Source organism: Ovis aries, chromosome 13 (assembly GCF_016772045.2).
Source record: "Ovis aries strain OAR_USU_Benz2616 breed Rambouillet chromosome 13, ARS-UI_Ramb_v3.0, whole genome shotgun sequence".
In the NCBI taxonomy this organism is placed as follows: Eukaryota; Metazoa; Chordata; class Mammalia; order Artiodactyla; family Bovidae; genus Ovis; species Ovis aries.
In genome coordinates this window covers 57,280,588-57,423,146 of record NC_056066.1, presented here as the reverse complement: position 1 = coordinate 57,423,146, position 142,559 = coordinate 57,280,588, and the positions used below count along the sequence as shown (strand labels likewise).

At 48.2% G+C, this 142,559-nt stretch overlaps 3 protein-coding genes across 9 annotated transcripts; 2 read left to right on the top strand and 1 right to left on the bottom strand.

The window, feature by feature from the left end:
• The first annotated feature begins 15,709 nt into the window (after positions 1–15,709).
• STX16 (syntaxin 16) lies at positions 15,710–41,887 on the top strand. Of its 6 annotated transcripts, XM_060396971.1 has the most exons (9): positions 16,466–16,580; positions 20,538–20,704; positions 30,860–30,967; positions 31,571–31,711; positions 32,807–32,972; positions 34,007–34,098; positions 34,647–34,790; positions 36,160–36,240; positions 38,960–41,887. In XM_060396971.1, exons 3-9 carry the CDS (start codon positions 30,875–30,877, stop codon positions 39,062–39,064), a joined length of 822 nt encoding a protein of 273 aa, XP_060252954.1. In that variant the 5' UTR covers positions 16,466–16,580; positions 20,538–20,704; positions 30,860–30,874; the 3' UTR covers positions 39,065–41,887. The 6 variants fall into 6 exon arrangements, 5 of the variants coding, with proteins under 5 accessions (XP_004014487.1, XP_004014486.1, XP_060252955.1 ...); XR_009595954.1 differs by lacking the exons at positions 20,538–20,704; positions 38,960–41,887 and adding an exon at positions 35,523–35,709 and having other exon boundaries at positions 15,710–16,580; positions 36,160–36,243; XM_004014438.5 differs by lacking the exon at positions 20,538–20,704 and having other exon boundaries at positions 15,710–16,529.
• Positions 41,888–53,420: 11,533 nt separating this feature from the next.
• On the top strand, positions 53,421–70,053 carry NPEPL1 (aminopeptidase like 1). 2 transcript variants are annotated; one of them, XM_042229933.1, is made up of 13 exons: positions 53,421–53,653; positions 54,318–54,503; positions 55,068–55,238; positions 58,222–58,311; positions 58,758–58,839; positions 60,500–60,642; positions 63,163–63,192; positions 64,671–64,748; positions 67,469–67,569; positions 67,749–67,872; positions 68,098–68,274; positions 68,677–68,787; positions 69,318–70,053. In XM_042229933.1, exons 1-13 carry the CDS (start codon positions 53,504–53,506, stop codon positions 69,474–69,476), a joined length of 1,602 nt encoding a protein of 533 aa, XP_042085867.1. In that variant the 5' UTR covers positions 53,421–53,503; the 3' UTR covers positions 69,477–70,053. The 2 variants fall into 2 exon arrangements, with proteins under 2 accessions (XP_042085867.1, XP_027832807.1); XM_027977006.2 differs by lacking the exon at positions 63,163–63,192.
• A 579-nt stretch (positions 70,054–70,632) lies between these two features.
• On the bottom strand, positions 70,633–128,371 carry LOC132657540 (piezo-type mechanosensitive ion channel component 2-like). The gene is given in 30 exon segments (XM_060396843.1): positions 70,633–71,447; positions 71,854–72,091; positions 72,984–73,063; positions 73,684–73,800; positions 74,960–74,987; positions 93,858–93,999; positions 94,237–94,335; positions 94,734–94,922; positions 95,386–95,456; positions 95,459–95,531; positions 96,017–96,173; positions 97,217–97,384; positions 99,087–99,156; positions 99,201–99,303; positions 99,870–100,058; positions 102,763–102,933; positions 104,226–104,278; positions 107,382–107,502; positions 108,663–108,770; positions 113,053–113,186; positions 114,486–114,582; positions 115,837–116,080; positions 120,066–120,249; positions 121,205–121,306; positions 122,655–122,732; positions 122,735–122,858; positions 124,311–124,511; positions 127,962–128,047; positions 128,139–128,193; positions 128,336–128,371. Coding segments are annotated over 30 exon segments (3,867 nt in total). The 3' UTR covers positions 70,633–71,098.
• Positions 128,372–142,559: the final 14,188 nt, after the last annotated feature.

Here is a 142,559-nt window from a genome sequence, read left to right as displayed (position 1 = left end):
TCAGGCTGCCATGGTGGAGGTGGGCGGCAACCCCTCAGAAAGCACAGACCTCCTGCCAAGGCCTCATCTGATCATCAGCATTCGTGGCTCTGATGCTCTAGGGTCTTTGTTTTGTGAGGAGTGCATGTCTCATCTTCCCAAGATACCCAGACTATTTAGGGCGACAAGATGTCTGCTACTCTACTGATCACCAGGACAGATAAGACACATTTGGCTGGTGAAGTAGGTGACCCCTTCTGTCTCCGAGCTACATACTGAAAGACCTTTCCAAGGAGGAGCAGCCTGGAACTGTACATCAGACCGAATTCTTGAGCTCCATGTCCAGTGATTGATTAGTAATGTCTGCTAGGAGCATGGGCGGGAAGAGCAGGGACAGGCGTACCATGTATTTGCCATTCTTCATCCCTGAGAGCCTCATTCCCCCCTTCCCCAAAGCCCCATACATTTTCCAGGTCTTAACCCAGTGGCATATACATGATAGATGCTAAAAATATTTGTTATTTGATCGATAGTTTATTCAACAGTCATTTTCTAGCCCGGTGACTACAGGCTAGAGGAAGCAAGAGGGAGCAGAGCATGGGGGGTGGTGGGGTGGGCAGGAGGATCTGTCTGTCAGAGAGGAGACAGGGCAATGTGCTAGAGACAAAGATCTTGCCCATCTGAGTACAGAAGTCATCTGTCTCTGCCTACTAAGTACTGATGATACAGGTCCTGAACGCTGGAGGCCCTGTGGTCCCTGCTCGGGAAGGCACCTTCCTGTCTCTGGTTTCATGAATTTGATACCAGGAAACCCTCTTGCTTCCCTTAAGCCTGGGTCTTCGGGGTGGAGATGCCAGCCCTGGTGCGAGGGTCTCTGTGCTGCCTCCGGAGGGGGAGAGGGCATCCAGGCTGTCTGACAAATACTCATGTGAAAGCAGTCCTCAGCAGGAGAGAAAGGCCCTATTTAATGGGGCCGTGTCAAAGTCTGGAGCTTAAATTTTCTTCTCGAGAAAGGAAAAATGCCATCGAGACCCACACCCGCAAATGCATAAATGTGGGCGTGATTTATTAACCACACGTCAACCAGTGTTTTCTCTGAGTAACTGTGAAATCTTTCCTTCTCTCTGAACAAGACATCAACAGTATGGTCACTGTATACGTTTTTCCACTTTTTCCAGAGCCAAGAACCAGGAAAAAAAAAAAAAAAAGGAAAAATGAAAGTGTAAGAAAAGTAGAGCTCAGACCACAGGCACCCCAGTTTGGGGAGCCATGTATGTGGGGGGTGGTCTCACAGAGCCTTCAGGCCCCCTCCTTTTCCTTGGGGCCTCATGCCCTGCCGGGATCGGCTATGCTGGAGATCTGAAGACCCGTCTCCCCCCGCATCGAGCACCTGGGAGGACACCACTCACCGAAGGGGCTGGTGCTCTTGCAGGTCACAGAGCGGCAGGACCTCTGGGGCTTTGGGAGGATGCTGTGCATCCTGGGGGCCTTCCTGAGACTTCAGAGGGGGCAGCACCGCCTCCCAAGAGAAGGACCTCCTGGGCAATGAGGTGTCCAGGTGAGGTGAAGGGTCGCCTTGTACCAGTTTGAGGCCTTAGTCTCTCCTGTTTCCCACGGCGTCAGCGTTCCCCAGCCCTTGAGTCATCAGGAGACCTTGAAGGGTGCCAAGTCCAGACAGTTACGAGGGGACACCATCCGGGCCTTGGGATGTGCTGAGCAGTGGACCTCAACGTGGGATGATGTCTGGCAGCGTCTGGAGACATTACTGGTTGTTACAATTCAGGTTTTCCACTGGCATCTCATGGGTGCAGACCAGAGATGCTGCCAAACACCCCAAAATGCACAGCACAGCTTTCTCCCAGAGCATCCAGCCCCCAGGTTGGGGAACTAGTCTAGAGAGATTTCTCTCCTGCTTCCCTTCTTTCTAGCCTTTGCAGCCACATGGACAACACCGCAGCTTCTGTCTCTCAAGACTCTCCTGTGGGATGCCCATTTGAGGAGTGGACAAACTGAGGAATCCAATGGGGAAGTGACCTCCTCCAAGGTCAGGAACAGTCCCCGATGGCTGTTCCCACCCCTACCCCCATTCCTTCCTTCTTCCCGCTCTCCTACTCTGTTCTTCGATGTTGGCCTGTTATACCTTTAAAATCAAATGAAAGAGAGAGAGAGAGAGCCAGAAACAGTCCTGCAAACCTTTTCCACAAGAGGAAAGAATGTGAAGCCAGCTGGAGACCTGTGGTTGTTGAGAGACGAAAACAAATCAGAAAATGTTCTTCACGGTGAAGCTCCCTGGAGGAGAGTGGAAAGTGCTGGCCAGCTCTCGTGTCACACAGAGATGTTCCGTAGAAGTTTCTGGAGAAGGGCCTCAGAATCCTTCCATTCCAGGTGATGGCAAGGACAGGCAGCCACAGGGATGGGGAATGAGACCACCCAGCCAGTGGGAGCCCGCCAGACCCAACGTTGAAAGGAAAGGCCGACTCAGATCTTCCTTCGTGGCTATAGCTTGGAGAGACTGGATGGATGCTTCCAGATTGGGGGGAATTGCTGATCTCAGACCGCAGCCCTTAGGGGAGTGGAGAGGGAACCTGATTCGATTCAGCCAAATCCCAAGCCCTTCTGGCAACATCACAGATGCCACCATTCCCTTGCCCTGAGACACTCTTTCCCAGCCATTCTCTGCTCCAACATCACCTCCTGACACATTTGTCCTTGGAGGACTTGCTTACAAGGTGCTCTTAGCTGAGTGGGCTTAACCAAGATCATCATGGGTGGCAGTATTAGATTCCTTCAAAATCTGCAACATGATTGAGGAGCTGGGCATGTGCCCTGGAGCCAGCCGGACCTGAGTTCCATCTTGGCTCTGCCTCTCCATGACCTCAGAAACACTGGCCCCTACAACTATCAGGAGGGTTATTTGAGATGACTGCTATCAGGAGCAGTTGAGCCTCCACACCCCTCCCCGCAAGGAGAAGCATGGTTAGGCAGAGTTTCTTTAAAAATGGGATGCTTTTTCTTTGTGAGCCAAGAGCCTGGGGATTTTTTTTCCCCCCAGCAGGTCCTTTGGGGGCTACCAAATCATTCCAGCCTTCATTCGCCTCTCATTTTAAAAGACCAAGGAGCTGTGAAAAAACCGCTCCCACACATGGGAAACTCAATCATGGGATTTGCATGAAAAGCATCCCAAAGCAGCCTTGTTTAGCGTTCAGACATGCACAGCCCCTTCCCACCTCCCTTTCCAGATGTTAAAGACAGCCCATCAGAGCTTCCCACGCTGGAAACAACAGAGCTGTCTGTTCAGTCACTGTTACCTGTGCCCGGCATTGTTCCCAGGGACGCAGGGAGCCCCGCTCTGGCCAGGCCAATCCCCAAGGAAGGGATGCTTCCTCGCCATCTTTCCTGGATGTCGTTCAGGCCCCTAGAAACCCACACCCCCTCAACTCAGGAGATTAGCCTACCAACAATTCTCCATTCTGGGCTGGTGATGGCTCAGCTTCTCACCAGCAAGGAAGCCATCATTCCCCAAGGCCCCCTCCTATCACTCTGGATCCATCTGTTGCCATGAAAATTTCTCCAGGCCCAGGGCCACGGGCCAAGGCTGACACGGGGGAAGAACAGCCCTCATTTCACAGGGAGCTGCACCCTGAGCCCATGCCCTGCTGCCAGCGTGCCAGCTCACACGGCCTCCGGCTTAGTGTCAAGCTCATGTGCCCTTGGCAGGGGGTGGTCAGCCTGCTAGGGCCCTGTGTGCTCTCCATGAGCCAGATATGGGGTCCAGGACCGTCCCCTACAACTGTCATTGTCCCTGCTCTATTCCCGCCACGGGGACTGCCTCTCACTTCCAGAAGTTCCACCATTCACTGAACAAATTATTTATTCTTTCATTCGCTCCACAAATGTTGACAAAGCCCCTGCCCTGCCCGAGCATAATATAGAGATGAACACGTGGTCCTGCAGCTCTCTGTGGTTCTGAAAGGAGATGAAGAAATTTGTGTTTTCGGTCTTTAGGGCTTGCTGGTCCTTTTGCCCGCCCAGCCTCGACTTTCTCTGATTCCGGTGACAAAGCCCTAATGTTCCTCAGGAAGGTCTCCCCTGGCCTGCCTGAGCCCTGGTAGATGAACCAGGCCAGGACAGACAGACACACACACACCACCACCACCCCCACCGCCCCCAGTAGGGACGACGGATGGGTTTCCAGATGAGGAGGCAGGTGACCTAAATCTGGCCAATGAGACTCAATTCTGGAACTTTAACTGGAATGACCCATGAGTCCAGAAATGCTGGTCGAGTCCAAAGAATCCCTTCATCTTCCATCCATCCAGGAAGCTTCTTGGAGGCACCGCTTTGGGTCTTGAAGGGAGAGGTGAGCAACAAGAACTCTCACACAGTGATCAGCCACTTTTTGACCCATCCACCCCAAATTGGTTGAAGATATACTAAGTACCGGGTGGCTCCAAGAGAAGCTGGGCGTGTTTTAAGCCCGTGTGTGGCAATCCACTCCAATACTCTTGCCTGGAAAATCCCATGGACGGAGAAGCCTGGTAGGCTGCAGTTCATGGGGTCGCTAATAGTCGAACACGACTGAGCGACTTCACTTTCACTTTTCACTTTCATGCATTGGAGAAGGAAATGGCAACCTACTCCAGTATTCTTGCCTGGAGAATCCCAGGGACAGGGAGCCTGGTGGGCTGCCGTCTATGGGATCACACAGAGTCGGACATGACTGAAGAGACTTAGCAGCAGCAGTGGCTTTGCTGAAGGGTCTGAGTCCATCCCCTGTTTGTAAGTGGTCCCCTGCTGTTGTTCTTTCTGACCCACTTCCTGCTCATGAACAGGCCATGATCTAAGTGATTTAGTGAGAAACAGGACCAACCCTCTATGAAAACCACACAGAGGATGTGCCGTTCGTTGCCAGGGACTCTGGGAAAGGACCAGTTCTTCTCAGAGGGACTCTACTGTGCACCAGAGGGCCACTCTGGGAGTCAAGCTGGGTTTACGGTCAAATCCTGCCACTGGGCAGTGTGTGACCTTGGCCAAATGGCTTCCCTTCTCTGGCCTCCATGGTCTATAAGCATCTATCCAATAAATCCATTATTTCTAAATCAATTAGGTAGAAACACCGCAGCCAGGAGGTCTGGAGTGGGAGTAAGGGTCCACGGAGCTGACCTACGAACCCTGGGGAAGGTGACTACCATCTGTCATGTTCGAGGGGTCCTCTCTGGGCTGAAAGGAGGGTGCTGTACCACCCCCTTCCCCAGCCCAGCTCCCTGAGACCCTTCCTCCCCTTTCGTTTCCCTTCTGTTCCAGGCAGAACAGGGTAAGAAATTCTGTTGAATACAGGCAGAAGGGCTCAGTGTTGCTAACAGCGTCCCAGGGAAATGGAAGATAAAACCGTTTGCATTATTCAGCTTTGCGTGATTCTTTTATTCAGGGCCTGGAAAGAGCTTCTTAGCAGGAGGAAGTCTGACTTCCTTGGAAAGATGGAATTCTGGTGAGACCAGCAGGGAGCCAGGACACAGGGCAGAGGGATCTGCAAGTCAGCCCGAGGCAAAGACCAAGACTTGAAATTTCTCTCCGTCCCTCACACACACACACACACACACACACACACACACACACACACACACACACACACACAGGAAAGACCATGGTTTATCCCCACTTTTCCAAGGAAGAGCTCTGTGTGGGCTCTCTCATGGCCAACTCTGAAAGATGCCTTGACTTCAGGACGCTTCTAGAAGAAAATCCAGACGCTGACTTGCAAGGCTATCGAGGCCCTCAGCTCCAACCCCACCCCTCAAGCTCTCTGTTCCTTCACAATCCACCAGCCTGTCCAACTTCTTCCTGTTCCTCAAAGACTCCAGCTTTTGAACTGTGATGCTAGAGAAGATTCTTGAGAGTTCCTTGGATTGCAAGGAGATCAAACCAGTCAATCCTAAAGGAAATCAACTCTGAATATTCATTGGAAGGACTCATGCTAAAGCTGAAGCTCCAGTACTTTGGCCATCTGATGTGAAGGGTCGACTTATTGGAAGAGACCCTGATACTGGGAAAGATTGAGGGCAGGAGAAGAAATGGGCAACAGAGGATGAGATGGCATCACTAACTCAACAGACATGAATTTGAGCAAGCTCCGGGAGATAATGAAGGACAGGGAAGCCTGATGTGCTGCAGCCCGTGGGGCTTCAGAGTCAGACATGACCGAGCGGCTGAACAACAGCAACCAGTCTGTGGCATTTTGTTTCAGCAGCCTGTTTCAGTTAACCTGGCAACCGAGACACCAAGTTAGCATACTCAAAAGCCATCCTGCTTGGTGTGCATCAGCATCGACTGATGGGGTGAGTGAGTGTGTCCAGGCTAAGGACACACCTTAGCCGGTGTGAATTGCATGAATGTCACATTCATTTTATGATATTTTAAAAATATTTTTAAAAATTTATTTGATTTGACTGTGCCATGTGGAATCTAGTTCCCCGACCAGGGATTGAACCCAGGATCCTTGCATCAGGAGCACCAAGTCTTAGCCATTAGACCAACAGAGAAATCCCTGAATGTCACCTTTAAAGCCCTGACATCCAGAGAACTCCAAGTCTGGCTCCACCCTGACTGATTTCTGCATCGTCACCTCCCCAATGTGTACTGGGTTCTGGGGAGCTCTTTCCTTGTCTCTCACCCACCTTCTTCTTCTCCTACTTCTCCCTCTTCGCATGTGCTGTTTCCCCCTCTCTGGGGTGCCCTCCCCTTTCTGAAGCCCTTGCCCTTCCTTCAAGGAATGGGTCCTCCCCTGCCTCCTTCATGAAGGGAGCTTTCACTGAAATATCAATCTCTCCCTTTTCTGAACTGCGGCTGCCTTCATAGTCACTTCGGCATATTTTTTCAAGCTCCAGTGCTCACTAATTGTTTCCCGTCTGTTGGTTTTGTGTCCCCAGCTAGACTGTGAGTTCTTTGAGAGCAGAGCATCTTTCGAAACTCCAGCAGCTCTACAGTGCCATGCCTATGGTAGCTGTTCAGCACTTCGGTATTGGTAAAGCAATGGAGGTCTCCATCAGTTGGGTCGGATCTTAATACCAAGGGCTGGAAAAGGTCCTTGGGGCACCCAGGAAGCACTAAACATCTCCATCCTGGTAACCTTTGATGTGGGGGATATGACCCATGTAGAACAGTCTGTGGGAGCTGGGCTCTTCCCTAGCCTGCTGAGACTGGGCCTCCGGGGAGTCCTGTTACTCTGCAGTCCCCACGGGCCTGAACATATCTCTCCAATACATGTTGCACATAGCACGTGCCCTGCTTCCCAGGATCCATGGGAGACACAGAGCACCCAGAGAAAATCGAGTGAATTTCACCCAGACCCATGTCCAGTCATATTTCCAGAGGTAATTTGACTCCAGTCCGACTGGCTCAGCCTCCATTTCCATCAAAAATACATGAAGCACACCATCCATCCCATCAGGGGAGAATAGTGAAGTCACATCTCTTAGAGACAAAGGAAACACTTAACCAGGTTTGCAACTGGACTTTGAAAGCAACAAAAGGGAAAGAGGGTAACAGAGTCATGTGTTTGCCACCGACAATCCAACATTGAGGCTCAAATTGATTGGGACTGAGGCTAAGGACAAGCTGGCCTTTGGTAGATAGGAGATCTGCCAACTGGAGACGCAAAATCAGCGGGATCTTTCTCCATCTCCATCCCCTAACTCCATCTTCACTTTATACTACCTTCTCATTAGCCGAAATACCTTGAGCCATTTGAACTTACGGATGACGCCTGATCAGAAAGAGCTGGCCCTCAAGATATCTACCGGGACTTTCTTTGCCCAGCTTGGCTCACAAAGCTCACATCCCAAACCCTGGGATTTGGTGGTTAAACAACGATCCATCTTCACACTGATGTTCTGTAGCCTGCCTCCCTCCCCATCCCCCAACAGCAATGCCCAAATGTCACTCATCTGGTCACACTCCATGAGCAAGTGCTTCCTCTGGCAGTGCCTACCCTCCCCGTGGTCCCGGTTGAGTGGAGGAGGCAGACGTGGAAACATATCAACGCAAGACAGGGTGGCACATCCTCCACGTCATGAATGAACATGGTGCTTTGTGCTCCAAGAAATGAAAGTGACTGATGTTGCCTGTGGGGCTGGGGAAGGGCTCACGGGCGACAGGGAGCTTCATCTTGAAAGGTGAATGAGTTTTCCAGGAGGAGGGGGTGGGAGTGGAGGAAAGAATTCAAAGAAGAAGCTATCAAATGTCACAAGGCACAGAAACGGTACCCACAGAAGGTGCCAAGAACGTTCCACAAGGCGAAGGATTCCTGGCAGGTCTGCCTTGAGAGGCATGGGCGCTACAGGTGTTTAGAGACACAGTTAAGGAGTTCATTCTCCCCGCCGTAGGCAGTGAGATGACAGAGCAGGTGTCTAATCAGGAGAGGAGCATGACCAGATTAATCTTTTTGGAAAGGTGATTGTTTAGAGAACATCCTGCATCGGGGACCAGCATCAGAGGCACAGAGACAAGGCAGAGAGGCTTCTATTGTGATTTTCGAGGCAAGAGAGAGAATGACCAGTGGAGCGGCCGTGGGCAGGGAGGGGAGGAAGGACGGTTGGCAGGCAGGAGGTAGATCTGCGCTCTGATCGTGGATGGTATGTTTACTTCAGGTAAAGAGGAGCCAGAAAGGCAGATGAGGCCAAAGCCTCTGTTTAGGGGGCAGACTGACTCTTGGTGCCATAGATAAGGAATCCAGGAGGAGGGGGAGCAGGTCTAGGCAGGAAGCGAGCAGTTCACCGAGGGGTGGGCAGGACATCCAGGAGGCCCTGTGTGGGTAGACACGATGGAGTCTGTGGTATCTGAAACCACGGGCAGGTAAAGTCTAAGACACAAGAGCAAGAATAGAACATCTGGGGACCGGCCTACAGACAGACTGAAAACGAGGGAGTGAGATTCAAGGAGAGGCAGATGGCCATGTGTGAAGGGCAGAGCAAGGATTGAAAACTGGCCTGAGGCAGAAATCTGCTGCATAGAGTACCCAGCATTCTTTTTCTTGGGCCCAACACATGTTGTTGTGTTATTGTTGTATGTGTGTGCTCAGTCATATCTGACTTTTTGTGACCCCATGGACTGTAGCCCACCAGGCTCCTCTGTCCATGGAATCCTCCAGGCAAGAATACTGGAGTGGGTTGCTGTTCTCTTCTCTAGGAGATAGATCTTCCTGACCCAAGGACTGAAACCTTTTCTCTTGCATAGGCAGGCAGATTCTTTACCACTGTGGCACCTTGGAAGCTCTGGGAACCTCAACACAGTGATTTCAAAAAAGGGAGAGCTCACAGTGCATCTTGTTTGAGTGACTCAGACCCGGCTACCCTCACCTTCCTGAGTCCAGAAGTGGTCACATGACCCAAACCCAACCAATCAGATGATCACTACTTTCTGGCCATTAGCTTGGCATTTTAGGGTCCAGGGATGAGGACGGGACTCAAGACAGGCCAGTGAGAGTCAGTTCTAGACTTTTGTTGAAATTATTAAGAAAGAGAAGTGTACTTTCTCCTGGGGTTGCTATGGTGTGAGACACCAGAGCTGGGCTTCCAGACGTCAATTTACCACCTCCTGGGGAGAACTAGCCTGAACATGAAAACCCTGCAGAGCAAGGAAGAGCTGAGAAATAGACTCTTATGGATACCATTTACCCTCTGGATCCAGCTATGCCTAGATATTTCTTTTTTTCTTTTTTCTTTTCTTTCTTTCTTTTGTTATTTGGGCCAATAGATTTGCATTTAAGCTTAAACCAATTTGCTCTGGGTTCTGTCCCTTGCAGCCCAAGGAGTTTTGACTCTTACAAGGCCACATGGTTAATGAGAGGCTGCTGGTTACCAGAGTGGCATCAGGAGAAGACTGGCTCCATCTCTGTACTTGACATCACTCAGAATACCATGTCATGTGGTTACTGCCATGGGGGTGGGGGTGAGAACAAACTAGAAATGGAGGAGCTGGCTGAGTCTCAGTACCTGTTAGCAAGAAAATACAATGATTTCCTTTATATTTTTCAAGGGTTGAGTCATCCCAGTCAGTCCCAACTTGGCACTTCAACTAATTGTTCTTGCCAAGGAAGATGGTGAAGACGGGAAGGCTGATTTATTTGAGGATACACGTGTCAACATCATCCTACAGAAGAAAACCAAAGGTATGCTTTGCTGGCATGAGCTGTTACCTAAGTGGTTTCTTTGGGGACCTCCAAGACCAAAAGCAGTGAGGTTAGATGTTCTTTGAGTTTTGAAGTTGGTCCAGCACAGATACATGGCATGATGGCCCAGGGCCCTGGGAGAGGACATTTCTTTCCTGACAGCACCGACAAGGTTGGAGGATCACTTTATATGAGGTGATCTGAGACCCGGGTCCTGAGAAGGAGCCAGTCGTGTGAATGACTAAGTAGGCAGGGACAGCAACTTCTAAGGTGGTTTGAGAACCAGGAGGAAGGCCAATGTAGCTGGAGTATGGTGAGTGAGGGGTGAAGACAGAGGCGGGCTACTTGACCTCCTGGTATATGCTAGTCCTGAGTATATTTCCTCTCATCTTTCCATCTGTCAATCCATCCACTCATCGATTTCATAAACATTTGTGACAGTTAGACAATGGGTGATGCTAAGACATGAAGCAAATGTTCACAAAGCAAAAGGGGAAAGACCCACAATCTAGGCAGAGAAAACCACATAAGTCAAGGCCTGGAGAGGGACAAGCACACTGCTTGGGGGTTGGGGGCTGTTGGGAAGGGTCTTGAATGCCTGGCCTCCCTCCCAGGGCTCCCCGCCACCCAACCATGTAGAACACACACGTGCAGAACAATAGGAAATTTTTAAATTTATTTATTTACTTATTTTTGGGTTTGCTGGGTCTTCAGTGCTTTGCAAGGGCTTTCTCTAGTTATGGCGAGCCAGGGCTACTCTTCATTTCAGTGCACAGTCTTCTCATTGTGGTGGTTTCTCTTGTTGTGGAGCACAGGCTCTAGAGTGAGGGCTCAGTAGTTGCAGCACACGGGTTTAGTTGCTCCAAGGCATGTGGAATCTTCCCAGACCCGGTTCCTTATCCACTGCACCACCAGGGAAGTTCCCAGGAAATATTGAGATGTGAAAAAACAGTTTCCGTAAAATTCATGATTCTGGAATAAATCAGATATAGTCTTATACTATATTCTAAACAGCCAAGGGGTAGCAGGGACCAAAAGCTTAAGAAAAAGTGAGGGGGAGATGCACCTAACATGGAAGACTATTCCATCAATTAGTCTAATTTTTTTCTGCCAACCAAGCAAAGACCATCATTAGTTACTATTAGCAATGGCCTGGCTTGGAGAACACCTGTTTTCTGCTGAACGTCACTGGTATGGGCCAGAGGGAGCTGTTTCGGAGCCTCAATCAGGCGGTGACATGATGAGATTTGTGCTTTGGAAAGGTCACCATGGCTGCAGCGTAGAGGATGGAAGGAGAGGAAGAGAGAGCATGTGTTAGGCTGCTGGAGAAACATACATGATGAGAACCAGCATTTGGGCAGAATTAATGGAGGCTGCATTCCTTGAAGGCAAGAGTTGTGCTCTGTTTCAGCCCTTTTAGCAGAGCCTGGCAAGAGCCAGGCAGAGCCACTGGTAGATTTTTTAGAAATGCTTCCTGAATTGAATTGTCTGCTATAAAAACCTAATGGAGTCTGGACAAAACAAAACTTGCCTCTCTGCAGCATCTCTCTGCTCATGAGAGGTGTCATGGCTAGAGACAGACAGAGCTAGGCAGTTTCCAGAGGTTGGAAGTGCTCAGGGTTTTGAGGAGCTGTGTGGGGTGACAGAGCACAAAGCTCCTGTTTCCTGAATTTGGCCAGAATCTGCCTGTTATGTCAGATCTGTGCAAATGAGACATTCATTAGGCTCGGGGGCTTCTGTTGCTCATCTTGATTTAGAAAAAAAAAAAAAAAGACCATCTGTCTTCCAAGAGGAGCTAGGAAGGCCCAAGTTAAGAGGTGTCCGTTTGAGACTGTTTCAACCCTTTTTCCACCTGTTTAGACACATCTGGATTCCTAAACCACAGAATCTGAATCTTAAAATGTATTCAGGACCCACCCCCATACTCCAAACTCGTTGGAGTTTGCTGTGAAGCTTTCTAGCAAAGAGTGTAGCCTGTGTGAGCTTTGTGCTGCTGAAATCAACCACATGGCCATATATGGAACACTTACTGTGTGCTGGCCCACGGAGGGAGGGCTCCGTGAGCCCTATCTCCTCTAAACGTCTTCCCTGAAGGGTGTGGGTCTCGCCCTGCTGACCCATTTTGTCTAACCGCTAACCTGTCAGCACTTGAAAACCTCCTCCTGCCCCTGCCATTGTCTGTCTTCAGCTGGGAAAGTGCATGTTTGTGGTTCCCTTCCGCACTGATTACAATGACAAGAAGACCATGAAACACTTGTCTCCCAAAGTGACTTCTTGGATCCACTGACAAAATGTTAGAAAATGGGTACAAAGCCCAAGAAACAGGACACCCAGGCTCTGTGAGCTTGGGGAGTATTACAGAATCCTATCGCAGGCCAAGAATGAGTCACAAAGAAAGCTTTTAAAATATAAAACCATCAACCTAGATTTCAATTCCAAGGAAACACATACTTGGCCATGAGGGAATGCTTGAAAAAAAAAAAAAAAATCAGGCTTAAGCCACTTGACAGGAAAATAAAACAGCCAAGGAACATTCAAATGTAATGATTTATATCCTCCCCCCCCCCCCACCAACCCACCTCACTTCCAGTGTGGGTCAGGGCGTACACAGACTGGACTTGGTCTATACCAGGGTGCCTGTCCCAGCCAGGGCTTCCATTTCACTTAATACTATTTCCCGCACACGATCCCATGCCTGGATGCAGCCGGGTTCTTACTGCACGGTGCTGCCTTCGGGTTGCTATGCCAATCTCATGGATGCTTCATGGTTTCCGTGCTCTTGGGCTCTTGGGTTGCTTGAGGTGGCTGTTCTGGGAATATGAGGGTTTTTCTTCCATTATTTATGTGAGCAAGCGCCTGTTCATTTCTCTCAAAGAAATGGAAGCTTGATTGATTTCCTAAACATAAGAACAAGATTGTCCTGCAAAAAACATTTAAGACTGACCAGGAAGGGCAACCACCATCTACTGAAACACAAGCCCAGGAGTCTGTAAAGCTTTCCCAGCAGAGGGAATGAATGAACAGCTATCCTATATAATATTTGCTCAGCACCTGATAGTTGACAAAGGTTTCCACTTAGCTCATTGGATCTTCACAATAGCCCCGGGGAGGAAGACAGGGAGCACATTACAGGGATTATTAAAACCCCACATTTTCCCCCTTCCTAACCGTTAATGGCTCTAAAGGCTTAAAGTCACTCCAGGGCGGTCAGAGAGTTTGTGGAGGATATCTCAGGTCTCTAATTCACTCATGCACAAATTTAAAAAACATTTATCCGGAGCCTAGTACCAAGTAAATGCAATGGCCGAGGGTACAAAGATGAATAAAACACTAAAAACACGGTGCCCGGCAGGAAGATCGCGTTCTAGCCTGGGGGAGAAAGCCACAAATAAACATGTCCCTGCTTTGCAAGGTGCTGAGAGGTCCAGCGAAAGGAACACGATGCCGACCACGTTTCTATCTGATGTCTTGCCTAACACCCGCTTGGTTATTTACATTGTCTATTCTCCGAAGCAGGAGTAGGGGGCTTAGCCATGAGCCTTGGGTCAGGTCTCACTGCGGGGATCGAACGCGCTGTGGATGGGGATAGGACTTGTCCCTCTTTCGGCAAACAGGCACATATGTCCCGGGGTGCCGAGCTTGCCTGGGGTCCGCACACAGGCTCCCTGAATTTCGCTCCCCGAGATAACCGGGGTCTCTGCCTTTGGAGCAGCGGCTTTCTCCCGTCGCAGCCGCCCGCTCGGAGAGGCAGGCAGCTCGCTGTCCGCGGTGACACGCGGCGGCGAGGTTTTGTCTCGCCCGGGCATCGTCCAACGTCCGCGAAAGCCCGCGAACGAGCGCCCCTTCCCTGCGCATCCGCCTAGCCCACAGTCCAGCTTCGGAAACCATAGCCCCTTCCTCCAAACCAACGCGCCAGCCCTGCTCTCTGACTCTCCCGGTTCTTATTATTTTATGCATTTGGACATTTCCCTCCCGAAGATATGTTTCTCAGTAATTTTTAGTAACACAACAGATGCACAGAAACGTTCTCCTTTAGAAAACAAAATTATATGTATATATTTGTATGTATGTATGTATAGGGTGCCTCCAGCGACACGGCGAAACCCGGCGAGACCCTCGCCCTGCGCCCCGCGGGTGCTGCTGACATTCGCGCGCGGGTCTCCGCGCCGGCCCGGCTGCCGCCCTTTGTGAGCGCGGACACCGGCTTTGTGTTTCCCGTGTTTGCTATCTTTCCTTTGCAAACTCGGCGCTTAGCACGGGGGAGACGCTAGGAAAATGCACGTGTGTGTGTAAAGTTTGTTTCATGCAGAAACAATTGCAGGGATCGGGCCGTTCCCGGGTGCCGGGCGATTTTCCTTTGTTAAGACCACACTCTCGAGTGCGGCTCGGCGGCCCCACGGTGGTCCCCGCTCGCCCCGGGAAAAGGAACCCGGTGCCGCCCCAGCCCCGAGCCCCTTGGGAGGCGCGGTTGCCCGACTCCACGACCCCGACCCACTCGGGTCCGCACGCCCGGCCCAAGCTGTTTCTGGCTCGGGCTTCGGCCTCTGGGCGCTGGGCTGGGGGGGGCGGGGGGGACGGGGAGGTGACCTCGTGCGGCCAGTAGGGTGGCCTCCTACGGCCCGTGGCGTGGGCCGGGGCAGGACACCCCTCAGGACTCGGGCCTCGCTCGTGGGGCGATCACCTGGCCCCCTGCTTGCCGCGCTCGGGCTCGGGCGACTCGATTCCAATGCGCCCCGGCTCAGCCTCTGCCCAAATTCCGCCAACCCGAGTCCGCAACCAAGTGCTGGGGTGGCGGGGGGCTTCCCGACCCCATTCCAGGGCGGGAAAGCGGCCTAGGGGTGTGGGGCGCGCGGGCCCACTAGGCAGGGAGAAGTGGTTGGGGGCGGGGGGCTGTCAAAGTTTCGGGAACTTTTCCACTTGAGATTGTACAACCCTGCAGTGCCCCCTACAGAACGCGGCAGCCGGGCAGGTCCCCACGACCCCCCGACTGCGGGCGGCGGCACGGCCCAGGCGGCCTGCAGCTCTAGCTGGAGCTTTTGCTTTTTTTTTTTTTTTTCCTCTCCTGCTTGTTTTCCTGATACTTTTTTTTTTTTTTTCAGATTTGGGGGAACAAAAAAAAAAAGCGAGCGCGAGCCGCCGCCTGCAGTGGAGCGTGCTCGGCCTCCAAGAGGCAGTCGTCTCCAACTTTTCCTCTCCCGCCCCAACTCCGCGCGTCTCAAACTTCGGTTCTGCTGGAGCCCAAATCTGCCTGCCTCTCGACTCCACTCTAATAAGCGCGCCAAGGCCCCTGGCAGTTGTTTGTAACGTGAGGGCCACGTTCTCGAGGCTCAGGCCAGCCCGAAGGCCCACTCTCAGCGCCTGGGCCCAGTTGGCAAGGGGGAACCTAGCGTCCCGGCTGCACCCCGGGAGAGGGCGGAGCGCTCCCATGACCCGGGGCAGGGGGGTAGGGATCTCCCGCGCCCGGAACGTTGCGAGCAAGGCTTGTGAACGTCGCAGGGGGGCACTCTCGAGAGACGGACAGGAAGAGGGCCAGGGGGGAACGCCAGAACCCGGGACCCAGAGCACGGAAACGGCCCTGGGGCTGAGCAGCAGTCAGATCCGGGGATGGAGGGAGCCGAAGAAGAGGAGTGAGGAGGCCGTGGAGGCAGGCTCTGCTGCCCTCCTGGAGGCCGGCAGCCTGCTGTGGCAGTGGAGGACCAGGCCACCCATAAAGGGAAGGGGTCAGGAGGTCGGGGCCCCGGCCTTAGAGGGCTCAGACCAGGCCCCAGCAGGAAGCAGCAGGCGTTCAGGGCCCAGGCCTGGTTCGATTGTCCAAAAAGGGGCCTCAAGCAGGCCTCTCAGGCCTCTGGAGGGCAAACTGAGCCAGAGGCAGGCCTGAAAGCACGGCCCAGACGCGTGTGAGCCAAGTTAGACATGAGGCTCGGGCCCTAGGGGGTGTGAGAGACTGATGTGGTAGGGGGCTTCCGAGTCTTCCAGTCCAAAGCCGGATTGGCCAGTTAGACGCTTGTAGATCCAAGGTTGGATTGGGGAGGGGTCTCTGGGAAGTTGGCTAGCAACGCAAGGATTGGGGGGATTTGAGTGCTTAGAGATCGAAGGCAGGCCCTGGGTAGGGGGAGTCAGACAATTGGAAAGCCGAGGTGTTAGCTGGGGAGGGGTCTTTGCGCTTGGAGGAAGCACAGAGCAGCACCTGCTCGGCTGCAGGCCTGAGAAGGGAACCAGGCCAGGCCAAGAGAAAGAAAGTGAATAAACCTGGATTCTTAAGTGGGCGGGGGGCCCCTGAGCTGGGGGTCACAAAGGGTGAGACATGGCCACGAGGCGTTTAACCGACGCTTTCTTGTTGTTGCGGAATAATTCCATCCAAAACCGGCAGCTGTTAGCCGAGCAAGTGAGTAGTCACACCACCTCCAGCCCTCTGCATTCACGTAGCATTGCTGCGGTGAGTCTCCAGGCGGCCTCTCCGACACACGCCCTGTGTGCACTGCGGCTCTGCCTGTCTGTCTGTCTGTGTCTGTCTCTCTGTTTAAAAAAGAAAATAAGACTAGCATGGAAGTGCGGGGTCTATTGGCTGGGGTCCGCGAGCTTCGATAACCCTGGCTGGGGAAGAAGCATCTAGATCCTGCTCCACCTCTGCCTTGCACGCTCTCTTCACTTCCGCATCCCTCTCCGTCCTCCCCCTTCCACCCCCCCGGTTGTCCCCGCGCGACCGGCGCCTTCAATTTACATATGTTTTAGCACTGAGATTTGGAGGCTTTTTTTCCTGAAGCCTTTTTGTTCCGTTTTGTTTTAAGCGCCCCCCTCCTTCCCCCGTCCGCCCCCGCAGACAGCCTCACTTTGGTTCTGATGGTCGGTTTGCAGGCTGGCAGATCCAAATCCTTGCAAATGAACGATGCCTTCCTCGCTAGAGAGGAAGGAGTTGGGTGTTTTTTTTTTGGGGGGGGGGGTGTTCTTTTTTTTTAAATGGTCTCGAAGCCCTCTGTGTGCCCGTGTTCCCTGTGAATAATTGCTTTGCTGTTTTTCATGGGGGTTCTTGTTTGTGAGGCTGTAAGGTGCTTGCTTCTTCGTTTTCTATTTCCCAGACAGGAAATAAAGCTCTTTCTTCCATAGGAACTTTTTAATTCGAACGTGATGTGTATGTGAAAATTAACCCCCCAAATAGCCCACGATTTTGATTTAATTAACCTGAACCTTTCTTTAGCCCAGCTGTAGAATCTCTTAGAGGGAGGGCCTGGAAGGATGACTGTTGTTTTCCTGTTTGTTTATGATGAAGGGCTACTTTCCCGTCCAAACCTCAGTCTCTTGCTCTGTTGAACAAGGAAATGGGTGCAGATGGTCTAAACAAGAGGGTGATGATGAGCTCTGGGTAGCCTAAATTGAAAAGTTATGAAACTAATTTGTAAGGGGGGGGCTCCTGGCTGTAGACAGGTTGGGTTTGAATAGAAGCAGCATTGGGGGGAGAGTAAAATCACCCCAAGACTAGATTCTTGGGGTTTATGCTTGACAATAAGCAGTTTGGGGGCTCTCACACTTACTTCACCTGTTAGGGACTATATTCCTTTTAAATTTTTTATGACTTGATCTAAATGCTTCACAAAAAAATTGGCCATCTGTCTTGATTATTGACAGAACACCTACAAAAACAGTGTCTCCTTTTTGTTAATCACAAAAGGAAAATGTATTTGTCCATCTTGCTTACGTAAAAAAGCTATTGTAAACTGTGTGAACAGCTTTAGGAATAAAATCACGGTAAACTTAAATCAAAAAGCATAGAAATCAGGGACCCACCGAGTGTGTGTAGGTTTTCAGTTACTTGAGAATTTGAAGATTTTTTTACATTTGTAAACTGAAAAAAAAAAAAGGTATTATACTGAAGTAAGTGCAAAATTGAAAACAGGCTAATTCCAGCACTAATTTTGAAAAGAATGTTCTGAAATAAACTAAGAAGTAGAGAGTAGAAATTCAGTGGGGGAAAAAAAATCCTCAGTGGAACCTTAATTTTGCTAAGATGTAAAAATTGCATGTTCCTCAAATGGATTTTATGCTACCTTGTAGAAAGGAAAAAAAAACAGAACTTAAACTCATGTTAATATTTCTAAAATATTTTTAACTGATTTAAAAACATGTTTGCTTTAAAATTTTTTATCATATAAGGTTCAAAATACAGTACACCATAGGATAATGTGAGGCTTTTTTGTTGTCGTTGTTAACCATTTGGTCAGACAGTTTAAAAACCTGATGTCCGAGTCGGCAGCTTTTTAAAAATGCATCTCTAGGTAAAACCTATTTTTTAAATGGATTTCTTAGGCAATTTTAAATATATATATAAACTAAGTCATATAATTTAAAATATATAGTTCGTGTGTACAAGTTAGAAAAATAGACATGTCAGAAAATGTACAGGTATATTTAGCTAACTCATACATTTTCTTGAAAATAGATTTCTAAGTCAAACTAAAAATACATACCTAATTCAGAACACTAAAAAATATTTTCTACATAATATACCATTGAAAATGTTATATATATTGGTTTGACTATTTAAAATCTTTATCAGATGCTTTTAAGAATCAGATATTTTAAAATATCCTTATAAAAAAATCCTTGTAGTCAATTCAGATTATCTGAAAATAGATTTTGCAATTAAACAAACATGATTTGCCTAATTTAGAATTAAATAAGTCACATGTTTATATATTTTTATTGTGTACATTAAAAAACACATGACATGTCATAGATTTCTGAAGTGTTTAGGGGTGAGTTATTATATTTTCGGCTTGCTTGCAATTGATTCTCCAGAAACCATTTCTACATTTACACACAGAAACAAATATGGCAAGACCGCATGACTACATAGAGGGTACAATATTTTCAGCTTTTCTGCAAGTTGAAAAAATGTTGTAAACATGTTGGGGAAAAAGCTGTGTCTAACACAGTTTTTAAAAACTTTATTAAATAACTAATATTTTTAACTGCATATCTAGCTCATACAAATTTAAAAACCTCATTTCTGAGTTGTAAATTTTCAAAATCTTGTAGCAAATCAAACAATATTAATGCTGTCAAATTTGACTGGGTTTTAGGTGATATTAAGAAATAAAATTCAATAAATTTGTTAGACTTATTAGAGATCTACTGAAATGTTTACTATTGAAATGTCCAAATATCACTTCATTTATATATTTAATCATAACCCCCCCACACACACAATGAAGGAAACAAATAAGGCAAAGTGTTACTAATTGTTAAGTCTACTGATGAATATTTCAGGGGATGCTGTTCCATTTTACATACTTTCCTAGGTGTTTGAAAAAGCATAAATAAAAACTTAAAAAATAAATATCTGTCATGTTGAGAACACAAGTAAGACAATTAAAATACAATTTGTATATATTTACTAAAACTCAGGTAATTAAAAAAGAAATAACAAAGCTCTAGTGTCTAAATTTAAAAAAAATCATAAACTGAGATCTGCTTTCTAGTTAGAAGAAAAGGCTGTAGAAGTGGATACTGGGGTGGGCAAATTATCTCACAATTAGAAATAAATCACATCTAAATTTTTTTTTTTTAGTTTTAAGCCTGAATTTTTCACCTCATTTTGGGTGAAAGCTGTGGAAATTGATTGTAAAGTGGTGTTTGTGTTCGAATGTGCATATGACACACCTCAAAACAAAGCTCACATAAAATTGTCTTCAGAAAATTTAAACAGGCTTTTTTTTTTTCAACATCCCTGTTGGAGGAAAAAACTAGAAGTTGGTGGTCGAGGGTGGTGCAGTTCATTGTGTGCACCTATAAATGCACACTAAAACAGGTTTTTGCATCCTTCAGGCAAATATGTCACAGCTAAGCAGGAATTGAAGGAGGATATGCAGTGACAAAACAAAGTCCCAAGGGCCGGGGGGACCTAAAGGTCACTTGACCCAACATCCCCTCTGTGATAACCCCTCTGCCTGCTTGCCTTGACCGCATTCTCTGATGGGGATAGGAAATTACAGCAGGCGTCACCCCCACCTCTTTTACTACCCAAAAGCGCTTGCCTCCGTGAACCCCATCTGTCAGTGTCTTGCATCCTGTGATCCTGGCCCTGGCCCCCAGGGTCTGACACAGGAAGCCCATTCCTCCTCCTGCAGGACAGATAACCCTGCAGGACTGATAACCCTGCAGCTTGCTTGTGCCCCGGACCTTTCTCTAGCTCAGCAGTCCTGGCTCAGGCAGGGAGGTTAAGTTTCTTGCCTATGCTGAAGTCTAGTTTTCTGGTTTTTTCTTGTGGGCATTTTAAAGTTCAGCACCCAGAACTGCACAAAATTCTATTTAATTATGTTCTCCATTGTGTTGATATTAGTAAAACTAATTGTGAAAGGCCAGGGGTTTGATTTTTTTTTTTTTTTTTTTTTTTTAGACTCTCAGCAAAATGCAGCTGTTGCCATTTCCCATTCATTCTGCTTTGGCCTCAGTTTCAGATGCCCCATCACGGTTGTGCCTCAGGGCAGCATGAAATACAGGGAAGAGCACTGGACTCCAAACCTGGGAATTTAGGGCCAAGTCACACTCTGGCTGACTCAGAATGTAGGTCTCTGGGCAAGCTTTTAATCTCTTCTGACATCTTTTGCCTGATTTGTAAATTGAGGGTTTGAGTTAGGGGAGATTTCTAGTAAGTAGTCCTGTGGATTCAGCCGTGCTTTCTCAAATTCTCTTTTAATGCATTGTTTCTCCTAACCAAGCCTTGCAGTCTTAGCTTTAATTTGAAAAGGAGGAAATCATAGTCAACAGCATTGCCCTGTCCACCAGCCAGATGTTACCGCAAAAATCCTCAAAAGTGGCTCCAGTACTGTGGAGAAGTAGCTTTGACATTCCATCTGCCAAGTGCAGGTTTTAAGGCAACACCTCATTCAAAAAGTTACAGGCAGCTTAGCTTTAGGAAGCTAAGAATTTATAGTGTTAAATAATCACTAAAAAAATTGTGTAAAGTCTTAAACGAATGACAGGTAGATGCTGAGTTGCTGTTCTGATCTGATGAGGTGTTGTGTGACCTGTGTGATTCCCTTTCATCCCTTGAGACAGATCTTATGAGGGGACTTGAGCTACTTTGTCAGTGTTTGCTGTCTAATCTATTCTCTGCTTTAAAATAATACATAATCTATAAATGGAATCTGAAGTTAATTTGTCTTAGATTAGTTTGAAAGTAGCACATTATTTTTAATAAAACACATGGTGTGTTTTGGGGGGGGGGAAGACTGAAGGTTAAATATGTTTATAAGAAATCTGAAGTCCTTCTTCAGTCTTGACAGTGATACTAGCCCGAGATTTATTGAGCGCTCACTCTGTGCATGACTCGGGGCTTGTCCTTCTGCACATGTAGCCTCACTTAGTCCTCATAGAGCTCCATTACACAGGTGCTGCTGTTTTTTCCTCCTGATACAGGTCCGGAAACTGAGGTTTCAAGGAGTTAGGAAAGTTGCTCAGTGGTGCTCACCGGGCGAGCCAGGGAGCTGGGATAGGAACGCAGGCAGGCCTGGCTCCGAGCCCCTGCTACCCAGTGGGCCACAGGAGTGCTGGCAGCTTTTCCCGGACGTGTGCTGCAGGTCCTGGAGAAAGGAACCCATTTAAAAGAATATATGTATACACATATATAAATATATATATATTTTTATTTACTATAACATCTTTCTTTATGTCACTTTATAATCATGCCAGACCATTTTAACTTGCACATTGAAGATTCTAAGTTTTAGTCCATGCCAAGTCGGTTGGAAAATTAGTCCCCTGTCTTTAGAATCCAAGTATGAAATCATTGTATATTTCTCTTTAGATCTATTTGCTTTTCTGCTTCTAAAGATTCCATTTGAGCAGAGAGGCTTACTTGAGAATAAGGGTACTTTGTTGGATGAAAGTGAAGCAAACTTTTATTTTGGCAGTAACGGAAATAAAGTAAATATCACTATAGCATAGACCTGTATTTCCAACTCATTTTGCTCAACTTTTCCAGACTTCCTGAGTAAACACAGATGGGTTTCCACTTATTTTTCAGTTTTATGTAGAAAGTTCTTTAGACTATAAATTCCACATGCTACTTGGATTTTTCAGTATTTGCTTGATTGCACGCCATTGGCAGGTCAGAAGCCTAGATTTAGACATTATAAAGATTTAGAAGGTGATGATGTGTAGTATCGTGTTTTTCTTTGGCTCTGTTTTGGTTTTTCCTGATGGTAATTCTAAATGTTTTAATTCAGGTCTTGACAAAGTTTCCTGGTGGCAGGGGGAGTTTCGAAACCTGCTAATTTTAAGTAGCAAAGTCGGAGGGATTGATGTGCTTCAAAAAGATGATCTCCTGAATCTAGTTCCTGATGTGGTGGTAGCTGCTTATCACTAGTAACTCCCTGAAGTGCTGGTAAAAGTAGAGAGGCTGGAAGGTGGGGTAGAAAGAGGCCTGAACACCTGGGTCTGTCTGAATCTCAGCCCTGTGCCTTTTGGGAAATGAATTTATATATTCTAAAACTTGATTTTCTTATTTGTAAAAGAAAAATATACCCAAGATTCTGATTTCACCCCTTATCAACTAATAATTGCAGAGACTGAGAGATCGGGCTGTGTGCTTCATTAATAATCCAAGAGGCCAGGCTCCTGTGCAGCACAGATCTTAACCAGGGTTTGCAGTAATACTTTATCCAAAGATTAGACGCCAAGGAACCCCTGCTAAATGGGTAGATGTGCAGGTTGAAATACCGAATTAGGGGTTTTGCCCTGTGTCTTAATAAAAACACCTCAGTGCTTTCGTGCTGAAAATGTTAGCTTCCCTTTTAAAAGGGAGGTTTTTCTTTTGACGTGGTCTCCTCTATTAGCATCTTGTGCTGCTGTCATGGCAGGGAAAACACAGAAATACAGTTCTCTTGCGCTTATGGCAAATTGTAGAAGGAATGAAGGAGCCTTTCAGCTTCCTATAATGTCAGCTGATTGAATTTTTACACGGAGGAATGTTGTGTGGTTACGCTGTTATTACTGTCACTGTTTAATAGTATTTTGGCCCTGATAGACCAGTTTCATTTGCACTATTAATTTTTAAATAAGGAAGTTATGGTTTTTTATTTTCTAAATTTACTGCTCAGGATAAAAAAAAAATCAACACAGTTGATTATTGAAATTCACTAAGTATTTTAGTGATCAATACTGTTAAAAAAAGGACCTATTTGTTCAGATTATCTATCATTAGTAAAGATCTGTTCAGAAAATAGAGTTCCACGTTGATTGTAAAAAGATCCTTTCCTTTTAAATTGAAACTTAATCTTCTGCCTGCCGATGCTTCTTCCTTCCTGCTCCTTTTAAAAAAAAAAAAACCTCTCCTTTTTGTTTTGTTTTACTTTTAAAAATAATAGCCTTATAACAACAGTGTGCCTCCTAGACTTATTATAATACATGCCAAGCAAATAGGGAGAGTTTTCCTTTTCTTGTACCACCTGTGTCTCTCTCCGGGGACAAGCGGTTTCTCGGCTTGCTTATTGCCACGGAGGAAGCCGTGTCTTCGGGATTTAATTTGCAGAGCCCTTACATATGTGGTCACTCAAATATCATCTGAATACGGCCATAGACAATTCTTGTGGGCTGTTCGCGTTCTGATTTTGCTGCATTTGCAGTGCTGATTTACATGCTAAAATTTACTTTTATTTGACACAGTGAAATTATGTTTTAGCTTTGCTCTCTTATCTTCCTAAGGGAAATTTAGAATATTATATATGCTATTTGACATTTGTGAAATAGAAATACCATTATATTTTATTGCATTTAAAACAAGTATGTTTTATTTGTTTCTATTGTATTTTAATTTTTACAGCTGTTTATTGTTTGATTCCTACCTCTTTTACCAGAACAAGCACAGTAAATAAAAGTAAAAAACACAGTAAATTAAATATTGATATAGCTTTTTTTTTAAAGCAAGAATTAGAAGGGGGAGATTTTTTAAAAGCTTTGATTAGTAGATCTGTATTTTTAGTCAACTTTAGAGTTGCTTGAAATCTCAGTGTTTTCTCAACTGACCATCCCTTATCTATCTGTCTGTCTGTCCCCATCCTTTGTGTTTTTTTTTTTCTCTGCTGTCCCTAACTGGATGGGCTGATGGCAACAACATATCTCTTCAGGAGCTGGATGAGGTATTGTGTTTTCAATATTTTTGAATGTCAGTGTATACAATTAATGCCTATTTCTCTGAAATCTTTGGTTATATGTAAAATGCTAACAGTCAACACACGTTTTAGCATTTGTCATGATTACTTCTCCTTGTCGTGTTTTACAATTTAATCCTTAGGATTCATTTACTGTGTTTTCACACCAGGTGAATTGACGATTTAGAGAAGGGCTTGGTAACAGTATCTGCTACTCTTGGGAAAGTGTCTCAACTCTGGAGGCAGTAAAGGTTGAACGTGTTCTCCCACTTAAGATCAGCCAGATTGTTTTCAGATGATTCACGAAGCTCCCTTGACTCCCCAGGCTGTGCAGGGGGGTCGTGGGGGCGGGGTGGTGGTGGTGCTGGAGGACGTGATGTCTGGCAGAAGCCCTCAGGAAGCCGGCCTCAGAGCCACCAGACCTGTTGAGCTGTCTGCTGAGGTGTCACCGGTATGGAGCGAGTGACCCTCGGGTCGTGCTGACTGACTAATGGTTACGTGGCCCCCTTCCTAGCAGCACGATTTTGGCCTTTTCATTACTTATTAGCAATTCTCCCGGAAGATGGAGAGGGTACGTGTTCACAACACTTTATTCCAGTCATGCTAATAAAGCGTGGAGGAAAAAAGAGATTGAACTGTGATGGTTGGTTTTGTGTTTCTATTATCTGTTTCAGCCAGGAAAGGGTTGGAAATACTTTTCCTCAGGATATACGTTTTTAAAAGGGCCGTTTTAAAATTGAGGGTGGGAGGGTATCCCTGGTTTTTGTTTTAATTTGGAAGTATGAACTGTGAGATGGGGTTAGGCCCATTGTCTTCGAAACCAGTGGGGTCCCTTACTTGTTGACAATAACTGCAGATGGGAAACAGCCTGAAGACCCTTCCTGGGGAGCTGGTCACATAAAATGTGTAGCCTCGCTTGCTCCCTGTGCCACGCCTATTAAAGGGTCCAGCCTGTCTCAGGCCTGCAGGGCAATGAGCTCCCAGATGCAGGGCCATGTGGGAAGAAGCCTGATGTATAATGATGGATACTGCAATTCCTACTCTTTTTTTAAAAAAAAATTACGTTTGATTTGTTTATTTTTTAAGAAAAATAACTCACATTCAGGCTTGTGAGTACTTAGGAGATTTTTGAAAAGAGACACAAGAAGCTGTTGACAATGGATAACTTCCAGGAAGTCTGGGGTGGAAGGGAAACTGCCAACCCTTTTCTTAGGTCGAGCAGATAGTTTGAAACCATGCGCGTCTATTGCTTGAGTCATTAAGAACCAATTAGTATTGAAAACCAAACCCATCCATCTAGGAATATGTGCTGCCCTTACTGAATGGTTTGGAAATGTGCAACCTGTGGCCCCCAGAAGTGTTCCCTGGTTGGGGTGGGGGGGCCTGCGGTGCTGGGAAACAGTCACAGTGGCCTAAGTTTGAACACTTCTCCCACTCGGCTCATCAGGGTCATCTTTCCTGAGGGCTCCGCCGTCTGAACCTATTTCCAGGCTCTCCTGCTTCCTCTTCAGGCAGGCAAGTTCCAGGCACTGGCTCCCCCGGCCCCACCCCAAGTTCTCTCTGCCACATTCTGGAGCAGAGACCCAGAGTGAGAGCCACCTTTCCGGCCACATGCCCCAAGGCCCAGCCTGTCCACTCTGGAGCCGCATGGCCCCTCAGCCCGCCACCCACCCACTTCCCCTTCTTGTCCTTTGTCCGGAATCAGCACATCAGCTGTGAAGTGAATTGTACATGACATGTCTTATATTTACTTCATTCATTCATTGCATTTAGTGTTGACTCAGGCACTAATTAGGAGTGTGTGTTTATTACGATTGCGTGCCTGGTGCCGAGCAAGAAGTGGGGCTGTGTTGCAAACAGCGTCCAGAGTCCCAGCTTTGCCAGGGCACAGTCGGGCTTCCAGTTGCCCCCAACGTGGGTCAGATGGAGGCCATCCCTGTGTCGGTGAGGCCCAAGCATGCTCTCCTGACTGTGTCATGGTGGCCACATGGGTTTGTCATTTCTTCTTCTGAAATCACCTTGAAAATCAGCTGCATCCTGGGGATACCAGGCTCTGCTCTTCTCCAGAAACAAGTAAGGGGTGCCCCGGGAGAACACCACCCCCGTCACTCTCCTGCCCAGTGTCTGGCCTTGCTCTCATCTACTCCTCACCTATGACAGAGTCATCTCCCAAATTGTTGGCTTTTTAAATTCATAGAAGGAATGATTTTTAAAATTACAAGATGTAAGCATCAGGTTCCCAAACCACATACCCTGGGAAGGGCAGGGTGAAGTGGCTGGAGCACGGGGCCAGCCAGCATGGGCTGGCTCCCTGGTCCCCCTTCTGGGGGCAGCATTGAGAAGGGAAGTCTCAGCCCCTTGGTATCGGTGTTTGAGGAACAGGGAGCCGTCTTCTCTGCAGGTCTATTGTTGGGCTGCAAGTGGGGGTTCAGTCAGGGTCCATAACCTACGGTGCAGGCAGTTGTTGCTTCCTACTTTTTAAGTTTGTATATGAGAGTTGAGGGGGCAAAAGGAAGGTTAGTGAACCTAGCAATATTTTGTCTGGGTGGTGTGGTTGTCAGAATTTTTAATTGTGTATTTTTGGCACACATAAAAAAATGACTATCTTGAACATTTATTGTTTCATAATCAGAAAAGGTAAACACTATTTTAAAACAATCACAGATCAGAAAGAAAAAACTGTGGTGCTGATAGCCCCCAACTCTTTTATATAACATGCTTCTTCACTCCCTCCAAGGAAGGAGGTTTCTTCAGCCTTAAATGTCTGTTAGCCATCTGAGCACAGTGAGTTGACTGCACCACGTACATGCCCACCTTGTCTCGGGTGGAAACCAGAGCCGCCAGGCAGTGTTTGCCAACGTCCCGTCTGGACTTTTTAAATGTGTGTTGCTGCAAACCATCCAGAATTGTCAGCATTGGTTCTTATTACCAGTGCATTCATTATGACTTAACTTAGTTTATTATTTTTTTTAGATGAGTGTGCGTGTGTGTGTGTGGATATATTTGACTTTTCTGATCTCCGCAGAGGCTGTGCATATCCTTAATCTTATGGAACACTAAATCAGCCTTCTCGTAAAGGTCGGGTTTTATAAGAGGAGGAAGGCTGTATAGTTGGAACAGTAAGATTTATAAGACTGTGTTCGTGTGTGTGTGTGTGTGTGTGTGTGTGTGTGTGTGTGTGTGTTTTCTGTCCATAGATCAAGCACTTGTCCATGCTGTCTGGTGTTCTTTAAAGGGACATTTGTCAATGTCTGAAGTGGAACAAGGGCAGAGATAACTTTGATGAACTGAACAAGAAACCTGTGGGTGTGCCATTGTGAGCAACTGTTGAAATTTTCCTGCACTGATGCAGTTGAGCTGGGTAACTCTGGGGTGGGGTCACACACCCTATAGTTCTTAGAGGACACGAGTTACAAATAGATAAGAATTCTTAAATTCTTAATTCTCATGAGTACAATTTTATTTATATATTTTTTTCTTATTTAAAAAACATGGAAAGTTGTTTTTTTTTTTTTTTTTCACTTCAGAAGCATAAGTTCGTTAAGAAAAGCTTTAGTGACCATCATCGTCTCTTCACTGGGGGGACATGGAATGGAACAGCAGCAAGTGAAGTGAGTGAAGAACAGCTTTTTTAATGCCTGAGTTGACTTGGATGGCAGCTTGGAAACTGACATATTTTGGATCTTAAAAATGAGAAAACATTGAAATAGGAAGTGAGGTTTCTGAAGTTGAAAGGGTGATTATTTTGCATTTAAAATGTATTTTTTTAATGTTCATATTTGTTCCCAGTTTTAATTGGCAGTTACCTTCCGTTAGATTTTCCCTTCCTAAAACAGTTTTTTTTTGTTTTAATGGTACATACATACTGTGATACATATTACAAGCCGATTCTGATCAAATAAATGACACGTTTCTTGTAAGGCTGCCTTTCTTTATCATGATAAACTCTTGCTATAGATGATATCATAAAGGGGACAAATTATTCCCTGTTTAAAGTTTTTAGTCTTAGAGAATCAGCTATTCTGTCTCATTGGCACAATCCTGATACAGCCTGTGGGAAAGCTAGGGCTGGCTAGTTGAGGAGTTATCTCTCCCCTTGGTCCCCAGCAAGCTTCCTTGGGACACTTGAAGAGGGTGTGTATGCACACTCTTTTACATGCAGTTTTTGGGGGCACACGTCTATTATGTAAAACCAAGTACTGCTTAAAAATGAGTTGAATCCACTTCAACTGACTTCATATGTGATTTATAAAAATTTCTCACTTGTTTCAGTGAAATTGATACTAGTTACTACTGTGCAGATAAACTTAGGTAAACCCTCTGTATCTTTTTTGGTTTAGTGTATTTTGGTTAACAGTCACAACAGTACAAAATTGTGAGTTTAGAATCTCTTAATAAAATAAATTACTATTATTTTATTGAGATATGGTGTAATAGTAACAGGCAGTATGTTAGATGATGAACTGGCACAGTGGAAATTCTATGACCCACAGGTGTCGCTTTGTGTGAACAGCTGGAGGTTTAAGTTCTGCTCCAGTTAGGCAGCAGCTCTGTGTCCAGCGCCTGCTATCCAGCCAGCAGGTGCTGGGTGCTGGTCTATGGTTGGTCCTTTTTGGTTTGGTCATTGTGCCCACTCCAAGGCTGCATAGCTCTCGGTGGCTTTGGGGGGAGTTTTGAGGAATACACAGCTGTGTGGGGGGTGAAGGGCTGTGTCTGCAGAATTCAAGAGAGGCCAGTTTGTCCATGCCTCTGTGCTCAGCCGAGCCTGTCCTCTGGTCCCTGGTGTCGCTGGTGGGAAATGGATCCGAGGACTGTGTCTTGTGTTGTTGTTGTTTGAAGGTGAGGGCTTGTTATCCTGATAACATTTTCTTAGCAAATTGCAGTTGTATTTCATGGGCCTGCCAAAGTGATTGGCAGCTGGTAGGGTGATTGGGGCTTCCGGAGTCAGCCAACCCAGGTTTTAATCTGTCACATAATAGCTTTGTGACCTTGGGCAAGCTAGTTAACTTTTCTGGGTTTCAATTTCCTCATTTATAGATTGGAATAATAGCCCCTAGCTCACCTAGCTTGTGTGAGGGTTAAAATAATAAAAGGAAGGTAAAATTCCTATTAGTGAACTCTTAAAAACAAACAAGGTGGCTGTGGTTGAGAATTACACAGCACAGACGCAGAGCCCCGGTAGTGCAGGTGGGGTGACGCACCATTTGTTCAGGACCTGAAATGACACTGGCCCTGCAGGGTCCACGCCACTGGCGGAAGGCGCTGGGCCTGAGCACGATTCATATGCCCAGGGAGCACTGCTGGGGCGGCTGGTCCCTTCAGCGTGGTCATTGCGTCAGACGCGCCCCCTGAGCCAGTGGGGGCAGCGCCTCCCCCGCTGTGACAGAGCCGGATGCAAGACTCCAGTGTGCTTTTAGGAATTTTGCTGTAATCTCCCTGTTCCGGGTTTAGGGCTTGTTGCTTGAAGAATTCTTTGAATTTAGGCTTTTCCTTATGTGATTTTTTTATTTTTTTAACTCCCTTTTATCCTCATCTGAGGATGTTAAAAATTTTGCCTTGTTCCTTTATTGTTAGGGGGGAAAGAAAACTGTATTTGCTGAATGAGTGAAAAAATAAATTTAGATAAATGCAGGGGGGGTGAAGAAAAGCAGTATGCATTCTCTACCCAGTTCTGCAGTGCAATTTAGAAAATGTACAGAGTCCTACCTGGAGCAGACTTTTATATGCTGTTTTCCATTATTTTCTGATCATCATTTGCATCTTTTGAAACTGGCATTTATAAATTCTGAACTCTGGAGGAGTACCTCAAGATCCTTTAGCTGTTCACTGCCTCCAGGCAAGAGAACAGTTTAACCACACCAAACCTGTGATTTCCCTCCCATTCTTAAAAGCTTTCCAAGGCAGTGTGTTACATAGGTAAAATAAACAAGTACTATGGAGATCATTTGAAAATAAGGGAAAATGCTACCTGTGGACATTTAACCAAAGAAAGGGAATGACAGTGTAAGATTGCCTTGAGATTTTAAGGATTGCTTTTGCCAAATGGTAGATAATTTGCTGACTGTTTTAGGCAGTTCTTTCACACATTTTAACACCTGGTTAATGATCTTATGACTAAGATAACTGGATCAGCCCTATTTACGAAATAAGCTAAGTGTCTGTAAGTAAACCTTGAAATGTTTGTATTCCTTCCATTTACAGCCTAGAATATTTTCTTTTTTAACATGTCTGATCAAATGAATTGCTGAGTTTCATGCCACCCCATCATAGTACAATACTAAGGTTTTTCTTTTAAGGATCTCTTGTTGGCTCTTTCATTACATTTTCATAGCCAGATCAAGTCAAATTCATATTCACAAGTATGTCCAAGGAAATTAAGAAGTGGTACATGGAAAGATAGGAAAACAGTTCCATATCCTAGCAGTATCAAAAGCAAGTTTGTAATCCAGGCAAGTGCATTTGCTCCTCTATTTCCATGTCTTAGTGAGCAACATTTAAAAGGGAGTAAGAGTGTGCTTGTCTGTGCTGAATTTGAATAGTTTTTTAATGTCTCTTTATTTCTTTGTAGCTTGCTGATGATCGCATGGCTCTGGTGTCAGGCATTAGCTTGGACCCAGAAGCCGCAATTGGTGTGACAAAGCGGTCCCCTCCTAAATGGGTGGATGGAGTGGATGAAGTAAGTGGAATGTTCGTTTCACACTCTCTTATTTATTGAGGTAATTATGACATTAACATGTTTTAAGATATTTGCCATAAAGATTGATTTGGCTACACTTGCATGCATGTCCTTGTAAGTGTGGTAGCTTTAGAATTATTCAGGTTACACACCACAAGAAAGGTGTGTGTGTCTGTGGGCATGCTTGTGATTTTGGTTTTAGTAGTAACTGGTGGCTCAGTGGTAAACAATCCGTCTGCCAATGCAGGAGACTCAGGTTTGATCCCTGGGTCGGGAAGATCCCCTGGAGAAGGAAATGTATACCCACTCCAGTGTTCTTTTCTGGGAGATCCCATGGACAGTGAAGCCTGGCACACTACAGCCCATGGGGTCACAAAAGAGTCGGACATGTCTTAGTGACTAAATGACACTTGAATTACAGAAAGAAACTGAAGAGCTGTGTAACCAGGAAGAGTGGTATTTGAATGTCTGGTGGTTTGAATTAAAGGTTGCTCAGTCAACTATGAATTGGCTGAAGACTGAGCTCCATACTCTTGCGTGTAGCTGGTTGTCTCAGAGGCAGACAGAGGGAGAGAGTAGAGCTCTGGGGTTTCATTTGTTTAGATACAGTATGATGTTGGGCGGATTAAACAGAAGATGAAGGAGTTAGCCAGCCTTCATGACCAGCACTTAAACCGACCTACCCTGGATGACAGCAGCGAGCAGGAGCATGCCATTGAGATAACCACACAGGAGATCACGCAGGTGAGGAGGGGAGGGGTCCTCAGGTGGGAACTCGGTCTGCCGGCCGCCTCACCCTCTCAAAAGCTGGCCCATGGTACAGTGCTAAATGAGTCCTAGAGTTTCGCTTCCCAGCGTGAAGTTCACAGAGGGATCCAGGAAGCCCTGAGCTCCTCCAGGTTTCAGCATCTGCACTCCTTGTCCTGCAGGAGTGGGGACTGTTTTTTGATCATTCTTAAATACTGCTGTGGATTGATCTGAAAATTAAATTCAGAGCATTATTGAGTTCAGTCATTTGATTTTAAGTTGTGTAACTTGTATTGTATACTAGTTTGCAAATTTTTTTCTTGTTAAAGAAAAGGGTAGTTGTAATTGAACAGATGGGGAGCAGTTGCCCAGACTGAATCTCTTAATATCCCAGAGAAACTCAGCCTCCTGGAAGTGTCTGTTGTAAAATGTTAAACTTGAGTAATTTTAAAATAATATGACTCAGGACTTCCCTGATGGTCCAGTGGTTAAAAATCCACTATGCAACGCAGGGGACACAGGTTCCATCCTTGGTTGAGGGTGCTAAGATCCCACATGCCCCCTTGCCAAAAAAAACCAAAACATAAAGCAGAGCAATATTGTAACAAATTCGATAAAGACTTTTTTTAAAAGATACTTTAAAAATCTTAAAAAACAGTGTGACTAGTGTGTAAACAAGCAGTTACATTTTTCATTTATTTATACCTCCTGGGTTGCTACTGCACAGAGATGGGGCATGGTGGGTGGGGAAGCCCTGGGGCATTAAGAGCATTTGGGTCCTGGCTTTTAGCGATTAACGGTAGTGTGATTCTCATTTAACTCCTCAGACCCCAGTGTTCTTGTCTGTAAAATGGAAATGATGATGACAATACCTGCCTCTTGGTTAGGGTGGCTGTCGGGATTAGATGAGAAGGCTGTGAGGAGCAGTGCACACACATGTGCACACACAGCGTCTTTTCAGGTCTGGCTCAGCTCCAGTTTCCTGGCCATCCTCAGTGCCAGCCTGCGTGGCCAGAGCCGCTGTGTGTCTCAGTCCGGCATGCAGGCACCTCGGGGCCCCCGGCCCACTGTGAGCACCCCCTGTCCTCCCAGCTCTTCCATAGGTGTCAGCGTGCGGTACAGGCGCTGCCCAGCCGGGCCCGCCGGGCCTGCTCAGAGCAGGAGGAGCGGCTCCTCCGAAACGTGGTGGCCTCGCTGGCCCAGGCCCTGCAGGAGCTGTCCACCAGCTTCCGGCATGCACAGTCCAGCTACCTCCGACGTGAGTGTCCACCTGCGCCAGGCTCTCAAGTGACGAGCGTCCCAGTGCTCAGGTCACAGAACAACTCTGTGTTTCTGTCCTCCTCTTCTGCTAGTTCTCCGTTTTGTCCTTTGCTTTTTTCGTGGTTAGCCTTTGCATATCCTCCTACTTCACGAGGTAGAAGGTAGCTCCTTCTGCCCCCAGTGGTAGCCACATCGAGGTTGAGACCACCCCACGGGGCATTGACAGTCCTCCTCTAAAAAAACAAAAGAGAAACTTACTCTTTTGTCAAGTTTAAAGTATTCGAAAATCAATGTTGCATATTTTAAAAGCATGTCGTTTTCTAGGTGTTAGGCTTGCGGGAGCTGCTGATAAATGGGTAAAAATAGTTGTAATCATGTTGAAGCTTCTTTGCCTATCTGTCTTAACACCTTACCTGGTAATAGTTAAAACAGACACATTCTCTCCCAGCCTCCCTTCCTTCCCAAATAGAGCAAAGTCAGGTTTCAGCTACATCCTCATTCAGAGCACCCATAAACTGGCTTTTTCTGTATTGCCATTGTAATCAATGATATCCCCATAGGCTCCCCCAAAAGCTAGTTCTCCCTCCCGACAACTGCCATATTTGTGTTTGTGCTTTCATTTTGCTACTTCTAAAATTTGATTAGGGCCACTTGGAATTCTTACCAGAGGTACTTTTAGAGAGAAATACTTAATGTTTTAAATGCTTTTTAACAGCAGTTAAATGTTTCTGCTTCACTTAGAGAGTCTCAGATGATGGTGTTGCAGTGTCATTTACCTGGCATCCAGTGAATTATTCACATTTGCAGTGTGATTTCTGTCCTAAGTAACCCTGAGTGCTTGCCTGCTGTTGCATGGTTGTGGTCCTTTATTGTCCCCCATCTCTGCTGGAGGTGAGCAGGGCTTCTTCTAAAGTGGCCAAGAATGTCTCCATTTTGACTGTTGAGTTTTACTCTAGATGCCCCCTTTTAATGGTGGAACAGTAACCAGGATGGTTTACGTATTCAAGTAAAGTGAATTCCTGTCCACGATAGGCATGAAGAATCGAGAGGAAAGATCCCAGCATTTTTTTGCTACATCAGTGCCGCTGATGGACGATGGCGAGGATAATACTCTGTATGACCGGGTATGTGTCGGGGCCACAGACCCGCCCACTGCGCATGTGCGCTCCGCTCTGCTCTCTTCTCTTTGCGGACCTTTAACTTCCCTGAGACACAGATGGATCGGCACTGCATGGCGTGCACGTCTGTCAAGTGCTCTGCAGCTGGCGGGAGAACAGTCATGGGGGCCATACTGTTTCTTCCTTTCTAAAGACTGCACGGAGACCTTGTCAGCTGCCTTCCAGAACCTTCTGGAAAACAGTCTGCACACCCCACTCCCAGGAAGAACCCTGAGCCGCACAGGCTTCTCCCTGGTGCTTTTGCCACTTGGCCCTGGGGTTGCTGCTGACAGGGGGTTCTCTGTATCCCCCGCTTTGGCTGGTGATGCTTTAGAGCCTGCTGTTTCAGGGAGATCAGATCTTTCTTGTTAGGGAAAAAATAAGTGCTTGTGTGTTGTGTGCTCTATGGAAATGGTTTCAGATTTTATTTTCTTTAAGTTATATCTAAAATGGTACACCATCACTTTCTTGGGAAGAAATCTAACGTGCACGTTTCGTCCTCTTTGTTTGGCTAGGGTTTTACAGACGAGCAGCTAGTGCTGGTGGAGCAGAACACACTGCTGGTGGAGGAGAGGGAGCGGGAGATCCGCCAGATCGTGCAGTCCATCTCCGACCTGAACGAGATATTTAGGGACCTGGGAGCCATGATCGTAGAACAGGTATGTGCGTTTACCTGCCTCATCGGTGGGCTCTCCTGCCCTGATACCTCATTCTTCCCCAGGCTTTTCGATTCTGCACTTTTGTCAGGAAAGCAGTTGGAACCCATTCCTTCTGTGTATATACAGTGTGTTTGCTCAGTCGTGTCCGATTCTTTGTGACCCCATGGATTATAGCCCGCCAGGCTCCTCTCTCGGTGGGATTCTCCCAGGCAAGAATACTGGAGTGGGTTGCCGTTTCCTACTCCAGGGAGTTTTCCCAACTCACTATGTATGTGTGTATGTATATATGTGTACAAATTATATGCAGACTGCTGTCATGCCCCATAAAAATACTAATAAACTATTTTTTAGATGAGAAACAGGTGTCAGTGACAGTACTCACGTCCTCTGCCTCCATCCCAGGGCTGTTGCCAGGAGCCTCCGTGCCGGGGGCCTGGCTGGCTCTGGCCACGCTCAGCGGTGATTCTGACGATGGATAAGTTTTCCCATCTAATTTTGGCAGGTTATTGTGTAACGGCAACTGGAACCACTAGCCCTCAAGTAGAATTAGATTGTTTGTTCACTGTTACAATCTGATTAGGGTGTTTTATTATCTTGCCAGTGGGGATTTGGGTCCTGATCCCCCGGAACCAGCTGCAGACTGGAGCAGACAAGGCTGTGGAAGATCTAGTTAGGTTAATTACTCCCGTGGCTCTCATGGAACTGTTAGCGCTATCGTCTCTCCTGACACAGCACACTTCTGTTCAGAGCCCCATCCTTCCGTGGAGCCTGGTGTTCCCTTCTTCCTGTTTGAACCCAGCAATTAAAAAATTACAAGCAAAACTCTCCTGGAGGTGAACGTGTGATTTTACATGGTGTGTTGGAGGCAGCTGTGTTTGCTTTGACGCATGGAGGCGCGTGGAGATGCTCAGACATGATAGTAAGTTTCCAGACCTCGTTCTAATCAGGTCCAGCTTAACTGGCCTTCTCTGGTTCCTTGAACCTGTGAGTTTAAGCCACAGATGGGCACAGAAGCAAGCCCTTCACCACTCAGAGCCTGTTTCCACTGAACCATATATTTCTTAAAGCCCCAGTAAGCCTGAATATGGAGTGTCCTGTAGTGGCTAAATCCAAAAAAGAAACCTCAATTTGTCAGTATTTTCTTCTCATGAGCTGGGCTTTCCTGCAGCTAACGGCAGCACTCTGCCACTGAGCACCTCTCTCTGCTTGTTATGGACTCCAGAGCTGACAGGGTGTCCCTTTACCTCACAGTCAAGTAGAACAGATAATCCTGTGGATGACGATGCCTGCAATCTGCATCTCTCATTTCTGAAGCTCCATTTTCCCAGTTGCGCTTGTTGATTGTCTGTGACTGTCATTTATCACCCAGGGTACCGTCCTTGATAGAATCGACTATAATGTTGAGCAGTCCTGTATCAAAACTGAAGACGGCTTGAAACAGCTCCACAAGGTAATGACATATCTTTCAGTGGGTGAGAATTTGAAGAATTGTTTTCCCATATCAAGAATTCGTACGAGGCTTGTCTTCTGTCTTAACTGTCCCTGGCACTTTCGTCTGTCATCAGCTCGAGATGGGGCTGTGCAAATGCAGCCTGTCGTATTATTCAGAGCCCACCATGTGGGCTGTGGCTGTTTGCCTGCACTGAGTGAATCCCAGTGCACCCCACATGCAAAGTTGAAGTTGCTGAGAACCCCCTTCTGTGACAGTAAACTGAAAGAGTCGGGGTTTTCTTCCTTTTAGAAAATATTTTATTCCTTGGCTAGGCCCTCTTGTTTTAGGGAATCGATTGAGTGGGTATTTGTTAAAATCTGTGTTGCGCATTCTGTCTGCTGGTAGCTGCTGACTCAGGCCTCCCTTGTTGTGGTACTTTTCTGATGAATTACTGGTGGGGATTCATTCTGGAGAAGATAAAAATCTAATTTTCTCTTTTAATTACCACAGTATATCTGTGTACCACCTTGAGGAGAGAGTAGTCTGTTGAAGTGAGAGTATTAGCTTTCTCATTCTTTGCTAATAATCCGATGGCTGTCTCCAGAATGTTTTTCATGATATTTGTTAAAAATAGATGGAAAACATCTTTAAAAACCTTGTAATCAACCATGAGAAACACATATGTACACTGCTGAGTGACTCTCATATATAATTGGGTGCATGTTTTCTTTAGAAGGAATGAAATACTTCACAGATGAAATAAATTCTGTCCATCTTCTCATGGATAGCGGTACTCCTAGCCATGTGTAATGGTCATTTTCTTGATTTGCTAATGTACTTCTCGATCATCTCTCTGAGACCAGTTGCTTCCTGTGGTAGAGGTGACCGTACCTGACAGTGGTGTCAGGTTTACGGAAGGTGAGGCCTTGCACAGGTCTGACCAGAAACCGTCACCTTCCTCTTCTATGTGCTTGTTACCATGTGCAGGGCGGGAGTGGGTGGGACGCCAGCAAACACTGAGAAAGAGGTCTGCCTTGTGGACACAGGAGGCTTTTTCATTTTTTTAAGCATTTGGTTTATTTGGTTGCTACATTTTATGTATTAGAAACGTGAAAGCTAACTTTAGTTTCTCACTCTGTAATATCTGGGCCTTCATATGCTGTTGAATTATGCATCGGTTTTGAAGTTTCTTAAATAAAAACTAGCAAAACATGTTTTGTAATACAACAGAGATAAAGGGGAAAAGCTTTCTCTGCGGGGGTGTACATATCTAGTGGGAACTGAAAAATTTGTTTAAGGTTCAACTTTATAAATCATTTTGAAAGGTTTTAAAGTATATCACCTGGTGTCGGCTTCAGTGGTGGTTACTGACTACAAGAGAGAGCACGTTCTGTCCTCTCTTGGGCTTGGCTGGCCATTCCCTTGGCGGTCAGCTCATCTGAGGCTGGCGGGGCCTTGGAGTCACTTCTTCCGAGCCAGGCTCTCCAGACAGGTGAACGTGCCCTGAGGTTTCCTCCTGTGGATGAGTGACTCCTGGTGGGTGGGCGGGCTCACTTAGGACACAGAACTGGGGGTCAGAAGGTTGGCAGGGAGGGGGAAGTGGGCGTGGGAGGCTGGGCCTTCTGGGCAGGCGCTGCCCTCAAGCTGTCTCCTCGCTTTCACTTGCACCTTTGCCATGAGGCAGTGCTGTCCACAGAAGTGTGGGGAGTGTGCTCTCTCAATGTGTTCAGGCGGAGTAGGCAGTGGCACCCTACTCCAGTGCTCTTGCCTGGAAAATCCCATGGACGGAGGAGCCTGGCAGGCTGCAGTCCATGGGGTCGCTAAGAGTCGGACATGACTAAGCGACTTCACTCTCACTTTTCACTTTCATGCATTGGAGAAGGAAATGGCAACCCACTCCAGTGTTCTTGCCTGGAGAATCCCAGGGACGGGGGAGCCTGGTGGGCTGCCGTCTATGGGATCACACAGAGTCGGACACGACTGAAGCGACTTAGCAGCAGCAGCAGCATGTGGTCAGGGACACCTTCGCTACTCTCTCCTCCCCTTTCCTTTCTCTGGGTCACGTTCCTACATGATAGGCGTGTGTCACTAGCCACACAGGATGACTCAGCTCGGGTAGGTTCTTTCTGCACCTGACCCCATGGGGCAGCTTTCCTGTTTTTGTTGGGTTGGTGGAAAAGTCTGTTTGGGTTTTCCTGTAGCATCTTATGGAAAAACCTGAATGAACTTTTTTGGCCAACTCAATACTTCCATGGATGAATTTCTTCTTGTTTGCAGACTCAGAGGAGGTAGAAGAGCTTTTCTGGGGCCCTCACTTCTCTCCCTTCTGGCTGGGGTCACTGGAGCCAGAAGTTTGATTTCTCAGTGAAGGAGCTGTGCATTCCTCCAGAGAACCGTGTCTGGAAGTGAGAGTCTTCCATAGAAAGTGGGTCCTTGGGGTCAGTAGAGGGGATGCAAGGAGAGGTAGGCTGTGTGGAGCTGAAGGCAGAGCCTTGGACTTCTCCCGCGGCCCTCAGGTGATGGTGGGTCCCCAGGAGGTGCTTCATGAAGCCTGTAGGTAGGGGACTCGGAGATCATGGGAGTCAACTGCACTCTGGGAGTTAATGGCAGCAATTGTGATGATGGAGCCGGTGGCAGAGGTGTCAGGTATGCGGGTACAGCCAGAAGCTAGGACCAGAAATGAGCCAGACTTGATTTTGGAGAAAATGACGACCTCTTCTCCCTCCTCTCCCTGTAGGCAGAGCAGTATCAGAAGAAGAACCGGAAGATGCTGGTGATCCTGATATTGCTCGTCATCATCATCGTCCTCACTGTTGTCCTCGTCGGCGTGAAGTCTCGCTGAGCAGCGTCGGGCCAGTGTGTGCGGCGCGTGGACCCGGGCACGCAGCCCGGCGCCCATGGGCTCTGGCAGAGGTGCGGCCCCAGCCTCGCCGGGGTGGCGGCGGTCCCATGGACTCCTCGGCCTGGTCATGCTCACGTGAAGGGAAGGGGCATCTGTTTTCCTTCATTGTCAAGACGTGAAGGACCTTGGATACTGCTGCGGAATAGAGATGAGTTCTCACTTTGTTGATTTTTTTTTTTTTTTCCAGAAAGAAAATATCAGTTGAACGTTTACAGGCCTCATCACGCTGTTTGATGTATCATACCTGTATATGCTCTTTTTTTTTTAAGCGATCATGTTTGAGCAGCATGTTAAAAGAATTTTTGGAAAAAATTTTTTTAAACCATCTGGTTTTTAAGAAATTTGGTACCAGAATCTTATGAGTAGAGGCAAAAATGCCTCTTCATCTTTGTCTATGTATTTTCCAGTTGAAAACAAACTGAGAAGTTCTTTAAGAATTTATAATCCGTTCCCCATTAACTTAATTTAACTTTTCCATCACTGTTAATGATCAGAGTAACAAAGTGTGAAAAATAAGAAACCATCATTGATGTTAATTAACACATTTAGATGGGCCAGTTAAAACAGCTTCATAAGTTTAAATTAATTGTAAATGGAGTATTCCTCATCTCAGATTTGTGCACTGCATTTTCTCCTGTAAACCGAAAGGGGTTACTAAGCAGAACCAGCCAAATGCAATAGTTGATGATTTGAAGGAACCTCACATTAAAAGGGCACTCGGCAGTGTCGGAAAAGTCACCAGAGCTGGCCAGTGTGTCCCCGTGCCCGTCCCCAACCATCCTTGCTCAATCCATTACTTATATAATAACTACATAAAGACCTGTTCAAGCCAGACACCATTTAATGGACTGTGAATTTACATGGAGGCCATTCTAAATGGGTCACCCCATTTAGGATTAGTGGGTCTCAAATTATTAACCAAACATGACTCCATTTCAAAGTAAAATATTCCCCCAGTGGTTTGATTTATTGGCCCTTCCACTGCCATTGAACATGCCCAGAAGGTAGGCATATTCCTGCCGTTTGTGAAAATCTTGGCTCAGAAAACCCCTCTTGTGTGAGCATGAATCCGGTCTCCAAAGCAGGACTTTGTTGTTCATTTACCTATTATCAATATGGTGCTCAAACATATTCCTAGACCTGTGGAGTAATGTGGAAAGTGATGATAACTTTGAAACCTGAAGTTGTTCATGTTTTAACGGGTTTTGAGACACCAGTATAGTTTTAACGGTCTTTGTGTCATTTTTGATGGCTTTCCATTGTTTTTACCTCTTGTAAAATGTTTTAAAAGAGCATGACCTCATTAAGTGTGCTACGTTTTATTTGGACCAGTCACATAACCTCTCTCTCTCGAGTTGATTTTGAAGTTATTTCCAGAAATTTAAACTCAAACCCCAAGATTCAAGTTGTCCAAACAGGTCATGTGCTTAAAACCCAGACCACTGCCCAGCTTTTCCATCCCAAGTGGTTCATGAAGCCGGGCAGTCCCTGGTTCCTTGTTCCTGAGGTGGGCATGGGGTGATCTAAAGGCATCCCTGGCATATCAGGAAGTAGCATGGCATTCCCTGACAGCTACTTACTAGGGAGGAAGGCCAGGAATGAGGTCCAGCCTCTCCTCAATTACCCCTGAAATGGGGGGCTTCCTTGGTTCTTGAGAGCAGCTGTAGGCTCTTTAGCCTCAGTGGTTTTGAGCTCAGGGAGTCAAGCTGCTCCCAGGATGGGGGCTGTCCAGATGAAGGACTCCCCTCCTAGACAGCCTGGGATGGTGTTAAGGGTTATTGCGGGAGCTTTTCCAGCGCTTAGGGTCACTGACTCGTGAAGCAACATAATCCTTTAAGAAAGGATCACTATTTATTTGTATTTATTTTTAGTGAACAGGGTGATTAGTTGGATTTTTTACCCAATTCCTTTGGGTAAGATAATGAATCTGACTAGGGATGGCTTGATCCTGTGTGGGATCCAGACAGCTGCCCCCTCTGATTGGATCCCCGGCAGCACCAGCTGAAGCCCAGCCATCCGCTGCCATCACCGTGTCCCCAGGCCAGCAGCAGCTGGAGCACATGTTCCAACTTGCCAGGCTCCACCAAACTCTCCTGTTTTGTTGAGCCGCCTCTTGGAGACAGATCAGCAGCACTGCAGGCTGGAAGGGGAAGTTAGTGATGAGTGTCCTGGCACCCAAGGGTCCTCCTCTCTCTCCTTGTCTCGCCTATGGCTCTGGTGGCAAAGGTGGCTCCTCCTGGCTCTGCCCTCGCCACAGGGAGGGCTCCTCCAGGCTCAGCCTGGAGCGCTGCCCACTGGGACGTGGCCTGCGCAGCTCTGTTGACCGGGACTGGAGAGGGGACCTGTAGATGTTGCCAGTCAGGTCCCTGGAGCTCCTGATCTTTCCCAGATGGGGACTGAGCACCACTGTGTCCTGTTTTATTAATTTGGGGTTGGGGGAGGTACTGACTTGCTGGCCCTGGGCGTGAAGCCGTGTTCATCTCTAACGAATTTACTGCAGTCTCTGCTAATTGAGAGAGCATTATTTATTTGTTTTGACACAAGTGCTTTCAGTGTTTTATCCTAGCTAATGGCTTCTTAAAGGTAATAAAAACCTTCCAACCTAATTGGTCAGATAAGACTTTTGTGTGTGTGTGCTTAAATAAAGCAATTAGTGAAGCGCTTCTATCCAAAATGATTTTTTTTTTTGTCCTTTTTAGAAAACTAATTTACTGTTACTGGAAACTTTTTGTACAATAAACCAATCATGCAGATTCAAGAACACTCTGTTATCCTAGTAGTAATTTTAATGATGGGCTGCCTGTTTTCCTCAAGTGCGTCTGTGTTTCAGGGGAGCCTGGCCTGTTACGTGACTGTTGGGGACCGATGATTATTTGTTGTGTGCTGAGGCCTTTGCCTCAGTGTTGGGGAGTCTGTCTGTCTGATGAATGCTTTCAAGGGGACCCATCAATATGCTACCCACTGTCCCATGGACAGAGGAGCCTGGTGGGCTTGCAGCCATGGGGTCACAAAGCGTCAGACATGACTGAGTGACTAACACTTTGACTTTAGTACAAAAACAGCATATAATTACATTTCTTAGAAAAATATGTGCTTTATGTACACACCAAGAAGCACTGGAGATCTTCAAGGAAAACTAGTTACGTGTGCCTTGTTTAGAAGTAATTCTTATACACGGGCTCCCAGAGACTTGAACTTCTTTGAAGTCCTCCTGCCCTGCTAATCTGAAAATTTCAGGGGTAGTGTTTGCCAGTATTACTTAAAGCCAGGACTATATTTCTTCTCAAAGGCCAGGATGGTTCTCTGTTAACTCAGTGCTAACTCTCACCCATGTGTGCCTGGTGGGAGGTGCCATCGGGGGATGGGGTGCACCAGGCATCTGTCTTTGGGTACACCCCAGGGGCTGTACATACAGATGTGTGAGCTGATTGCAGGCGGTCCTGTGGGCCAGCTAGGCTTTCAGTCCTTGGAGGTTGCCCCGTGCTCAGGGCAATGCAGTATCGTCAGAGCCCATTGAACAATGTGAAAGAAACAACCACCTCTTCTGTGCGCTCACCTTGTTTCTGGACTAGAACTGCAGCCCCCAGCTTGCTTGTCAGCCGTTGGCTCTGTCCACTGTCAGTTCTGCTCTCCAAGGGCTTACCTGGCGGCTCAAACAGTAAAGAATCCGCCTGCAGTGCAGGAGACCCGGGTTCAGTCCGTAGGTCAGGAAGATCCCCTGGAGAAGGGAATAACAACCCACTCCAGTATTCTTGCCTGGAAAATCCCTTGGACAGTGGAGTCTGGCGGCCTACAGTCCATGGGGTTGCAAAGAGTTGGACACATCTGAACAATGAACACAAGACATTAAAGAAACCCTCCATCCTGATGGGCTGCGGGAGGATTAGCTGCGCATGTGTGCCCTGTTGGGCTCATGTTCTCAAGAGATGACCTTGTGGGTCATCTTCCCACTGAGGTTGAGGTGGCTTTCTCTTGAGGTGGCCCTCCAGGCATCTGCAGGTACAGTGACTGGAAACATTGCCTGCTGGGCAGTGAGCTCCCTGAGTGCTGGCCCTCAGGCGTGACTGTGCTGCAAGGACCCACATTGGTGGTAGGACAGGCTGCGTTCAGTTGACCCTGTTGATGCCCTGAACATCCTCTCAGGACTCTGATCCTAACCCAGAGTTGGAGCCTAGAACTCCTCTTGGTTTGTCTGTCTTAAGTCGTGTAGCACCAACAGAATGACTCACCTGGGCTGGCATCATTTGTTTCTCATTTTATCAGCATGTTACTCTACATGCTTAATTTTGATCACCAGGATCCCCTATTCTAGTCAAAATGTGGGCACCATCTGGAGAAACCGGCTCCCTATCTCCACAGAGGAAACATTCATTAGTTGGGTGTAGGGAGGATGGGACAGTCCTTTGGTACTCTTATCCATTAATTAGTTTTCCTAAGTGTCCTCTTCTCAGACTTAGAGGACTTGGTATGTTTAATGTCAGTCACACTTTGAAACTCAGCCCTGTGGACATGTGGGCCCAAGTTGTAGATTCCTGTGTGTGTGAGCCTAAAATACCTAATTTCCTCTCCAAATTCCCTTGACCATCCAAACGCCACCTCTCACCTTGCTGCCTGATGTTTTTGTTTAGTTTTGTTTTCAAATTGAGGGAAAACACCCCCCTTCAAAATGATGAGTAATAAAAGTAATGAGGGTGCTGAGTGGACATGTGGAACCTCCACGTGTCGATGTCAAACTTTCCTGAGTCCTACACTGACCACCCCACCCCCACCCCAATCCTATAAGTTCATGGATGTGATCTTAGTGGCCAGATTCCTCAGCAAAAAGAAAAGTTTGGGGGTGGGTGATGGCTGATTTCCTCTCAAGTCTCAAGAAGCTTTCACAATTCCTCCCATCCTGCTGGTTGGGAACAAGAGATTTAGAGAGCTCTAGGTGGGGGAACTCTTGGGTGACATTTTAGGGTATGTCTACTTAAAAACAGTTTCTCTAGATCTTTTGGGTCCCTTGAAACGGTAGAGTTTGGCTAAGTGGAATGATGGGGAATGATAGATCATTTCCAAAGAAGATAAGGTCTGAAAATGCCTCTGACTCAGGACCTGGAGTTGAACAGTGGGCATCAGCTGTATGCAGACCCCTCCCTGACTCCACGCCACTGCCGGCAGTCTACCAGCCTTCTTACAACACAAAGGGACATTCCACAGCATCAGATGGCAAGGACTTGTGTACGATTATCTGGTCAGTTGAGGCGAAAGAAAATAATCGTTTGTCCAATTGTCCAAATGAGCTTTCTGGCCTGTCCTGAATGTTAAGGATAACTGCACGGGTCCCTATCTTACCTCCATAATCTGCCTAAAATGGATCCCTTAAGTGAGATGGCCTTCAACACAATGCACATTTAAATAGGGCTTAGTTAACACAGACTCCTGGGCTTAGCGGTTTCTGTTTGTTAACTGTTATTCTACAACTGCTTTTAGCTAACTGTCCAAATTCCGCCATCAGCAATCACTGTTTCTCTCGTTTTATAGATGTTGTAATGGAGGTGGAGGCAGAAGGGCTCTGGTTAGCATCATTTCATCTCTTTTTCTCAGAGAAAGTGCTGAGGGAATCAAATGTATTTGTGTGTGTTTTAACTTGGTGCTCTGACTCAGGACGCCATAATAGACCTCCCTTTTCATCAGCGATCAGGGAGATAGAGCAACTCCCCTTCTCACCCAGAAACTTCCCCCTTTTCCAGATGGGGAAACTGACAGCCAACAGAGGGCTCGCCAAGGTCACATGACCAGCGAAACCCACGGCGGGAACTCGCATCTTCAACTTTGTCATTTCCAGACCAGCACTGTTTTTGCTTATGCCCTTTTAATTGTTCATTTCTTTCCATAAAATTAAATGACCTTCTTCCAGAAAGACTTAATGGTCAAGATGTGATTTGGTAAAAGCTTCAAGGATTTTTTTTTTCTCTTGTTACAGAGATTAGAGCAGACTAAGGCTAAGAGATTTGCAAACAGTGGTATGTCATTACCCGGAGTTCAGTTTTTTGTGTAATTGATGCGAAGAGATTGCTGCCAATGACTCAGGCTGCCACTGAGCAGACAGCAGCGCTGCTTTGGTGACCTGCCTCAGTGTGCATACGTGTCCGTCTGTGCTTGTTTATATAAAAGGTGTGCGTCTACACAAAATGCTTGCCGAGATGGATCGTGTTGTGTTCATGTTGTAAATAATAAAAAATAGTCCTTAGCAGAACTGATTTTACAATTGCCTGAGAATGTAGCGCTTCATTTCCACGCTAGGCAGTGGCTAGAAATTGATTTTTTTAAATCCAATTAAGCCTCAAGGTTGGTTATCCATTTAAAAGGTCGGCTGAGTTAAACGATGACAGTACCTTTAGTTCATGCTAATAATTAAATTTACACAGGACTTCAGCACTTACACAGTGCCTTGTGGAGGCCCATGTTGTCTGTTTCTGCACAATAATGCCAGGAAAAAATCTTCACTGGGGGTGCAGACACAGGGCAGATCATGGTACCTAACTTGCTGAGTTCCAGAACTAGCTGGTTGCCACCCAGCCCTTGTCACTCCTTCCCCTCCAACTGCCAAGTCCCCCACACCAGACACTGCTCCCCACCCACCTCCCCTCTCCTTAGTTTATGCCTCCAAGAGTACTGAAAGATGAGAAGTAGCCACTCATTGAAAAAAAAGGGGGGTGCAGCTCTTGGTATATATGGTCCTTGGTTTCATGTGCTGCTGAATTTATAACATAACAAATCAATCATGTTTTAAAAATAGCACTTTATAGTACATATTTACTATGCATTCCCTAATGTGTTAAGAAAAAGACTTGAGAATGTCTTTTATGGTCCTCGTAGGTGATATTTAAGTGTTACTGAATTTATGAAGATGTTAAGAGAACCACAGACCTGATTGGAATGCTTTTTACTCTGTTTGGGTTCTAGTGTCACTCAAGTTTTATAAATCACTGAGAAGGAATAAGTGAGCTTATTTTAAACCTAGCATTTTAACCTGCATGGTGATACAGGCAAGGTTGCTCCATCTTTGTACGTCCCATCCACAACTAGGAATTGGCCCAAAATAGGCAGCCTTCCAGATTCAGTGAGAAAAAAAGTACTGAATTTCTTTCTCATGGGCCTTTAAAAAAAAACCAAAAAACCAACAATATCTGGTTAGTTTTCCCTTCCCCCACCCTGCTCAGCTCCCAAAATCATGAGCAACAGATTCAGGGTTCTTTTTCACTTTTTAAGAGATCCACATTTAGTTACTAAGATAGATGTGCTGCTTTCTACAAGAGCATTTCTGGGAAAAATGTGACTCAGGTTTTTGAAGATTGAGTCATTTTCAAGGTACTTGCGAAGCCTACTATCTCAAAGGATCCAATAAATGAAGATTTTCTTAAACTATTTCTTTTGTTTTGGTCTGGTTTTTGTAACTTTTAATTTTGTATTGGGGTATATAGCCAGTTAACAGTTTTGTGATAGTCTCAAGTGGACAGTGAAGGGACTCAGCCATACATATACGTGTACTCATTCTCCCCCAAACTCCCCTCCCATCCAGGCTGCTGCATAACACTGAGCAGAGAGTTGCCTGTGCTATACAACAGGTCCTTGTTGGTTATCCATTTTAAACACAGCAGTGTGTACATGTCTATCCCAAACTGCCTAACTATCCCTAGCTCCCCTGCCCACCCCCACAACCATAAGTTCACTCTCTGTCTGTGGGTCTTTTTCTGAAGAAACGATTTCTTGATCAAAAATAAACACAGACCCCTCATTTTACTTTCCTATACGTCTTCATTTTATACGCTAGGTTTGCTTCAAGGAATGTAGAACCACGTTTGGTCTGTTAATGATTTCTCTCTTACTTTCTTCAGCCCCCTTGTCCCCAGGCTCCAGGTTTTCAGTATGCCCTTGAAAACTTTTGCAACCATGAAAATAATTTTGCTGGTGTTGAGAAGTAAATAGAAATTTAGTTCCCAAGACGTGAGGGTTATTACTATCTGACACTCTGCCCTTCCTGGGAGAATAATTTTGGCTGCTAGCACAGCAGGGGACCTCAGAGAACTCATTCAGCCCCTCATTTTATCTAGAAGCCCTAAAAACTGATGTTAGAAGGAATGCTTTCGGTTGTTAATAAATGATTCCACTAGTAACATTTTTATTAACACATTCTGTCATCTAACTGATCCTGAAAGGTAAAAAACACGGTTTAGATGAGATTACAAAATGTGCTTTTAAAGCAAAGTGCAAAAGATTTTGTGCAATGTGCTGTCTTTTGCGTAAGATCCATGAATATACATAATCTTGTTGTTTTTATTTTTCAAAAACAGTTTATAAACTAAAAAGTAATAAAAATGGTTTCCGTGGGAGAATGTGAAAAGGGATGGACTTCTTTGAGCATTTCTTTTCACAGCTTCATCTCTGGAACCATACAAATGTTTTACATATTGAAAAACTGAAAATGTAAAAAACTACACATACACAAAACAGCTGTAAAACAAGAATGTTGCCCACCATCCAATTCTAGCTACTGTACAGCCTGAGAGGAACTCAGGGTGGAAATCAGGAATGAGGCCCTCTGTGTACTGAGAAAGCAAGCAGAACTGGCCCTCAGATACTGTCAGGAGAAAATTTTACGAGCATAGATTCTTATATACTTAAAAAAGCACTAAAATCTTGAACTGCGATATCTGTGCCTCGTGACTAACAGTAACCTACCACTAATAAGAGTGCTTGATTGCACCTACCCCTTCTCTGAAATGCCATGTATACTGACCTCCCTGCCCTCACCTGTAGGGAGCACTTCTCAGAGCTGAGAGGCTGTGTCCTGGGCTGGAGTCCTCAGTAGGTCCCCAGGTAGAACCTAGCTCACGGCGCTCATGTTGTGCATTATTTCAGTTGACCCAGCAAACCCTTATGTTGAATAGACAGAAACAGGAATCTTGATGTACATCAGATAGATCACACACACATGAAGGAAATTTGGATATATCCATGGGATGCATTCTAAGGACAAGGAAGGGAGAGAGGAGCGAGGAAAGAAGGAAAAAATCTTGAGCTTGATGTGGTGGCTTTATCGGCAGAGTGGAGGCTATTTGGTGAGAATTGTAGAAGTGAACAACTGATAATCCCTATAAAGCAAATCCTACTGCCCTCCTCTAGGGGCAGAAACAGTGACACCCAGGGAACTGTGAGCACCTCTGGTATGCAGTTCTGGGTTTCTAAATAGAAGCTCTTACTTTCTTAACAGCAGTTATCCCAACCAAAAGGTAATAGGGCTGTTTGGAGAAATGACTGACTCTAAACGTGGGGCACAGAAGGGATAATATGAGTCTGGAGACTCTTATTGTTCCCGAAAGGGCAAAAGTACACAACACCCGTTAGGAAAATGTGAAAAAGACATAGGAGGCTGCCTGATAGGCGATCACTTGCCTAAATGGAGATGCTTGAGCAGAGACACTGAGAGATAACACACTTAACTGCGTCCATTGGGCTTCCTTGGTGGCTCAGACAGTAGAAAATCTGCCTGCTGTGCCAGAGACCCAGCTTCAATCCCTATTCCTAGTTCAGGAAGATCCCCTGGAGAAGGGAATGGCAACCCACACCAGTATTCTTGCCTGGGAAATCCCATAGATGGAGGAGCCTGGTGGGATACAGTCCATGGGCTCGCAAAAGAGTGGGACAGGACTGAGCAACTAACACTTCCACTTTTCATGGCGGGGGCAAGGCCAGCGTCCTGGGTTTGCAGGCCCTGTAGTCACGTAGACCCCGTTTTGGATTCAATGCTCTATCACCATCTTGAAACTCATTTTTGAAAAAGAGGCTCTGCTTTTTTATTTTTGCCCTGGTCCCCACAAATGATGGTGTTCTTTACTCAAGAATACCAGACAGTAAGTGTAGAAGGGATGAGATAGCTGGAAAATAACCACATTGCAACCAATCCTTGATTCAGGCAGAGATCATTATTGGATTTGAAAGCCGTGGGGGAGAGGTTGTCAGGAAACAGAACATTCTAATAGTCTCAGAGTGTCACTCCATGCATTATAAAGAGGAAGCTGATTTCCACTCTATCAGTTATAAAGAGGCACGTTTACCTTTACCGTGAAGAGATCTGGCTGACCCCACTTAAGCCAAGCAAACAGCCTTGGCCAGTAAGGCGAGACGCCTAGGTTATGTGGCTCCTGATGGGGTGCCGTGGGAAACGCAGTGGGCATAGTTGCCAAAAACGTTTAACCCGAATCTAATCATAAGGAAGCAATCAGGCGAATCCAGGCGGTGGGACCTTCTGGGAGTCGAGTCAATGTCAGAAAAGACAAAGGCAGGGATTGTTCTGGATTAAAGGAGACCAAAGAGACTTGACAACCCAGCAGAACGCCTGATCCTTATTTGGATCCTGGATTTAAAAAGAAAAGGCCATGAAGGACATTTTGGGGACAATTAAAGAAATTTCAATGTGGACTGTATATTAGATAACATTTAGAATGGCCTCAATGTTAAATTTCCATGTCTCTTGTCATCATGAGGGCTAGAGTCCCCTGTTTCTAAGAGATACACACAAGCATTTAGAGTTAAGCGTATGCAGCTAACTTTAAATGATGCAAAGAAAAATACCTCTATGTACACAAATACACATACACACACACATATATATATATGAACCTAGGTAAAGGGTATACAAGTTTATTGTACTGGTTTCTCAACTTTCCCATAAGTTCATGCATTTTTCAAAAAAAAGTGTTTAGGGAAATGTGATGTTTATGGCAATTAGTTAATTTTTAATCCTTTGAGGATTGCAAATCTTCCAGCTGGCAAGTCAGATGTGGTATTTACTAAATGTTACAGGGAGGCTCCCGGAGCTCCAGGTGTGATGAAGGGCACACACTGGATACAGGCAGCCTTTGGGGAGGTCATGAACAGGTCTCCCACCGCCTTTCTTGGATGGGTCACTTCCAGGCCACCTGCCCCATGGAGAGTGGTTGGAGCTAAGCCTTCCTCCATGTCTTCTGGACATAGGAAGTAGCAGGTCATTCTCAACCAGGAACAAGCCCTCCTTTGACTTCAGGTTGATCCTGACTGAGGCACGTTCACTGGCTTTCAGTGGCCACAAGGTCAAGTCCAAAGACCAGAGCTTAGCATACATCTCAAGGCACACTGTATGTGCAGCCATGGGAGCCACAGTGGTTCCAGAATGCCCCACATCTGCCTTCAAGACACACACACACACACACACACACAATCCCCAATGCCTGATCTGGCCCGAAGCTCTTCAGAACTGATACTTATATATTTTGATTTTATATAGATACTCTGGCATGAAATTAATGCAAAAATGCACATGTCATACATAGCCATCTAATATGATATGACTAAAGAAATATGTTCTATGGTCTAGAGGAACTTATTTGCAAAGGAGAAATAGAGACACAGACATAGAGAACAAAGGTATGGACATCAAGGTGGAGAGGAGGGTTGGGATGGATTGGGAGATTGGGATTGACATATATGTCCTACATTGGAAAAGACTGTGATGCTAGGAAAGATTGAGGTTAAGAAAAGACGTGGGTGACAGAGGATGAGATGGTTGGATGGCATCACTGACTCAATGGACATGAGTTTGAGCAAACTCAGAGAGATAGTGAAGGGCAGTGAAGCCTGGGATTCCTGTAGTCAGGGGTTGCAGAAAATCAGACATGACTTAGCAACTGAACAACCACAAATGTATAAAAAATACATAACTAATGAGAACAACAACAACAAAAAAAGTTTTAGAATGTGACCTGTACCAAAATCTTCCTAATATGTCCTGGGAACTTTATTCTGATTTCTTCCAGAAGTTTTTAGTCTTTTCCTCAATTCCTAAATTAAGTCTGAAGACGCAGTTGAGTTTGGAATCAGTTTCAAGTCGTCAGAAACATGAGTTACTTCTTGGGTTACATTAAAGAGCCTGGTAAGTTGTTTTAAATTTTCATTTTTTTAAGAAAATTAAATTTAGGTGAATTTTTCATTGACAGTGAAGTATATACTAAGCCATGGATTAATACCTTCATAAAAACTTATCTAAACAAAGTGGGGCCGGCCTTATTTATGCTGAAGTCTGCAAAGTCCACAGTGAAAAGGGGGGAAAGTACTTTCCTGGAATATAGTTACATCTGTCACAGGCTACATCTTGAGGAAATTGGCAGGCATGTGAAATGGAGTCATTCCTCAGTGTCTGTTTAGTTTGGATTTCTTCAATTCAGGGGTGGCTTAAAACCAGAATCAGGAATATCTGCCTCTAACAAGCGTCTCCCATTTTCTCTTGCATTGTGTACATAAGTGTTCAATAAATGTTGGTTGAATTGAATCATCTTGTTCACCCTTTCTTGGGGCCATGGGGGTTATTCAGTGTATTCTTAGATGTAGAAGAATTCTAAAGGGAAAGGTGCTCTCTCTACCAACAGTTTCTCTCCCCCTCCAACTCCCTGTACACAAAAACTGCCAGATCCAGCTTTTTAAAATGTGGCTTGGATCCTCCCTCAGTTTGCAAAAGTCTGTGGATTGAATCAGACTCCTCATGTTCCCTCCCCACCCCCCACACCCTTCCTGTTCCCTAGTCTCTGAGCTCTGGTTTCAGAGCCCTGTGGACACTGGGTCTGTCTTGTTAGCCTGTTAAGTCCTGATTCACCCATTTGGGCAGGGCTTATGTCCCTCACCTTCTAGGAAATGAACTCCCCTGCAGAGCGCCGACTGCCTGTCTGCAGTGTATTTGCAAACAGAAGAGTGATGGGTCTTCATACATGCTCTTCGTACCCTTTACAAATGTGTGAAAACATTCAGCTGCTGTAAAATCTTTTGAGGAAAATAGGATCCAATTAGCACCGACTTTTGTGTCAGGAAAGCTGAGGGTTTCGAAGGAATTCCTTACACTCCGTCAGAAACTGAGTGCCAAGGCCCTGGAGAAAAAGGCAGACACAAAGGCCTACCTTCAGAAGGCTGGAGCTCTGGTCCAGGGCGATGCTTGGGGCCATGGCTCAAAGCCCAGGGACAGACATGGAGGGAGCAGACAGGGAAGATGAGAGTGTGGCTTGAGGGTGAGTGGCAGTTCATGGAGCTGGGGACACGCTGGGAGGTCAGTGGCCTTGACTGCCACACTAGAGAGTTGGCTTTGCTGTTCTTTCAAGCTGATTATGAAGAGGAAATTCTAAATATGAGGATGGGTTCATGGAACTAGCTGAGGTTACAGAGAGGGGTGCCAATGAGGGGCCCTTGAGCAATGAGGATGTGGACACCATGGGGCAACAGGTCTTTTTAAATGACTCCTGGTGGAGGAGCTTCCTCAACTGCGTCCTCACCCACTGACCCTCGTATCTAAGCGGGGAGCTGGACGTACCCACTATTCACCAGACGCCTGCTAGCTTCATCCAGGTCCACCAGCCCAGTCCAGGGGACCTCCACTAGCCTTAGATCCTCAGTGAGGTGGGCTCAGGGGTCTTGTAAGCTACCAGGTACCCCTCCTCTCTCCCTAAGTGAGTGGGAGGCTGCAGGGACAGCTTTCAGCCTAGGGTGGGCTGGAAAGGCCCCACACACTCACCCACAGATGACGCCTGGCTTTATAATTGGCCATCCCAGAACAGCGACCTGGATGGAGACCCAGACCCCCATGCCCTCTCACATCAAGGTCAGTGCCCAGCAAATAGTGGGGGTCTGAGAAAGGGTAAGGAACTCAGTGAGGAGAGGGGACCGTGGAGTCCAAGAATCCCCAGGCCAGTCCAAACTGACAGTGTGTGGTGAACAGAGGTGTGGGGTGGGTTCCCCTGGACCACCACCGCTGCTCAGAGACCCAGGGACGGGGCGCGCCTCTCCTTGGGGCTGGGCTGGCTCAGGCCTCACCGAGACTCTGGTCTGGTGGACAGGGCTGGGGCAGACTTGATGTTGGCCCCACATTTGTTCAGGACCCGCTGGAGGTCAGAGCCACCAGGGTCCACTGGCAGCCTGCCAAGGCCGGGGCCCCATCCCGGAAGTGCAGTGCTTCCTCCCTGGCAGCGGGAGGATCAGGGGGTCAGGGCCGGGGCGGGCCGGCCTGCAGCGGTCTGAGGCCTAGCCGGGCCTGGGGCCTGCCGGGGACAGGGCCTGGTCGGGCCGGGCCTGCCCCGCGCGGTCCGGGGCCTGGCGGAACTCGGGGCCCGCTCCAGGCCGGGGCCTGCCCTCCGCCCCGCCGGCCCGGCGCCCCCTCGCGCCCCGGGCGGGCCCTGCACGTCTCGCGAGCGGCCCGGAGCGGCGGGGGAGGCGGGGCCGGCTGCCGGGCAGGGCCGGGGCGGCGCCGAGGCCCGGCCGGAGCGGGAGCCCGAGCGCGGCGGGCGCGGCGGCCGGGACGGGGGGCGCGGGCCAGCGAAGATGGCGAACGTGGGGCTGCAGTTCCAGGCCAGCGCCGGGGACGCGGACCCGCAGAGCCGGCCGCTGCTGCTGCTGGGCCAGCTGCACCACTTGCACCGCGTGCCCTGGAGCCACGTCCGCGGGAAGCTGCAGCCCCGGGTCACCGAGGAGGTGAGCGGGCCGCGCCGGCCGCCATGCACCGCCCCGCCGGCCAGCGGAGCCCGGGCGGGGCTGGGCCGGCGAGGAGGCCGCGGAGGCCCCGCCTCGGCCGCCCGGCGCCCCCAGCCCGCCCGTCAGCCAGCCGGGTGCGCCTGGCGGACTAGGCCTGCCGGCGAGGCCAGGGGCCGCCCGCCTCCCGAGAGCCCGAGGCTTGGGCTCCCGTCCAGCAGCCCCGCCCGGAGGCCACTCGTGCCCTGCACCCACCCGGGCCTCAGGCTCGTAGGCAGAGCTGGCAGAGCCCACTAGGTGCGAAGGAAGTGCCCTCGAGGGGCCCTGACGCCGCCTTCCGAACCCTCCTTCCGGAACCCTCGTGGTGGTGACATCCGCCCCTTTCCAAGACCCCTGACTGGTCTCACCCCAGTGCCTTTGTGGCAAAGCAGCCCCCAAACTGGCCGTTTAAGTCCCCAGTGCTTAATCCCACGAGGGTGGACATGTGCCAGCAGACGCACACACGCTCACCTAGTGAGATGTGACACGTCGTAATTAGGGATCCAGGGTGCCAGGGAAGCTGCAAAAGTGCCCAGTTAACGAGTGGGGCCGGTGTCCACACGCAGTGCTCCTGGCAGGCAGCCGTTTGAAGTCTGGTGTCTGTCTTGTGTCTCCCCTTCTGATCCAGCTCTGGCAGGCCGCGCTAAGCACGCTCAACCCCAACCCCACGGACAGCTGTCCCCTCTACCTGAACTATGCCACCGTGGCCGCCCTGCCCTCCAGGGTGAGCCGCCACAACAGCCCCTCGGCCGCCCACTTCATCACCCGCCTGGTGCGGACCTGCCTGCCACCGGGGACCCATCGGTGCATTCTGGTGAGTGCTCCTGAGAGGCTGGCTCCGCAAGACCCCCACCCAGGCTGCAGGTCATGTGCAGTGTGCTGGCTGTGCTGGCCCTGACCTGTACCTCCCACGGCTCAGTCCTTGGGACCGCAGAGCACTCTGGCCACAGTATCTTCAGAAATGGACGTTGCTCCACAGCTGGACATTGCCACCCCAGCTTTACAGACAGGGAAACTGAGGTCCCAGAGACGTAAGCACCCAAGACCAGTGTGGGTGGCAGATCTGAGACTCCGACCCAGACCTCCTGAGCCCACGTACACCGTGCCGCCCTGCACGTCCGGCTGTTGGGTCTCGGGAGGCGGTGGACCACATCTGGCGGCTGACATTTTCTTTCTCCCATCATGGGCCCGTGGTTCCGAGGAAGGCCCCTGGGATGCAGGCCCTGCTGGGGCATCTCTGGCCAGATTGTTTCCACAGTGGCCTCTGACCCGGCTGTGGGGCCCAAGCACTTCCTGACAGGGGCTCCCATGGGGTGACCCCGGGGTCCCCTCCCCCACTCCGCTCCCCTCACCACAGCTCTGCTCTCTGGTGCTGCAGATGGTCTGTGAGCGGTCTGATGCCTTCGCCTCCGCCTGCGCCCTGGCCCGCGCTTTCCCCCTCTTCACCCACCGCTCAGGGGCATCTCGGCGCCCAGAGAAGAAGACCGTCACGGTGGAGTTTTTCCTGGTTGGACAAGACAACGGGCCAGTGGAAGTGTCCACTTTGCAAGTGGGTGTCTGGAAGCTCAGGCCATGCCCCCTCCACCCCCAGCTTGGGCAGTGCTCTCTCCCCCACACTCCCTGGGAGGACAGGACAGGGCTGCTTGCTGCTGGAGAGAGCAGGCCCCCGGGGCCTTTCCAAAGCCAGGCCACATGCTCCCTCCCACAAGGTGGTCTTGTTCTCAGGATTCAGTTCCATTCAGCCAGTGTTTATGAGCACCTACCTCGCACCAGGCGCTTTCATGTTTTAATACTAATAATCTCGCCTGTGTATATATCACATTACCCTTCATGGTGCGCTTTTACATATGTTATTTCATTTGGTCCTTCGAATAATCCTTTTGAAGCGAGGCAAGGCTGGAGGTAATTTCCAGCTTTGAGTCCGTGTGTGGGCTGGCTACCAGGTGACCCTCCCAGACCTGTGGCTGTGATTTCGCCCTCCCACCTGCAGCCCCATTTCCAAATGCCAGACTCAGGTGGTCCTTTCCGCTCCCTCACCCTTCACTCTGTCTCAGGGCCTGTTAGCACCCCCTCATCCACTCTCTCACCACCTTGCTCTTCAAACTTTTAATAACATGGTCTGATTGCTTGGCTTGTCTTAACTCCCTTCCTCACTCGGCTCACCAGGATGGCGTTCGCCCATCCCCTTCCTGACACTGTCTTCTAGGGGGCAAACCTGCCAGACTCAAGCACTTGTCACCCTTCCTTGAAGGGCCCCCACCCACCTGGCGCCCTCTCTCCTCCCCACACCCTTCCCACCTGCCAGCTGAGAGCCATCCTCACTTGAGATTGTACATCTGAGTCTAGCCTCTGTGCCTCTCACTGGTGTGGGAGCCCCATGCCCACCTCCAGTTGAGGGGGGGATCTTGGTACTGTGCATAATAGTCCTCTTGTGTGTGATGGAGCCAGTGGGCTGGTGGGTCTTCCTGGCTCTGACACCCCACCCATCCTACGGTGCCTGCCTGGTTCTCTGGGACCAGGCAGCAGCCTTCTAATGACCTGGCTGCCTCAAGATGCCCCCCTCTGGTTCCTGCTTCCTACCACCTCATGACCAGGGGAGGGCCAGTGCTTCCCAGGTGCTTGTCAGATGTCGGGCTCTGCTCCGAACACACCTGTGCACAAACACCTGATTTCCACAACTGCCCCATGAGATGGGTCCTGTTATTCTCCCCGCTTGAGAGCTGAACAAACTGAGGCTCAGAGATACTAAATGATTGAGCACAGCCACACCAGCAAGGGGTAGACCCGGGCCTTAACCACAGCTGCCATCCATCAGCCCTCCTTCCCTCCTGTCTGGGATTGTAAGTGTGAGGTTCTGACACCATGTGTGGCCTTTCCCTCCCACCTGGGTCCCTGTGGCCTCTCATACCCTCCTCCGTAGCATTTAGTGGAACAATGTCATGAGTCTCTGCTGGACTCACGTCCTTGGACCTCTTTGGATTCAGACTAGTGTGGAGCCCGGTGCAAGGCAGGCACTCACATAGACGTGGATGAATGAGTGAGTGAGTGAATGCTGCTGCTTTCTGACGCGATCAAGGCACAGTGAGGTGCGGGCCTCTCCCTGCAGGTGCGCCCTCTCACCTGAGCCACTGCTACGCCGCATGGAGGAGCCCTGCATTCACAAGGTCATGAGGCTGGCACCCTGCCTCCCTTGAGACAACCCTCAGGGTGCTGATGCACTCCCCAAACAGCAGCCAAGGGTCTCTGATGCCCACAGGTGGGGACCCTCACCCTCCCTGGGGAGGGCCTGCTGCCAGGCTGTGGGGATCACATGGCACGCCTCAGATGTGAGCTGTCAAGTCTCTGCCTCTCAGGTTTAGGGGTTAATTACCTGGGAACAGGCAGGAACCTGGGAGGCGGCTGGGCTGGTGTTAGGGACCCGGAGGTGCCCTCCCCACTCCTGTGGGCCTGAAAGAGGCAACAAGAAACTGGACACTGTCCACATCCCTGCCAAACCCACACTCCATTTCTCTCTTAAGGCAGCCAGGCCCTGGGGTGGGTGCTGGGGGGCCAGGTGGGACAGAGCAGGGAGGCAGAGCTGAGCATCAGGGCTGCGTCGGGTGCATGGGAGCTCTTGGCAGAAGCTTTGAGGGGAGAGAGACATGAGCATGCCCTCTGCACAAGGCCCAGCTGTCTGTGTCCTTCCCTTCTAGCCCCATGGCCAGAGCAGTGTTGCATCAGGTGCCCAGGAAGCAGGGTGAGGGTCTGGGACACGAGAAAAATGCCTCCCCAGCGGGTCCAGGAGCCTCTTCTCCATTGCAAGGCTCCAAGAGGCTCCTGGAGCATGTGGTCTTTGAGAGAAGTACCTCAAAGGGTGGCTGGGACCCTGGCTAGGGAAGCAGGGGTGTTTGGTCTGCCTGGGCAACCATGACAGCAGCTCCTCAACAGGGGTTTAACCCACAGATGCTTGTTTCTCAAACTCCCAGAGGTTGGCCATCTCAGAGCCTAGCCATCCCAGATCAGGGTGGCTTCCGCAGCTGCGTCCTTTTCTTACAAGGGCACTAATCCCATCATGGGGTCCCATCCTCTTGACCTCACCAAAGCCTGAGCACCTCCTGAAACCCTCCTGTTACCCTCCCCTGGTGGTCAGGGCTTCAGATTCCCACAACAGAGGGTATCACCTCCTCCTGGGAGAGGGGGATGGGGTTGGCAGAGGCTGGACGAGGTATGCACTCAGGGCTAGGCAGGAGGCCACCCGCCACCAGAGTAGGGGGCAGAACAGGAGACGAGGCTCAGAAAGCAAGGAGGGGCCCCTGTAGATCAGGAGAGGATGCTAGGCCAAAGGGCTCCTCTGTGGTTCTGCAGCCATAGGGGTCTTTCTGTAGACGGCTGGGGTCATGGGTGCAACTCTTGCTTCCCTTCCACCTGCCCTCGTTGCCCAGCCTCCCCTGGGAGATGTGTGCCTCTAACACTTGTGGGTCCTGGCTGTTGGCAATGAGGAACACCTTCCACCTTGTCCCAGGACCCCAGTGACAGCCTTTTGTTTCTCCTAGTGTTTAACGAGCGCCACGGAAGGTGTGCGGCTGGCAGCCCGAATCGTGGACACACCCTGCAATGAGATGAACACAGACACCTTCCTTGAGGTTCGTGGCCCTGGGGTCCAGCTGGGTTGGGATGGTGTTGATTGACCCCAGGGACAGTCAGGAATCCCAGGGCTGCCAGGGGACGGTCCACAGTCTCCGCACCTCATTTGGGGAAGCCACGGGCCGCTGCAGACAGAGTCCTGCCATCCACCCGGAGCCGAGGGGCCCCTGGGCCTCAGCCAGGGGTGGAGGGAGGACACAGCCTCTTCCTCGAGGCCCCCATGCAGGACTCGAGCCATGAGCCACAGGAAATTGCAGAGTTTGGAGGTGATTAAACCTCCTCTCCTGGGTTTAATCATGCTTAGAGCCGAGAGTCAGGGCCTCAGCTTCCCAGCCCACCCCTCTCCCACCACAAGGCATCTGCTCACCCCTGTCCCTGGCCTCACCCTCATTTTAAGCCGTCTTCACGTGTTGTATGTTGTTGTTTTTTCCATGAACACATCCAGGAGATTAAGAAAGTTGGAAAAGAACTGGGGATTGTCCCAACCGTTATCCGGGATGAGGAGCTGAAGGCGAGAGGATTTGGAGGTGGGTGGGGGCCAGTCCTCCTGGGTCCTGGCCTCAGCAGAGGCCTGGGGTACTTGGGGGGCTGGGGGGCTGCCAGGCCACATGTCATGCTGTCCCAAGCTTCACCCCACAGGAAACCAGCCTGTGTCCAGCCCCCAGGCCAGACCCTGGGAAGCAGCCCATCCCCGGGGGAAAGAGGAGGCAGCGATTCAGATCCTGATTCAGATCCTGGAAGCCACAGGGTCCAAGTCCTTCCCCGTCCGCCCCCTCTGCAGCCTCCCCCGCGCTGCTCTCTTGCTCCCCAGGCCAGCCCAGCAGGGCCTTTCTGTTCCTCGAATACACAAGCTCATATCCCCATCAAGACCTGCTCTCATGGCTCTTTCTCCCTGGGATACTCTCCCCCAATATGATCTCACAGACCACCTCTTCAGAGAGCCCTCCCTGACTGCCAGGCCCATCCTTCCCACCTCCCAGGCACCAAGGTGCAATGACAACTAGAACAGGGTTGGGAAGGTCACTGTGGTTGTTATCTGTGGCTGTAAAACCAGTTATCCCAGAAGGCAGCAGCCGACAGCAACACGGTCCTTCCAGTGCAGGTCTGTGGGTGGGGAACTGGGCGTGGCTTAGCTGGGTCCGGCCCAGGGTCTCTCCAGGCCATGATACCTGTGTTAACTGGGGCTGTGGTCATCTGAAGGCTCGAATGGGGCCCAAGATGGGCTCCCAGCAAGTCTCACTCATGGCCCTGCCATCAGGGGGCCTAGCTGGCTGCTCCTTGTCGTGTGGGCCTGTCCTTGAGCAGCTTGCAACATGGCAGCTGCTCCTCTCAGAGTGAGGTCTCTGAGCAAGAGACAAGAAAGAGCACACAAGCCAGAGGCCAGTTCTGTTTCTGTAACCTCATCTTGGATGATTCCTGCCACGTCCCGAGAAACTGAGACGCGCAGTCCTGCCCTCTTGGGGGAGGGGAGAGGGTCCGCATGATCATGAATGCCCAGAGGGGATCCGTGGGGGCTTGTTCGAGCTGCCTGTCCCAGTCATGTCAGCCAGCTGCAGCTGGAGGCAGTCCTGTCAGGGAACGCTTCAGAGGAGGGAACTCTTGCAGCAGGTCTGCAGGGTGAGTAGGAGTTTGTCAGGCAGCCATTACTGGCCCTTGTCCTGGTTGCTACAATTGTTCGGTTAGATTATCAGGGGACCTTGAGGTGTGGCCTCTGCCCACAGCAAGCCATGGTTTTCTCAAGAAGTTGGGGCGTGTAAACTGACAGCAAGGCAGCAGCAGGGGTGAGCTGGGAAAGGGAGGTGCCTGCTGAGTGCATGGAGGGGTCAGTGATGGGAGGGCAAGCGGGGCTGGAACGGCCTTGAAGCATTATCCAAAATCTCTTCATTCTGCAGTCCCGTTCACTGCTTTCTGGGAATGATACAATTTCTTTTTTTTTTTTTTTTTTCCTCAGGGAGTCTTCTTACCTAACACTACTTCACATAGAATGCAATTGCATCCCCCAATCCCACAGTGGCCAGGGGCAGGAGAGGGCGGGGAACTTGGTTCACATGGCCAGGCTCTGTGGCCCAGAGGAACACCCACAGGCCAGCAGCTGTTTGTGGGGAGAGCAGTGTTTCTGGGGGACTCCCAGGAGTCCTCCACTTGGCCCGGCCTGAGCCTCATTGACAAGTGCTGTGCTTTCCCTAGGAATCTACGGTGTTGGCAAAGCCGCCATCCATCCTCCGGCCCTGGCCATCCTCAGCCACACCCCAGATGGAGCCACCCAGACCATCGCTTGGGTGGGCAAGGGCATCGTCTACGATACTGGGGGTCTCAGCATGAAGGGGAAGGTGAGGTGCAGGACCGCGGCTGGGGGACGTGGAGGGGAAGGGTGGCTCCTTACCAGGTGTCAGAGGAAAGAGCAAGTTGTTGGGGCATCCAGGAGGGAGGCCCTGGGGCCCGTTCCCCTCCAAGGGGCAGACTGTTTGCGCCTGCACTGAGTCAGGACACAGAAAATCTGGAGAAGAAGAAGAAAAGGTCCTAGGGTGATGCCCAATGTCTCCATGACCATCTGCAGTAAAATATTATGAGTATTATAGTACAGATAAAGAAAATAGTCATCGGTTAACACTTATAAATAGTATTAAGTAATTTCTGACAGAAAAAGCTGACGCCTCCACGTCCTTCTCTTGTGGTGACGTATGCCAGCGTCACAGCCCTGCCGTCCAGCCTTCAGCTCGGCCAACTTGTCAGTGACTCTATCACATAGGTCTTCTTCACGTGTTTATGTTCGCTAGATGGAGATGCCAGGTTTGTCAGTCTCTGCACTCATAGTTGATCCAAAAGAGCACAATTAGCTTTAATTTTGAAGACTTTCTGTCACATGAAGCAACTGATACACTCAGGGAAAGTCTAACAGAAGGGTCCCTCGGCAGAGACCAAGAAAGACCCCACTTCCCAAGAAGCTCCCCAAATCGTCAGTGTCCATGTTTCTGATTCTTTGAGATGGACTCCAGCAGCTTTCAAACATCTGTGGAGTAAAAATGTCTTACACAGCACAACCCCAGTGGTCCCCTAGACTGTGGGCAGCAGCATGGCTCACTGCTCCTGGTGTTTATGCCGAATCCACCTTCCGAAGGCAGGAACTCAGTGTCAGAGGTGCCGTGGACACCAGCCACCTCCAGAGCTTGCCTGCCTCAGAACCAGAGTGCCTTGAGGAGTCTGTGCCCCGGCAGTGATTAGTGTCCACGTAGGATAATGTTTCTGAAAGACAGTCAGGTCTAAAGCTTTTATTTATGTGGTAAGGACTCACTTCAACCAACAACGGGGTTTTTTTTCTGGAGGAATACTTTTACCACTGATGACAACAAGCAAACAAGCTTTTGTTGTTGTTGTTCAGCTGCTAAGTCGTGTCCTACTCTTTGCGACTCCAGGGACTGCAGCACGCCAGGCACCTCTGTTCTCCACTATCTCCTGGAGTTTGCTCATATTCATGTCCATTGAATCAGTGATGCCTTCGAATCATCTCATCTTCTGTCGTCCCCTTCTCCTCCTACCTTCAATCTTTCCTAGCATCAGGGTCTTTTCCAATGAGCCAGCTCTTCACATCAAGTGGCCAAAATATTGGAGCTTCAGCATTAGCCCTTCCAATGAATATTCAGGGTTGATTTTCTTTAGCATTGACTGGTTAGATCTCCTTGTAGTCCAATGGACACCCAAGAGTGTTCTCCAGCCCCACAATTTGAAAGCATCAGTTCTTCAGTGATCAGCATTCTTTCTGATCCAACTCAGCTTTTAGTCAGTTTATTATTGTTCTTAAATTCTTAACACCTGGTGTTGACCCTCCCTCCACACCCTTGATAGGGGCTCTTGCCCCATTAGCAGGTGTGTTTTGCGGGGTGGATCTGTGGGCTCATTCAGACATTGGCTTGTTAGAGGGTGAAGTAAGAAGCAAGGCTTCCTGAGGGTTAGTCATTTTGCTGGGGGCACCCTCTCCCAATTTTGCAGGAACAGTCCTGGCTGTTTTCAAAGATTTTCAAGGCAAATCAGGATCAGTGTGAATTAAGGGGCCTCAGATGTGTTCATCTCAGGACTTCTTCCACTCTTAAAAAATACTGATCTCGAAAGAGTTTGTATTTATAAGGGCAATGTCTGCTAGCTGTCTACTAGAAATTAAAATTGGGAAAATGTAAAGATAGTTATTAATTCATTAAAAAGACCAATATGACCCCATTGCATGCCACTGTAAATAATGCAGTCTTATGAATAGGACTGTATTTTCCAAAATGAAAAAAAGAAATTAACCAGGAAAGTGGTCCCGTTTTACATTTCTGCAGCTCTCTTTACTGTCTGCATTTGTGGACAACAGCTGTGACCACATATCTGCTTCTGCATTTAGTCTGTTGTGATATGTTTTAGTTGAAATATAAAAAAGAAAATCTGGCCCCAGTCCTTCAGCAGTTAGAAAAAGGAGAAGCGTTTTAATACCCTCTTCAGGTAACTCAGGACCTTCTTCTTTGCTGTTACACCAAAACCCAACAAGTGGGAGTTTTTAAAAGGTAAGTTACAACGGGGGATCTGAAGCCCCGCCTGTGAGCTCTGCCACATTGAAATCTGTGGGTCCATCCTGAAGTCTGAATGCACAGTTTTATGATATCACATATGCACCATCTGGAAAATACTGTTTAAAGAGTTATGCCAAGCCTCCAGATTTTGACGCTTTTCAGTATACAATATTTTTAAAAGTTACATTCATTAATATCATCATCTATCTCATGTAGGAAGTTGAGTATTAAGAAGCCATCATGGAAGCAGATACAAGTTTTCCAAAACCCTGATTTTTTTTGTTTTTTTTTGCTTGAAAACTCCAGTTTTACCAAGTAATGCCAGCTGTCCTGGAGGTGAGAGGCTCACTCTGGCCATTTTCGAGAAAATATCTGCATATACCTGCGTCTGGATCCCCGGAGTCTGTCAGTGGTTCCCCCCACCCCACCTCCAGGACAGTGGTATTGGGAGAGTAGAGGCTCGCTGAGCTCAGGACTTGGCACCCACTCTTGCTTGGGCTCCAGCAGACTGACCACAGCCGAGCGCTGGGCATCAGGGAGCACGCACGGGGCCTCCTCCACCCCTTCCATGCCACTGAGACAGTGTTGGGAATGACTCTTCTCTACGGTTGAGGTTTCTAAAAAGCTAATCATTTCACTGCTTCGGTGAGAAGACTTGAGTGAAGTTGGCAGCACCTTGTTTCCTAAAGGCCTGGAAATGAACCCAGCGACCACCAGTTCCCACAGGCCCCAGGTCGCCACTGCCCCGTCGGTACAAACAGCAACCCAACAGTGACGGAGGCGTTCCTGTGGAAATAGTTTCTTTTATGAAAACAGGAATGCCAGGTGGGGTCCCTGAGGCTGACTCAGCCTATGGAGCTGCGTTTGTGGTGCAACATCTGTTCTGCGTCCAGGAACACGGGGATTCAGTGGCCATCTCCAGCCATTTTCCACGTGGCCATTCTGCAGGGGGTTTGATTCTCGGTTTGAGGCCCTGTTATTCCATTTAAACAATCTCGTGGTTTCTCGCAGGTTAGGTCAAAACAGCTTATTTCCAATAGTGCTAGCTGAGTCATTTTTGCTCAACTTAATTGTAAAAACAGCTCAGTTTATATCTAAAAATACTTTCCATTAAAACTCTCGGCTCATGTAATCCAATAAGGGCTCAGAAAAGTCGGTACATTTCGGTCCCGAATCCTTACATCCGATGACCTGTTGTTAATTTAAAATATAAGCCTGTCAATTAGCATTGGGAGCCTATAAACCGTAAAAGTGCCTAGCTGCCCTCAACAAGTGTATAGGAAATGGTGTTTACTTCTGTGGCAGGAGGGCCCCTGGGTCTCTAGCGACTCCCTCACTAGACCCCGTCACCCAGGAAACGTGAATGCAGACAGGTGGCAGGCACCCTCGGGGCAGGAGTGGGATTGATGGTGTCACAGTGACTAATGACATTTGGGAAGAGCTGGATGGGTGGTCAAGGTCGTGACATGGAGGAGCTGCAGACAGACCCCCAGGCTGACTTGGGCACAGCTCAGCCTCTGAGCCAGGCTGCTCCGAAGTCCCCACTGAACCTCACACAGTTCTGTTCAGTAACCCCCAAAGCTCTGCTCAAGCTGGACGTGCCCCCCAAGCTGGTAAATTTAACTCTGGCTTCTCATTGCTTCTGGAGGATCCCCGGGTGACTAGTGGCATTTCCTGGGTTCTGTAGCTACTCAGGTGACTTGGCGCCAGCTCCTGTGCCTCTGGGCCCCTCGTGTGGGCACCGGGGTGGGGAGCATTGTTGCTGAGGGGTCAGCATGCACTTACCTCTCTCTCGCCCCTTCCCGCCCCCACAGACCACCATGCCGGGGATGAAGAGGGACTGTGGGGGCGCCGCAGCTGTCCTGGGGGCCTTCAGAGCCGCCATCAAGCAGGTGAGGTGGGCCCTGTCTTCCTCCCTGGTTCTCCTCCCCAGAGCCCCCTGAGTCTGCGTGGCTGGCACTGTCCCCCTCCACACTCCTGCGCCGGGTCCCTGGGGCCCCCAGAGCTCCTTGCTTCGGTCAGAGCTCCTCTGGCCAAGAGTGTCACCCCACCCGGGCATGTCACCTCTCTGCCTGGTGCCCGCTGGCATCATGGGCCCTCTGCTAAGTCCTTAGACCCCGCCCACCCTGACCGAAATGGGAAGGGTGCTTTGGAGCAGGCTGCCTGCCCTCTCACCCCTGGGCTCTGGCACTCAGGGCAGGGGTCTCTGGAGGGGCTGGCTGCTGTTTGGTGGAAGAGGTATGGGGTCTGTCCTGGAATACCAGGAGTGGCCACACCGAGCCCAGACACCAAGGCAGCCAGAGGCCTCCGTGTTCCCCACTCAGGACACATAGGCGCCAGAGAGCCCAACAATTGGAGCCAAATTCCCGAGCTGGGGGCCTGGTCAATAAGCAGGGCCGTGGCTGCTCCCCACGTTTGCCCTTTGACACTGAGAAGTGAAGTGAAGTGAAGTCACTCAGTCGTGTCCGACTCTTTGCGACCCCATGGACGGTAACCTACCAGGCTCCGTGGTCCATGGGATTTTCCAGGCAAGAATACTGGAGTGGGCTGCCATTTCCTTCTCCAGGGGATCTTCCCAACCCAAGGATCGAACCCGGGTCTTCTGCATTGCAGACAGACGCTTTACCATCTGAGCCACTAGGGAAACCCATAGAGCATGTTTATGGAGCAGAGGCATGGGGCGCCCTGGCTATCCAGGGCCGCTCACCTCTCGGCATGGCTGCTTCAGGCACCTCTGAAAAGCCCAGCCCTTCCAGTCACCAAGCATAGGCTCCTCTTCCTCAAAGGCACCGCCTGAGCAGCATGGGGGAAACTTCCAGAGAAGACAAAAGCAAAAAGATCTTGGCAAATGATTTCTGCCCAGCCACACCCATGAGGGGAGCAGAAAGCCTGGAGGGGAGGAGGGGCTCAGCCTAAGGGGTGCTGGTGGGGGGGTGTCTCAACTGTACAGTTGAGTGTCATGCAGCCCTTGTTCAGCAGCACCCAGCCCGCCTGACCGGATTCAGCCGGGCCGCGCTACCTACTCCGTTAATGAGCTCGTCAAGTGTGCAAGGGACATACCCGGCCTCGGGGGCTGGGGGGTGCTCTGGGAGGGGCTCACGGGAAAGTGTCCAGAGGGCCCACGCAGCTGCACTACCTGGTGTCTCAGCTATGGGTTTGGGGTGACTGCACCCATGGAGGGTCCGTCCTGGCATCTGGACAGGTGGCTGGTGCCCCAGCAGATAGACCCTTCCTATGGACGAGGAACCACTTGGCAATTAAGGCTGGTTCATCAGCTGGTGGTTGGAAGTGGTCCTCAGATTCCTCCTGCTTGTAACTCATTTTTTGAGAAAAGGAATGTGCCTCAACTTGAGGCCCAAAGTACATAATGAGGGTCATCACTCACAGAATGAAGTAAGAGTCCACACTCACACCAAGAGGAGCAAGTCATCTCCTCACAGTGGCCTCCCAGTTGCTAACAGTATGAGGGAGAGGTGGGAACCCACCTTTTGGCAAACAACAGCATAGTAATTGTCTCAGGTGAGAGTGACCAACAGATGCTAACGTCAGAGTTGAGTGTGGGAGCGTGGGAGTGAGGAGGAGCACCCACCTAGAGGTTTCTGTGGCTGTCCTGAGGGCCACTAGGGGGTGGGGGGGTCACTGTGCCTCCGGGGACTTAGTGCACTCAGCCTGAGTGTGGGTACAGGGAAACAGCAAAGGGTCAAGGTCATCAAAGTCGAAAGCCCGACCTCAAAAGCTAAAGATCAGCAGGTTTGTGAGGTTAGGGACTGTGACCACTGACTGCATTGTATGGATAGGAGGTGGGAGCTGAGCATGGACTTGAACCCAGCAGGCAGCTCCACTTCTGGGGTGCATGCTGCATTGCCTGGCCTCTGTTGGGACCATGCCCTAGGGCCCACTAGGATGGTGGGGAGTGCAGGGGGCTGTGATCCCTGCTCCTTGGACCCATCTGTCTGTCTCTCTGTTGTGGGTCAGAGAGCTCCAGCCTGTCACCATCCTTTCTGCCCCTGATGCTCCCAGCCTATAACTAGAGCCTCTGCCCTGGTCCCTCCAGGGTTGTTTTTTTTTTTTAATTTATTTATTTTAATTGGAGGCTAATTACTTTACGGTATTGTAGTGGTTTTTGCCATACATTAACATGAATCAGCCACGGGTGTACATGTGTTCCCCATCCTGACCCTTCCTCCCACCTCCCTCCCTGTCCCATCCCTCAGGGTCATCCCAGTGCACCAGCCCTGAGCACCCTGTCTCAGGCATTGAACCTGGACTGGCGATCTATTTCACATATAATAGTATACATATTTCAATGCTATTCTCTCAAATCATCTCACCCTCACCTTCTCCCACAGAGTCCAAAAGTCTATTCTTTACATCTGTGTCTCTCTTGCTGTCTCGCATATAGGGACATCGTTACCATTTTTCTAAATTCCATATATATGTGTTAATATGCTGTATTTGTGTTTTTCTTTCTGACTTACTTCACTCTCTATAATAGGCTCCAGTTTCATCCACCTCATTATAACCGATTCAAATGCATTCTTTTTAATAGTGAGTAATACTCCATTGTGTACATGTACCACAGCTTTCTTATCCATTCGTCTGCCACCTCCAGGGTTTCAAAGACACCCTCCACGCAATATTCTGCTTGGCCGAGAACTCCGTGGGCCCCAATGCCACGAGGCCGGATGACATCCACCTGCTGTACTCTGGAAAGTAAGGCCAACCCCGCCCGCCCGCCTCACAGCACCCACCCCATTGTGCTGTCCCGGAGCCCTGGGTGCCTGCGATGGGGGCTGGGTCCCCTTTTGAGATGTCGGGGGCCCACGTTAGGCACTGCATTGCAATTGAGGACAGGGAGGAGGGGCTCTGAATGGGGTGTCTGCTGTCCCCAGGACTGTGGAAATCAACAATACGGATGCTGAGGGCAGGCTGGTACTGGCAGACGGCGTGTCCTACGCCTGCAAGGACCTGGGCGCCGACATCATCCTGGACATAGCCACGCTGACCGGAGCTCAGGTGGGCCCCACTGTCCCTCCTGCTTCGCCACCAGGTCAGAGCTCCTCTGTGAGGGCACAGGCGCCCAGGGCCCATGGACCCTGGAGGGAATGCTGGCACAGGGCCCCCGTGCAGGGCCTCCTTCTCGGTCTCTCTCTCTGCCTTGTTTTCTGTCAGCCCCTCTTCTGTCCTCGGTGTCCCCCAGCCCGCCAGGTGATGCTCTCTACATCTCTCCTGCATACCCAGGGCATCGCCACAGGCAAGTACCATGCAGCTGTGCTCACCAACAGCGCCGAGTGGGAGGCAGCCTGCGTGAAGGCCGGGCGACAGTGCGGGGACCTGGTGCACCCGCTGGTCTACTGCCCGGAGCTGCACTTCAGCGAGTTCACCTCAGCTGTGGCCGACATGAAGAACTCAGTGGCGGTAGGTGTGGAGCAGGTGGACTTAGGTCCCCTGTTAGGCCCCAGTCTGGGCTCTGAGCAGGGGAGGGGAGAAAAACGGGGAGGGGATGGCACTCTCACTAGTCTCCCCGCAGCATGCCATTCAGCAGGAAGTGGGGCGTCCTGCCCGCTCTGGAGTCCCCATTGGGTCTATCGCTGGCTCCCCCTTTTACCCCCAGGGTGAAGGTAGACCCCCTAGCCCAGCTGCCAGGCCCACGGGGACCCTGTCTGCTGCTCTCCACACTGGGCCCTCCACCCCAGGCCCCTTCTTGCAGACACTGAGAGAGGTGGTCGCTGAGGATAGGGGTCAGGAGGGCGCAGGGTATCCACCGTGGCCACCCACACCACGGCTGGAGTGGAAGCTCATGACTGCCTTCTACCCCAGGACCGGGACAACAGCCCCAGCTCCTGCGCTGGCCTCTTTATCGCCTCACACATCGGCTTTGACTGGCCTGGGGTCTGGGTCCACCTGGATATTGCCGCGCCTGTGCACGCCGTGAGTCCGGGCCCTGGGGGTGCCCCTGCCCACCCCACCGTTAGGCCTTCCTTGGCCGGCCAGCCACTCTGCTTCCCTTGCCGGCCCCTCCCCTCGGGTCTGGCTGCTCCCACTCTCTCCTGCATCCAGAGCCCCTCTCTGGCTCCAGAGCACAGGCTGAGCTCATCGGAAATATTCTGTGTGAGGGTCACACGGCCAGCTGTGGTCCCCCCTGGCCTCTGGTCTCCTCATCCCTGGGAACAGTGTGGCTGCTGTGCGCAGTCCTTCCCAACCCGCCTGTCCTCGGCCGGAGGCCCAGGGGCCCTGGTCTCACCCTTTCCCTCCCCGAGGAGCCAGGAGAGGGGAGGGGAGGAAAACCCAGGGCTGTGTCCACAGCTCGTTCTCCACCGGCTCTGAGTGGAACAGGACAGGGAAGGGGGCTGGGGGGTGCGTGGGGGGTCAGACGCCCTGGTCCCAGAGCCCTCCCATGGCGGTGGGTTTGCCGGGGTGGGGGGCTCGGCCACACAGGCTTCCACTGTCTTCACCCACAGGGCGAGCGTGCCACGGGCTTCGGTGTGGCCCTTCTGCTGGCGCTCTTCGGCCAGGCCTCTGAGGACCCTCTGCTGAACCTGGTGTCCCCACTTGGCTGCGAGGTGGACGCCCAGGAGGGGGACGCGGAGAGGGACTCCAAGAGGCGCAGGCTTGTGTGACGCAGCCGCCCTGCCCAGTGATACTGGGCGCTTTACCTCACTTTGCACTGATTAATTCTAAGCAATTGGAAGATTATACCTTGAGATGAACTGCGGTTTGTTTTGTTTTTAGTTGTCATGGTGACGGAAACAGCTCCTTTTTGTGTCTTAGGAGACAGCTCAGGGTTTGGGGGGCCCAGGGAGGGGTGAGTGGGCAGCACTGGGTTTGTTTTATGTTTGATTCCCCGCCAGCTTCTGCAGACCATGCCCCTCCCTGGGGCCCCTGCACGACCCCCGGGCCCCGGGACACATGTGCAGCCCTGATGCTCTTGTCCACGTTGCCCTCAAGACACTCGCCCCTGCCTGGGCCCATGGTGGGTGCCAGTGGCCCCATCTGCAGCCCCAGGCCCCACACATGGCACCTGCATTGCAGAGCACCCAGGTCCCACTCTAGCTGGGGCAGTCCCTGCTTCCAACAGACCACCCCTTTGAAAGGATGGGGCGACTTGGTTCAGGTTTTATGGAGCAAGAGGAATGTCTACTCGGGCCCCTCTGAGTTCACTGCAAGTTGAATTAAACATGGCTAAACCACATCACACCTCTGCCTCTGTCTCCGTCTTTCTCCAGCCCGTTTTAGCCAGCAGCCCAACAACCTGCCTGTGGGTCTGAGGCTCCAGGTGCCACCATCTCCTCCCAAACCAGCACCCAACTTTGAGGTGAAATTTGCCAACCTCACTGCTGCAGATGAGAGCCTGGGGCTAGCTGGGCTCTGAGGTTTCGAGTGCAGGCTCTGGAGGGCGGACACCTCGGACTTTCCCACGACCCGCGGTCTGCAGGGAGGGTGTCCTGATCCCCAAGCAGGGCACAAGGCAAGTGTTACACAGGGTCAACTGAAAGCCCCTTGGGCAGGATCCTAGGAGCTGAAGGGCATAGCCTGGCCAGGTGTCAGGGAGAACCCCAGCCTGGGCCCCACAGAAGAGGTCCAGGACTCAGGCTCCACCTGGCATAGAGCCGGCACCTCCTCTGCAGGCGACGGGAGGGCGAGAACATGCCTGCAGGCCACACATCTCCTGGCTGTGTCTGGGCTCCTTGAACTTGCACCCCTGCCCAAGGCTCCCTAAACTTCAGGTCCCTTCCCCTGCCCTGAAATCAAGGTGACTCTTTCTGGGCATGATCCCAAGCATGTATTTATTAACTGCCTGCTGTGTGCACAGCCCCAGGCTGGGGCTGGAAGAGGCAGGCGGCAGTCCCAGGGCCTCCGCCCCGTCTGGGAAAGCCCTGGCCCGACGTGTTAAATTGCAGTAATCGTGGTCACGAGGCGGTCAGTGGGCTCAGGGAGGCACGGGGCCCGGAGGGGCCAGGAGCCTTCATGGGTCATTAGCATGCTTAATGGCCTTGGTGTTGGCAGCTCAATCCAGCTTCTCCCTGAGAAGCCCTGAAGGAGCCAGAGGTCACTGAGGTGGCCCAGCTCCTTCTCCTGGCAGCTGGCACTGTCCACACCCCCTGCAGGGGCTACAGGGATCCGGGGGACTGAGTGTCCCTTGTGCGGGCACAAAGGGGGCCTCAGGCCTGGGGACCCAGCTGGGCAGCAGCTGCAGGCCGAGGGCCTGGCATTGGAGGGAAGCAAGGCTGAGGCAAAGACCCTACTTCTCTGAGGCTAAAGGGCTTGAGGACACGACGGCTGCTTCCAGACACTCCACTGAAGCCCCAGCAACAGGGTCGGCGGGGGGCAGGCAGGGAGTGGGTGGGCGCTGGCACCTCCACTTGATCATGGTCTCAGGTGAGCGGTACAGGAAGGTGAGTCTGGAGAATAGCTCCTGCTCCAGCTGCAGCTCACCCAGCTCACGGACCAGGAAGATGTCCGTGCAGAGACCCAGCATGCGGTCCACATCAGGCAGCTGGTCATACATGATGGAGTGGGCAATGCTGAGGAAGTGGTCTCGGATGAACTTGGCTGCAACCATCACCACCAACACGTAGAGCCCAACAATGCTGGGGGGATGACGGGGCTTCAGCACTGCTGTCCCAGGAGAGGAGAGCACAGCCCTTACTCAGCCTGGTGGGATAGAAGTGCAAGTGCTGACCACTTGCAGCTTTCACGACCTCTTGTGGGTGGGGCTGGGGTTCCAGTCCCAACCTGGGGTTGGAGGGCCAGGTGACACGTGACTCTACAGACAGGAATGAGGAATGGGACAATGGGAATGCCCATTTCTGCTAGCAGCTTGTATGACAGTAAGTCACCATCCTGGTATATTTCTGGGGCCAAGGGAAGAGGGACTTGTGCTCCCCCCACCAACCCCCCGTCCCAGGCAGTTCTGGTTAGCAGGGGCAAGAAGGGGCGGAAAGTTCTGAAGCCTCTGGGCCGCAAGGCAGGTTCTTGGGGCCGGGGGAGCCTTACCCATATCCTGCCAGGAAGCCCAGGCTCCGGGGGCTGACTTTGTCATTAAAGATGACGAGCTCCAGGTCCTGACTGAAGCCCTGGCTCTGGTCACAGCCTGGCCGCCACTCCTGGACCACCCACCATTCGGCTGCTGGGCTGGCCATGGGGGCCTCCACTGGCCTCAGCTGCTGCAGCTGGATGGTGGCATTGCGGAAGAAGGCCAGGCAGTCCACGTTCCGTGGCCTATGGGAGTGGGCTGTGTAGGAGAGGCAGTGTCAGGCCCTGGGGATGCCTGCAGGCTGGGAAGACCCCATGTCACCCATGGCGACCACGTCAGGGGACTTGCCTCCAAGGGGCTGGGATGGATGCTGATTGAGCAAAACCTCTGACGCTCTCCCGCCCTCCCTGCAGGCAATGCAACCTCTGCTTAGACGCAGCCTGGCCCCTTGCCCCCAACGCACCCCTTCTTCCTGCCTTATTCAGGGGCCCTCATCTGGAGGCCCCCTCCCCAGCAGCACCTCCTGAGGAGCCAGCATTCAAGGTCTCCCTGGGAGGGTCAGCCTGGTCCCCTGGTGCACACTGATGCCCCTCCCTCAAGGGACTCTGCCCCCACAGCCTTCCCCCACCCCATGAGCACATCCGTCACCCCAGCAGCCCCTCCCGCAGTCCACACTGGTTGAGCTGGAATTTGCTGCTGAGATGCTCTGCCCAGAACCTCTGTTCGTACTGTTCCCGGGTGAATTGATTTCAGCGGTTTTGTTTATTTGTTTGTTCTTTAACAAAAGGTTGTTTTGGTTTGAGATTCAGCAAAAACACACGCCGCCTTCTGCTTCCTCTCCATTCAGGATTCAGTAAATTAGCTGTTTTCCAGTCGGCTTCGAGGCCTCGCCTCAAATGAGCCTCCAGCGAGATAATGCATTTAAAAGCCCTTGGAAAAGTACCAGGTCCCACGCACATTGGAGACAGTGTCGACCTGCCAGCGGCTGGCTCAGCCCTGCACCCCAGCCAGGCAGGCTCACGGGGGGCCCTGCTTAGGCCCACCTGCAGGGCTCAGAACGGGGTGGCGGGGGGGGGGGGAGCTGCCCTCCCCCGCCTTCCCTGGCAGCACCATCTGGGGGCAGGGATGCAAGGTGGGGGTCGGTCCTTACCAACTTCTAACCAGTGGGCCATTTTCACTTCAGTCCCCTCTGTGGTCCTCAGGGCTTTGGGAATAAGGCCAGGGAGCATTCTTCAGGCAGGAAAACAAAGTCAAAAAAACTCAGAGGTCTGGTTTACATTCACCTACATTTAGTGCAATTCAAACATGGTGAGGGGGGCTGCTATCTGAAAGCATGTCTTCCTATTGGCTGCGTGGGGAACTCTGTGGCTCAGACACCTCCTCCTCCCCCTCCCCTGAGTCAACTTACTTCCCCCAACTCTATGACCTTGGGCTTTTTTATCATGCCTGACTCCCCCGCCTTGCTAACAGGTTGGGTGAGTTTCTGTGGCGTCCACAAAGTTGGTCCAGTGGGGGGACCACAGGAAGCCAGCTTCCTCTCCCAAAAGTATTTATTAAGCACCACTTGTATGCACCCCTGAGAAGCTCAGTCTTTTCCTGACTGACAAGCCAGAGCCAGCTTGTGGGAGGGGGCTGGGCTGCATGAGTCCAGAAGAGGCCTCCAGGCCAACCCCAAACACTCTGCTTCCTTGTACCATCCATGGAGATGTCATTAGCGACTAATAGACTAGCGTTTTGTAAGCAATTTGCCTCGTGCACGGCAAATTATCTTGTTCCCACCCAGGGGTGCAGAAGCTAGTGTGTGTGTGCACACACGTGTGTGTGTGTGTATGCACAGAGGGGACACCTACACAGGCTCTTTCCGGACGAGGCTGAGTGTGTACACCAGTTGGTCCTGTATCTCCACGTCTGTATAAAACACCATGTGTTTGCCAGATGCTTCCACATTCTTGACCAGAGACCCATTCCTGAGGGTGGAGGGAAAGGAGACAGGAGGCTGAGAAACAAACTGGTGGGCATGTGGGGCAGCTTCCCTCCAGCCCAGCTGCCTGTGCTCCCCATTAACATGCGCTGAGTGACCCCTCTCCCGCCACTAAGATGCATTGAGTAACCACCGTGTTCATCTCAGGCCCTGAAGCCAGAGGAGAGGGTGACAAAGGGCCCTGCCATTGGGGAGTCTGGGGTCTTCATCAGGCAACACCCGCCCCCCACCCTCTGTGCATCCATCTTCCATCTGGGCATCACCCGGCCCTGGACTTGCACCTGGGCGGGCACCGTGGCTCTGCACAGCTGAGCATCACTGAAGGCCCAGGAGGCTGGCAGGTATCAGGCTCACGTCCTCCTGCTCCCTCTGCCCAGAGGCTGCTGGGAAGATGCCAGGTGGGCACTCTATGCAGGACAGTGGACATGGCCAGGCTGCCTGCCTCGGCCCCTCGCTGGCCCCTAAGCCTTGGTTTCCACTTTGTCTGAAGGCGGGGGAGGCAGAAGCAGAGCAGGTGCTCTGAAATGAGGGTTTCCTGGCATTTAGACCACAGGAGGTGGCCTGGCCACATTTTACAAGACGCGAATGTCCTCAGCAGAAGGACCCCATCACATGTGGGAGCTGCTATCCTCCGGGCCCAGAGCAAGAGACAGCACAGAACTCAGATGCCCTGCGTCCCTCCCTCTAGCCAGCCGTCCTGGGAGCCCTGGGGAGAAGGTTCTGAGTGCAGGGCCCTCCAGCCTCAGCTCTTGGGGGTGCATGAGGGAGTTGTCAGCAAGCAAGCAAACACGCCTTGGGTTGGACCTGGTGAGCACAGTCCCGCAGGCCTGCTGGGCCCCAAGGAAGCCGTCATTTCCTCCTGTGAATGGAAGACAAGGCAGCCCCACTTCCTCCCCAGTTCTGGTAAGGAAATGTGCTATAAATAATCAGCCCACAGATGAGAGTCATGGCAGAGGGGATGGTCCAGCTCAGAGAGGGGTCTGAGGAGAGGGCCACGTGGGAAGGCTTGCCCAGAGGAAGTGCTGTCTGAGCTGAGATTGCAAGGATGAGTGAGCGTGAGATGGTGCAGACGATGGAGGAAACCAATTTCAGGCAGAGGGAATGGCCTGTGCAAAGCTCCTCGGGTGGCCAAGGCCGTGACAAACCAGAGGCACAAGAAGGAGGCCAGTGAGGCTGGAAAGGAGAGAGGGGTATGGGCATGAGGGTGGGGCTGGGATGTGAGCAGGACAGCTTTGTGGGCCACAGGCGGGAGCCAAGTTTTTATTCTAAGCACAAGGGGAGCTGTGGATGAGTTTCATGCAGACTGCGAAGTGACTTAGCAGCAGCAGCAGAGGCAGGTTGAACCTTTGGGACAGTCCTCTGCTGCACATCACCAGATACCTGCCCCCTGCCTCCCACGTGCAAAGGGAACCCACTTCAACACCCAGGGGTGGCTGGGGTCATCCAGGCTGCAGTGAAGTTCACTGTTTAAGAACGGCCGGTGAGAACCAGCATCATAGAGCCTACGGTCCTAAGAGCTGTTCGCCGCCTCTGCAGTCATGGACGCCTGTTCCAGTCCCGTGCACGGCATGAGTGGGACAGGCTTAGAGGCCTTGCCATTTCCTTGTCATGCGACCTGACCCCAGTGTCCTAATGGGCCACACTTGAGTCCCTCCATTGGTGAAAAACAGAACAGGGTCCAACATTCATCTTGAGAGGGTCAAATGGTGTCATGAAAGACCCACGGTGGGCAAGTCTAAACTTTAACAAAGAGGAAAGACAGCTGTTTGAAGATACTGGAGGATGACAAACAATGAGAAGTCCCTCAAGCCTGGGGGTGGCAGGAATTCCACCAGACAGCCACTGTCTTGTGGGCAGGGGTGCATGAGAGGAGCTCGGGGTCATGGTGATGGGGCTTCGGGGGGAGGGAGGGCTGGGTGTTCTGCCTGGAAAGAAGCAAAAGGCCCATGTTTAAGCCAGCCTCCCCAAGGGGGTCTGATACACGTTTCCAACCACCATGAAGGAGGGGAACTGGATTCACCCTCCTGCCCTAAGCAAGTAAGAAAAGCAGACAGATGTGCCAAAAGCAACTCTTTTCCGACACTAGAAACCGGGTGCATGAGAGGACTATCCTGGGGTGGGTGGGGGTGGGGCAAATGCGATGAGCAGCGCAGATGCCCCAGCTGATGGCCCAGAGTACCCCTCACCCCCGGCTGCATCACATCCCACAGGACCCCAGTCAGAGGGGGCCCCCTGAGCGGCAGGGGGACAGAGCTCAGGATTCGGGTAGGCTGAGGTGACCAGGGTTGCCAGGTGGACACCTGGAAAGCAGAGAAGTGCCCACAGAGAGAGAACTGCAGAGTCCAGCAGAGGTTCCCCGAGGCAGCAGCTGAGTCCTGCAGGGCCTATGGCTGGAGGGACAGGGGTGCCCGTGGGAGCACAGGTGCACAGGCTCCCGTCCCAGGGCCAGGGACTTCGGGAGGTCCTCAGAGCTGAGGCCTAAGACACCAGCACTCAAGTCCACGCTGACCTCCAAGAGGGATGCACGTGGGCATTGGAAAATAGCGCCACTGGAGCTTGGCAGGCTGAATGGGCAGGAGCCCCCACCCACAGAAAGAGATAGAACTTGCTGCTAAAGGTCTCCCGCATTCCAGGCAGATTCTTTACCAGCTGAGCCACAAGGGAAGAGCAGAAAAAGGATAGGGGAGGGGGAAATGGAAAAAAAGAAGGAAGCCCGCATTCTCCAGGGCGTTTTTAACAGGATCCAGTCTTCTCACATAACACAAACAAACAAGATGTCCAGAATAAAAATCCCACGTTACTGAGCACGCCAAGAACCAGGAGCATCTGATCGAATCTCGAGGGAAAGACCATCAAAAGATGACAACCCTGAGACGACCCAGTTGCTGGGATTATCAGACAAGGCCTGAGAAGCGGCTGTGCTAGTTATCCTCTCTGAGGTAAAGCCGGACAGGCTCGAAATGAATGGAAAAAACAGAAGTTTTGGCAAAGAGAGACAAACTATAACGAAGAATCACTAAATGTGATGCGGTTTTGTATCCTGGATTGAATTTTGGAAATCTACTCCCCCGTCCCCAGCAAAAAAAAAGACATTCATGTAAAAACTGGTGAAATCTGAGTACAGTCTGGAGTTTAGCTTAATAATGTACCCACGTTGGTATCTTAGTTTTGACAAACATGCCACGTGGCAATGAAAAATGTTAACATTAGGGAAAATTGTTGTTGCTCAGTCGCTCAGTCATGGCCAACTCTTTGCGACCCCATAGACTGCAGCATGCCAGGTTTTTCCTGTCCTTCACCACGTCCCTGAGAAGAAATAGAGTAGCCCTTATAGTCAACAAAAGAATCCGAAATGCAGTACTTGGGTTCAGTCTCAAAAATGCCAAAAAACTAGGTGAGGGGTATTTGTAAACACCATCTATTATCTTCACAGCCTCCTGTAAATGTAAAATTTTATTAAAGGAAACAATTATTTAAAAAGAAATAAAACTTTTAGATCTGAGAAGCAAAGTAGAAGATATAAACATTTCACTGAATAGGCTAAGAGAAGAACGAAGATGACAGAGGACAGAGTCAGTAAACTTTAAAACAGATCGATGGAAATGATCTAATCTTAGAACCGAAAGACAGGGTTTTAAAAAATGAGGGCCTCAGGGACTTGTTAGTCAATATTGTAAGACCTAATATGTCATTGAAATTCCTAATAGAGGAAGAGACAGGGTCAGGAAAAAAGTTTTTTTTAACTACTTTAGGAAAATATGACTGGCATAAAACTTTATAGATAGCTAATGCAGCAAATTATAGATTTAATCGTAATTTACATTACAAATTATAGATAATTGTGTCTAGGGCTAACAACATGCCCTGGGATACCATCATCACTATCAGATCACTATCAATGCTATAACCTTACCCATCACCTTGCAAAGAAGCCTTCTGCTTCTGGTTGTTTTGTTTTTTCTTTTGTGGTAGGAACTTTTAACATAAGATCTACCCTCGTCACTATTTTTTTTTAAAGTATACAATTTGTGCTTTTTAAAGCATATAAGGACTTCCCTTGAAGTCCAGTGGTTAACTCTGTGCTTCCAACGCAGAGGATGCAGGTTCAATCCCTGGTTGGGGAACTAAGATCCCACATGCCATGTGGCATGGCCAAAAAAATAAAGCATACGATACAGTATTGTTAATCCTAGGCCCTGTGTTTTACAGTAGATCTCCAGAACTTATGTATTTTGAGTGGCCAAACATTCGCAATTTCCACTGGAATCCAAGCAAAACAATTTTTTCAAAGAATAATGGCTAAACTTTCCCAAATATGTCAAAAGACATAAATTTTACAGGTTCAAAAGGCTTTAAGACCTCCAAACAGGATAAACTCCAAGAAAACCACACCCAGACACATCAGAATCAAGTGATTGAAAGCCACAGATAAAGATTGAAAGCAGACAGAGAAAAATGATGCCTTCCCTGAAGGTGAGTAACGCCTGGAGACCATTCAGCAGAAACAATGGTGGTCAGACGACAAGGAAATAATACAGCATCCTTGAAAATTCACAACAAAGGAACTGTCAGCTCAGAATTCTAAATCCAGCAAAAATATTTTTCTTAAGAGTGAAGGCAAAATAGAGACCTAGTCAGAAGGAGGAAAAAAAAAAAAAACGGAAAGAATTCATCACCAACAGACTTGCTCAAAAAGAAATCTGGAAGAGTGTTCTCCAGGCAAAGGGGAAATGATATCAGAGGAAAACTCAGAACATCAGGAATGGAGGAAGCGCAACAGAACAGATAGACATCTGGGTAAATATAATGGACACGTTTCTTCTCTTGAGTACTTCTAAAAATGTATGACTTTACAAAGCAATCTTGGTGACACTGTCCGGGAGATTCAATGTATGTAGATGTAAGATATGTAATATTTAGAAGGTGAAGTATAGGATCGAGATGATAAAGATGATTATAAGATTTCTATATTTTACATACAGTAGTAACATATTAACACTGAACAGATGGTGAAAAGTTGGAGAGATAAATATTATCTAAAGCAACAACTCAAAAGTAACATAGAAATACAGCCAAAAATCAAATAGACAAAATAAATGGAATACTAAAAATAAAGGGTTTCAAGTAATTCAAAAGAAGTCAGAAAAGGGAACAGAGAAAAAAAATGAGAAAGATAGAGAAATAATAAAATGGTAGGCCTAAATCCAACTGTAGCAATAATTGCATTAAACCTGAATGGTTCAAATACAGCAATTAAAAACAGAAATTGGATTGGGGGAAGAAATGATCCAATTAGACGTTGTCTCTAAGAAATGCATCTTGAATTTAACCAACAAACTTGCTCACAGGACAAATCCCGCGAATGACCTATTTTAGAGAATAGTTTTTACAATTGCTGAGGGTTGTGAAGCAGAGGAGGAAGAAAAGGAGAGAGAGGCCATATGTGGTCACAAAGGCTAAGATATTCACTTACTAGCCCTTTACAGAAAAAGATTGCTGGCTGCTCACACTAAAAGTAAAAGGATGGGGGAAAAAATACACAGTTAACACAAATCAAAGCTGAAAAGGAGTACCCTGGATAAAGACTTCACCTTCGAGTGCAGGGGCGGGCAGGTTCAATCCCTGGTTGGGGAGCTCAGATCCCACACGTCCCATAGTCAGAAAACCGAAACATAAAACAAGGAGTGTTGTAACAAATTCAATACAGATTTAAAAATGATCCACATAACAACAAATCTTAAACAAACAAACAACAACAACAAAAAAAACCAGAAATGGCTATATTAAATAAGACAAAGAAGACTTCAGTAGGAAAAAAACTATCAGGCATAGATAGGACCATTACATAAGGAGAAGAATTTACCAAAAAGATATAACAATCCCAAATATGAGTGCCCCAGCGGCCAGGGACCAAACTCTACAAGATAAAACCTGATTGAAGAAGAAGTAGACAAACCCACAGTTATATCTGGAAACCTCATCACCACTTTCTCAGCAATCAGCAGAATAAGCAGACAGAAAATCAGCAAAGATATAGAAGAGCTGAACAACACCATCAGCTTGACTTAGTTGGCATTTATAGACCTCTTCAGCCAATGGTAACAGAACATTGATTCTTTTCAAATGTAAGTGGAACATTCACCAAAATGAAGAACATTCTGGGCCATTAAAAAGTTAACAACCTGAAAGGAATTAAAATTATACAGTGTATTTTCTCAGACCATGACGGACTTAAACTAGAAATCAATAACAGATATCTGGAAAATCCACAGATATTTTTAAATTAAGCAACCCATTTCTAAATCACAGAGAGGTCAGAGAGGAAGTATCAAATAAACAATCTAGAAATCCACTTTAGAAACAAAGAGTAAATTAAACCCAAAGAAAGCAGAAGGAATGAAACAATAAAGAGCAGAAATTAGTATAACTGAAAATAGAGAAAATAATTTTTAAAAGTTAGTTATTTAAAAAACCTATATACTTGACAAAACTCTAGGCAGACTGACCAAAATAAACAGAGAAAAGACACAAATTATAAATATCAGAAATGGAAAATGGACTATCATGACAGAAGCTACAGAAATTAAAAAGATGTTATGATGAGACTTCCCTGATGGTCCAGTGGCTAAGACTCTGTGCTCCCAATGCAGGAGGCCTGGGTTCAATCCCCGGTCAGGCAACTAGATCCCACATGCTGCAACTAAGACCCCCCTGCCGCCCAACCCCCACCCCCCGCAACACATACACACAAGGATGCTAAGGTGATCCCTATGACATAAATTCAACAATTTAGATGAAATGGACAAATTATTGGAAGACACAAAACACCAAAACTCAAGGAAGAGATAACCTAAATATGCCTAAACTTACTAAAGAAATTGAATTCTTACCTTAAAATCTTCCAACAAAGAAAACTTGGCCCGGATTGTTTCCAAGGCAAGTTCTACCAAACATTTTATGAGGTAATAATACCGATAATGCCCAGGCTCTTCCAGAAAACAGGTAAAGAGAGCACGCTTTTGAACTCACTTTATGAGGCCAGCATTCCCCTGATATCAAAACTAAAGACATCAGATGACATGCCATACCCATGTTCACAGCAGCATTATTTGCAATAACCAAAGGTGAACACAGAGCAAGTGTCCATCACAGATGACTTGATAAACCGCATCATGTTCAATAGGAAAAGACTGTAAGATTTCCCTCTGAGATCAGAAACAAGGAAAGGACAAGCCATTTTCACCACTTCTATTCAACATAGTACAGAAAGTTCTAGCCCAAGCAATTAGGAAAGAAAAAGAAAAGACTTCCAAATTGGAAGGAAGAAGTAAACTTATATTTGTTCACAGATTTGCTCATCTCGTATGTAAAATATTCTCAAGATTCCACAAAACAATTATTGGAACCAATGAGTGAACTCCACAGAGTAGTGGGGTTTAGAGTCAAGACACAAAAAGCAGTTGCATCCTATACACTAATAGTGAACAAAGAAGAAATTTTAAAAATAATTTCATTTATAATAGTGCCAAAAAGGATAAAATATTTTGGAGTTAAATAAGCCAAAGAGAAGGATGGTACAATGAAAGCCACAAAATGAAAGGAATTCAGGAAGACATAAGTGAAGGGAAACACATCCCATGCTCACAGGCTGGAAGACTGAATATTGTTACAATGTCAATGCCACCTTAAACAACCTATAGAGTCAATAGAGTCACAGTGGATCCAAAACCCCAATATCATTTTTTGCAGAAATGGAAAAACCCATTCTAAAATTCATATGGAATCTCACAGGCCCTCCCAAATAGCCAAAACAATCTTGAAAAAGGAGAAGAAAAACAGAAGACTCATACTTCCTGATTCAACATTTCCTACAAAACTCTAGTAATTTAAACAATGTGGTATTGGCATGAAAACAGACATATAGACCAATGGATTGGATTGCATCACAGACTCAATGGACATGAGTTTGGGCCAACTCTGGGAGATAGTGAAGGACAGGGAAGCCTGGTGTGCTGCAGTCCATGGGATTGCAAAGAGTCAGACATGGTTTAGTGACTGAACAACAACACAAACTCATGCATACATGGTCAAATGACTTTCGATGAAGATGTCAAAACTGTTCAATGGGGAAAGGACAGTCTTTCAACAAAGGATGCTGGGAAAACTGGACACTCACACGCAAAAGAATGACGTTGAACCCTAATCTAAAAACATGTCCACCAACTAACTCAAAAGACTTAAAGCAAGACTTCAAATTATAACATTCTTAATGGAAAACACTGGGCCAAACTTCATGATATTAGATGTGGCAATAATTCCTTGGGCATGGCACCAAAGACACATGCAACAAAAACATTTCATTAACATTTTAAAAGCATGCGCCTCAACTGACACCATCCACAGAATAAAAGAGCAACTCATAGAATGGAGAAAATATTGCAAATTGTATAACTGATAAGGAATTAATATCCAGAAAACAGAGAGAATTTATAAAACTTACCAAAACACCCCAAACAATTCGATTTTTTAAAAATTGGGCAAGGGATTTGAACAGATATTTCTCAAAAGAAGATAAATGAATGACCAATAAGCATATAAAAAGATTCTCAATCTCAATAATTATTTGAAAAACGCTATCAAAACTGCAAGGAACTAACTACCCTAATACCCATTAGGATGCGGTGTTTAGTGGCGTCCAACTCTTTGTGACCCCTTGGACTGTAGCACGCCAGGCTCCTCAGTCTGTGGGGATTCTCTAGGCAAGAATACTGGAGTGGGCTGCCATGCCCTCCTCCAGGGGATCTTCCCAACCCAGGGATCAAACCCAGGTCTCACACTTTGCAGGCGGATTCTTTACCAGCTGAACTACCAGGGAAGCCTCCCATTAGGATGACTAGTAAAAAAAAAAAAAATCAGAAAGTAATACTATTGGTGTGAACGTAAAGACATTGGAACTCTAGTGCACTGTTGGTGGGAATGTAAAAGGATACAACCTCTGTACATAACATTTTGGTGATTCCTGAAAATTTTTTAAATAGAATCACCCTATGAACCAGCAATTCCACTTCTAGGTTTATACCCAAAGAAATTGAAAACAGTGTCTCAGAGAGATTGTATAAACATGTCACTAGCAGCATTATTCACAAAACGTGGAGGCAACCCACATGTCCATCAATGGATGAACAGATAAGCAAGATGTGGTATATACATATGCTAGACTTATTCAGCTTTAAAAAGGCAGGAAATTCTGATACCTGCTACAACATGAATGAATCTTGGGACCATTATGCCAAATAAAATAATCTATTTACAAAAACACTGTATGATCCCACCTACATGTGAGGTTTTTAGAGTAGTCAAAGTCACAGAGACAGAAATAGTGCTAATTGCTAGATGCTGGGAAAAGGGAAGAATGCAGAGTTAATGCTTAAGGGGGACAGAGTTTCAGGTTTACAAGATAGAAAGAGTCCGAGAGATGGATGGTGGTGATGGCAATGAGTAATGAATGTAGTTAAAGACCACTGAAAATAGCTGGAGTGATTAGATGGTAAATTTTAGGCCTGTTTTACCAAAACAAAAAAATTAGGGGAAAAGTAATGCCTATTATAATCCCTGGAACAGACATTAAAAATGAAGCATAAAGATGCATATTTGAAAAGAAAATAAGGAATTAAAATGGAATATTAAAAATACAAAAAAGAATTTCTGTTAATCCAAGAGAAGGCAAAAAGCAGAAGAAAAAAAGATTAAAAACAAATAGCAAAATGATAGGGTTAAGTTTTCTTACTTGCAAGAAACATCACCAGAGACAAAAAGGAACATTTCATAATGATAAAACATTTCATAACAATAATGAAAATATCTCACAGTCCATCAAGAAAACGTGACAACCATAAATGTATATGTGTCTTAAAGCTGAAGTTTCAAAATGCATGACATAAAAACTTGATAGAATCAAAGGGATAGAAAATTCCATAATCATAGATGGATTCTAACACTTGCTTTCTGAAATCGACAGTAAAACTGGGAACCCTCAAAATTAAATATACAAAAGATTTCAACATTATCGACTATTTTTCCTTATGATATAGCCAGTACACCATACCTAGCAGCTACAGAATATAGATTCCTTCATGTAAACATATAATATGTATCCAGATAGACCATGTGCTGGGTCATAAAATGTCTCAATACATTTCAAAAGATTGAAAATTATAGAGGTTTCTTTTCCCCTAAGAACAGAATAGTGGCTCAGTAGTAAAGAATCCGCCTTCAATGCAGGAGATGCGGGTTTGATACCTGGGTCAGGAAGATCCCCTGAAGGAGGGCGCGGCAACCCACTCCAGTATTCTTGCCTGAAAAATCCCATGGACAGAAGAGCCAGACCAGCTACAGATCACTGGGTCACAAAGAATCAGACACAACAGAAGTGACTGAGCATGCGCAAACAGAATAGAATTAAATTGGAAATCAAAAAAGACATATAGGAAAGCTCCCAAATATTTGTAAATTAAGCAACACATGTTTAAATAACCCATGACCCAGAGATGGAATCACAAAGAAACATTTTTAAATAGTTCAACTGAATGACAATGAAAATTCAACAATAGCTGTCAAACGCAGTTGAAGCAGTGCTTAGATTTATGGATTTTAATTCATTTTGGAAAAGAGAGAAAGGTTTAAAATCAATGATATAATTTACCATTTAAAAAGCTGGAAAAAAAAAAAGAGCAAATTAAGCCCAAGTAAGAGAATAAAGGAAATAAGAAAGATAAAAGCAGAAACCAATTAAATAAAGAACAAACAACACCTGAGACAGTGGTCCCTGCTCAGGGACCATACTCTATACCCCACGTTCTATGAAGTCTTTCCACTATGGGTCACAGGATTATAAATTATTTCTGACCATTTGGAGCTCCAGATGCTATTCTCCCTGTTGCTTTCCAGTGTTTTTTGCTTACTACCTTGATGACTTCCTTGATCAACACTTAGCTACAGACTCAGAAGACCCCTCCACAGATGTCCAATACTTTTTCTGTCTTCAGCATTCTTTCCTCCCTACGCTGACTTGCAAACTCTCACCATCATGGCCTCCAGAGTCCCCAAACTCTGCTCAACTCATGGGGACCATTAGACTTTGTTTGCAGTTCTACTACCTGTGCTGTGGCCTTAAAACTATTTCCAACCACAGAGAAAAAGCAGGAAAGGGAAAGGGAAAACAAATGGAACATATTAACAAATGCAACAAGAAAATTCAAACTCAACCGTGTCAATGATCACATTAACTGCAGATAGTCTAGATGCACCAAGGAAGTGACTGTAATATTGGATACGAAAACAATAACCAACTCTGTGCTGTCTGTAAACCCACTTCTAAACTTATAAAAGGATGGGAAAAGATACGTTACTAACACTAACCAGAATAAAGCAGCTGGAGCTGCTATATTGAATAGATCAAAGTGGATTTAAGGGCAATGACAATTACAAGGTTAAAGAGTATGATTTCATATCCAACAAGGACCTATTGTATAGCACAGGCAACTCTGCTCAAAGTTATGGGGCAGCCTGGATAGGAGGGGAGACTGGGGGGAAAATGGAAACATGTATATGTATGGCTGAATCCCTTTGCTGTTCACCTGAGACTATCACAACAGTGTTAACTAGCTATGTGTATGTGTAAAGTCCGTTAATTGGCTATACTCCTTGGACTTCCCTGGTGGCTCAGATGGTAAAGACTCTGCCTGCAATGCAGGAGACCTGGGTTCAGTTCCTGGGTTGAAAAGATCCCCTGAAGGAGGGCATGGCAACCCACTCCAGTATGCTTGCCTGGAGAATCCCGTGGACAGAGGAGGCCATGGGATTGCAAAGTGTTGGACACAACTGAGCAACTAACACATTCACTGTTTTAACAACACAGAATTGAAAGCTTTTTTAAAAAAATTAAGAGAATCATTTCATAACAATAAAGGGGACAGTTCATCAAAACGACCTAATCGTACTAAGTATTTATTCACCAAGTAATAGAAATTCAAAATATATGAAGCAAAAACTGACAGATTTCAAAGGAGAAACAGACAAATCCAGAGTTAATTACAGTTTTTGATGGCCTTCTCTCAATAATTGATAAAAATAGGTAAATGGAAAATCAGTAAAGATAGAGAATTAACAATATTATCAAGAACAATGGCAGAACACAATTCTTACCAAGGACATATGAAACATTCATTAAGATAGGTCATATTATGGACCCTAAAATAACTCAATAAATTTAAAAAGACTAAAAATTCCACAAATAATATTCTCTCACCACAACGGAATTATACTAGAAATCAGTATTGGAATATCTGAAAAATTACAGATTTTGAAACTAAAGTATATACTTTTAAATAACCCATGGGTTAAATAAGAAATCTAAATAAAAATAACAAAATATTTGAATTGAATCAAAATTAAACATGACTTAAAACGTATGGGATGCAGTTAATGCTTTAAGGGAAATCTCAAGCATTAAATGCTTATATCGGGAAAGTAGGGAAAAACTCAAAAGACCTAAAGTTCCACCATAAAAATAAAAAATAAATAAATGAAGGTAAAATAAGCCCAAAGTATAAGAGAAAACTGAAAAACAATATAGTAAAATCAATAAAAGCAAAAAACTCATTAAAAATGTCAATAAAATTTATAAACTCCTGGTCAGATTTATCAGGGGGGAATAGAAAGAAGATATAAATTACCACAGCTGAATTAGAGACATCATTAAAGAGCCTATAGGCAAGAAAAGGATATTAAGTGAATATAACGATTTGTCAATAAATTCAACTGAGATAAAACTTGCAAAGACAACTCCAGGCCAAAATGGCTGTGCTAGTGACTTCTACAAAATATTTAAGGAAGAAAGAACACAAATTCTATGCAAAATTCCAGAAAACCGGAGAGTACACTTCCAGGCTCATTTTAAGAAACCAGCATTACTCTGAGATTAACATAGGAATGGAGAACTATAGCACAGTATCCCTCATAAGCACAAACGCACAATTCCTAGACAGAATACTTCCCAGTTGCATCCAACGATATATACACATATGTATAATACTCATACTCATAGTGAAGTGGGAGTTTATCCTGGAACTAAGACTGGTTTAACATTGGGAAATAAATCAATGTAATTTCTGTCTGCAGACCATAGAAGAGAAGCAAAGGATCATCTCACCAGGCGTAGGTGTAGGATCATCTCACCTTTAACAAAATTCAGTATCCACTCACAATAAAAACTCTCAGCAAACTAGGAATAGAAGAGATGTTAAACCTTTAATAAATGTTTCAAAAATCTTTAGCTAACATAATTCATGGGAAGGAATGCTTTCTTCTTAAGACTGAGAGCAAAGCAAGAATGTCCAACTCACCGCTGTTACCATAGAACTAAAAGTTCCAGCTACTTTAATAAGACAAGAAAAAGGAAATTCCCTGGTGGTCCAGTGGTTAGGACTTCACTCTTTCACTGCCAAGGGCCCAAGTTCAGGCCATGGTTGGGGAACGAAGATCCTGAAAGCCAAAAACAAAAAACAAGGCAAAAACATAAAAATCAGGAAGGAAAAGAAATTAAAGGCATAGAGATTAGAAAGAATGAAATAAATGAAATAAAACTGCATTTGCACATGACATGATTGTCTACATATAAAATCCAAAGTCATCTTCAAATAACCCTCCTAGTAGTCATAAATGAATTTAGCAATGTTGCAAGACCGGCATGCAAACTTTGACCACATCTGTATATGCCAGCAATGAACATAGGGAACCAACATTTGAAAAACAATGTGGACTTCCAGTTTCCAGTCTGGCATGTGAGAAGCTGGAAATGGCTGCTCTTTGTACTTAAACAAGTACAAAGATGAGCATACTGAAAAACCAATAAGTTGTCTTTGACCTGTCAGAGAGGTGAGGTCACAGGGCAAACTATGGCCCCTCAAAACTGCAAAGACCAAGAGGCAAATACAGAGAATCACAGCTTACTGGAGTTGAAATCCACAAGCACAAACCTGGTGGGAATCAGTGATAAGGTAAGGAAAGCTGGGCTGTAAATGACGAACTATGGAAGGCTCAGTGGGGACAAGTCTCAAGGATAGAAATGCCAAGGGGACCCACACTTATGTGGCTTTTACCTCCTGGAGGTAGACCAGGTCCTCACAGCAAATGGAGAAAACCCCACCTTGTGCTCTTGGCAGGAATAAGGGAAAAGGAATTGTTCTGAAATATGAAAGAGCATGCTGCTTGTAACAGAGGGGGCAGTTTGCTGGGGCTTCCCAGGTGGCTCAGATCATAAAGAATCCATCTGCCAATGCAGGAGACGTGGGTTTGATCCCTGGATTGGGAGATCCCCTGGAGGAGGAAATGGCAACCCACTCCAGTATTCTTGACTGGGAGATCCCATGGACAGAGGAGCCTAGATAGCTACAGTCCATGGGGTCACAGAAGAGTAGGACTGGACCTAGTAACTAACAACAACCTCCGAAGAAACTAGTTAACCAGAGCTTAACCTGGTGGGCTTTTACCAGAGCCTAACTGACTTGGGCGGGGGAGAAGGCAAAGGCACCCCACTCCAGTACTCTTGCCTGGAAAATCCCATGGATGGAGAAGCCTGGTAGGCTGCAGTCCATGGGGTCCCTGAGGGTTGGACTTGACTGAGCGACTTCACTTTGACTTTTCACTTTCGTGCATTGGAGAAGGAAATGGCAACCCACTCCAGTGTTCTTGCCTGGAGAATCCCAGGGACGGGGGAGCCTGGTGGGCTGCCATCTTTGGGGTCGCACAGAGTCGGACACGACTGAAGTGACTTAGCAGCAGCTGACCTGGGGGACAAGAAATACCCAACCCCAGTCCACAATAGCCATCCTGGCCCACTTAAGGAGTCAGGGGAAATTCAGAGCATGTGCGAAGCTCACCAAAAGCACAATCCATGAAAAGAAAGAACTGACAGGCTGTATGTTATTAAAATTAAAAAATTTCTGCTCTGTGAAAGACACCATCAAGAGAATAAAAAGTCAAGCCACAGACCAAGAGAAAATATATGCAAAAGGCATATTTGATGAAAGATTGTTCTCCAAAATGCAGGAGGAACTCTTAAAGCTCGTGTATGAAAACATAGAAACTCCTAGAAAATGCAAACTAATCCCTAGTTACAGAGAGCAAATCAATGGTTGCCTGGAGATGGGAATGGAGGGAGAGAGGAGTTGAGCTGAGTCATGAGTAGACTTTTGTGGGCAATGGAAGTGCTCATTATCTTGATTGTGAGGGTCTTTTAAATGGATTTTTATTGGAGAATAGTTGCTTTACAATATTGTGCTAGTTTCTACTGTACAGCAAAATGAATCAGCTTTACATAAACATATATCCTTCCCCTTTTGGACTTCCTTCCCATTCAGATCACCACATTTCATTACGCAGAGTTCTCTGTACTATACAGTAGGTTCTCATTAGTTATCTATTCTATACATAGTATCAATAGTGTATATGTGTCTCCCAGTTCCTCCCACCCTTGATTGTGCTTTTCATTTCACAGATGTACATGAATGTCAGTACTCATCCAATCATATACTTTAAATTTGTTCATTTTATTATGTCCATTATACCTCAATAAATCTTTTAAAATCCCTAGCAGAGCTGAGTGAGAGAAAAGAGGAAAACTCGCAGATAACCAGGATCAGAAATAAAAGAGAAGATATTGTTACAGATCCTACAGATACCAAAAAACAAAAAAGGAAATTTTATGAGACTCTATGCCAATAAACTCAGCTACATACATAAAGTGAACAAATTCCTTGAAAAAGAAACATATCAAAACTGATACAGCTTGAAACAGATGCTCTGAATGGTCCAATATCTATTAATACAACTGAGTTGGTTATTGTTTCCATGAAAAGAATTTCCAGGCCCAGAGTGCTTTTCTGCAGGGAGGAGGTATTATTACACACACGAAGAAGAAATAATACAACTCTTACACAAACTCTTTCTAAAAACTGAGAAGAAAAGGTTTCTCAAATCATCTTAGGAAGTCAGCATAATCCTGAAACCAAAACCTGACAGAAGTATTGTGAAAAAAAAAAAAGTACAGACCAATATTCCTCATGAAATAGATGCAAAAATCCCTAATATAACACTAACAAATGAAATCGAGTAATACATAAAATGATAATACCTCGTAATTAAGTAGAGTTTTCCCAAGGAACGCAAAGATGGTATAACATTTAAAAATCAGCCAATATAACTGACCATATTGACAAAATAAGCGGGTAAAATAATATGATCATTTCAAAAGATCTGACAGAACTCAGTGCCCATTTGTGACCAAAACTGCCAGCAAACTTGAATGAGAAGAGCACCTTTTCAATGTGAGAAGCTGCTAAGCTGCTAAGTCACTTCCGTCATATCCAACTCTGTGCAACCCCATAGATGGCATAGACGGCTCCCACCATCCCTGGGATTCTCCAGGCAGGAACGCTGGAGTGGGTTGCCATTTCCCTCTCCAATGCATGAAAGTGAAAAGTGAAAGTGAAGTCGCTCAGTCGTGTCTGACTCTTCTCGACCCCATGGACTGCAGCCCACCAGGCTCCTCCGTCCATGGGATTTTCCAGGCAAGAGTGCTGGAGTAGGGTGCCATCACCTTGTCCACTGTACTAAAATTCCTGGCTAGTATAATAGAGCAAGGAAAAGAAAAAGTTGCATAGATAGGAAAGAAAGAACGAGACTCCCTAAACTTACAGATGCCATGATTATTTATGTAAGGGCTTCCCTTGCAGCTCAGCTGGTAAAGAATCCGCCTGCAATGTGGGAGACCTGGGTTCCATCTCCAGGTTGGGAAGATCCCGTGGAGAGGGAAAGGCTACCACTCCAGTATTCTGGCCTGGAGAATTCCATGGACTGTATAGGTCATAGGGTCTCAAAGAGTTGATGGTTATTTATGTGAAGAATTTTTATGTGAAAATAATTACTGGGACTCATAAATACCTTTACTAAGATCATAGGATACAAAGTCAATATGTAAAATCAATTCTAGCAGCAAATAGTTGGAAATGAATTTCTAAACAATTTCATTGATAATAGTATAAAAAACATGAAATATTTAAAGATAACTAAATGTGTACAAGACCTATATCTTAGAAAGTAGAATGTATGTGTTTATCCCAAACTTCCTAACTATCCTTTTCCCTCATCCTTTCCCCGCCCCCACCCCCCACCCCCCCGGCAACCATAAGTTTGTTCTCTAAGTCTGTGAGTCTCTTTCTGTTTTTACAAGTAAGTTCACTGCTATATTTAAAATGTGTAACCGACAAGGACCTGCTGCCTAGCACATGGAACTCTGCTTGACGTTATGTGGCAGCCTGGGTGGGAGGGGAGCTTGGGGGAGAATGGGTGCATGTCTGTGCATGGCTGAATCCCTTCACTGTTCACCTGAAACTACCACAAGATTGTTTGTTAACTGGCTATATGAAATTAAATGTTCCCAAAAAATCATTGCCCAAAATAAATGAATAGAAAGCAGAAAGTAATGTGAAGAGAAATTAAAGAACTAAATGAACAAATAAACCATGTTCCTGGCTTGGACTAAATATTGTTACAAAGCAAATTCTCTCCAGGTTGAACTATGAATGTTGATAGTTTCAACACAATTCCAACCTAAATATCAACAAGACTTTTTTTTTTTCCAGAACTGACAAGTTGTTTCCAAGATTTAAACAGAAATACAGAGTAGCTAAAATAGCCAGTTTTCAAAATAAACAGCCCAGTGGGAGAACTCACACATCCTGATTTCAAAGTGTGTCAAAAGCTACAGTGATCAAGAAGGTATCCCAGAGAAATAGATCAATGGATCATAATGAAAATCCAGAGATAGATCTATCCATATTCAGTCAATTGATTTTTACAAAGGTATCAAGGCAATGGCACCTTCAATGAGAAAGAAACATCTTTTCAGCAAATGGGCTGCAAAAACTAGGAAAAAGTACAGAAAAAAACAAAAAAACCCTTGTCCTTTACTTCACATCACACATTAAAATTAGTTTGAGCTAGACAGGAGACCTAGACACAAAAACTAGAACTATAAGGTTCCCGGCATAATACATAGCATAAGAATATCTTCACGAACTTGAGACCAGCAAAGATTTCTTAGAGAGGACTCACGAAAACACAACCACAAAAGGAAATATTGACAAACTGGACTTCAAAACTGAAAACCTCTGTTCATCAAAACTCCACACTGAGAATACAAAAATGCAAATCACAGACTGAGAGAAAATATTTGAAATACGTACATCTGACAAAGGGATTATATCCAGAATATTTAAAGAATTCCCTACAATTCAAAAATCAAACAGACAAAAAGAACAAGGCTGAGTAAACACAAAGAAGATATGCAAATGGACAATAAGAACATGTAAAATTACTCAATATCGTTAGCAATCAGGGAAACGCAAGTTGAAAGCACAATGAGATATCACTTACATTTGTCAGAATGGTCAGTTTCAAAAGCTTGATGCTCTCTGGGGTTGGTAAGGATGTGGAGTAATGAGGACTCACTTGCATTGCTGGTGGGAGTATAACACAGTCTACACTTTTCGAAACTGTTCCTAAGTTTTTTAAAGGTTAAGCATATAGCCATCCCATCATAAAACAACTGCCCTCCCCTGAGTGTTCACTCAGGAGAAAAGAGAACGTATGTCTATAAAAGTGGATACAACCCAAATGTCTGCTAATAGAAAAATAAGTAGTTAGATTGTTGTATATATGCACACAATGAGGCATTACTCAGCCTCAGAGTAGGGTTTGCAGGGTGCATGGACTAAAAGAACCATGACGGAACTTTCTGGGCCAGTAGAGATGCTGTCTTCTGACTGGGATGGTGGTGACATGGCATCTGCATTACTCAAAACCCATCAAATTGTACTCTTATCTGTGAATTTACTGTGTGCAATTTTTGCCTCAGTGAAGCAGTGGCCATGAATATACATTGTTGTTCAGCCTTGTTATATGTTGTTATACCCCCAAAAGTTCCCAATTCCTTCCTCAAAAACCCTACAACAAAACACAAAAGAGACCATAAAGCTAAGCGATAATAAACAAACAGTCTATTAACACATCAAAATATTTGGGGGACAAGTAACATATTGTTTGTCCCTTAGAAAGTCCATTTTAAAACCATGTTCTTGGGTTCTGGTGGTCCAGTGGTTAAGACTCTGTGCTCTCAATGCAGGGGCACTGCTTTCCTCTCTGGTTGAGAAACTAAGGTTCCACGTGCATACCGTGCAGCCAAAACAAATAAAATAAAGAAATGCTAACTTGCTAAAAGGAAAAAGAAACACAATGTCAAAAAAGTAAAAACATGTCTTTCCAACCATATAATTAAAAATAAAACAAATAGTTTTTGTTTTATTCTGGTATTCTGTATCACAAAATTAAAGCAAAATACAGTGACTGATTTTTTTAAGCCAAGCAAACCTAATCTGTATTGTTAGAAGTCAGGGTGGTGGCTTCCCTTGAAAGAGGGTACAACTGAGGGAAGCACAAGACAGGCTTCCTAAGGGGTGGCGAGGTTCTGTTTCTTGATCTGGGTGCTGATTACACATGTGTATTCACCGTGTAACAATTCATCAAACTTTGTGCTTATCATATACGGTCATGTATATATATATATATATGCATCCACTTTTCTCAGTGTTTCTCAATTGTACTTGTATAAAATTAAAAACAGAAACAAATTAACCCTTAAACGTTAACCATAGTGAAAGACTGGCCAGAGATGAGTAAACTTAAAGTAGAAATTGGGGTGGTTTTTTTTGAAAGAGAGAAGAGCAGAGTCAGAGAGACAGGAAAGAAGGATGGACATTGTGCCTGACATTCGTGTGGTCCTCATTCAAGGTCAGTCATCATGACTATTACTTTCCTAAGGTTTATCTGTAAGATCCCACAAACAGCTGGGGAGGAGAAATAAGACGGGGGTCTGGGTTTACGTGGTGCCAGGTTACCTCTGAACAGCCTAGGAGGTGGTGATGCAGATGGCGGTGGTGCTGGCAAGCTCCTGGACCATGGCTGATCGGTCGGTGGGGCTGACGTCCCACAGCAGACTGGCATGACTTTTGATCTTGGCAAGAACAATGTCCTGGGGTCTGTAGTCTGCTAAAAACTGTATGGCAGACTGGGGGCAAAGGAAGAAGGGGAGCGTGTATCGGGAGGCAGTGCACCTCTAGGGTCATCCATCATTTGGGTTCATCTCTGCGTGCTTGTTGAGTTGACTTGCCTCCTCTTTCCCCTACCAGGTCCATTGCATTTTAATAGCTGGAGCATCATGAAGTGTCAATATCTGGTTGGGATGTGAGAGAAGGAAATGACGGGTGGGGCCTGGGGGCTGGGGGCTCCTCTGGACTCGCGAGACACTCATGGGATAGAGAGCATATTGCTGGGTCAGCCGGTCGTCGTCTGCATCCGAGAAAGGGACCAGGTTGTGCTGCTGAGCGCTCGTGGAGAACAGGGTCTGGCAGAGAAGAGGAGGCTGAAGTAGGCGGGCTTCAGAAAGCTGGCCGTGCTAGTGATGCAAATGGGGGCAAAACCGCCGAGTTGTGCTCAAAGAACCTCTGTCCTCCCTGGGGTAATGGGCGTCAGAACTAAGCACATGAGGTGCAATGAGCAAAGGTGCCAAGAGGTCAGACTTGGGGAAGAGATTCAGATCTCTTCTCTTGTGAAACCAGCAGGAGGAGAAGATGGGAAGGGTACACAAGGGGGAAAAGAACCAGGACGAAGGTCAGAAGCTGGGGTCTGAGTTCTGAACCCACGCCCAGGACCACAGCTTGGAGAACAAGGAAGCAGGTGCCAGCCCATTCCCTTCCTCCATCCAAGCACAGGCACCATCTCCCTGCCCTCCCCTCCAGACACCTCGTAACCATTGATGGTGATCTTGACCAACACTTGCAGGGGCTGGTTGGTCACGCCACCCACCGTCTTCACCAGGGACATGAAAACCAGGGGGAACCACATGAGGAAGACCAAAGCAAATGTGGTGATGCCTCCAAGCCCATACTTCACGGCCCTCTTCTGCAGCCGCCCAGGAGGCTGGGGGTGTTTCTACAGGAGTGGAGGGTGGCAGGTCAGGCCAGGCAGATGTGGACTCAAGGGAGGCAGGTTGGTGAATAACTCCCCTGAAAATTGAGGGAAGGTGGTCAATTCAGGGAATGCCCAGTGGTCCACAGGGCTGGGCTCAGAGAGAGTTGGACCCAAGTGCAAACCCCACATTTTCCCAGCTATGTCACCTTGAGCAAAAAGGCACGCTGAACGGCCTGCCTCTCTGTGAAATGGGAATAAAATGGTACCTGTTCCATCAGGGAGTGGAGCACTCATGAGGTGATGGTAGCAGAGCTTAGCACAAGGTCTGCCATTTTATTGAGGATTTAACTACAAACTCCCGAGTCCCAAGTGGAGCTGGGCCAGGGCCATGCTGTGAGGTGAGCACCTTGCCTGCTGTTCATGGCAGGACCCTCATTGCTCCAGGAAGATAAGGTTAAGAGCAGGAAACTTGCAGCATGCCCACCTTCTCAGACTCCTGGTAGCATTTCATGACGCAGATGTTGGCATACAGGTCCTCCAGGCATGTCCAGCTGGGCTGAGGGAAGTGTTAGTCCACATCCAGTCTATGACAGCCCTTAGCTCTAAGAGGAAAGGTACTATGTGGAACCCGGGAGCAGGGAAGACCGGGGAAGCTGGAGGGTGCTGGTCCGTCTAGCTGTCCTGCCCTTCCATCCATCCCACCTGTCTGTGTGATGCTATCTAATCCCTATCCTTTCCCCTACCCCATCCATCTGTTCAGTGCCATCCCCATCTCATCCATCCTTTCCTGTGTCTTCCCATCTCATCCCACTCCATCCCAGCACCCCCATGTATTCTTCATCCTTTCAGCAAATAATCTTACACATTACCCAGCCTTACGCTAAGTATCTAGCTTATGTGGGTGAACAAGAGAGATAAACACAGGTGCACAAACACAGCCGGTTCCCTCTTGCCCTGGTTCAGGCTGCATGCAGGTCCTGGGACACCTCTGTCGGCACGTGGCCAGATTGGAGAGACCCGGTCTTCCCAGATGTGGGCCCAGAATTTGTCCTGGGTGGGTCCTAAGAGTCCCCCGTGGACCCCCGCCGGGTGTATCTGAAATGTCTCACTCATCCTTTGAACAAGATGAGGTTGATGAGGCTGAAGTTTTTGGTCGGGCAGTTGCCGAGGATCCAGTTTGGGTAGCCATGCCTGATCTGGTAGGCGGACAGGCCAAAGTAGACGCACTTCACTAGGTACCTGGTCTGAGCCACGTGGTTGAGGGTAAACTGCCTGCAAATGCCCAGAAAAGCAGGTTATCCTGGCTGTGCATGGGCCTCTCTCCTCAGAGGTCTTGGACCCTCAGGGACCCACACTGTGCTCTGGACTCATCAAACCCAAGAGATTTGGGACTATTATTTCAAGAATAATTTTTAGTTGGGGGAGAAAGGAAGAAAAAGCAAAAACTGTTTTTCCTCAAATGATTTGATTTGCAGGTGGCCCCTGGGGACACTTGGGCTCCCTGTACTTTTCCTGGAAAAGGTGAGTTTCTATTCCCCCTTCGTCGCCTCTGGATGGAAGAGCCGGCCGCAGTTGCCCTGTCAGAACCACACCCCTGGCTGCTGCTGATTTATCATTAAGATAATCCTTAAATCCTCTCGTCAGGCCAACAGAGACAATCTAATCAGAGGGGGCCTCCGCAAGCTCCTTATGTGCTTCTTGGCAGAATGGGGAGAAATGAGCCCCAGCAAGGCTGCTGTGAATGTCTATTCGAGAGAAAAGTTTAGAGCTGGGCCCTGGGGTCCATGAGAGGTTTCAGGTCTCTGCTGCTTGAATCCTAGGCCTGGAGCCCCAGGCCCAGGGCCACCCTGCATCTGGTCCTTGATGAATTCTGGGGATGGGGAATGAGGACAGAGGCTCTGGACCAGAGAAGGGAGCCATCGACACGGGGGAGGCCCTGTGTTCCCATTGAAGCCCCTGCCCCATTAGTATCCAGCTTTCACCTTAATTAGTACAAGCTTTTCAGAGAAGCAATAAAACAACAATAAGCTGGACAAGCCACGGAAGACAAGAGATTTCAGTAATGGTGTTGGTAGAGTTGCCATTCTAAATAGACGGAGGGAGAGGAGAGAGTTGGGGAGAGGGAGACAGACCACCTCTGCTATTAAGAAAGCCAGTCATCTGCCCAGTTATTAAGGAACTAACGGTCACCCACCCCACTCCACCCCCCACAACTGTGGAGGGACACTGCAGCCCCAAGAACCCAGGGGTCTGGGCAGAGGCTCCCAGGAAAGCCAAGTGCTCAGCCGGGCAGTCTGGAAATCTGCAGTATGGGCCTGGGACTCGCAGGCTCACCCCCAAAAGCCCAGTAGCCAAAGAGGACGATAACCAAGTTGAGCACCTCCACCAGGAAAGCCAGGGTGTACACGTCGCGCACAGGGCTGGCTGGGGGCTGGTGGAGGTTGGAGAAGAACCGGCAGATGGAGTGATAGTTCCAGAGGGACCTGCAGGAGACAGGGTGACGCTGAAGCGTGCCCTCCTGGTTGACCACACTCAGGACTGGCCGGAAAGTTCTGGAAGGAGGTTGTGGCTGGGAGATGTGGAGGCTGGGGACCATGCACAGGTTCATTTTCCCAACACCTGTACTCTCTTCATCTCCAATTCCTCCAATTCCATGAAGGCTGGTCGCTTGAGGTCCAACCTCATCACTAACCCAATCATAGGCTCTCAAGGATATTGCCCAGAGGCCAGACAGATGCAGCCTGGAGAAGGGCTTGGGGTGGTGGACCCTCTCTCCACCAAGTCCTCCCTCTGTGACATGAGGCAAAGGCTCTACTGCTGAGTTTCAGGCTCCTCATCAGCCAAGTGGGGATGATAAGCTGCGGCCCAGCTATGCCATGGGGTGTCTGTGGGGGTAAAATGTTGGAGTCAGTGTGAAACAGTTCTGAGAATGAGAGAGAGTACAGTGTCCATGTGTGATTACCTGTGATGTACAGGGAGTCCTACAGATGAGCAAAAGGAGGGCAGCGAGGTGACTCTGGGTGAGAGGGTGGATGGATGCAGAGTGGGTGGATGTGTGGATGGATAGATGAGTAAATGGATGGATGGATGAGTGGGTGGATGGATGGATAGGTGGATGGATGGAGGGATGAATGGGTAAGCGGGAGGCAGGTGGGTGGGTCAACGGATGGGCAAATGGAGAGATGGTTGAATGAACGGAAAAGAGGAAGGAAGAGTGTTTGCATCCAGAGACAATAGATCAATGGAAGGAAGAAAGGTGGAAAGATGGGTAAATGGATGGATAACGGGACAGGTAGACGGAGAGACCAAAGTGTGAACTGAGAAATGCCTGGACACAAAGCAAGGATGGTAACAGCTTCGTTGTAGTCCTACAGACAGACCAGCAAGTGGGAAAGTATGCTGCAGCGTTCCCAGATGCAAGTCTGGGATCTGACTCGCACGTGGTGTTTTTCCCGTGGCCCAGGAAGATGCAGGCCCCGATCCTCACTCAGAGGCACCAGGCTCCACAATAACCATGAGGTCTTCATGGCAGATCTGCCTGCAGGGAAGCTTTCATTGTGGGGACGGGGGGAATAACAGGAGCTCCTAGGACTCAGCTGGCCCCCAGCTCCCAGAAGAGCTCCCCTTCTCACCTCCTAACATCCAGCTTCCGGGTTTCCTCCAGTGTCTCCAACAAGCTTCTGTTGAGTTGCTTTTGTCTGAGTGACTGCTTCCTAAGGAGGCTCCATTTCTTCCTGGATCCTGGGTCTTGGGGACCCCCTGGCAAGACACAGAGACACAGGCCTTTCCCTTCAGCTTTTCCTCTGGAAGCTGTTTTGGCTGGGACCACCCTGCTCCCCACCACGCAAGGGCTGGGAGGGAAGGGACCAGGCGCCATGCGGTTGCCACCAGCCTTTGAATCCAGGGCATGGGCTCACACTGTTGCCTCCCTGATCCTGGGGGACCTGGTCTGGACCCCAGGCTGCAGAAAGGAAAGCCTAGTGGGGTAAGGAAGCTGGCAGGGTGGCCCGGGCACTGGGTGAGGAAGAACTAACCCCAGACCCTTTCCTGGCCCAGATTTGGGGATCCCAGTGGCCTACACTTTCCCAGGCTCTGCACTGGTCTCTGTGTTGAGACCAATGAGGATTCCTCCTTGGGCCAGACCTTGGAGGGCTTGGGGCCCAGGGCAAGTGGGATGCAGCCTACCTCTGTGTCCCATGGCCCACCAATGCCTCCAGAAGGCCCAGCGTGGGGCTGGCGGGGACAATGGCAGCTCCTGGGAGGAGGGATCCAGGTCGGCCCATCTCTGGAGGTGCTCACCGCCTGGAGCCTCTCCACTGGCATTTCTTCTCTGCCTCCTGCTCTTTCTCTCCCCCTTGCAATGAGCCTGGTCCCATGGCAGCTGGTCCCACAGCCCCAAACCCTGGAGGACAAGATGGGCATGAGGAGTTTGCACCACCACCACTACACACACACACACACTCACACACCCAAACCAGCTGGAAGCCAGGGGGATGGGAAGGGTACAGAAGGAGGTTTCTAAGGAAGACCAGGAAGGTGTCAGGGAGAAGTCTCTGCAGTGTGGGGCCAGATGGGGAGAGAATGGGAAGGGGCAAGGGGCTCTGAGGGTCCAGGGGGTGGGGGGTAAGGAGAGAAGGGCCTGAGGGTGCAGCCAGGGTGCAGAGTCAGCTCCTGTTGGGGGAGGTTTACTGGGAACAGGAAAATCTCAAATCAAATGATTTAAACATCATGGAAAAGAAAACACCCTCCAATGGGGAACAGAGCAGCAGTATGTCCGGAGGCTGAGCTGGGCACCCAAAATTTAATCATCAGTCTCTGCAGTTGAGATGTCCGGGTCAGGGGGCTCCCTTTCCTGTTCTGGAGAGGGGAATGGGTACCCTGCTGATCTCATGGTGGTGATTAGCAAGTGAGGACTCGTGGGGAGTGGAGCCAAAGTTTACAGCCCCTTGGAGAAGGAGGTGGACGCACCTGCATGGTAGAGCGATGGAAGAACAGGGCCAGCAGCTGCACAAGGTCGCCCAACATAAAGCCATCTCGCTTCTCCACCCTGAGGATGTTGGGCAGAGAAAACGGCTTTTCCCTGTTGATGCCAGTGTAGCACTTTGTGGTCCATGGAAAAAGTCCAAACTGTGAAAAGTATTTGACCACAACAGTGGCCTAAAGAAGGGAAGGAGAGAGAGGTCATTGTGACTGACCTGAAAACACACACCATTCACACAAACACCATAAAACCAGTGAATACCCAGGAAAGCTTCCAGGCTTCACAAATGTAAGGAACTGGCTAGTCATCAGCAGAGGCTTGAGATTAAAAGGAAATTTTAAAAGCAGAAACTGCCATGAATACATAAGGTGGCCCCATGTGCCCCTGCTGAAGCCTGGTCAGCTTTTTTTAAATTTCTTTGAGTTATTACTCCCTTTCTAATTTCTCCTGGCATTTGTTGACTATTAAACCAATCTGATGCATGGTAGGCAGATTAAGGAGCTTCCTGGTGGCTCAGAAGTAAAGAATTCGCCTGCAGTGCAGGAGATGCGGGATCGATCCCTGGGTCAGGAAGATCCCCTAGAGAAGGCCATGATAACCCCCTCCAGTATTCTTGCCTGGAGAATCCCGTGGACAGAGGAGCCTGATGAACTGCAGTCCATGGTGTTGCAAAGAGTCGAACACGACAAGCGACTTAGCACATAGGCATGCAGGCAGATTAAGATGGCTCTCCCAGCCTGCCTCTTCTCACAGGCCAGTAGCAGAGGATTTTAAGAGATTGTCTGCAAGTGCTCAAAAGTCGCTTTGCATGCAGAATCTCTCCAATGTTTCTGTTTCACAGACTTCTAAAAGTCAGTCTTTTCGGCCAGGAAAACAGTCATGGGCTTCCAAGAGCCTCCTCAGGGGTTGAGTGGTGATGTTTCTTTCTGTTTGGAAACGGGAGGAAGTGGAGAGGCACCTTCTGTCCTCAGGGGATGGACAGGGATTGGCCGCTGTTCTTCTGTCCCAGGATTGCTGGCAGCCAGTGGCAGAACCATGGATGAAGGACCTCCACCTCCACGTTCAGGGTAGAAAAGGGGGTCCAATATGCTATCTGGGATCCAATGTCCTCTTGGTTTCCTCATCTGTAAAATTAAAGAGCCGGTCTAGAGCATCTTTTAGGCACTTTCTAGTTTGGCCCTCGATAGTTCCTTAAGTAAGAACACATTTTTTTGTCAGTCCATCTGAAGAGGGCGGTGGAATCAGTCCTGTGGGTAAGGGCACCCATGTAGCATCCACAGCCAATTCTAGGCTGATGAAACCCCTGGACAGTTCATTGTGGGGTCAGGATTAGACGCTGGTATCCATTGACTATCTTTCTGTCAAGTACCCTGTGTTGAAATGCCATCAGAGGCTCTGCCCTGCAGATAAGAGCTGGTGCTTCCGAGAGCCGGGACAGGAGTGACTGGGTTGCACCCTGAGGACCATATCAGATTCCTAGGAGGGAAAGGTAAATCTGGGGCAGTAAAGGGGCATCACGGGGGAGACCGCCCTACCCGGGTGGATTAGGAAAAGGGCACGTGCACGTTAAAGAGTGTGGTTCTTTCCTGCTAGAGAGCAGACGCCCAGAAGTGTGGAGGCAGATGGGGGGATGGTCAGTGACCTCAGGCCTGTCACCCTCTGCCTGGCGGCCCCTCTCTCTACAATCAGAGACGAGGCCTGGCTTGCCTTACAAACACCCAACCCAGAGACCACAGTGGAACGTGTAGATTATCCAGACTAAGCCTTTCAAGTGCAAGATGGTATTAACTGAAAGTCAGAATTGTCAGAAGACTTTTAGGGAGATTAAATTTTATTGGACTCAGTTACAAGCAGTAAATCCAAAGAGATCAGCTTCATTTGTAATTAGGAGGATCTTCTTATATACACAAAATGTACCATGGACTTTTAAAAGCGTATTCCTTCCAGGGGATTAAAACATTCTTTATAAGAGTGTTTATTGTTTTTTTTTTTTAAACCAAAAGCTTTCTTCCTAGCTCAGAAATGTTAGGGTGGCAGAGCTTAAGGGGACCTAGCAGACAGAACCGAGGCTGGTGGCTGCCTCCCCTTGGGGTGTTTTCAGTGACTCTGTAGGGGGAACCCAGAGCCAGGAGGCTCTCCTCCCTCCCTGTCCAGGACTCTAGGAGGCAAGGGAGCCATAATTCACACCCCTCCTAGGCTGATAAAAATGATGTGATGGGAGAAACAATCTAATGACAGGTACTTAACTTTTGCACTAATTAATTTCACAGACAGGCTGTCTTCAAGTTTACAAATGTTGCATCTGAGTCAGAAAGTGCAGCAGAGAGCGAGGCTGGAGGTAAATTATGTCCAAGATGTCAAAAAATTAAAATAATATAAACATGCATTGACGGAGCTCGATGGGATAAATCCACACGTGCTTACTGTGTGCCTAGTACATGTATGGTGCCTGGGAGCACTGTTCATAGCCGCATCCAACTCTCGAAAGCTACGGTGCTCTTGGGGGGGTGGTGTGAGTGCCGGAGCGGAACATTAGGGGTTCCACCTGTTCTCTGGGTTCCCCCAGCCCCCTCACTCACTTGATACCAGCACTCGATGTGTTGCCCCCAAGGCTGCATCAAAAGTGTGTGAGATGGGGACTTCCCTGGTTATCCAGTGGCTAAGACTCTGTGCTCCCAAGGCAGGCAGCCTGGGTTCGATCCCTGGTCAGGGAACTAGATCCCACATGTGCAACTAAAACTCAGAGCAGCCAAATAAATACACTCAAATTAAAAAAAAACAAAAAAAAAAACCAAGACATATGGGGTGACAATGGCAGCAGGTGGGGTGTCCATCCATCGGCAGGGGCTGGGTCTGCCAGGGTGCCCCCTTGGCACCTACCTCTGTGTAATAGATTGCTGCCATCCAGAATCGTTTGGAGGGCCTGGGGACAGAAAGCATGGCCCACAGGAAAGACAGGATGGGGAGAGCCATGCAGAAGACGGAGGCCGAGAGCGTGTGGTTGAGAACAATCACAAGATAGCGCAGACCCTCAGACCTGGCCTCGGCAGCCTGGGCAGGGCGAAGGTTAGCGTCACCAGGCGAGGTGGGCTCCGGTAGGACCTGTCCGACTGCTCTAGCTGGTCTTCCAGGGGCAGCCTAGAGGGAGGGAGTTACCTTGCTGTGAGTCTAGCCCCACGGCCCTGGATGGGCAGGTGTGTCTGGGCCTTGAGAAAAGCCAGTAGGTAAAAAATAACTGCATTTCCCCAAACTCTATACTGGGAGCAATTTTCTACTTTCCCAGAGTGCTCAGCCACAAAGTTTTCCATTGAACACACACTCCCCAGATGCATTTAAAAAAAATGTGATTTGGGGGGAAAAAAAAGCAAAAAAAACTTCGATTGCTCACAATTTCTCTATTGAGTAGTCTTTTCAAGCAGGTAATCAAGTTCAAAGAACCACTTGCTTTTCTTCCTAGCCTATGGAGAGCAACACCTTCTGACCCAAGAACAGCAATTTGGGTGGCCACATTGAGCAAGAAAAATGTGCTTGTTTCTGACTCGATTTACAGATAATTCTTGCCTTTTAAGTTACAGATCATTAGCTGGAAACATCCTAAAGGGAACTTTCTGCTGGAGCTGCTGGTCTGTTTGAGTCTCTGAATGACGGGAATGAATAGGATGGTTTGTGGTGATGGCAGGTGGGAGGGGGGCGTGGCAGGTCTTGGACTTGCCAGCCACTGTCTTTGAGGGACATCCTGCCAGTGGTGGGGTCTTGCTCAACCTTTCCTCCCTCCCGGCTGACCCCTAGCTACTGTGCCTTACCATCTCTGTGACCTCTGTAGACCCTAAAGACATCATTTAAAAAAAACTTTTGATGACTAATTGAATGGGCTTTTGCTTCAAAGGACATTCTAAAATTTTTTAAAAGCCTCATGAATTTGGATTCCAGACTCCTCTCATCTGGAATTTGCAATCACTGGGGATGGTCTGAGATTTATTCCTGCATCCTTCATGAAGGCTGCATTGCTTGGTTGAACAAGCAGGCCCTGGAAGGCCGTTATGTTCTAGACCTTGAGTTGGGCCACAGGAGCACAGAGATGGACATGGCAGACCCCTGTTGTCACGGGGCTCACGTCGCCGGGGGCATGGGTCTGGGGCCAGGGGTCTGGGTGAGAGCCACTTCTAAGGAGTTGAAGAAGTCCAGAGGAGGACAGGGAGCCGGCAGGCTTCTGGCTCTTGAAGGACAAGAGGCAAACCCTCCAGGCAGAGAGGCAGGGAGAATGGACATTTCAGGTAAGCATCAGATACTTTGCAATTCAGAAAACAGAGCCCGGGAACTAGAGTCATCAGGTCACGAGGGGCCTCGTAAGCCAGGCTGAGAGTCTGGATTTCATTCTGCAGGGGACAGGAAAGCCCTGGAAGGATGAAGGAGGTGACAGGGCAGGCTGGGGGGAGTTGAGGTTGTTGTGGAGGGTGCATGATGATGAGCTGGTGGCGGGCAGCATGGGCTGGTAGGGCAGGCTAGAAGCAGTGATGGTCAGAGCGGGACAGTGGACACAGAGTAGAGGCTGTGGGTGGAATCCAGAGAGACATTTGCAAACCAGAGCCCTGAGCGCTACATCCACTGCTGGACACGATGAGTAAGAGAAAGAACGACGCTGGCCTCTCCTCCTGGGCAGCTTCACTAGAGGCTGGATGGTGTGAAGGTTTTGCAAGAGATTTCGAGTAGGGCTTTCAGCAACAAAGGCTATGCTGGGAGCCGGCATGGAGGGGCACCAACCCGTGGAGAAAGGAAGTAATGAACTTGAGTTTAACAAGGTCAGAGATGGCTCCTAAGCAGGTAGGACCCCAGGACTGGAGCTCAGGACACGTGCTAAGGAAGGGCAAGAAGGGACAGGGAGGGGACAGTGGGGGAGGGGCCCACAGAGTGGCAGCTGCAGGAGCTAGAGGGTCCTGTAAAAACACAGGAGACGGAGAGGAAGCACAAGGCTCATGCTGCCCCTCTGCCCTTTCAAGATGTCTGGTGGTGAAGAAACATGGGGGAGGGGAGTGATTTCTGCAGCCTCCAGAGGACCCCAGCCTGCTGGGTTGCTGAAGGGAGTGGAGGGGAAGGGACTGGGAACAGAACCCATGGAGAAAGTGGAGCAGATGGGCGAGAGCCTAGGGTGGGGGAGAAGCCACAACTCCTGGGACCACAGTGAGGGTGCAAAGAGGCAGATGGGGGAAGGGAAGATGAGGTGTTCCTTCTGGGATGGTGGGCCAGCCAGGGCTGCATCCACAGCACCTAGATGTCCGGGTGAGATGGCAGAACATGGCTACATGTGATCTTGAGCCATGGGCTCAGTTCCCTTTAGGATGTTTCCAGCTAATGATCTGTAACTTAAAAGGCAAGAATTATCTGTAAATCGAGTCAGAAACAAGCACATTTTTCTTGCTCAATGTGGCCACCCAAATTGCTGTTCTTGGGTCAGAAGGTGTTGCTCTCCATAGGCTAGGAAGAAAAGCAAGTGGTTCTTTGAACTTGATTACCTGCTTGAAAAGACTACTCAATAGAGAAATTGTGAGCAATCGAAGTTTTTTTGCTTTTTTTTCCCCCCAAATCACATTTTTTTTAATGCGTCTGGGGAGTGTGTGTTCAATGGAAAACTTTGTGGCTGAGCACTCTGGGAAAGTAAAAAGGACCTCGCACAACCAGGCCACCGTGATGAGCCTCCAGGCCAGGCCTCCTGTGGAGAGAGAGCACGAACCACACACATTGCCCATGAAACCCCACCGAGACCATTGCTCTTTCTTTTCTCCAACTTGCCTCGGAGCGACAAGGCCATGAACTCCATCCAGTCCATCAGCTAAGTCTTGAGGGAACTGCCCTGTGGGGAGAATTTCCCTAGACGTCATGGATTCTCGTCCAAAGTTGGGGACCCGGGTTAAGCAGACGAGCATCGGGGCGGGCCTGAGAGTGTCTGTCTCTGAGCGCCCTCGGAGGAGAGGACCATGCTATTATCGTTTGCATTCCGAATGTTCAGTTAGTAAGTCATGTCCAACTCTTTGCGACCCCTTGGACTGCAGCACACTAGGCTTCCCTGTCCCTCCCTGTCTCTCAGCGTTTGCTCAGACTGATGTCCATTGATTCAGTGATGCAGCCCAGCCATCTCATCCCCTGTCATCCCCATCTCCTCCTGCCCTCGAACTTTCCCAGCATCAGGGTCTTCACCCCGCATTCTGAATAGCTAGCATGGGTTAGGCACTTCCTGTGCACCCAAAACTGATGTGATCTTATGGCTCAGCCCGTCAGTCCTGCAGTCCCTCTTGTTCATGGTCTCTTACTGTCTTCCTTTCACAGACAGAGAAACCGAGGGCCAGGGAAGTGAAGGGGAGGTGGGTGGGAGGGAATCTGATCACAGGCCACCTAGACTTGCGCGGAAGGAACAGCTGTTAGAAGCAAGGAATAGGGAGGACTCTGGAAAGGCTGTCCTGCCCACGGGATGAGCTGGAGGACGAGAACATCCCTTGATGGGAGGTGGAGGAGCTGGCTTTGTGCTGAGGTGGTCCCAGCTCCGATCCAGCTGAGGGGCCTTGAGCAAGGCGTTTAAGCACTCCATCACTCTCTTTAACTGGCGTTTCATCTCTGAGTGAGGTTATCTGACGTCAGCCCTGATCCATGACACGGTTCCCCCTCCTATAGTTTTCTTTTTTTTCTGTTTTGAATACAGCAGGACAACCGTGCCTACCAGGTTCATCTGAATTCTCTGCTCTGGCCTCAGCTTCAGTCTCAAGAGTTGCCAGTCTCTCACCTCCTGAGTCACCGAAAAAGACCCAAAATAGACTGGAAATTCCTGTCTGTTTTCGACTGATGCTTTTTGGTAAATGTTTGTTACATCCCCATCGGGTGTCTGTGTGTCTAAGGTGGGCATGATGATGGGAGGGTGGAAATTACAGAGAAACATGCATCACACTGGGGTCACTGGGACTCTACAGGCCCTGATGTCGAATCAGCTGGTCTTCATTTGCAGACGCTCAGCAGAGCAGGTCCACCTAGAGAGGAAGGCCTTTCGAGTTTGTATTGGCTGCTGACCACTACTTGTCAGGGTCCAGGGCTTACTGCCAGTGAATGCCTCACTTAGGAAAGATTGGACACCCGACAGACCACATATTTCTCTCTCCCTGGGTCTCTTGATGCGTTCCAAATCTCAAGTCATTATGGAAAACACACTTGGAAAAATGCAGATTCTCCACCAGCACCACGCCCCCATATCTCAGAATAATCAGTTGGCCTGTTAGCAAATATCTCATTGTCCACGAGGTGTGGACGTCTCCATAAGGCACTTCCTCCCTCATCAGCATGTGTAAAAGCCCCCGTAGGCTCCTATATGCACCCATGACCTCATCTTCCCTCCACACTCCACTTGCTGTCAATGGACCCAGTCCCCAGCCAGAACTGTTTGGCGCCAGTGTTTCCTAGTCGACCATCTGTTGATCCAAGTTACCACACAAACCCTGCTTTGCTGTCAACAGTAGTACCTCCACTGTGGCGCCGCCGGAGCCCCTCTTCATCCCACTGGGGGTTTCCCATCCCTCCTTCATCCTCCATCCTCATCCGGACAGCACATGCGGCATCGTTGGTCCAGGCTTTGTAGGCGAGCTGCAGGGAGACAGTCATAAACCCAGCTGTGTTCTCCAGCAGTTCCAGGCCCAGACCCTCCTTTTCTTCTTTAAAGGTCACAAAATCTAATTAGAACCATCGCTAACTGTATATTCTCGTTGTCGGTAAGCCTTAAATAATAAAAATCAGACCAAATGAGACTAATCAAGGGAGATGGAAAATCAATGTCATATTTGTTCCAACTAATTTCCTCTTAGAAGAGGAAAGGCTCTTAGGAGTGGTTTGTGAATTTAAAAGATGTTTAAAGTTGCATCTAGACATCAGTACATCAAAGTCAAACCCAAACGGAATTTGGCTGGATGATCTCCTTCCTTGTTCCCAGAAAAGTCAGTGCTGCTTGGTATAAAGGATAAAGTGGGTGACAGCCTTTCTTGTGTCTGCTTTAAGTAGTTCTGGTTTTACCAAAAAAAAAAAAAAAAAATTGAAAAATGGATTCCTTAAGACAAGGGCAAAGAGTAAGTAATATGTGGAATTCTTTGCTCTTCCTTCAATATTTTTGCAAGTAACTTTCAACTAAAATGCACACTTCAGGAAAAACTCTAAACAATAGGATGTAACAGAGGCACATGTGGTAAAGAAAATTAAGACATGTCTTTAAATAACTTATCCCTTTTCCTGAAATACCCCCAAAATATTGGTTGACATCTCCAAATGAGCGCCCCTGTTCTCCACTCGGCTTTGCACGTGCCCATGACAATGGGACTAATTTATACCAAGAGGACTAGTTCAGCGATTTTATACAGGACTAGTTGACTGGCTTCCCCATGAGTCCACCAATAGTGGACTCGTTCATGCTGCTTTTCCCCAGTAATCAGCAGGGAGCCCCCACAGGGAAGCAGAGATCCTCAGAGTCACTCCCTCCCCACACGTAAACAAGCATCCAGCATCCAGAGCCATGGGCCTCTGAGGCACCCATTGTTCTTTTCATAATGGGACATCTCCCAGAGGGATCCAAATGAACTCAGGCTAAACTCAGGTCGTTGTTCTGCATAGTCTGCTCCACCATGTGCAGGTCCAGACATGCCATGGGCACACACAGCAGCTTCTAAAGCAAGAGCATCCGTGGTGAGGGCCGCTCAGGCCACAGAACGTGTCTACTTCACCTGCATTAGCTCGAGTCCAGGGCAAAGAAAACTTACCTGGAAAGCTGTTCTGGGCTTTGGCTGACGATCTGTTATTTCTGCCTCGCTTCCTTCTTGAGGCTCCTCTTCCTTGCTGTCAGTCTCAAAGAAGGTGTAGCTGTCATCCTGGAGCACCGCAAAGCATGTCCACAAAAAGGAATCTGGAAGATACGCCTTCTTGCCCCATTGCCCGCAGACCTCACTATAAGCCCGGCCTGGCCTGAGACATGCTGGGTGTCTTGCTGACCTGATGGGCACCGGGTTATTTTACGTGTGGGGTTTCCTCCCTTCTGGCACATTCTACCAACAGAAGGGAAAGCTGTCAAAACAGGTGTATCTCACTCCCTAACTAGATTTAAATTATGTATTAGTATTGACATTTCACATTAGACGCCTGTGGATTTCCGTCTCCCCTCACCATCAATCTCCCTTGTTAGCCATGGAATCTGCAATCTCCCATCTTCCTCAGCTGCACACACGCCACGAGTCTTGTCACATATCATCTATGGCCAGCTCACCTGCTGCCGTGGTAGATGGAGGGGACCCTGCTCCTTCACTGTCCCCAAAGACACAAACATACGACCTCTCATGTCCTTATGGGGCAGACGGCATGAGCCATCTGCCTGCCTCCTTGCCACAACCTTGTTGCCTCAAGTGACAGGCATGTCTTAGGGAATGGACCTGTTTTAGGGAACCCTGGAACCTAATGGGCCCCCCTTCTCAGAGTCCTGAAGGGCCATGCTCCAGGCAACTGTTAACAGTCCCGGCTTACCGGAAGGATGCTTCATCCAAGGCTACCACCAATTTTTCTCCTCTTCATTTTCTGTCTTACTGAGATCATCTAAATAAAGATGAAACCCAAATCCATCAGCCATTCCCACCCTGGACCACATTGTGGTCATTCCAAAAAGGGACCAGCCTGAAATGTCTGCTGAGGAAATCAACATCACCTTACTGAGTGTTTACTGACTGCCCTCCCCTATTCTTACACAATGATTCATCTGAACAAATCATTTGGTGCAAATAAAATCTGAGAAGGAAACGTGTAAGAGACTGGAGATAAAACATGTTTTCAAGACTGCCTAGGATGTAAGCTGACAACCTCTTCTTTCCTCTGCTTCAAGGAGATTCCCAGGGGGGTCTGCGCTGGGAGGTCCTTGAGGAGACCAGTTCTAACGGTTTCAGGAACTTGAAAGCACTAAACTGGAATCTTTCTTAGAAGCACCGTAATTCAGTCTTGTCAGTAATTCAGACAGTGTGTCCCCCAATTAGGAAGGTTAACCCACAGATGACACCCTGTATATGAATTGCCATATAAAACCCGGTCCTCTCAGAGGTTGGTAGCCAGGCAATGACACTGTTCCTTCCAACTTGTTCAGCTGAAAGGAAGAGCAAATCCAGTCCAATTGAAAAAGAACAACTTTTTGAAGGATATCTTATTTATTTTATGATCAGTAAAAAATGAAACAACTTTTGTCTTTAGCCACTGGCCCTTTGAGGAACTCGTTTTCTGGAGAAAAAAAAAAAATCTCAAAACTGAAAGGAAGAAAATACGGTTTAAGTAAGTAATCCATGGATTTCCAGGGAGCCAGGGCCTGTCAGATGTGTTTTCACTTTGCAAACAGGGAGGGATTCTTTCTGGGACTTCAGAGTTCAGAATTTCACCTCAGAGCACTGTTCTGATTCTAAACTCTTCAGATGCATCAGACAAAAAGATAACTCTAACACCTCAGATCCGAAGACCCCTTCTCCTATTGGCTTGGGGCGGGGGGCGGGGGAGTTGGTGGTGCTAATGGCAGAGGGCTCAGTGTAACATCCCTGTTTCAAGGTGGGGGTGGGGGGAGGCAGGTCATGTCCCAAGCTCTCCTGGAGCGCTAGGCCCTGTGGCAGCATCCTCCCTGGGCAAACAGCTCACGCTAACCACCGGGAAAGCAGGCCTCCTGCTGCCTCGCTGCAAAACAGCAACTTTACTTTGCTTTGCTTTGATCTTCTCAATCCTGGCAATTGAAGACACAGAAGGCCGTTTTCTTCTCCTGCGGTCAAAAATTTTTGCCATTTTGCTTGGCTTTGCCCCTAAGCCTGAGACAGAGGAAGAGCTGCCTAGATGTCCCCTCCCACTTTTCCCGACTTAAGAGGCGACACCCCCTCCCCACCCAACAGCCAGACAGCCAGCATCTTGGGCACCCAGATGGATGGGATCCTGCTCCGAGTGCTGCCTGGGGTCCATGGTGGGAAGCACCAGGGCTGACTACTCTCCGCTCCAGAAAACAGGGCAGCATCTCAAGTGGGTTTGCTAGCCCCAGACGACAGCTGGGTAGCTGAGGGACTGGGGCTGGGGGTCTTTGTGGACTCAGATAGCCTGAGAATTCAGACTTGAGCAGGTAACAAAACAGAAAGAACTCTGCCAACTTCATCATGCACTTATCATGACTTCTCCAATATTGTATAATTTTTAAAGTTGATTACAGTCAAGTCACTTTTATGACTTGACATTACCCTAAGCAATCCTTAAAGTCACTCAACGAGTTGTCTAGATGTTCCTTCCCCTTACCCCTTCCAAAGTGCATCAGGATAAATGATGTAGCCTTTAAACAAAAATACGTATATGCATGACCACCAAAACCTTCCTGGATACCACCTGGGGTGCACGCATTGTAGAGCGCTGGAAGACGGATGGCTTAAGCAGAGTAGCAGGTGGCCCCTCTTAGCCAGGGACAGCTTGAATCAAGGCTCAGAGCAAAGAAAGCAAATGGCCTTTTGGAGGAACAATGACTTTAGCCAAAGCAGAAAGTCTGAGCCATCAAGAGCTCAAAGCATCTCCTCCTCACCTAAGAATTACATTAAGTGATGGATCTTTCCAGGGGAAACTCATGTTCCCATCACACTCAAGAGCCCTGCCTTTGTTTTCCGGTTGGAAGAATCAGCCTGCAATTTCTGCCACCTCCATCCACTGATTGACCCACATTCACAGCTCGTTAGTGCCCCGTAAGCTGAACAATGGCACATCTCAGGCCTCAGGCTTTTTGCCTTGGAGAAATTCAAAAATAAGAGAACGAAAGAAAAAGAAAGACGTCTGTAACAAAGAAAGAAATAAGCAATAAGATGGCATCCCCTTTGGAAGGGCCATGCTTCCAGGATGAAGAAAGAAAAGCAAGCATAACTGCCTCCTGATGACCCAGAGGCATTTTTTCTCGTGTTCTTCACTGCGCTCGAACGCCTCCCTCAAGGACAGTGCCAAGAGCTCAGCACCCCTGTGTGGGCAAAGAAATACATTTAAGAAATTATCTTGCATGTATTTTAAGTAACTTATGTATCTTCCAAGATATATGAGATAAAGGATACATATATATATATATACACATATATATATATGATGGATATACCTTATATGTGCCTTATAGGGAATCTTTGCAGATTCTGTTGGTAAAATGTCACTATCACTGTCAGGTTGTGCACTAAAATTCAAGGTGAAATGTGTCAACCATATGACAATTCATAAAACAAGATGGGGTCCAGCCAGCTGCTCAAAAGGATTTTTTTCCTCCTTTCTCCCCAAAGAGCATAAACCTCCAGAACATCAAGACCAAATTTAGCTCAACAGATTGAGGAGAGAATATCCAACAAACCATGGAGGTTTTGTATGGGAGTGGATGCTGGCAACTTGCCTGAGGGTGGGCCATGCTCGAGCAGGGTCTCAGGGTGAGAGGCTGAGTGGAGTTTGAGAGGACGGTGTGCTCAAGGCACATCTGAATTCTGGCCTATACCCTGGAGACAGTGGGGGACCCCTTGGAATCGAGTCCGCCCCTTCCCTGGGAGTGGCACAGGTGCGGCTTCCATCATTGCAGGCGAGCACCTAGGGCTGCTGGGTGATCAGTTTGTATCAGATGAGGAACTAACACTAGAAGGGGCTGCAGGCAAGCTGGCCAAACAGACATGTAAACCACGGCAAAAGCCCAAGGCTGGGGTGGCAGGGCTGCCCAGAGAAGTTCTCGAAGCCCTGGACTTCTGCAGGGCTGGGCTGGTTCTTCACAGAAATCCGCCAACCTCCTCCTTCGACCCTGAGCTGAACTTGGTCCCTTGTGGACTTGGGGTTACTGTTGGCAAAGAGAGCTAGTCCTTTGCCCTTGCCCCTCCTCTGTGTTTACAAGTCAGTATAGTACCTCCTAAGATCTCATGGCCCTACACAATTTGACCAGGATCGAATCCCAGACTTGGGAGGAAGACGCATGGAAGACCAGGCAGGTGACCCACTCTGAGCGTCAGCTCTTCCTCTGCTGAGGGGAGAGGTGAGATGAGATGGTCTGAGGTTTCTGAGAGTTCTAAAGGGTGGTGATCCTTCAGCTAAAGCTTCCTTCCTGTCTGGTCGAGCCCCTGACAGCTGAGGTCTTCCTCCTGGGTTTCCTGGTACCTGGATGCTAACTAAGGCTTGAGCAGCTTTCAGATCAGCCACCACGTAAAGGTGGTAATAACTCAGGAAGATCCGTCGCTGGATGAGCAGGAAGGCGAGACACATGATGTCCCATAGGATCCCCACTTCCTTTTCTGGGGTTCACAGGCTTCATCCTTGGGGATGGCTGCATGGAAGACAGGAGAAACCAGGAGTCTTGTGGCCGGGGGAGGAGCCCAGGCTCCCGTGGGCAAAGCTTGCTCTGCTTCCTGGTGACTTCTGTCCTTTCCTCCCCTTCCTGCCCCCACTGGTGATTTTCTCAGGGAACCAGGAGGTGAGGCCCCCCATCTGCACCAGCCCCTCCCTGGAGCCTCAGGCCCTCCCTTCCCTATTCCTTGAGGGGACCCAGGCAGAGCCCTAGGTGAGCAATGGAGCTGACAGTGAGGGAGATCGGTAATCCATAGGACTTGAGAACCACTCCCCGCCCCCCCAATCTCAGCCTCGTTGGGACCTTCAGAAACCTACTCCTTATGGCCATGGCACTCAGCCCTGAAGCTCCAGGCTTGATCGTGAAAGACGAGAAACGTGATCTCACATGTTTTTTTTTTTGACAAACCAAGAGAGAGAGAGGGAGAGCCAAGGCCAGGATGTCACTCAGAGGCAAAAGTTAAAACAAACACATTTCTCCTTCCCCTCCATTCATAAAAGGAAACCGGTGACGGCTCCAGTCGGGCAGAACCCAGGTCTCCTCCCTCTCCAAACAGGCCCAAAGCCCAGGAGTCGGCAGCGTGGCTGGGGTTTCGCAAACCCCACGGAAGTGCCGTTGGCACAGACCTGGAATCGCCCCCTCGAAGCCCAGGGCCACGGACTAGAGGGCACCATGCCCTTAACTCAGCATCGGGGTGCGAGGCAGAATCACCCTGCTTTCTCTCTCTGCTTTTCATCTGGTGCCTGGCTTTCCTCTGAGAGAATGGAGGTCTCCTAATTTCTACTGGGGTCTCCTCCATCTCCCATCAGCGAGTGGAATTGGCAAAGCAGTCAAATGCAGCCCTGAACCTGGACTGGATCCTGAGTCCAGATAATACAATAATAATAAATAGCTGTCAGGACCCAGTGAGGAGTGACTGGGGGCATTGGCATGTAGGCTGGGCATTAGGCGACTGGGGGACAGGAGCTGGTTTTCTCAGGATGAGCTGATAAGAACCTGGTTCGTAGGAGAACGTCTTGGTGTGTGCTTCATTCTTTCTGGCGATTTCACAAAAGAAATGTACACACACCCACACACTGGTGGGGCAAAGATGGCAGAAGGCGCTGTAGATCTTGGGCGGGGGTGAGTGGCCATTGTGAAGTTCTCTCCGCTCTTCTGTCCCTTTCATCTTCCTATTCTGATGACACATGTGGGCTCTGCATGGGCTGTGCTGAACTGGGGGTGGCAGGGGGTTGGCGGCACTTACCTAACTGGTAACCTGGGACCGTGCAGGACAGGCCAAAAGTGTGGACCAGCCAGCAGTGCGATTTGAGTAAGGCCTCCAGGTACACACATGCGCTGACCTGCAAGAGAGGAGGAAAGATACGCTGCCTGCTCCATTCCCAGCGTGGATTTGCTGTTCAGTGTCATCTACCATTTGTCTCCCTAGTTGTAACGTCCAATGCTCTGGTCCCCGAGAAGAGTAGCATTTGGCCATCAGCCTGGGAGGTCTAATCATGCTTCTTCCCAAGAACACAAGGAGGGGTTAACCCAGAGGCCATGGAAGCTTCTTCCATGTTGATAGGAACCCAGAGACAGCAGAGCAGTGGCCATGAGCAACGACGTGGCCCTGAGTAGATCACTGTCCTTCCCTCCCCTGATTCCCCGTGTTCTCATCTGCAAAATCACCATGTCACCTCTGGAGACTCCTTTCCACTCTCACAACCTGTGATTTTATAAGGAAGACCTATGAGCCATTAGGAGGATGAAATCCTAAGATGTATGGCAAGAAAGGACACGGTAGTATCCCCACCTATGGAGATGCAATAAGATAAATTGAGGTGATGACTGTCACCATTCCATAAAAGCTGGTTTGTTTGATAGGCAATCACTTGGAACTTTTCAAGCTGATGAGGACCAATATTCTTAAGGATGACCTGAGGCTTGTAGACCTCCAAAGAATGACTCCATCCTGCTGAGCAAAGTCCTAATGTGTCCCTGGGTTGTGAGCTGTGCCCGAGGCACGGCCAGACAAACAACCAGCACTGGGGTCTGGAGACAGGGCTCCCAGGGTCGGCTGGACCAGAGGGTGGCACTGGACTGGCCTCTTCTGGTACGTCTCTGTCTGCATCTCTCTTGTGGAAGCCTTAAGTTCTACCAGCCCAAGATGGGGGCAGGGAGGGAGGCCCCTTCCAGTTTCAGACCTCTGACTTTTCTAGCCCTCAAACTGCTGCATTAATCTACACGGTTCTGTGTTATTCTTCTTCTCCCTTTGAAATGTGAGCGCGGTCCCGCGCAATGAACATGGGTTCTCTGGAGCATCGTCTAAGGTGATTAGCTAGACCATAAAGCATGTTTTCTGTTGCGCGTCCTCCCCTTCCCCTCTTGATTTCCTTGGGTTCAGAGCTCTTCAACATCAAAAGCTACTCCCCAAAGCATGGACGGCATCGTGCGTGACACAGGGCGGATCGTTTTACCTCTTTCCACCTTTGGTAAACATATCTTTGAAAAAGGCCTTTTAAGATGACTGTTGGTTTTGGCAGTACCTTTTTTTAAGGTATTAAGACAGTCAGGCTAGGAAAACAAAGAGCAGCCTTGAGAGAAGGACTATCCCATGCCGACAGGAAAGTCTTCACAGCAACCACCAGCGCCGAGTAGGCGACCAGGCAGTCCCACGACTGGAGGATGGTCTTTGCCGGTTGCAGGAGGAGATGGCTCCCTTGCAGCATGAAATATCCAAAGGCCGCCAGGTACCCGACACTCAGGACATGGATCTGTGTTGTTCCCGCAAGAAACACCAGGCAAAGCACAAACCAGAAGTGATAGCGAAAAACAGCAACTTTGACCATGTCCAGATAGTAGCTGGAAGATTGAAGAGGCCAGTGAAAAGGAAAGATGATGTCATTTAACAGACACAAAGGTACTTCCCACAGGTCATCTTAAAATAGAAGGAAACACAGAAAACAGACAAAGAGAGAAATGCAGCGACCACAAGACCCTCGGAGACCCATGGCCATGCCCATGAGATGGGAACATCCGTGGGTCTGCGGTCTTTTGCAATGTCAGGCTTATCAAGGTGCAGACTGCATTCAAGGGTATAGTTCTTTGAGGTCTGACAAATGAATACAGTCCTGTAACCACCATCCTGATCAAGATATAGAATATTTCCAGCAGCTTCGAATTTCCCTGTGCCCTTTGTAGCCAATCCTCCCCCCGCCCAACCTCCAGGCAAACAGCAATCTGTTTTCTGTCCCTATAGTCTTGTCTTTTCCAAAATAGCACACAAACAGCACTGGGCAGCGTGTCACCTTTTGTGTGTGGCACGATGCTGTTGCGAGTCCCACTGGGTTGTCATGCATGTCAGTAAGTCACCCCTTTTTCCTGCTGAGTGGTGGTTCGTGGTATGGATGCACCACAGTTTAGCCACTCACCAGTTAATGGACATTTGGGTTGTTTCCAGTTTTCGGTGATTATGAGTAAAGCTGCTATAAACATCCATGGGCAGGTTTTTGTATGGAACTAAGTTTCCATTTCACTTGGGTAAATACCTGTGAGTGCAGTGGCTAGGTTACACAGCCAACGTACATTTAACATTAGAAGAAACCTGCCAGAAAGTAAGGTCCTGCTGAATAGCACAGGGAACTATATTTAATAACTTCTAAAAAGGAATTTATCGGTTACCAAGGGGGAAGGGTTAGGGGAGAGATGGAGTAGGAGGTTGGGATTAGCAGATATAAGCTTTTATATATAGAATAGATAAACAAGATCCTACTGCAGAGCACGGAGGATTATATTCAATATCTTTTGAAAAACCATAATGGAAAAGAATATTTTTTAAATGTATATATATGTATAACTGAATCACTTTGCTAAACAGCAGTAATTAACACAACATTGTAAATCAACTACACTTCAATAGAAAAAGAATATATATACAAATGTGTGTGTATATATAGAGTATATATATCTGAATCATTTGTTTTACACCTGAAACTAACACATCATTGTAAATCAACTATACTTCAACTATCTAGATATAGTACATATATATATATTTATATATACACACATACTTTATAATAGTCAAAACAGTCTAAATAATTACAGGTCAAGGTAATTTCTGATTAAGCAAATTAGGACATATTCAAATGATGGAATATAAAGTAGCCTTTACAATTATGATTACAAAGCATTTTGAAGTCACGAGTAAATGCTTACAAGTCAATGGTAAATGATCTCTCTGTGGTGGCTGTTATTAGCAAAAAATTAAATACAAAGTTGCTCACAGGACCTGAACGCTACTATATAAAAATTATTTTAAGAGACTGGAAGGAAATATGCTAAGATTTTAGCAGATTATGTCTGAAATTACAATAATCTTTTTTGCTGTTTCTTTATGATTTTCTTATTTAGATTAACTGTTTATTGGGTTATTATTTTATTGGCTTTTACTGTAGTTACTTTAAAATGTTGTTAGTCTCTACTGGACAGAAAAGTGAATCAGCTATACGTATACACACGTCCCCACTTTTTTGGATTTCCTTGGGTCGTTTGTAGAGATGTGGGTGAACAGAGAGAGACTGTCACACAGAGTAAAGTCAGAAAGAGAAAAACAAATATTATATAGTAACTTGTATATGTGGAATCTAGAAAAATGGTATAGATTATCTTATTTCCAGAGCAGAAATAGGCACAGAGGTAGAGAACAAACATAGGGACCCCAAGCGAGGAAAGGGAGATGGGATGAACATATATACACCATTGATACTATGTATAGAAGAAATAACTAACGGGAACCTACTGCATAGCTCAGGAAACTCTGCTTAGTGCTCTGTGGTGACCTAAATGGGAAGGAACTCTTTATAATTTTCTTATTTTTACAAATCATAGCAAGTGTCATTACTTTTACAAATTAAAGCAAGTAAGATCAGAATGAAAGTTGAATGTTATCGCTGAAAAAAAACAGTAAACTGCCCAACTATCTCCCAAAGTGGCTCTGTCATGCTGCCTTCCCCCAGCTTTGCATGAATGTTTCTGCTGTCTAAATTCTTCCCAGGACTTGGTATTGTCAGGTTTTCCGTGTTTGGGGTTTTTAAAAATCTTAGCCATTCTAATAAGTATGTTAGTATAATCCCTCTTTAATTTGAATTTGAATTTCCCTAGTGACTAATGATGTTGAACATCATTTCAAAATATGCTTATTCTCTTATCTTTTTGGATTAAGCGTCTGTTCAAATCTTCTGCCTGTTTTAAAAATTGCATTGTTTCCTTCATATTGAGCTATAGACATGCTTTATATGTTCTGGATACAAGTCCTTATCAGACATGTGTTTTGCAAATCTTCCCTCTCTGTCATTGGCTTATCTTTTCATGATCTTAACAGTGTCTTTTGAAGAGCAGAACATTTTTTATTTTGATGTAGTGCAATTTATCAATTTTTTTCCTATGGCGGCTCGTGCATTTTGTGTCCTATTTAAGAAATCTTTCTTCAGCTCAAGGTCACAAAGTTTTCCTTTTTTTTTTAAATAAATGTTTGGGGTTTTACATTAGGGCCCACGATCCATTTCAAGTTGATTTTTGCATATGATGTGAAGTACAGATAAAGAGTTTTTTTGTGCACTGGGGAAGGGCGGTGGATATGGACTTATTCAAAAATGTTCTAGTACCTTCAATAAGATTATCCCTTCTGAACCATCTGTTCCATTGATCTAGGTGTATACCCTTTTACCAATAGTACAGTCTTGGTGATTGGACTTTAAAGTCTTCAAATCAAGTGGTATTAGTATTCCAGCTTTGTTCTTTTTTCGTAATTGTTTTGGATATCCTAGGTCCTTTGCTTGTCCATATAAATTTATCAATTTCTTTTTTTAAAAAATATATTTGTTTATTTATTTGGCTGCACCAGGTCTTAGTTGTGGCATGCGGGGTCCTGCCTTGGGAGCATGGAGTCTTGGCCAGGGGACAACCAGGGAAGTCCCTACTAATTAAAAAATAAAAGTGCCTGCTGGGTAAGAGCAAGGATCTTTCTCCCTGCTGAATTCCTAGAGCTTTAAACAGTGCCTGGCACATAACAGGTGCTCAATAAATAATTTCGAATGCGAGAGTGAGTGAATAGCACAGGGCCCAGTCAACTTAGGGCATGTTTCTAGGAGTGGGGCACTCAGAAATTCATAGATGGCGGTACAACTACTTGGGAGAACTACTTGGCATTTCTTAAACCAATAATATGCATTTCCCCCGTGATCCAGCAATCCAACCCCTAAATATTTATCCAGAGAAGTAAGACATATGTCCACAGAAATGCTGTGCAGGAATGTTCTCAGAAGACTTATTTACATTAGCTCTGAGCTGGAGACAACCAGGTGATGGACTTCAGCTTCTCATGGGTAACCCAGATGTGGAATATTCATACAAGGGATGCTATTCAGCCATAAGAAGGAATGATTTACTGGAACATGCTGAAAAATGGATGGGTCTAAAATATACTATGGTGAGTAAAGGTAGCCAGACACAAGAACGCACATCCCACACAATTCCATTCAGATGAAATCCTACAACAGGAAAATTAAGCTTCAATGCAAAAATCGAGTGAGTAGTGGCCTGAGGAAATAACTCTCTAGGAAGAGGAGAAGGGGGTGTTTCTGGGTGGATGGAGGGTTTCTGCCTTGATACACACCCGCCAGAGGTGAGTGGCTGTTGCAGTTCTAATCTGGATGTTTCACTGTATGGAAATTAGACATCAATGCAATTTTTTTTAATTAAAAAAGAAAATCATAGTAACTTCCTCTCCAAAGTAAGGAATTCTTGAGCGCAGGATGCTGGGCAGGAGTGGAGACTGCCCACCCACCAGGCACCCAGTTCCCACCAGCAGAAGATGAAGTTGAGGACCGGGCTGAGCTGGGCAAGGTCGGCCGGCCTGAGCTCATAGCTGATCTCCATGTTGTCCCCCACCTGCAGCCTCATGGATGCTGTGTTCTCACCCACAAACACCTGCCATTGCAGGGAGGCCACAAGGAGGAGCATGAAGTCAACTGCAAAGACAGGAGGAAGGGGTCGTGGTCCTCAGGAGGGGCCGCCCTGCCCGCGATCTGGCCATCCACAGCACAGGGAGCCACCTGGGGCTAGGACGGCTGAGTGTTCGGGCGGCCTGATCCTCCTCCAGCATCACATGGGAGCTTCGTTGCCCCCATCGCCTCTGGAGGGCACATAGGACAGGAACACTGTGGGAGTTTCCAGAGGTCACTAGGACCCCTCAAAGGTCACAAAGTGTGCTGTGCCTCCCGGAACCCTCTCACTCCATTCAAAGCGTGAATCTAAGCCACAGGCAGAGAGACAACCACAGCCTCACTGGACCACTGGATTCCAGGGTCGGGGAGGGGCACACAGTCTGGGTCTATCAGCATTTGATGGATGGATGGTGAATGAAAAAATGAATTTTGCACAGGATCACATTCAACAAAAAGGTGAGAGGTGGATGAAGGAAATAAAAATATAGGCCATTTCCACATCTTCCAGTTACATCTTCTCCGTAAGGCTCAGCTTATGTTCAAGAAGGTGGCTGTTTCCTAGACTGAGATGGACAAATCCTGAAAAGAACATGGAGTGCTCACTCTGGGATGAGTAGGAGCTGACAACATCCATGTTTTGGGGACTTTCTTTGAGGCAACCCCTGGAAATCTGATTTGCAAATCAGCCATCCACTTTGTAGTTAGGGTCTAACTGAATCTCTAGATTTTAAATCATCTATTGAAAAGTCCTTCCCCACCCCCAGCCCCATCAGAATAATGCTTATGAATTAAAATTCTCTCCGATGCAAGCATTTTTTAATTAGATTGAGACCTTGGAACCTGGTAACTATATTTCTTTGCTGAGTACTGTCTGGGTGATTACAAGAAGATGAAATGGATAAATATTGGAAGGAAGGTTGTCCCAGGTTCTCCAGCACCTGCCCAAGTGTTCAGGTATTCGGACCCCCTTAGTACTCACGGAATAACAGATTGGCATCTGGCTTCTTGACATAATCGGGGAGATATAACCACTTAATGAGATTTGAATGTATTTCTGTACTTGTGGTTCTCCACGGGTAATATGTAAAGGAAGGAGGAACTGTCTTTTCATCTTCATTATTTTTCTAAAGATCATCAAGTCTGTGTTCTAGTAATGCTTCTTTCAAATTATATGGAATGACTTAAGTGCTGGATATGATTTTGGGTCAAGAGAAGGACTTTAAGTTCAGAGGATGCGAGAAACTGCTTCAACCTCTGACCCCCCGTCAGCTGACTTGCTTGGGGACCCCGAAGCAGTCTACCTCGTGGTGCTGGGGGGTCCTACCTGTAGACAGCTGCCCACTCAGGCTCCATCTGCAGGAGGCAGACCTGGGTGGATTCCCCAGTCCTGCTGAGGATTGAGAGGCAAGGGCTGAGCAAGGCTATGGGGTAAGGGGAAGGTGTGATCAGGCTAAAATCTTCAGCCTTGACCTAGGAGAAAAAGGGGGCAAAGGCAGGAGGGAGGGTGATGAGACTGTTCAAAGAGGAGAAGGTAAGGAACAGGGAGCGTACGGGGGAACCAGACAGAGAAAAAGAGAGGGAAGACGGAGAGTGAGGGCAAGAGGAAGAGACTGGAGGAGAAGAGAGGAAGTAAGGAAGAAGAATCTTGTGTTGGGAAGAGTCGAGGAGGAGCAGGAAAAGAGAGGGGAGGGGGAGAGGGAGAAGGGAGCTCTGCAGGGAAAATAGGATGGAGACGATGGACATGTCCTTAGGGAGGGTCACTAACAGCCAACACTTGTGTGAGCCAAGAAGATGGCACCCAAGAAGAGAGCAAAGACTGTCAATTCAACTCAGGACAAGGTTTTTGACTCTTTACTGTATGAGGACAGGAAAGATGACCCAGACCAAAGTCCGCAAACAGGGTTCTCCTTGGTCCTGGGCCCCCAAGAGCCATTTTCCCCAGTGGAGAGGTGACAGCGGCTGGTACTCCCTTCCCACCCAGCCCAGCTCCCTCGTCTGTTCAGGGGGCGTGCAGACGTCTGACTGGCATGGCCTGGCAGGACAGCTGTGGGGAGGAGAGGGGAGAAGTGAAGGGTGTACGAGATGGAAGGGCATCATTCCTCCTGTTTCCTGCACTGTTCATTTTAATTCGCTTTTTGGGGCAGAGTTGGACAAACCCTTCCTCTCCTGGCAACTCCGGGTTAGCTTGGTCGGTCTGACTGCGCTGGGACCACGTCATGGTGGCTGTTGATCCTCTAGAACCACATGGCCCAGATATTGGGCCAAACCATCTCCAAGGCCGCATGATTCCTCAGTGAAGCAATCTCCCTACAAAAGGCACAGAACGCTAATTCCTCCACCTGAGGACCTGATACGTCTAGGGCAAAGTCAACATTTGCCAAGACTCAGTGTTTCCATGGAAGAGTCCCATGGCGGGCAGGTTGGTTTACCTTTGCAGAGAGCAGGAGGCAGCCCCAGACACAGAAAATACTGGAAGATGATCAGACTGACGAGGAAACCGCAGTATCTGGCCAGACCTCAGCGATGGCTTTCCTCTGCCGAAGGCTCAGCAGATAAACCAGCCAGATGATGTGGATGAGGGCGTAGAAATCCACGCACTGCCCCACAGTGTGGAGGGCAGCTATGAAACCCAGCTGGAATGCAGGGCGAGAGACGCAGATGAGGCCATGAACGAGATAACAGCGGGGGCAGGAAGGGCTGTCTCCCCCAGCCACTCCAGGATGAGATGGTGGTTGAGATTTGGGGACGGTGGGGAACTGGGCTCATTTACTTGTTTTCGTTTTATTGCTTTTACAAAGCGCCCACAAAGCCCAGAAACTCATCACAATCATTTGATGCGTTAGCAAATTGGATAAATCACAAATCAGTTTGTTCAAGATGGTCCAGAAAGAAAAAAGGGCAGAGTCTCAACTGCGAGGGGCTATGGAGACTGGGGGACAGTCGGTGGTCCGCACTGAGGCTCCATAGGGCCCTCAGTGGGTCAGAGATTTAACAAGACAGCAAGGCAGAGGGCAGGGCCCCTTATAAAGACCCCTGATTGTGAAAGTGGAACATTCCCACTGGCCAGAGATGGGGCAGTCTGAGCACTATTGGGACAACAGTAACAATGGATTAAAATGCTGGAAACTCATTGAGCTTCTTGGAAGGGTCACCAACCCCACATTAGAAAAATTTAAGCATTGTTCTTGACTTAAAAAAAAAAAAAAGAACTGTATCTCAGGAAAATCGAATAGTTGGGGAGAGGAAGTCTGTCTTCATGGAAGTCTTTAGTTAAGAAACAAGGAGCTCATGATGGACCCAGAACACCCCCGTCTTCACAGGAAACCATGGGGATGTGATCAGCAAAGTCCAGATGATGAAAAACCCTACAGCCTTTGATCGATTTCCTTGATTACACAAATTGCAGGGATAGAAAGAGAATCTCAAGGTGAAGAGCTCAAAGGATGTTCGACCAAGTGACCAGTCACACTGTGTGGAGTCTATTTGGATCCTGACTGGGACAAATTTTCAAGTTATGAGCCAATCCGGAAAATCTGGACACAGATTTGATGTTTGATTTTGAGAAATGGTTCATTTTTCATGGGCAGGTAACGGTCTTGTTTTTGTATTTTGGAGAATTTGCATCTTTGAGAGATAAACACGGAAATATTCATGAAGTATGGCCTTTACTTCAAAATAATGCTTGGGTCCCAGCAGAGGCTTCCCTTGTGGCTCTGCTGGTGAAGAACACCTGCCATGCTGGAGACCTGGGATCAATCCCTAGGTCAGCAAGTTCCCCTGGAGAAGGAAATGACTACCCACTCCAGTATTCCAGCCTGAGCTATCCCATGGACAAATGAGCTTGGCGGGCTATCGTCCATGGGGTTGCAGAGTTGGACACAACTGAGTGACTAAGACACACACACCCTGGAGAGGGAACAGAAGGGTACAGGTGAGCCGTGAGTTGATCATTGCTAAAGATGCTGAAGGATGCATGGCAGCTGATGATATGGCTCTCTCTACTTCTGTATATATCAGATGTTTCTTTTGTTTAAGGAAACAAAAAACAAGGAATTGATATATGGAAGCAAAAGCAGAGAGGTCACCTCAACCCCAAACTTGTAAAATCCAAAGCGGACAAAATACTGCAAGGCGCTCAGCAGCCCATGGTCCAGGTGCGCCCTGGTGATGGTGTCCAAGGTGGCGCTGGCAAGGTGCCCCAGCAGGCCTTCCCGAAGTTGGTGGATGCTCTGGCGCTGGCTCACCGTCACCTCCAGAGTCATCAGGGCCAGGACAGCCAGCTGGTTCTGCCAAGCACAGAAAACCCACATCAGCGCCATTTGGGGCAGAAGCCCAGTTTCCCGGGGCTGCCCCCTAGGCAGACCACTTCGCTGGACACCCAGACTCTCCACCTGCCATTCTTCAGCAGCACTGTTGTTTGGGTGATCAGCCCACCAGGCTGCCCCCTCCCAGCAGAAAATGCTGGTTTCAGCACCAACTCTTATGAAGGGAGGGGGGGCCTGCTTCTTCACTCAACCTGTCAGAAGGAGTAGATAACATCCCCTCCCTGTCTCCCAAACATTTCCTCTCATTTCTCCCCATCAGAGATGCTCTCTGCAAATACAGAGGTATTGATTTTCCAATTGATCGAGGTGGAGAAAGCTTCATACAGTTATGATTCTTGACAAGCTGGGAATAAAAAGCCGATCATAATGAGTTCATTTACTTTGGTTGATTGTATTACTTTATAACACAAGGCGTACACCAACACCCCCTTCCAAGGACGACTCCCTCTGGTAGCTGCCGGCTCTTCACAACGCAGCTGGTTTGTGCTGAAATTCATCTTGTGGCATGAGGTGTGAATTTAAAGATCTTCCTTAGCTGGCTGCATCTTTTATTTTTTTCAATGCAATGGCCATTCTAAGGAATCTTTCCTGCACCCAGAATGACTTGATGGATGGAGGAAGAACCACTCAGATGCGAGGTTTATAAGAGGGTGTTTGTTGATGAGCGATGGGGGGAAGATGCAGTGAAAGCCTAATTGTTGGTTATAAATATGCTGTATTTTCCCTATCGATCATGTGACACGGAAGTGAAAAGGATTACCTTATTAGATCATATTTAGCCATAAGTATGCCCTGTGTGCTGTAACACGAGGCCACTTGCGAGAGACTGACCAATTATTCCAGATGAAGAGAGAGGTCTGTTCGGAGCCCCAGACGGTTCGAGTGCGTCCTGGTTCCTATGCAGATGTGGCCGGCCTCCTCGCCGCCTTTCATGCCCTTCATAGAGATTCTCTGTTCCAAGCAGCCTCCCGTGGCTGTGCGGAGACCCCAGTGCAAATTAGGAGATGCGGACTAAATAGGACTTCTGTTTGACGGCTTGAACTGCTGGCTGGTCCTTTTCCAGGAGCTTCTGGGGGTGATGTCTGGAGTTGCGTGGTAACCAGCAGAGGCTGACACGTCTTAAAATAAAGTGTCTGACAATGAACCTCTGCTCCCCGCGTTCCCAGGAAATGGGTGAGGGCGGGGGGCGGGGGGGGGCTGCCTGCGGTGACTCGGAGGACAGCAGAGCCTTGTTGTCAATCTTCTCGGGTAGCTTGTTAAAATAAACCCGTTCTGCTCTTCCCTGCCTTCCTAACAGTGTGCACTTAACACCATGCCTTCCTCTTTGGGGACCGAGGGTGCTCTCCCCTGCCACGTGGAGTGCAGCCAGGTCATGGGGCCCCTCGCCCGTGGTCTCCTTCTGGGAACAAGCTCTAGAGCTGGGCCAACATGGCTTCCTCCTTCTGAGGGGGTAGAGGGGTGACCCGAGCCCTCTGGATCCCAGGCCTCCTCTGAGAAGAGCCCTTGGTGGAGGGCAAGGGGCAGAACCCAGAAGCAGACGCAGGGTTGTCCTGGGAGGATGCCAGGGGCAGGGCCCCAGGCTCAGCTGGTTACCACCAGCACCCTAACTTCTGCACTAGAGACACTGCAGCACTTTGGGTCCCTACTTGCTTGGACAGCAACCTTTCATTTGCTACCTAGGTCCTCTTTCTTCTAGACTGAGGCCTGGAAACCCTTGACCAGCCCATCTCCCTGCATGCACCTGCAGATGCTACCTGGTCTCCTACTGCTTTGGGGGGACACCCCCACTTCCTGCTTCTCAGGTGTGATCCTGCAGGACGGCCTGTTCCAGCCAGCAGGTGACCCTGAGCTGGCTCTCATTCCTGCCCTGCTGCTACTGCTCTGTGTGACCACAGACAAGTGCTTCACCCTCTCTGAGCCTCAGAGTCATTGGAAGTAGGGCCTCCCACCCTCAAGTCCCAAGGCTGAGCTGAAAGAGTGAAGATCACAAGCAAATCCCTTGCAAACTCCCAACACGTTGGAAGAGGCCCCAGAAGGGGAGCAATTAATCTCCCCACCTACACAGGCAAGGCGCGACCAGACTTCGATTTTGGCTGAGTTGTTTAATTTTCACTTCTGCTAACAGCCTGCCTTTAATGTCACCTCTGTCCTTATTCATTCCTGGCTTTCCGAGCCGCCACGGAAACCTCTCTAGGCAAAACAGTAAAAGAGAATGATAAGTCGGAGCCAGGTTCATCGCGGTAATATATAACTTGGCCACCAAAGCAATTACTTAATGTAATGTTCCCTGGGAAGGAAGGGGATGCTGAGTTTATGGAGAGGGTATCCACTGCATGCCTGGCCTGGCCAGCTTCTCCATCTCATCCCGTCCTCCCTGGCGCTCAGACCCCGGAGGTTCACACTGCTCTGACATCCCCATTTGTCTGCTCCCGCTAATCACAGGCTGTGATGTCATCCCTACCTTCAGACAAGGCAATGCTCTGCCATCACACTTCCTTAATGCTCCAAGCCACTCTGCCAGGTCCACAGGCTGTAGTAAAACCATCAATCCTCCGGCGAGTGGGGCTGGTGGGCGCGTTCTATTTGCTCACCACACCTTGGGGGGATGCAGAAATGATGACGGGGCACTAGGTGGTGTGAACCCCAGAAGCAACTCAGCTACAGGGTTGCCTGGGAAGGACTTCAGCTGAAAGACCCCAAGCCAGGCCTTGTGCCTCAGTTTCCTTATCTGTAAAAGAACCAGATGGACCAGACAGCCCTTCTGGTACCTCCATTGGGCTTCGCCCCTCACACTCCCCAAATACAGAGGGATGGCTGGGCATCAGCTCCCTCTGGGCCCAGAGGTCCTGGCCCCCAGGCAGGTGGCTTCTTACCTTACCTCTTGACGCACTGTCCATAGGCTGGGCACGGGGTGGGGGTGGGGGCTCTCCTACCTGCCCGGTCCCCTCCCTGTACCTGCCCCACCCCGACCCTTTCTTCCCAGAATTAGTAGTGTCCTTTCCACCCTCCTCCCACCACCTCCAGCCCCAGGGTGTCTATGTCCTTGCATGCGTTCATCTGTCCCTTTGGAATCTCATCTGCAGCATCTTCTGAGCATTCGCCCCCAGCACAGTGCCCGGTGCAGAGCGGGCTTGCCATCAGTGTGTGTTGAACGATTAAATGGACATAGTATGGCTCTTAGGTGAGTTGTTCACAACCTTCCCAAATGGGCCTCAACTATCTCCTTGAGATGGCTGAGATTGCACTAGCTGGCTTTTCCCAGACACAACAACATTGTATTTTCATGGCTCCTCTGACAACTCTCCTTAGAGAGAGGAAGGCGCTTGCTGGAGAGGTGAGAATTCAGTCCCTGCCTTTGCCTGGAGCCCTCCTGTCTGGTCAGGAAGAAGCTCCGGCTCCAACAGAGCTCACCTGTGTGCAGTCTGAAGCATAGGCGGAGGGTACAACCCACTTCAGTTGGTACATCACTTTGCAGACCACTATCACACATGTCCAGACTGCGGAAACACGGGATGTGAAGCGGCTTAATGTGGAATAGGGCAGGGACAACACCCAGAGGATGTAAAACACAGAGTTCATCAAGGAAACCTACAAGGAAAGTGTTGAAGTCTGTGAGCACCTTGGCTTGGCTCTTATTCCCTGCCTGTGATCAGAGCAGCTCAAATTAGGGGGAAATGGGAGTTAAAAATACACCCACTGGACCTTCCATAAAAGGTCAACACCACGAAGAAGAAAGAGAAGGGTCTTAGAACCTGAGGGCAATGGTCCTCCTGAAAACCACTGACCTCTTGCAGGGTGAGCCAGATGACCACAGGGGCCATGAGCTTAATGCTATGTGTTTCCAGCACACTCCTTAAAAATGCTTGAGTTCCATTCACCATTTCTAGAAACTTCTGAAAGCCAGCAGTCAGCTTGTCAACTGACAAGTCCGGATCACTCGTTTCCTTCTCTAGGGGAAGAGAAAGGCTTTGACCAGATGTCCCTGGTGATGCCCTGGGGTCTGTCTTTGTTGTTGAAAACAATGGGAAGAAGTCTGCATCTCGAAGGAAGCCAGAACAAAGCAAACTAGGAAGACAGTGCTTTTTTTTTTTTTCTAAAGAAAGCTGTTTTCCAACAATACTGAGTGCCTGTGACCAGGCCCTTCGTCCCCACACTGGCTATCCTCCTCTCTGCCGCTGGAGCTGCCTGCAATGGCCCTCTGTCCACATCCCAGGTGCCAGTAAACAATCCTGTTTCCCCTCTACACTAGGGCTGTTTCTATAAAGATTAATGCACGTGTGTGCTCAGTCATGTCTGACTCTTTGCGACTCCATAGACGGTAGCCCACCAGGCGTCTCTGTCCATGGGATTTCCCAGGCAAGGACAGTGGAGTACATTGCCATTTCCTCCTCTCGTGGCTCCTGCATTGGCAGGTGAATTCTTTACTGCTGAGCTACCCGGGAAACCCCATATCGTAAATATTTCTAACTCAGGTCATAGTGTCTGGGCCACACACCCTCGCAGCGCTAAAGCACCTACAGGCCATATGTAGATGGGTGTGGCCTTATCTGCAAAGTCAGGAGGGTCAGAATTGGCCCTGGGGCCACAGTTTGCTGACTGGGCTTCAGGCTGTGAGTTCCTTAAGGGGAGGGGCACCAACTATTTCCCTCTGTCCCAAATTCAGACTTAAATTGAAGAAAGTAGGGAAAACCGCTAGACCGTTCAGGTATGACCTAAATCAAATCCCTTATGATTATACAGTGGAAGTGAGAAATAGATTTAAGGGTCTAGATCTGATAGATAGAGTGCCTGATGAACTATGGAATGAGGTTCGTGACATTGTACAGGAAACAGGGATCAAGACCATCCCCATGGAAAAGAAATGCAAAAAAGCAAAATGGCTGTCTGCGGAGGCCTTACAAATAGCTGTGAAAAGAAGAGAGGAGAAAAGCAAAGGAGAAAAGGAAAGATATAAGCGTCTGAATGCAGAGTTCCAAAGAATAGCAAGAAGAGATAAGAAAGCCTTCTTCAGTGATCAATGCAAAGAAATAGAGGAAAAGAACAGAATGGGAAAGACTAGAGATCTCTTCAAGAAAATTAGAGATACCAAGGGAACATTTCATGCAAAAATGGGCTCGATAAAGGACAGAAATGGTCTGGACCTAACAGAAGCAGAAGATATTAAGAAGAGGTGGCCAGAATACACAGAAGAACTGTACAAAAAAGATCTTCACGACCCAGATAATCATGATGATGTGATCAGTAATCTAGAGCCAGACATCTTGGAATGTGAAGTCAAGTGGGCCTTAGAAAGCATCACTACGAACAAAGTTGGTGGAGGTGATGGAATTCCAGTAGAGCTGTTTCAAATTCTGAAAGATGATGCTGTGAAAGTGCTCCACTCAACATGCCAGCAAATTTGGAAAACTCAGCAGTGGCCACAGGACTGGAAAAGGTCAGTTTTCATTCCAATTCCAAAGAAAAGCAATGCCAAAGAATGCTCAAACTACCACACAGTTGCACTCATCTCACATGCTAGTAAAGTAATGCTCAAAATTCTCCAAGCCAGGCTTCAGCAATACGTGAACCATGAACTCCCTGATGTTCAAGCTGGTTTTAGAAAAGGCAGAGGAACCAGAGATCAAATTGCCGACATCCGCTGGATCATGGAAAAAGCAAGAGAGTTCCAGAAAAACATCTATTTCTGCTTTATTGACTATGCCAAAGCCTTTGACTGTGTGGATCACAATAAACTGTGGAAAATTCTGAAAGAGATGGGAATACCAGACCACCTGACCTGCCTCTTGAGTGATCTGTATGCAGGTAAGGAAGCAACAATTAGAACTGGACATGGAACAACAGACTGGTTCCAAATAGGAAAAGGAGTATGTCAAGGCTGTATATTGTCACCCTGCTTATTTAACTTCTATGCAGAGTACATCATGAGAAACGCTGGGGTGGAAGAAACACAAGCTGGAATCAAGATTGCCGGGAGAAATATCAGTCACCTCAGATATGCAGATGACACCACCCTTATGGCAGAAAGTGAAGAGGAACTAAAAAGCCTCTTGATGAAAGTGAAAGAGGAGAGTGAAAAAGTTGGCTTAAAGCTCAACATTCAGAAAACAAAGATCATGGTATCCAGTCCCATCACTTCATGGGAAATAGATGGGAAACAGTGGAAACAGTGTCAGACTTTATTTTGGGGGGCTCCAAAATCACTGCAGATGGTGACTGCAGCCATGAAATTAAAAGACGTTTACTCCTTGGAAGAAAAGTTATGACCAACCTAGATAGTATATTCAAAAGCAGAGATATTACTTTGCCGACTAAGGTCCATCAAGGCTATGGTTTTTCCTGTGGTCATGTATGGATGTGAGAGTTGGACTGTGAAGAAGGCTGAACGCCGAAGAATTGATGCATTTGAACTGTGGTGTTGGAGAAAACTCTTGAGAGTCCCTTGGACTGCAAGGAGATCCAACCAGTCCATTCTAAAGGAGATCAGCCCTGGGATTTCTTTGGAATGAATGATGCTAAAGCTGAAGCTCCAGTACTTTGGCCACCTGATGCGAAGAGTTGACTCATTGGAAAAGACTCTGATTCTGGGAGGGACTGGGGGCAGGAGGAGAAGGGGACAACAAAGGATGAGATGGCTGGATTGCATCACTGACTCGATGGACGTGAGTCTGAGTGAACTCTGGGAGTTGGTGATGGACAGGGAGGCCTGGCGTGCTGTGATTCATGGGATCGCAAAGAGTCGGACATGACTGAGTGACTGAACTGAACTGAACTTCAGTGCTCAGCACCTTGCCTGGCACACAAAGCACCCCGCCCACCGCCATCCCCACACCAAATGCTCAGAGACATGGAGCATGAATGAATACAAAACAAACTGCCCAAGGGGTATTTAAGCATGTACTTTGACAAAACGAAAGACACTAGTGTGTGTTGAGTGCTCAGAATATGTCAGGGGCCATGCTAAATGCCCTCCCATCTGTTTCTTGTTTCTGTCCAAACCACAAGCAGAATCAATAAGCATGGCCCCAAATTCCTTGTAAGCAGTGGCTCCCCAGGTAAGCAAAACAGACCCTGGGAACCTCAGTCGCTTGTAACTCAAATACTGTATTTTAATTGAAAATAAAATATCAGCTGTCTGCCCAGCTGCTGTCAGAATCTGCAGGTCCAACTGATGTGAATGGGCTCCCCATCGGGCATGGAAATGAACATGGGTAGGAGGAAGCAGGCAGATGGCTCAGGGCCATGACATCCCAAACCCCCTCACACCTGGGACACTTAGCCTGCCCCCAAAATAAAATGTGAAGACAGTGTGCTGAGACCATGTCGAATCAGGGAACCAGGTCAACAATCTGGGTGGATTATTTTTTTTGTTTTAATGAATCAACCGTTTGCCTGGGTGCCCAGAATTCTTGGCAGCTCTGGAGAGGAGCCCCCGGGCAGCATCATACAGGGCTTCCAGGGAAAAGCGGCATCTCCCACCTGCTGGCGCCTTCCTCCCCAGCCTTCCAGACTCCTCCGCCTTCCACTTGGAAGTGCTGGCTTTGTTGGTACAGTTCTGAGTGGCCTCCTCTTCCCCGCTGCGTTGTAATCTGAAAACCAAAGGCAGAGAACTGAGGGACTTTCAAGCAGGGGGACTCAGTACCAACTCATTAGCCTGTGTTATCAAAGCCCATAAGCACAGTGGGTCCATGCCATGAGCAGACACTGGTAGGGGACAGAATCAAGGACTTGGCCATAAGGGGAAATTTGTGTTTGACATACACCATCAGGAATCACATTTATGCTCTGCTCGGGGCACAATTGACTCCAGAAATCAATTTCTGGAAAAGAATGCATTTTCTCTGACTCTTTAGTTCTTACCTCTTCTGAAGTTTCCCAGGTATAACCTTAAGCCTGAAAGAGACACACAGGGAGAGCTCTATAAAAGTATTCCTTTCTTATTGGAGTTATTTAAACAGCAAACTCTAATAAATTTTTAAGAGTTTACTCATTTGTTATATTGACTGGACAAAGCACCATTGTTGTTGTTTAGTTGCTTAGTCGTGTCTGACTCTTTGCGACCCCATGGACTGCAGCACACCAGGGTTCCCTGTCCTTCACTGTCTCCTGGAGTTTGCTCAGATTCATGTTTATTGAGTCAGTAGTTTAAAAAAGTAATTCAAAGGGCACAAAGGGTACACAGTGAAAAGCAACTCTCCTTCACACCTCTGTCTCCCTCCCCAAGGCATGCACCATGACAGATCTCTTGTGCATTCTTCAAAAAACGCATACTTCATATATTCAGTATAGGCCTGTGTGTGCAGATATCTTTTCCTTGGACAAATGGGGGCACATTCTATATACAGTGTTCTGCCCCTTGCTTTTGCCACTTGGCCATCTAGCTTCAGTCTCACTCCAGATTAGCACACACGGGGCTGCCTCCTCCTCCTCCTCCTCCTCCTCCTCTCAGAGCATCCTAGATTCTGAGACACATTGTCATTTGCTTAGTCAGTCCCCTAGGGATGGGCATTGATTCTCTGCTGGAATTTTTGTAAAGAATGAGATCAACACCTGAATGCTCAGGGAATAGGGCAGCAGAGCCAGGGGCAGCTCGTCTGATGCACCCCACGCAGGGCATGCTCCCTGGGGAGGGCACGCCTCGCAGGAGGAATTTTAAAGGGAGGCACTCGTACGTCTGGCAGGAGATGCACGTCGGTTTCCTTCCTGTTGCCGGGGGAGCCAGATCACAGGGTGCTTAGGTTGGAAGTACAGCGGGGGCTGGAGTTCGTATTATGTTGCCATGGCAACCCAGTCCCCAAACATCATCAGCCACCTCTGAAAACCCTCACCCCTTCACGCCATCCCAGTTGACCCACGGAGGCCTGGGAGCCTCAAAAGAGAACCTTCCTCCCCAAGTGTTCTCCTCTCTCCACAGCAGGCATCCTTTCCGAATTACACATAATTTTGGGGATGGAAGGCAGGGCACAATGGAGGAAACAGCGCCCTGCTCACAGGCAGGACCTCCAACCCCACCCAGGGACCAACTGGCCCCCAGCACCCTTCCTTTTCTCTAAAGCTTTCACATCCCACCTTGGATACAAACAAAGCTGAGTAAAAACCAAAACCAAACTGCACGATGTTGACAAAAAAGAGTATTTTACAACCCCCAGGGAGAAAAGGAATCAAGCTGTGGTATTTTGTGTACTTTTTCACAAAACGTGTTAGGAGCGTGGCAGAGTTTGATCCGAAAAACAGATGCAGGCCTTGAGGGCTTGAGAAGGCTACAGCCTCCCGCTTAACTTTTAAGTAAGAAAGCAAATTGCTCTGGCGATGCACCACCTTTTAAACTAAGAATTCTGCAAAATATCCTATCCTATTAGTGACTCAAATTTTAGAAAGCCTTTAAAAGCCAAGTTTCACAGCCAATGTCTTAACTTAGTTAGAGGCCAAAACGGTAAAAATGAAAATAAAACAGACCCTCAGGCCTGCAAACCATCCGACGGGCAGACAGTGCTGACCCACAGAGTTGCAGCAAAAGCCAAGTGCACATTGCTGCCCAGAAGCCCCTGGCCTGGTCCGTAGACCCTCCAGAGACACACAGGGTCTAACTTTCCCACCAATGTCTACAGAACACCTACAGATGGATAACTCAGTGCACTGGCCTGACTCTGAGCCTGCCATTAGCACAATCTCCAAAGGCTGCCCCGGGGACAGTGGTACCTGTCAGCTGAGCCCTTCCATGTAATGGGGCTATTATGCAGGCCGGTGGTCTTCCTGAGGTCTTCATTACAGTCACGACACTGGAGGATGCCTGCCAGCAGGAGCGCGGTGGGCAACAGGAGCTCAGCAAACAGCGTGGCCACATGGAAACACTGCAGGCCCAGGTCTCGGAGCCTGGAATGGATCAAGGTCGAGAGGCTGCTCTTCCCTGGGTCCTGCCTTCCTTGAGGGACCCAACTGCCCTTTCTCTCTCTCTCTTTTAAAAGACATATTTATTTACTCGGGGGCTTCCCTAGTGACTCAGACAGTAAAGAATCTGCCTGCCATGCAATAGACATAGGTTTGATCCCTAGGTCAGGAAGATCCCCTGGAGAAGGAAGCAGCTACCCACTCCTGTGTTCTTGCCTGAAGAATTCCATGGACAGAGGAGCCTCGTGAGCTATACAGTCCATGGGATTGCAAAGTGTCTGACAGGACGGAGAGACTAACTCTTTCTACTTCTTTCTATTGATTTACTTGTCTGCGCTGGGTCTTAACTGTGGCACACAGGATCTTATTTGTGCCATGTGAGATCTTCCCATCAGGTGGCCAAAGTATTGGAGCTTCAGCTTCAGCATCAGTCCTTCAACGAATATTCAGGACTGATTTCCTTTAGGGTGGACTGGTTGGATCTCCTTGCAGTCCAACAGACTCTCAAGAGTCTTCTCCAACATCACAGTTCAAAAGCATCACTTCTTCTGCACTTAGCTTTCTTTATGGTCCAACTCTCACATCCATACATGACTAGTGGAGAAACCGTAACTTTGACTAGATGGACCTTTGTTGGCAAAGTAATGTCTGCTCTTTAATATGCTGTCTAGGTTGGTCATAGCTATTCTTCCAAAGAGCAATTATCTTTTAATTTCATGGCTGCAGTCACCATCTGTAGTGATTTTGGAACTCCAAAAAATAAAGTCTCTCACTGTTTCCATTGTTTCCCCATTTATTTGCCATGAAGTGATGGGACTGGATGCCATGATCTTAGTTTTCCAAATGTTGAGTTTTAAAGCCAACATTTTCACTCTCCTCTTTCACTTTCATCAAGAGGCTGTTTAGTTCTTCGCTTTCTGCTATAAGGGTGGTATCATCTGCGTATCTGAAGTTATTAATATTTCTCCTGGCAATCTTGATTCCAGTTTGTACTTCATCCAGCCCAGTGTTTCACATGATGTACTCTGTGTATAAGTTAAATAAGCAGGGTCTGGATAAGCAAGTGATATTTGAGCGTGAGGGGTCCTGGAGAGCCTTGTTGTTCAGTCCACTAAGTTGCGTCCAACTCTTTGCAACCCCATGGACTGCAGCACACCAGGCTCCCCTGTCCTTCACTGTCTCCCAGGAGAGTTAACGATGGCTAAAGTCCTGAGGCAGTTGGCCTATCCACAGAATATTTGTCTGATCTAGGAAGGAGACTTCCCAGCGCCCTGGGACAAAATTGGTCATGAAATGCCTCCCAGACGTTGGTTGCATTTATGACCAAGAGGAGGCACTGTGGACAAAGAACTCGCTAACCCCACATGGAATAATTGTAACAGTGAGACTCTGGGTATGGGGAGAAGCAATAGGACAAAACTTCTCCTGGATTATGATAGACATGTAAGATAGGTGATCCAGAGAATTTTAGATTATCAGCAGGGCCCGTGAATCCTAAAATGAAAACATCGCGTGGCCTATCCACAGAATCTTTCTTTGATCTAGGAAGACTTCCCAGCGCCCTGGGACAAAATTGATCATGAAATGCCTCCCAGACGTTGGTTGCATTTATGACCAAGAGAAGGCGCTGTGGACAAAGAGCTCACTTGCCACACCAGGAAACACAGGATGCTGGGGTCATTAAGTTTCAGTCACAGCAGCCACCCTCCCCAACCCCACTCCAAGATGCACCCTGAGGGGATTCAGTAGGGAGAAAACAGGGTGCTAGCCAGTTCTGAGGCAGGTGGGCTCACATGACCTGGGGAAGCCCAGCGCCCTCACGGGAACCTCTGGCATGTGTGCCCTCCGCATAACCAGACTTGCAGCTAAAACTCAGGCTGCGAGCTGAGGACGGGGTTTGCCTGAGTCTGGTGAGATCCCAAGGTGGGAACACCCTGGGGTTTCAAGTCCATGGGTCCTGAGACCCTGATAGAACAGGAGGGACCTGGCAGCAAAATCTCCAGGGGCTCCTTTTCCTAGGCTCTGATCTTGAAACTTGGAGCTGCCAGAGGCATCTCCCCAGACCTGGAGGGGCTTGGGAGCTTTACAGAGGTGCCCAGGGAGCACAGAACCAACTAGAAAAGCCCCCTTCCCATACATCAGCCCAGGGCCTAAGACATTCGTACCCCTTTTCAGACAGTCCTAGGGTTTCATTGAAAAAATCCAGAAACAGCTTGGAACTGGAAAGTGTAGGCAGTGAAAAGGACCACCATGGAGTAAGAGACCGTGACCATCCAGAAGCACTTGGAGCTCCTTCTCTAGGAATTATGGTGTATCTGTAATTCAGACACAGTCCTGATAAAGGCGAGGCAGGTTTAGAGAGGTGAACAGGGCAGGGGCAGCCATGACCAGAGGGCTGCAGGGGAGTGTACAGGACCAGCTCGCTGTGCAAAACTGTTCTTCCCAGCAGAAATCTTTGCTGCTTGGAGCCCAAGCTCATTCCTTATATACACACATACATACGCGCATACACGTTCATACACATGTACACGCACACATACATATATGGGCTTCCCTGGTGACTCAGATGGTGAAGAATCTGCCTGCAATGCGGGATACCCAGGTTTGATCCCTGGGTGAGGAAGATCCCCTGGAGAAGGGAATGTTCACCCACTCCAGTATTCTTGCCTGGAGAATTCCAAGTACAGAGGAGCCTGGCAGGCTACAGTCCATAGGGTTGCAAAGATTTGGATATGATTGCACAACTAACATTTTCACTTTCATATATATATATATATATATATATATATATATACATATATATACACACATATATACAGACACTCACATATATAGACACACACAGATACACACACATATATACACACACACACACACACACACACACACACACATATATATATACATTTATTTGGCTGCATCGGGTCTTAGTTGTGATGTGTGGGATCTTCAGTTGTGGCATGCAGGATTTAGTTCCCTGACCAGGGATCGAACCCAGCCCCCCTGCATTGTGAGTGTGGAGTCTTAACCACTGGACCACCAGGGAAGTCCCCAAGCTTACTCTTACGAGAGTCTGAACTGAACTGAACTGAACTGAAGTCGCTCAGTCGTGTCCGACTCTTTGCGACCCCATAGACTGTAGCCTACCAGGCTCCTCTGTCCATGGGATTCTCCAGGCAATAGTACTGGAGTGGATTGCCATTTCCTTCTCCAGGGAATCTTCCCAACCCAGGGCTAAAACCCAGGTCTCCTGCATTGTAGACAGACGCTTTACCGTCTGAGCCACCAAGTTTTAATGAGACGTGCAAAGTGAAGTCAGGGGTCTAGGCCTTCAGTTAAGTTTCCTCCAGAAAAGCAAATCTCAGCATTGGGAAGGGTAACCCCCTGCCCAACCTGCCACCCCCGGACAGCCAGGAAGCTGAGACATTGGGAGTTCTGTCTATATATTGAGCAGTCCAAGTAGTACTGGAAGTTGAGTGCCCTCTGAATACCCTCTCTCCCTCTGTCTGTGGCTCCCGTGTTCCATGCACTTTGTCTCCACCCACGTGTTGGAACTGCTCATGTATCTGGAGGCAGGGTTGGTGCATCTGGTCGTGGAGCAGACTGTGTGGCCTTGCTGATAAATGTGAATGGGCACCCAGGTCAGAGGCTTGGCGGAGCAGCTGCGGGTGTGAAGCCTGTGAGCTGCGTGGTCCCCCCTCCACGAGAAGAGTGCCAGCCCCGAGGCAACCACGCACGGCAGGGCCAGAAGTCAGAATGCAGAAGGAGTAAGCAGCCTGGGGCAGAGAAGCAGGGCAGGGACTAGGGGCTTGGGGTCCCACCGGGGTTCACCTGGTGCCAGGCCATCCAGAACAGGAAGACGAGGACATAGACGACCCTGTATACCACCACCTTGCCGGCAAATCTGACAGCAAAGAACAGGGTGGCACCAAGGCAGAGCTGGTACTCGACTAGGAGACTCTTAAGGATGCTGCCGGGCCCTGTGCAGGGGGAGAGGCAGGGGAGCATTCAGATTTCTGGGACACCGGCCACAGTGTTTCCTTGTTCCCTTCTGACAGGAGACGGGTTGGGGAGGTGGTGTCTCCAGGGCTGGGACCCTGGACTCTGAACCATGAGGGCTCAGAGAGCCTCCTCCAAAGGCCCCTCCCATCCAGGGGCCTCACTCTGCTCAGGAAGGGGCTTTGGTTCATATCCCATCTGGGGCCAGAAACTTGTAGATCTGAACTCTCGAAGAGCAAAGCTGTGTTGCCGGGTACCTCCTGGACCACAGGCTACCCTTGCACCCTGCTCTGAGTTTCTGGGCATGAACCAGGTCGCCTGGGACCACTCGCTGTGTGCCCTTGGAGAGCCAGCAAGGAACCAGCTAAAAGCAGACCAGAAACAAGGGCCTGGAGGCTCCTTTTACCCTAAGATTCTGGGATTCCTGGGGGAAATGGTTAACTTCAAACATGCACATAAATGGCCTGAGAAAGGGCAGGAGCCAGTCCATCCAGCGTCCTCACTGCTCACGTCCCTGAGGTCCCCTCTCCAGGCCTCCTCCTCCACCAGCCTCCGGCTCTTGGAGACCAGCCTCCGGCTCTTGGAGACCCGCAGCCGCAGCAGCAGCCAGAACACAGATGCATAGAGACTGCAGTGGAAACACATGCTTCCTTTACGGCTCACCCTGGACCTCCCGGAAAACAAGCCACAGGTCTCCCTCCCACCACAGGGGCTGGGGCTGGAAACAGGCTTCTGTCTCTCAGAGCCCTGTCGTCTAGGGTGCAAGAGCCGCAGCAGCTCCGTGGAAGGGGGTGTTGGGGGCCAGCTGGAATGTGTCCCCCCAACAGCCTGGTGCACCCTGGGCTCACATCACCCACGCCCCTCAGAGACAGTGGGGGTCAGAGTGGAGGTGCCCATGATGTTCCCCTGCATCTTGTGGAATGAAGACAAAGGTACACAGGGTCTCCTGGAGCCGGGTGCTGAGCCAAGGTGGACCCCCGGCCCTGCCTCCTCCTCCGCCCCCATGCCCCACTGTCCCCAGCCTTCAGCTACGGTCTTTTCTGAAATGTTAAATCCCCTAGCCTCAATCCCCTCCCCAGAGTGCATCTTGGCACCCAGGTGGGGACATGGCTGCAGGTAGGGTTTCAGGTCCAGGTTGGTGAGCAGCCGGCCTGGGACTCCAGGGAACAGCTCCTCTTGGGACACATGGAGGCCCACCACAAAACTGAGCACGATCAGGAGGCTGGCGTAGTCAACCAGGGAGGGTACACTTCTCAGGGCCAGGTGGCAGGGGTCCCAGGCCATCCAGATCACACAGGCCCAGAGCAGCAGCAAGCAGCCTGGCCAGCCTGTGAAGCAGACGCTCCACACCTGCAGAGAGGCAGCTCCTCTCATCGCATGTCTCAAGGCCCAGGGGCTCCGAGCCTTCTTAAAACTTCATTTCCAAGGCTCCCTAGTGGTCCGGTGGTTAAGAATCTGCCTTGCAATGCCAGGGCCACAGGTTCGATCCCTGGTCTGGGAAGACCCCACATGCTGAAGAGCAGCTAAGCCCATGCACCACAACTACTGAGCCAGTGCTCTAGAGCCGCGGAGCGGCAACTGCTGAGCCCATGTGCGGCAACCACTGAAGCCCAGTCACCTAGAGTCGTGCTCCACAGCAGGAGAGTAGACCCTGCGTGCTGCAACTAGAGAAAGCCTGCATGCAACAGAAAAGACCCACCACAGCTAAAATTAAACAAACAGATAAATCTTAAAAAAAAAAACTTCATTTCCAAATCCAGCCCCATCCCCTACACCCAGCAGGAGCCCCCATTATTTGGGCAGATAAGCAGGGCTTCTCCTGTGCAGCAGCCATTAGTATGGTCCCTCTCTCAAATCCACTTTGGATGTAAAACTTCGGATAAATGCATTTGATCAATAGCTAAAGCTCCCTTTTGAGCAGGGTAGTGGGGGACTCAGGGTTTCCAGCCCTACTCCCCATCTCAGAGCCACTGTGGGGAGTTACATCCCAGCAAGAGAGGATGGCTGGTACAGCCCAGCCCTCCCCAGAGACCCTCTATAACCAGGAGACTTGTCCCTTACAAGAGGTGTTTCCTTCCCTTGTAATGGTGATGCAAGCTTGGCCATCCCAGTGATAAGGACAAGCAGAAGCATTTTGCCACACAAAAAAATGCCTCTCTGAGAAGGACACACAGCCCTCCAACCCAATCCCTCCTGCCCTCAGGCCCTGGTCAGGACACCCCCAGCTCGCACGGGATCTTTCATCAAGTATGCCAAGTGCTTTCCGGCTCTCTGAGCTTCATTGCAAGTGCCAGGACCCAAAAATATACGATGGAGAAAAGATAGTCCCTTCAGTAAGTGGTGTTGGGAAAGCTGGACAGCCTCATGTAAATCAATGAAATTAGAACACTCCCTCACACCATATACAAAAACTCAAAACGGTTTAAAGATCTAAATGTAAAACATGACACCGTAAAACTCCCAGAAGAAACACAGGCAAAACATTTTCAGACATAAATCGTAGCAACATTTTCTTAGATCAGTCTCCCAAGGCAAAAGAAATAAGAGCAAAAACAAACAAATGGGACCTAATCAAACTTAAAAGCTTTTGCACAGCAAAGGAGACCATCAACAAAACAAAAACAACCTACAGAATGGGAGAAAATATTTGCAAATGACGCAGCCAACAAGGGCTAAATTTCCAAAATACACAGCTCATGCAGCTCAATAAAAAAAAAACACACACACAACTCAATCAAAAAATGGGCAGAAGACCTAAGCAGACATTTCTCCAAAGAGCACACAGATGGCCAAAAGGCACATGAAACAATGCTCAGCATCACTAATTATTAGAGAATGCAAATCAAAACTACAATGAGGTATCATTTCACAGTGGTCAGAATGCCCATCACCAAAATGTCTACAAATAAGAAATGCTAGAGAGGGTGTGGAGAAAAGGTAACCCTCCTACATAGGTAGAAATGTAAATTAGTGCAGTCACTACGGAGAACAATATGGAAGTTCCTTAAATAACTAAATATAGAACTACCATTTGATCCTGTAATCCCACTCATGGACATATATCGGGAAAAGATGAAAACTCTAATTCAAAAACATGCATGCACCCCAGTGTTCACAGCAGCACTACTTTCAACAGCCAAGACATGGAAGCAGCCTAAATGTCCATCAACAGATGAATGGATAAAGAAGATGCGGTGTGTGTGTGTGTGTGTATATATATGCGTTTAGTTACTTCAGCTGTGTCTGACACTTTGCGACCCCATGGATTGTAGCCCACCAGACATCTCTGTCCATGGGATTCTCCAGGCAAGAATACTGGAGTGGGTTGCCATGCCCTCCTCCAGGGATCTTGCCAACCTGGGGATCAAACCCAAGTCTCCTGCGGCTCCTGCACTACAGGTGGATTTTTTGCCATTGAGCTACCCGGGAAGATCTCTCTCTCTCTCTCTCTCTCTCTCTCTCTCTATATATATATATATATATATATATATATATATATATATATATATATGTATGTATGTATGTATGTATAGTGGAATATTTCTCAGCCATTGCAAAGAATGAAATAATGCTGTCTGCAGCAACAGGGACGGACCTAGAGATGATCATACTAAGTGAAGTAAGTCAGACAAAGCCAAACAAGTATAATATGATATCACTTATTTGTGGAATCTAAAAAGAATGATACAGGTGAATCTATATACAAGACAGAAATAGACTCACAGACATAGCAAATAAACATGGTTACCAAAGAGGAAAGGGAAGCAGGGGAAGGATAAATTAGGGATTAATAGATTCAACTCAATAAATTGGGATTAATAGATTCAAACTACTATATATAAAACAGATAAGCAACAAGGATATACTATAAAACACAAGGAACAATAATCAATATCTTATAATAATCTGTAATGGAAAATAATCTGAAATATATATGTGTATCACTGAATCCCTTTGCCATACATCTGAAACTAACACAACATTATAAATTATCTGTTGGTGTGTGCGTGCATGCTCAGACTACCTCCCCAAGACTCACCATCATGGTGATCAATGCAGGGACATGGCTATGCCTTGTGGCGAGGTAGCCCAGACTGAGGCACAGCTCAGCCCTGACTCTGTAGG

Coding starts and splice junctions, on each gene's coding strand:
- STX16 (XM_004014437.5), top strand. CDS start 16,449: ATGGCCACGAGGCGTTTAACCGACGCTTTCTTGTTGTTGCGGAATAAT. Junction 30,968..31,570: donor GGGTGGATGGAGTGGATGAA/GTAAGTGGAATG, acceptor TCATTTGTTTAG/ATACAGTATGATGTTGGGCG. Junction 36,241..38,959: donor GCTTGAAACAGCTCCACAAG/GTAATGACATAT, acceptor CTCTCCCTGTAG/GCAGAGCAGTATCAGAAGAA.
- NPEPL1 (XM_042229933.1), top strand. CDS start 53,504: ATGGCGAACGTGGGGCTGCAGTTCCAGGCCAGCGCCGGGGACGCGGAC. Junction 60,643..63,162: donor GTCTCAGCATGAAGGGGAAG/GTGAGGTGCAGG, acceptor TGAAAACTCCAG/TTTTACCAAGTAATGCCAGC. Junction 63,193..64,670: donor TAATGCCAGCTGTCCTGGAG/GTGAGAGGCTCA, acceptor CCGCCCCCACAG/ACCACCATGCCGGGGATGAA.